The sequence below is a fragment of the Aquarana catesbeiana genome, linkage group LG03, assembly GCF_042186555.1.
Source record: "Aquarana catesbeiana isolate 2022-GZ linkage group LG03, ASM4218655v1, whole genome shotgun sequence".
Classification (NCBI taxonomy): Eukaryota; Metazoa; Chordata; class Amphibia; order Anura; family Ranidae; genus Aquarana; species Aquarana catesbeiana.
In genome coordinates this window covers 650264706-650408884 of record NC_133326.1, presented here as the reverse complement: position 1 = coordinate 650408884, position 144179 = coordinate 650264706, and the positions used below count along the sequence as shown (strand labels likewise).

General features: G+C 43.8%; 3 protein-coding genes across 11 annotated transcripts in view; 2 read left to right on the top strand and 1 right to left on the bottom strand.

Annotated features, from left to right (window-relative positions):
- Positions 1–33754: 33754 nt before the first annotated feature.
- KLF1 (KLF transcription factor 1) lies at positions 33755–51826 on the top strand. 2 transcript variants are annotated; one of them, XM_073622631.1, is made up of 3 exons: positions 33755–33954; positions 45503–46268; positions 49740–51826. In XM_073622631.1, the coding sequence occupies exons 1-3, from the start codon at positions 33904–33906 to the stop codon at positions 49934–49936; spliced, it is 1014 nt and encodes a 337-aa protein (XP_073478732.1). In that variant the 5' UTR covers positions 33755–33903; the 3' UTR covers positions 49937–51826. The 2 variants fall into 2 exon arrangements, with proteins under 2 accessions (XP_073478732.1, XP_073478733.1); XM_073622632.1 differs by having other exon boundaries at positions 49715–49839.
- An 8576-nt stretch (positions 51827–60402) lies between these two features.
- On the bottom strand, positions 60403–115597 carry TSPAN16 (tetraspanin 16). Of its 2 annotated transcripts, XM_073622629.1 has the most exons (9): positions 115464–115597; positions 115275–115346; positions 81752–81817; positions 76208–76414; positions 73894–73968; positions 70308–70415; positions 65553–65687; positions 65302–65385; positions 60404–61351 (listed from the first exon to the last, which is right to left on the bottom strand). In XM_073622629.1, the coding sequence occupies exons 3-9, from the start codon at positions 81806–81808 to the stop codon at positions 61298–61300; spliced, it is 720 nt and encodes a 239-aa protein (XP_073478730.1). In that variant the 5' UTR covers positions 81809–81817; positions 115275–115346; positions 115464–115597; the 3' UTR covers positions 60404–61297. The 2 variants fall into 2 exon arrangements, with proteins under 2 accessions (XP_073478731.1, XP_073478730.1); XM_073622630.1 differs by lacking the exon at positions 115275–115346 and having other exon boundaries at positions 60403–61351; positions 115464–115549.
- Positions 115598–130313: 14716 nt separating this feature from the next.
- Positions 130314–144179, top strand: part of DOCK6 (dedicator of cytokinesis 6) — a 299047-nt gene continuing 285181 nt past the window's right edge. For 3 of the 7 annotated variants that reach the window (XM_073622622.1, XM_073622618.1, XM_073622617.1), the window contains exon 1: positions 130314–130497. In XM_073622622.1, coding sequence (XP_073478723.1) covers positions 130457–130497 — 41 coding nt within the window. In that variant the 5' untranslated portion in view covers positions 130314–130456. Of the gene's footprint in view, positions 130498–138770; positions 138815–144179 lie in introns of those variants that run through there. The other 4 variants (XM_073622624.1, XM_073622620.1, XM_073622621.1 and 1 more) reach the window with 3 other exon arrangements.

Below are 144179 nucleotides of genomic sequence, written 5' to 3'. Positions count from 1 at the left end.
ATGCTTGTGTTGAAGTTTATATGTTATCCCTGTGTGGGTTTCTCACCACAATCCAAAGACATGATGGCATTTTATTTGTCTCCTGTCGAAATAGGTTCTAATCTAAGAAAGTTAATTTTGGACTTTATATTGGAAGCTCATTGCAGCCAGGGACTGATGTTAATGTTTATTAGCACTAATCATGCCCAGGGACTTGGACATTTCAAATTTTAGGGTTTACACTGCACAGGTACATACCCTGTTTCCCTGAAAATAAGCTCTACCCTGAAAATAAGACCTACAAGGACTTTAACTAGGGCTTATTTGGGGGGTGGGGCTTATATTGCAGCCATCACCGACAATCACGCTAGGTCTTATTTTCGGGGAAACAGGGTATGCTTAGAAAACTGTTGCTTTGTTTATGTGGATGCAAATGGACTTTGGTCTTTGTCCTGTAGTTGGAGATTTGATGCACATAGCCAAGGCTAACACAGTTGTGAATACTATTATGTGTTCCTGCTCATCAGGTGCAATCACTTTAGACATACATGAAGAGATAGATTGAAAGATACTGGTGGGCGTGTACTTCTATTGGGTGTGTCAGTGTGCTAACAATACAACCTCTCTTATATAAAGGCCTGCAGTAGGGGGGGTTTGTTTGGCCTGAGAAGGTCAGGTTTTTTGTTGTGAGGGAGAAGGAATGATATTGGGAGATTTGATTAAATTCTTGTGCATTTTTTCAATCAAAAGTGGTTTTATGTGGCCATCAATGTTGTGTGTGTATTGTTCCTGTCTGATCATGCAAACATCGTTTGGAAGCATCTGCTGACCTACTATTTTTGATCTCGTTTAATCGTGTACGCCGAAATGCAGCTTCCAGCAGAACATGGTCATCAATGTATGTATGTGTGGATTGTGGGCTGGTGGTGGGTGTTTTGAATAAGTCTTTTGCAATATGATGTTGGAATGCTTTGTAAGAATGACTGTTAAGTATGTTTCTATAATCTTGCAGATAATAGTGTGATGTGTTGTCTGTTATACACTGAAATTAAAGCTGTGTCCACTCTAAGGTTTTGTCTAATTTTAGATTGTAAGCTCCTATGAGCAGGGCCCTTAAAATTACATTGCTAAATGTAGTACCATATATCCTGTCCAAATTTTTTTGAAGCTAGTAAATGTAAATTTTTTTTTTTTTCTGCTGGTAAAATAAAAGTACATTGAGCTTTTGGTGTGTGTGTGTGTGTGTGTGTGTTTTTTTTTCTTCTTTTCTTTCTCTTTAGTTTTTGTGGGTGTTGGTTTTGGGAAAGTGCAATATCTCTTTTATATTTTATTTCAACATGTATTTGTGCACCAAAAAACTAATCTCTTTGCCCTGGTTCATATGCTACTTTGAAATTGTGCTACTTCACTTGAAGTAGCACGATTTCAAAGTAGCAAGGTCAGTGTGATTTCAGGTGGCTTCATACACAAATGTCTATTGAAGTCGCACCTGAAATCGGCAAAAGTAGTGCAGGAACTACTTTAGCAAATTGATGCGGTGCCACAAAAAAAATGTTGCATCGATTGGAACAGTGCCATTGCCAATAGTCATGCGATTTGATCTCTCAAATCGCATGACCAATCGCTCCAATGTAAACCTAGGCTTCTGCACAACTGCAAGTTATATATAAAGATTCCACCTTTATCATTAACAGCTGTGGAGAATTGCAGGTAATGAATTCAGCTGGTGGATAGGCAGTGTTTGAATGTGTCAGCTCTAGTTCACATTGGTGTGATTTGACATGTTAAATCTGTGGCAATTGCACTGTTCTAATTGGTGCGATTTGTATTGATATTGGTGCAGAAACCTGCACCGATGTCTCTGATGTTGCCCCCACAGTCGGGACTGACATGCAGGAATGAAATTGTGGGAGTTCAGCTGAACGCTTTCCTCCTGCTGTCAGTGTGAACCAGGGCTCAAACTGGGCCTTTTGCCTTTGTAATTCACCTGCTTCTAACCCAGGGACACCATTTCTTATCAAACTCCCTTAAGTTTACCTTCAAATATATGTAGAAATACAGATTTTCATATCTGAAAATAAAAAATACTAATCATGGTTGAGATCAAATATTCGCAGCTGCAATCAAAAGCGTGGTTTCACCTTCTGACCCGGAAATTAGTCATTGTATGCACCCGGAAGTTCCTGTGCTGGTCAGGACCTCCATCTAGGTGGACATGGTGAGGTCTCTTTAGCAGAGAGGAGGTGCTGCTCATTGGCTGGGTAAGTGTAGGATATGTACTTGTACTTAATCAATGCGGGGGTGGATGTCATAGTTAGATTTGGTGTGGGTGGGGTTCATTGATTTGTTTGGCATCACCACACATTTGCTTCCGTCCCATGTGCACACATCACTTCCTGCATTTGTTCTGCTGATGTAAATCAGTAAGGACTATGCAAGTAAAAATGAGAGCTCCTTTTATTAAAATATATATGATTTGTTTCACAGCTGGGTGAATTTTCCAGCAAATTTGGACCTCTGAGTTGCATGACAAGTTGTACCCCATGATTCTCAATGACAACCATTCATATCTGTGCTACTTTAAGTCGCATCAACTTCAAAGTAGTCCCTGTACTACTTTGGTGTGACTTGAGGTATATTGGGTACAATATTACACAGGCATTCCCAGAAGTTGGGGCCAAGTTGCAGCGGCAAAGTGGCAGCAAAATAATGTGACTTTCAGGTCGCAGCAGTGTGAATGAGATTCAAGGATAACACCTTTGAATTTGGCCCTATTGTCACTTGTGCATCCTGAAGGTGTAGCAAATTCGTCCCTGCACTACCTGGGTTTGACTTTGATGCACTTTGAGGTCCATACACCACAAGATTACACAGACATTGCTTCAAGTCATGACAAAGCTGTGCAATTTTAAGGTCGCACAAGTGCAAATGGGGCCTTATTCAAAGGTGTTATCAATTAATCGCATTAGGTTACTTTCACACTTGGGTGACTTTTCATGGAGCTTTGGAACTCGGAGTCACATGAAAAGTTGTCCCCCTTGATTTCCATGCATATTTATTAGAGCTGCACGATTAATCGTCATCGTGATTTTTTTCCCCTTTACGATCTTGAAAAAAGAGTTTCATGATTCTTGCTATGCAAAGAACTCTCTCTGCTCTTCTGAAGCCACAGCCGAAAAACCAGGAAGTCTGCCAAGAATTAGAACATTCTTTATCAGTGAACTTAACTAGAAACCTTGTAACAATTTGTCAATGAAAAAGAATTCTGTGTAACTGAGGAAAGTTTAACCACTTAAACACTAAACATTTTTCTGACATTTGTTGTTTTCAGGTTAAAATTATTTTTTTTTTGCTAGAAAATTACTTAAAACCTCCCAACATTATATATATTTTTTTAGTAGAGACCCTAGAGAATAAAATGGTGGTTGTTACAATATTTTATGTCACACTGTATTTGCGCCTTTCAAATGCAATTTTTTTTGGAAAAAAGTACTTTAATGCATTAAAAAAAAAGAAAAGTTAGCCCAATTTTTTGTGGGATAATGTGAAAGATTTTACGTCGCGAGAATCGTGATCTTTTTATTCTAAGCAAAAAAATTGTGATTCTCATTTTGGCCAGAACTGTGCAGCTCTAATATCTATGCAACTTCACCCATGTTCACATAGGTCTGAATTGACATGTCAAATTGTAGGCCAAATCGGTGCCTATTGATGGCCATTTGAACTGTCCGAATTGGTGCGACGCCACAACGATTCCCAAAAGTAGTTCCTGCACTACTTTGGGCGACTTCAGGGGGCGATTTCTTACCTCCCAACTTTTTGAGATGGGTATAAGGGACACCTATTAGCAAAAGTAGGTAGGCATAGGACACCTTCTTAAAGGAGAACAGTTGGGACCTATGTGATTTCACTAGACATCTGTGCAGGAAAGTGCACTGATGTCTCTGAAATCGCTGACAAAGTCGGGCTGAGTCACACTTGTGCGACTTTGGACATCAGAGTCGTATGACAAGTCATACCCCATGATTTTTAATGTGTACCATTCATATCTGTGCAACTTCAAGTAACAATGACTTCAATGTAGTCCCTGTACTACTTTGGTCTGACTTTGATGCGAGTTGAGGTCCATAGACCTCAAGTTTACACAGGCATTCCCTGGAATTGCGGCAAAATTGCTGATGCAAAATCATGGGAAAGTTGCGTGTCTTTCCCTGCGACAAGTGTGAAAGGTGCCTAAGTCACTGTGCTGAGTACTATTTTATACCTAGAATATAAAGTAGTCCCACCATCAAACACTAGTAAACATATGTTCTCAATATAATTGTGCTCAAATGGCTGAAAATCACACAGATGGTATCACCTACTGAAAGCTTGCATTGTACTCAGCAGCATATGCTGAAAAGAGGCAAATGCCTATTAGCCAATGCCACATCGGCACAAGCATGGTTGTTACTATAATATTAATGCCTGAAATGCAAAACATTATTGTATTGAATCAAACATTAGTAAATGTATTTTCTCTGTAGGTAAGTGCTCAGCTCTGTAGCATAGCGGTATACCCTGCTGCCCCCAAAAGTTCAAGCCATTAATTCAAATCCCACTGACAGCATCACCTCCTGGAAGTGTGCATTGTACTCAGAAGCATAATTAGCCAAAGCACATCAGCTTGCTTTATTCCATATTTTAACTCTTCAAATGCATGCAATGGTATGTACTTATTGAATAATATTATGGTATGGAATTCCAGAATTCAAGGAAAAAAATGTCGTAGCGTCCCCCCAGTACATACCAGGCCCTTCGGTATGGACTTTAAGGGGAACCCCACACCAAAATGTAAAATAAATTTGATGTGGGGCCCCCAAAATCCATACCAGACCCTTATCCAAGCATGCAGCCTGGAGGTCAGGATAGGGGGGGACGAGTGCGCACCCTCCCCTTCTGAACCTTACCAGGCCACATGCCCCAAAGCACCTTTTTCCCATGTTGATGGGGACAAGGGCCTCTTCCCGACAACACTGGTCAGTGGTTGTCGGTCTGCAGGCAGGGGGTTTATCAGAATCTGGAAGCCCCCTTTAACAAGGGGGCTCCCAGATCCTGCCCCCTATGTGAATAGGTAGGGGGTACATTTTACCCCTACCCATTCACCAAAAAAAGCAGTGAAATGTAAAAAAATTAATAGCCGGTTTTTGACAAGTCCTTTATTGTAGAATAGCTCCGAGCTGTCTTCTTCTCTGAGCCATCTTCTCCAGACGCTGTCTCTCCCTCCTCCATCTTCTCCCCGAGCTGTATTCTCCCAGAGCCGTCTCTCCTGCCGCCGCCATCTGCTGTGTTCTTCCGCACCGCTGGTTACCCGCTAATAAAAAAAAGCTGCTCTTCTTCCATGGTGGTCTTCCTCCGCTGTGTTGTCACCCGCTGCGTGGCGTCTCTTACATAGCCATGGAGCAGACTCTCCGGGTGACATTATCGGATGGCCACAGAAGACCGCCACAAGAAGAGCGGCTTTTTTTTTATTAGTGGGTAACCGGCTGCGCTGAAGAACACATCAGCGGGAGAAGATGGTGGCAGCAGGAGAGACAGCTCGGGGAGAAGAAACATTGAACACTAGTGAATGTATTTTCTATGTATGACTGTGCTACACCCAATAGGCTAGCGGTCAGCACTTCTACCTTGAAGAACTCATGGGTTCAAATCCCAAAGAGAAATACTAAAAGATTGAATTGGTGAAAAAAAAGCAATTGACTATTAGCCAATTAGCCAAAGCAGCATATGCTGAAAATAGGTGAATGCCAACTAACCAATGCACTTTAAATTTGGCTGATTCTATTATATTAACTCTTCAAATGCATGCAATGATATGTAAGTATTCAATACTATTATGGTGTGAAATTCCAAACACCACACACTAACTAATGGGCAGATTAAATTTTTTTGTTTGTTCATTTTAATTCGCTTGTGCACTGAAAAAATAAACAAAGCTGGGGGATGGTAGGTTGGCTGGTATTTGAACTTGTACCACGAGTGCTGTGGAGACATCTGAGCAGACTACTAAGCCATTGTGCTAAGTATGAGACCTGCATAATAGTGTAGTATGATTAAAGAATGAATACAAATAATTACTGCTTTATAGTCACCTAAATTAAAAAATAAAAAACAACATACAACAAATAGGTAACCTAAATGTTTAATACGTGTAACTTTACAGAATAGCAGACATTACTATGTAATAATCATTCATAACTGCATTAGTTAGCAAAAGAAGGAAAAAACTAGGAATACTAATTGCAACATACATCAATAGATGCACACGAGGTAGAGCACATCTCACATAAAATGTTTCTTTCACATACATGGATCATGATTACAGTGCAGTACTATATAACAACTTGGTAGGAATTGGCATTTGCATATATGCGGAAGCGCTAATTAGCGCCAGCTTAGAATTTACTAACATGTGTTTCTCACTAATAGTGCTAGTTTTTCATTCGCACATTCGCCTGTTGAAATTTTATTTGGCTAAAATGGGAGCTATTATTTGCCATAGTGCCCAGTACTTCCTGGCACTATAGTAAATGACCCCCATAGACTTTAACGGTGTTCGCGTGCTCGAACAAACTTTTTTCCTGTTCACATGTTCTGGTGCGAACCGAACAGGGGGGGGGGGGTGTCTGCTCATCCCTACCTAGCAGTAAAAAGGGTCGCTGGTTCGTATTCCCAACCACACCACAAGACTACCTGCCTGGAGTTTGCATGTTCTCCCTGTGCCTGCGTGGGTTTCCTCCGGGTACTCCGGTTTCCTCCCACACTCCAAAGACATGCTGGTAGGTTAATTGGCTTCTGTCTAAATTGGCCCTAGTATATGAATGTGAGTTAGGGACCTTAGATTGTAAGCTCCTTGAGGGTAGGGGCCCATATTAGTGTATAATGTATATGTAAAGCACTGCGTAAATTGACGGCACTATAGAAGTACCTTAAATAAAAATAAATAAGTCTTCACTAATATTATGGTGTGAATCTCCAAAACAACATACACTAGCTAACAAGCAGTTTACATTTGATAAACTTTATTGTATGGTATATAAACCATCAAACACTAGTAAAAGTATTTTGTATATATAATTGTGCTCAGCCCAATAGGCTAGCAGTTAGCACCTCTACCTTCAAAAATTCAGGTATTGAAAGACTCATGGGTTCAAATCCCACAGAAGAATCCTAAAAGATTACTATTGGTGGAGAAAAGGAGAATTACTGTTAGCCAATTAGCCAAAGCAGCATACAGTGAATGCCAAGTAGCCAATACACTTTAATGTGGTTGATATTATTGTATTAACTCTTCAAATGCTTGCAATGGTATGTAAGTATTCACTAATATTATGGTGTGAATCTCCAAACACCACACACTAGCTAACAAGCAGTTTACATTTGATAAACTTTATTGTATAGTATATAACACATCAAACACTAGTAAAAGTATTTTGTATGTATAATTGAGCTCAGCCCAATAGGCTAGCAGTTAGCACCTCTACCTTCAAACATTCAGGTATTGAAAGACTCATGGGTTCAAATCCCACAGAAAAATCCTAAAAGATTGCATTGGTGGGAAAAGGAGAATGCCAATTGGCCACAGCAACACAAATATACGTGTATATATATTTACTGAAAATAGGTGATTGCCAAGTAGCCAATGCAGTTTAATGTGAAAGTTTTTCTTGTATTAACTCTTCAAATGCATGCAATGGTATGTAAGTATTCAATTATATTATGATGTGACATTCCAAACACCACACACTAGCTAAAGGGCAGTTTACATTTCTTTGTTTGTTTATTTTAATTCACTTGTGCACTGAAAAAATAAACACAGCTGGTGGATGGTAGGTTGGCTGTTGTTTGAACTCATACCATGAGTGGTGTGGAGATATCCAAGCAGACCACTAAGCCATTGTGCTAAGTACAAGACCTGCATAATAGTGTAGTATTATTAAAGAATGAACATAAGTAATTACTGCTTTATAGCCAACTAAATTAATAAATAATAAATCAAAAACATGAAAAAAACAACATAGAACAAATAGGTAACCTAAATGATTAATACATGTAACTTTACAGAATAGCAGACATTACTATGTAATAATCATTCAGAACTGCATTTCTTAGCAAAAGAAGGAAAAAAAAACTGGGAATACTAATTGCAATATAAATCAATAGATGCACGGGAACTAGAGCACATCTCTGATAAAAAATGTTTCTTTCACATACATGGATCATGGCTACAGTACAGTGCTATATAACAACTTGATAAGAATTGGCATTTGTATATATACGCGGAAGCGCTAATTAGCGGCAATTTAGAATTTACAAACGTTTGTTCTCCGCTTATATCGCTGATTTTCATGCGCAAATTCGCCGTTTTGTTTCCATTTGGCTAAAATGGGCTCTATTATTTGCCATAGTGCCCAGTACTTCCTGGAGTTATAGTAAATGACCCCCATAGTGTCTACAAAATAGGGGATTTATTTATGGTATTTTTATAATTTTTTTGTTTTTTTACTATTAATGGCGGTGATCAGTGATCGAACACTTTTGAATCTTTTTGGGGACCAGTGACAATTATACAGTGATCAGTGCTTTAAAAATGCACTGATTACTGTATAAATGACACTGGCAGGGAAGGGGTTAACACTAGTGGTGATCAAGGGGTTAAATGTGTTCCCTGGGAGGTGTTTCTAACTGTGGGGGGAGTGTACTGACTGGAAGAGGAGAGAGATTGCTGTTCCTGATCACTAGGAAGAGACGATCACTCTCTACTCCCCTGACAGAATGTTTACATTGACAGATCCATGTTCTGGCTCTCTGTGGAGCGATCGCGGATGGCCGGCGGACATCGCGGCTGCTGGTCACGCGCATCGGTTCCGGCGCCATGTGCGCCCACTGTACCTATTGCACGAACCGACGTACAGCTACGGCGATTCACGCAATAGAGCCAACCTGCCTCAGTATAATGACGGCGGCTGGTCGGCAACTGTTTAAAAAGGGTCAAAGTAGTTCTAAAGTCTAAATGTATTTTACCTTAATGCATTCTCCTCTGTCCCTAAACACTTACCTGACTCCAGTGCTGTCTCCAGCTGCAGTAATCATGTAGATTCCCCTGCAGTGCAGCTGAAGGGAGAGGAGAGTAGGGAAGCTAGCAGCGCTGCTGGGGGTAAGGTGTCCGGGTTTCGGGTGGCCAGAAACGTGATTTAAAACCTGGACTGTCCGGGTGAATCCCAGACAGGTGGCAACCCTAATAGTGAATGGTGGGAAATCCAAAATGAACCATAAACCACTCAAAAAAAAAAAAGTTTTAGGGTTTATGATGAAAAAAGAAATAGGTTCAGATGATGAGAAATCTTTTTTGAACATGTGAGAAATAATCCATTTGAATGTGTTTTGGCAATCATATGTATACAGTATACAGTATATAATGAAGTAGTAGTATATTAAACTGACCAATTCACTGGTGAATGTATTAGGGGGAGGAGGGGGGGGGGGGGTTGGTTGTTTCTGACACTAAACAGTTGCTCTTCGAACCCTGTCTGACCTATTCAAGTTCACAAGAAGATGACTCGGAGTCTTGAGGTCTGTCCATGGAAGTTCCTTCTATTTCTTCCTATGAATCTCTCTCTTTATTCTCTAATATCCCATATGGGGTAAAGAAACTTTCTTTTCTTTTCCTCCCTGAAGAGGAAAAATTGTCCTCACTTGTCCTGACCATCGCATGAGATTTAGATTCAACTTGTTAACCACTTCAATACTGGGCGCTTTCACCCCCTTCCTTCCCAGGCCAATTTTCAGCTTTCAGTGCTCTCGCACTTTCATTAACCACTTGCTTACTGGGCACTTAAACCCCCCTCCTGTCCAGACCAATTTTCAGCTTTTAGTGCTGTCGCACTTTGAATGACAATTGCGCGGTCATACGACACGGTACCCAAATGAAATTTTTATCATTTTTTTCCCACAAATAGAGCTTTCTTTTGATGGTATTTGATCACCTCTACGGTTTTTATTTTTTGTTAAAAAAAATTTAAAAAGACAGAATTTTTTTTAAAAAATTATATTTTTTTAATATTTTGTTATCAATTTTTGCAAACAGTTAATTTTTCTCCTTCGTTTATGTACGCCGATGAGGCGGCACTGATGGGCACCGATAGGTGGCAGTGATGGGCACTGATGGGTGGTGGTTATGGGCACTGATGGGTGGCGGTTATGGGCACTGATGGGTGGCAGTGTTGGGCACTGATTGGGCACTGACTGATGGCAGCACTGCTAGGTGGCACTAATAAGTGGCACTTGTGGGCATTGATAGGTGGCACTTGTGGGCATTGATAGGTGGCACTTGTGGGCTTTAATAGGTGGCACTTGTGGGCTTTAATAGGTGGCACTTGTGGGCTTTAATAGGTGGCACTTGTGGGCACTGTGGGCACTGGCAGATGGCACTTGGAGGCACAGATGAGGCATCTGTGCCTCCTTCCTCTTCGGGACCGATGTCCCTTTGACATGAGCCGGTGATCGGCTTTTTTTTCCTCCTCACGCTGTCAGCGTGAGGAGAAAACGAAACCGATCACCGAGCTTTTGTTTACATCATGTGACCAGCTGTCATTGGCTGACAGCTAATCACATGGTAAGGGGCCGGGACCGGCCCCTTACTCGGATCTGTGATCACCCGAGTCTCCGTGACTCGGTGATCACAGCGCGCACACCGCGCGCCCTGCAGGGTGCGTGCGGTGCGCGTGCATAGGGGAGGACGTCATATGACGTCCTCCCGGAGATTGAGGTCCGCGCTGTAGCCGTCATTCGGCTATGGCCCGGACCTCAAGTGGTTAAGAATTGCGTGGTCTTGCAAAACACACAAATAGAGCTTTCTTTCAGTGGTATTTATTCACAAATCAGTTTTTTATTTTTTGCGATATAAGCGAAAAAAAGAGCAGAAATTAAAAAAAAAAAAAACAATATTTTCTACTTTCAGTTTTAAAAGAAATCCAATTAAATCTAATTTTGTCATAAATTTAAGCCAAAATGTAATTCTGCTACATGTCTTTGGTAAAAAAAATCCTGTTAAGTGTATAATAATTGGATCACAGACATGTATGCAGATGATCATGTACAGATGTGCGCCGATGATCACGGACATGTGTGCAGATAATCATTGGGACATGTGATTTTACTGTTACATATGTGGGGGACAGGTGTTTTTACTGTGTGGGGACAGTGTTTTGGGGACACTATTTAGGGGGCATTGTGTGTTTACATTGTGTGGGGACACTGGGCCGGTGATCAGTGTGTAAAAAGCTGTAAAAAACAACTCATACTTACTGATCACCGGCTGGCTTCAGCGATTCGCTCTCCCTCTCCTCACTGACAACTTCCGTGTGAGGAGAGGAGAGCCGATCTCTTAGCAACCGGCTCTCCATTTACATCACATGACAGCTGTGATTGGACACAGCCGTCATGTGATCAGGATGGCCAATCACAGAGTCCTCCTGCCGATCTTAGATGCACCATGTCCGGGTGACACGAGCGTATCGGGATCGCGCCACTGCACGGGCACGCGCGCGCGCGATCCCCCTGCTTCTGATACTTCATATTCCCATCGCACACATTCCTGGATGAGCTCACGGATATGGGTGCTGCAGCAACAACCAGCTGGATACTGGTTCAAGTCACAATGAAAATATTTGCCAGCACACCATGGAACGGAGTAGATAGCGTCCAAACGTGTAATTTATTGCATGATTTATTGCATGTTTCGGAATCCCGCAGGACTTCGTCAGGCCTGACGAAGGGGTCCTGCGTGACTCCGAAACGTTGCACTCTCCTTGTGTTGTGATCATGCAATAAATTACACATTTGGACGCTATCTACGCCGTTCCATGGTGTGCTGGCAAATATTTTCATCATTGCGTCCCTGCTTCTGAGGGACGTTCCTGAACATCCACTCAGAAGGAGGAAGCACCCACCCGGCCGTATATGTGCAGTGGCTGGGTGGGAGGTGTTTAAAGAGGAACTGCAGTCTGCTTACATAATTTGTAATAAAAACAGCTTTGCCATTCTGAAGCTTCCCTCCAATCACTTTGCATATTATTTTATATATATTGTGATTCTGTACTTGCCAAACACGCTGCAGAAATCTCCCTCCACTAAGTCTGGCTGCATCCATTTTAACTGTGGGCAGCTGAAGCTGCTGCCTGTTCACTTCCTGGATTTACACAGACACATAGAGTTAGAGAGAGACCTGTGCATGATGTCATAAGCCTAGGCTAATGACCAGACAAGAAACAGGAAGTGGGCTGTATAAGGTATTTACTGGCAGAAAAAAATGTTTTACTATCCGAAGTTAAAACAACAAGGCCGCAAGATTTAATAGATGGAAAGTTGAAAAAAATTACTGAAGGTCCTCTTTAAGTACTGTTTAGTCGGCTGCATTACCTTCCTGTGTGCTGGCGGTAAAATGCTACATGTCTCCATGTTACTGCAGCTCACTGCACCGCTACTCCAGGCTGTAGTGGGAATTGGACACATAGAAAATAATTCTGATGTTCTTCCAGTGCGCAAAACACAACACTCACCGCAGCTTAAATTCTGGAGGTGGAAAATGACATATTATGGATTTTTCCTTTTTGTATTGTTTTGTAGATCTGGTAATGGTAACAAAAAATTAATAAATAAAGACTACCAGGGTCCTGCTGACAATCCCTGTACTTCCAGGTTTGGCACAGAGATTTGCATAGAACTTTGCATGAGCAGCAGCAGTGATCAGAACAGTGAGGGGACCTCTTTAATATCATCTACCCCCATGTGGGACCTTTTTATTAATATCTACCCCCAAGGATGGAACTTACCGTATTTATCGGCGTATAACACGCTCCGGCGTATAACACGCACCCCAAGTTTAGGAGGGAATTTTAAGGAAAAAAATGTTTTAAGGAAAAAAACTTACATTTAAATGTCCATCAATGCAGCTTTGCACAGCGTCCATCTGCATGCTTGTCCAGTGTCATTTGCAGCCTTGCAGTCAGCAGTCTTGGTGTCATTTGCAGCCTTGCTGTCATTTGCAGCCTTGCAGTCAGCAGTCTTGGTGTCATTTGCAGCCTTGCAGTCATTTGCAGCCTTGCAGTCAGCAGCCTTGGTGTCATTTGCAGCCTTATCAGTGTCCATTTGCAGCCTTGCAGCTTTGCCAGTGCCGATCTGCAGCTTTGTTTGTGTCCTTTTGCAGCCTTGCCCAGGCTGCAGTTAAACTGCAGTGACATGTCAGTGTCACTGCAGTTTGAAAATGGCGCCGCCGGCGCCGAAATACACAGAACCGGTCCTCGGCTCTTCTGGGCGGCTCTCGTTCGCTTTCGGCCACTTTCGGCTCCACTCGTAGTCCCGCCCGGGACGGATTAGCCACAAGGCCACCGAGGCCAGGCCTCGGCGCGGCAGTGGTGTAGGGGCAGCGCCGCTCCTGCAGCGACTTCGCGGCCGCCCCCCCTTTCGTGCTGCCCATTAACGTCTATTATGGGCACCAGTGCCCATAGAAAAGATGGCCGCGAGCCGACCACGCAACTGCGCATGCACCGTTCCGAAGCCGGCCGGGCTCGGGAAAGCTCGTAAGCGCTCGGCCGGGCGGCGCATGTGCAGTAGCGTGATTGCGCCGCCCGGCGCCATTTTTAAAAAAATTGAGAGTACAGCAGCAAGTAGTGTCAGCGGTGCGGCGGCGTGGGAGAAAGATGACATCTCTCATTGCCCGCACCGCTGTTCCGCCCTCCTCCTTCTGATGGCAGGCAGCATGACAACATTGGCAAGGGACATCCTCATCTGGTGGCAAGTGACATCCCCATCTGGTGGCAGGCATGGTGGCAAGTGACATCCCCATCTGGTGGCAGGCAGCGTGGCAAGTGACATCCCCATCTGGTGGCAGGCATGGTGGCAAGTGACATCCTCATCTGGTGGCAGGCAGCGTGGCAAGTGACATCCCCCATCTGGTGGCAGGCATGGTGGCAAGTGACATCCTCATCTGGTGGCAGGCAGCGTGGCAAGTGACATCCCCATCTGGTGGCAGGCAGCGTGGCAAGTGACATCCCCCATCTGGTGGCAGGCATAGTGGCAAGTGACATCCCCATCTGGTGGCAGGCATGGTGGCAAGTGACATCCCCATCTGGTGGCAGGCATGGTGGCAAGTGACATCCCCATCTGGTGGCAGGCATAGTGGCAAGTGACATCCCCATCTGGTGGCAGGCAGCGTGGCAAGTGACATCCCCCATCTGGTGGCAGGCATAGTGGCAAGTGACATCCCCATCTGGTGGCAGGCATGGTGGCAAGTGACATCCCCATCTGGTGGCAGGCAGCGTGGCAAGTGACATCCCCATCTGGTGGCAGGCAGCGTGGCAAGTGACATCCCCCATCTGGTGGCAGGCAGCGTGGCAAGTGACATCCCCATCTGGTGGCAGGCATGGTGGCAAGTGACATCCTCATCTGGTGGCAGGCAGCGTGGCAAGTGACATCCCCCATCTGGTGGCAGGCATAGTGGCAAGTGACACCCCATCTGGTGGCAGGCAGGGTGGCAAGTGACATCCCCATCTGGTGGCAGGCATGGTGGCAATTGACATCCTCATCTGGTGGCAGGCAGCATGGCAAGTGACATCCCCATCTGGTGGCAGGCAGCGTGGCAAGTGACATCCCCCATCTGGTGGCAGGCATAGTGGCAAGTGACATCCCCATCTGGTGGCAGGCATGGTGGCAAGTGACATCCCCATCTGGTGGCAGGCATGGTGGCAAGTGACATCCCCATCTGGTGGCAGGCATGGTGGCAAGTGACATCCCCATCTGGTGGCAGGCAGCATGGCAAGGGACATCCCCATCTGGTGGCAGGCAGCGTAGCAAGTGACATCCCCATCTGGTGGCAGGCATGGTGGCAAGTGACATCCCCATCTGGTGGCAGGCAGCGTGGCAAGTGACATCCCCATCTGGTGGCAGGCAGCGTGGCAAGTGACATCCCCATCTGGTGGCAGGCAGCGTGGCAAGTGACATCCCCATCTGGTGGCAGGCATGGTGGCAAGTGACATCCCCATCTGGTGGCAGGCAGCGTGGCAAGTGACATCCCCATCTGGTGGCAGGCAGCGTGGCAAGTGACATCCCCATCTGGTGGCAGGCAACGTGGCAAGTGACATCCCCATCTGGTGGCAGGCATGGTGGCAAGTGACATCCCCATCTGGTGGCAGGCAGCGTAGCAAGTGACATCCCCATCTGGTGGCAGGCAGCGTGGCAAGTGACATCCCCCATCCGGTGGCAGGCATGGTGGCAAGTGACATCCCCATCTGGTGGCAGGCATGGTGGCAAGTGACATCCCCATCTGGTGGCAGGCAGCGTGGCAAGTGACATCCCCCATCTGGTGGCAGGCATAGTGGCAAGTGACATCCCAATCTGGTGGCAGGCATGGTGGCAAGTGACATCCCCATCTGGTGGCAGGCAGCGTGGCAAGTGACATCCCCATCTGGTGGCAGGCAGCGTGGCAAGTGACATCCCCATCTGGTGGCAGGCAGCGTGGCAAGTGACATCCCCATCTGGTGGCAGGCATAGTGGCAAGTGACAAGAGATGGTGGCAAGTGACACGCTCAGGGCTCCCAATGATTCTGCATTATGGTGAGTTGAACTATTTCAGTTTATATTACAATGTAATGATAGAAATAATGCGTTTCAATCATCCTGACACCATAACAACCATGGTGCCGGGGATGATTGAAGCACTAACACCAGCCATTGCCTTGAAAAATTGCCTGCGAAAAATCCTTACCCCTCACGTGCTTACCCTGAAGTATTTTTAGTCTGTACAATTAAAGCCAGTTATTTTCAGTGTTCTCGTGTATGGAGATATGTTTTTAATTGATCTATTGTAGAAGTCATCGATAAAGGACGTGGTGTGTGTGTTTATATGTGTGTGTGTGGGGGGGGGGGGGGGGCGGCAAAGGGAGTAAATCCGGGCCTGGGCGTGACTGTGAGCGGAGCTAGCCGAACCTAGCCGAGTACACTCGGCTAGGTTCGGGCGGCGCTCGAGTGAAGCCGAAAGTGGCCGAGAAGAGCCGAGGATCAGCTGTGTATTTCGGTGCCGGCGGCGCCATTTTCAAATTGCGCTCGGCGATTGCTCCGCTAAATCAGCGGGGGATCGCAGGGGATCGGCGTATAACACACACCCGCAATTTTCCCCTGATTTTAAGGGGAAAAAAGTGCGTGTTATACGCCGATAAATACGGTATTTAATATTATCTACCCCCCACGTGGGGCCTCTTTATTATTATCTACCCACATGGATGGACCTTATTCTTTTATTATCTATCCTAATGCGTGGACCTTATTTATTATCTACCTCCATGGGTGGACCTTATTTATTATTATCTACCACCATGTGGGACCTCCTTATTATCTACCCCCATAGATGGACCTTATTTATTATTATCTACCCCCATGGATGGACCTTATTTAATATTATCTACCCCCATGAGTGGACCTTATTTAATAATATCTACCCCACGTGGGACCTCTTTATTATCTACCCTCATGAGTGGACCTTATTTATTATTATCTATCCCCATGGGTGGACTTTTTTTAAATATTATCTACCCCCATGTCGGATCCCTTTATTACTATCTACCCCCATGGACGGACCTTATTAATATGATCTACCCCCATGTGTCATGAAACCTGCAGTAATGTTTCATGCTACAACAGGAAACACTATTTAACCCCGCGCACTGCAAGCCACCCTTGCTCGAGCAGCAATTGTGTGGAGGTTTCCCTGTGTGATTCTTGCCGTGTGCTCTACGTTTGATTCCCGTGTACCGACTTTGGCTTGTTCTCCTGACCATCCCTGTCTGCTAGTTGCCCCGACCTTCGGCTTGTTCTTCTGACTATCCCTGTCTGCTTTTTGCCCTGACCTTTGGCTTGTCCTCCTGACTACTCCTTGTTGCCCTAGACTGCTGCTTTCTCTCCATTCACCAGAGCCAGCCATGAGCGTGAGCTGGGAGACCCTGGGGGCAGCGACCTGGAGTCAGCTGCAGCCAAGTCCATCCTCACCATCAGAGGCCCTGGTGAAAACCTGCTGGCTCTTAGACTTCACACCCTGGGGAATCTTATGCTCTAGCTCCCTGTCCAGGACCGTGGCTGCGACCCTGTATAGCTGCTTCTCAGAACCATCGACCCACAGCAGTCAGCCATTGGGTTCACAACCTCCACATTGCACTCCTAGTCACTTGGTTCCCTAGGTGACCTGAGAGTTTGCTTGGGCCAAGGACCCGGCTGATGTGCCTCTACCTGCCAATGATCAGCTGCAGCGCATAGTCCGCATGCTCGAGACCCAGGAATTTAATCAGACCCAGGTGATGTGATTCCTTCAGGATTTTGCCTCCCGCTTTGAACAGCTTCAGGCCTCCTTAGGGCCCCCAGTTCAACAACCTCAATCACAATCTGCTGCCGTACCTATTTCAGTCACAGTCGTAACAAAAAATTCATTGCATTTACCAGCTTCGTCTCATTACTCTGGGGACTCAAAGGCACCATTCATTTTGAACTCCAGCCCCAAAACTTCCCGTCTGATCGGGCAAAGGTAGCCTATATAATTTACCTCCTGTCCGACGAGGCTTTAGCCTGGGCTGCCCCTCTGTGGTAGAAGAATGATCCAGTGGTTTCTAGCCTGTCTAACTTCTTGAAACTCCTTCAGAATATCTTCCAGGACCCGGGTCGTGTCTCTATTGTGGGGGCAAAGGTAATTTTTGTGACACCTGCTCACTTCGTCTGGGAAACGTTTGGGTCTAATACATCTGGAAGGTGGAGTATTGGACCCAGAAATATCACCTTTACCTTCTCATCTCCTTTCTGTGTTCCACCATGTTGGCGCTTCCTCTCATTCGGTCTCGGCATATCTGGATTCCGGAGCCGCCAGCAATTTTATGCACTGAGGAATTGCATCTTCCATGAAACTTTCCCTTTCGCCCCTCACCACTCCGCTGTTGGTCTCAGTGATTGATGGCACTGTTCTTCCAGGGGGCCCTATCCGCTTCCAGACTCTCCCTGTTAAGATATCGGTACAGGTACTCTACCAGTAGTGGATATCCTTCCTTATCCTACCTAAGGCTTCAACCCCGTATCGTACTGGGCCTTCCTTGGTTACAGCTCCATTCTCCACACGTTGACTGGACTTCTGGGCAGATCCTGGCTTGGGGTTCCTCATGTTTCTCGTCCTGCCTACTCAAGGTTGCCTCAAAGGAGAGACTTCCTGTTGCCACTAGACATGTGCAATTAGTTTTGTTCCAAATTTCGTCAAAATTAGACAAAAACCCGTTTAACGAGTTTTTCTGAAATTCGAAAATTCGAAAATCCAAAAATCCGAAAATTTGAAAATTCGGAAATTTGAAAATTTGAAAAATCTGAAATTCCGAAATTCAAAGATTCAGTATTCGATAATCGAAACTTTGGAAATTTGAAAATTAAAAAATGTGAAAATCCAAAAATTTTGAAAAACCTAAAATAAGAACGAAAGTCCGAAAAAAAGAACGAAAATCAGAAAATGAGAAAACCTGAAAATTCGAAAATCTAAAATAATAACTAATAATAACTATTATTAACTATTAAATTATAGGTATTGGAATTTCCCTTTAAATTAGGCTGTTAGTGAACGTAATGAATACAAATTTATCCAAAGTTACAAATTATCCAAAATAACGAATGCCGCATCTAAATGAATGGAACGTAATGAATTAATAATAATAAATATTAATAATAAAAACGTTTTATCATTATTAATAATTCATTACGTTACATTTGTTTAGATGCAGCATTAGTTATTTCAGGTAATTTGTAACTTTGGATAAATTCGCATTCGTTACATTCACTAACAGCTAAATTTGAAAGAAAATTCCAATACCTATAATTTAATAGTTAGTTATTGTTAGTTAGTTATTATTTCGGATTTTCAAATTTTCGGATTTTCTAATTGTCGGATTTTCTTTCTTATTTTTGGAATTTTGAATTTCCGAATTTTTGAATTTCAAATTTTCGTATTTTGAATTTCCGAATTTCCAAATTTTTTAATTTTCCAATTTACGAATTTACAAATTTATTCGAAATAACGAATTTCGATCATAACGAATGACCCGAAAAACAAAAAAAAACACAAAAACGAATGAAAGAAAACAAACAAATTTTTTGGCAGTGCACTTTTCTAGTTGCCACCACATCAGTATCTCCTGCTCTTCCCGCTGCATATAGCGATTTCCGGGATGTGTTCTGCAAAAAATCAGCTGAGGTGCTTCCTCCTCACAGGTCCTTCATCCCTGTCTGCTTGTTGCCCCGACCTTTGGCTTGTCCTCCTGACTATTTCTTGTTGCCCTGGACTGCTGCTTCCTCTCCATCCACCAGAGCCAGCCGTGAACGTGAGCTGGAAGACCCTGGGGGCAGCGACCTGGAGTCAGCTGCAGCCAAGTCCATCCTCACCATCAGAGGCCCTGGTGAAAACCTGCTGGCTCTTAGACTCCGCGCCCTATGGAATCTTATGCTCTAGCTCCCTGTCCAGGACCGTGGCTGCGACCCTGTATAGCTGCTTCTCAGAAAAATCGACCCTCAACAGTCAGCCGTTGGGTCCACAACCTCCACGGTGAGCTCCTAGTAACTTGGTTCCGCAGGTGACCTGACACCATGTGGGACCTCTTTATTATTATCTACCTACATGGGTGGACCTTATTGGTTATTATCTACCCCCGTGGGTAGACATTTATTATTATCTACCCAATGGATGGACCTTATTTAATATTATCTACCCCCATGTGGGACCTCTTTATTATTATCTACCCCCCCCCCCCCCAGGTGGACCTTATTTATTATTATTTACCCTCATATGGGACTTCTTTATTATTATCCACCCCCCATGCGGGACCTCTTTATTATTATCTACCCACATGGGTGGACCTTATTTAATATTATCTACCCTCATATGGAACCTCTTTATTATTATCCACCCCCCATGTGGGACCTCTTTGTTATTATCTACCCATGTGGGTGGACCTTATTTAATATTATCTACCCCCATGCGGAACCTCTTTGTTAGTATCTACCGCCCATGGGTGGAACTTATTTATTATTATCTACCCCCCATGGTTGGACCTTGTTTATTATTATCTACCCCCCGACGTGGGACCTTATTGCCTTGTCAAAGTGCATTGCACTTTTCTTTTTTTAACTTTACTGAAGTGTCACAAAATGACACTTAATTCAACTCTAGGCACCGCAGTGTGTTATGACGTGCTGCTGTGCGGTGTGCGGTGTGCCCCCCAAATATCTTGTTTGTCTATTGTATGGATTTTGACCAAATCCTTTTGGGTGAGGAGCACCCCACTCCCTCACCAGTGCCTCTCATTAGTGTCCACCTGTGTCATGGGTGGAGACCTTTAGTTCTCCCGTATAGAGGAGTGTATGGCTGAGCCGTTACAAAAAGTTACATTCAATTAAATACGTGCTCATGTTAGCCTACCTATACTCCAACCAAATAAAATATGTCAATAACTGCTCCTCTAACGTCATGCAGCGTTATCAGCTGTGTGGTATTGCTCATACCACCATGGCCTAGTAAAGATAACCACCCTATAAGCCTTATCTATAGCTGCCTTCAATCTGACGAGCCAGCACTCTGCTTGGTGAATGTGCTGAATGTGTTATGTGCAGACACACTATAAGCAGAACACGAGGTCAACAATTTACGATGACTTTAAGAAAAACTTTACTGAGCTGGGAAGTGTCTCTTAAAGCAGAACTCCTTGGAAATTTAAAATGAATGCTCGCTTTTGTCTAGGAGGGCATTAAAAAGCCATTTTACTCACCTTAGGGTTCATTTACACTTGCTTCGGCTTCAACACACATTAACAGCTAGTTTATACTTGCTCCAAAACATGGCTTCGGACAGGCTCTGTTAAAGCTCTCTGAACGCTAGTCAGAGCCCCTGTCACTAAATAAAATGGTTAGTCTTCAGTCCTGTTTATACCTTGCGTTTGCTTTGCTTCGGCTTCGCTTAAAAAATAATACCCCATGTCGCTTTAGTGGTGCTTCAAAGCGTCTTCAAAGCCTCCATAGAAGACTATGGCAAAGCTTGCTTGAAGCCCCACTGAAGCCTCATCGAAGCCCCACAAAGCCTCACCGAAGCCCCACCAAAGCCCAACCAAAGGTTTATCGAAGGTCCACCAAAGCCTCATTGAAACCCCACCAAAGCCTCATCGAAGCACCAAGCAAAAGCAAGGTGTAAACAGGACTGTAAGATAACCATTTTATTTAGTAACAGGGGCTTTGACTGGCGTTCAGAGAGCTTTAACAAAGCCTGGCCGAAGCCATGTTTTGAAGCAAGTGTAAACTAGCTGTTATCCCTCACTCTCCTGGCAGCCGGCAATATCCTCTCCCATTCTGATGCTCCATGTTGTGGACGGGCCCTCACAGTTCTACGATGCAGGACTCAGGGTTGCCAACCTCCTGCAGCATTTTTTTACTGACAAAACATGGACAATTTACTGACAACTTGAAAAATGACAGAACTGTTATTAAAAACGAAGACAATCGATATTTAACCACTTTAATAAAGGACACTTTTATCCTCTTCCAGCCCAGACCAATTTTCAGCTTTTAGCACTGTCACTGACTAAAAACAAAAATCCAGGAGCACAGACCAGAAGCCAAGTGAAAAGTCAAAAAGAAAAATTAAACGTAGCTGCGGCCGCTGCCGTCCAAAACTCATATGCCCCGTACACACGGTCGGATTTTCCGACGGAAAATGTGTGATAGGACCTTGTTGTCGGAAATTCCGACCGTGTGTGGGCTCCATCACACATTTTCCATCGGAATTTCCGACACACAAAGTTTGAGAGCTTACAATAAAATTTCCGATCGTGTGTACACAAATCCGATGCACAAAGTGCCATGCATGCTCAGAATAAATTAGGAGACGAAAGCTATTGGCTACTGCCCCGTTTATAGTCCCGAGGTACGTGTTTTACGTCACCGCGTTTAGAACGATCGGATTTTCTGACAACTTTGTGTGACCGTGTGTATGCAAGACAAGTTTGAGCCAACGTCCGTCGGAAAAAAATCCATGGATTTTGTTGTCGGAATGTCCGATCAATGTCTGACCGTGTGTACGGGGCATTAGACAAACGAGGACAGACGATATAATCAAAGGGGGTGAACAGCGCTGATCAGCAGACATAATTAGGACCCTCAGAGGCAAAGTAAAAACTTTTTATTATTGTTAAAAAAATAATAAAATGTTCACCAAGCCATACAGCAGACAATTGATGGTCATGTAGAGAATTGGATTAAAAAACTGACAGTACCTGGAGGCTGGAGCCACATGGATGACACAGGGGCTTAGGGCAACCCAGCACAAAGCCTTTAGACAAAGAACACAGGAACACCGCTGGTGGGGGGGCTCGTCCAGGACCGTAAGGCTAGGGGTCCGATGAAGGGGGAACCAAACTGCAGGCACAGGAACTGTTGGGGCCAGTATACAGCGGCCGCTCGCACTGTGTACGAAACCCAGAAGTGATGTCACAGCCTGGCGGAAGTCAGCCAAGGGAATCCAAAGAGTATGGGCAAACCCTGCTGCTGGGGCCAATTAGGAACTGCCGATGCCAAGGGAGCAAAGAGAGTCACACATCGCCGACAGGAGACACTACATGTTTCGGGGACACACCACTTCTTCAGGTAAATGCCCCATCAGTTCCTGTGCCTGCAGTTTGGTTCCCCCTTCATCGGACCCCTGGCCTTACGGTTCTGGACGAGCCCCCCACCAGCGGTGCTTCTGTGTTCTTTGTCTAAAGGCTTTGTGCTGGGTTTCCCTAAGCCCCTGTGTCATCCATGTGGCTCCAGCCTCCAGTTTTTTAATCCAAGTCTCTGCATGACCATCGATTGTCTGCTGTATGCCTTGGTGAACATTTTATTATTTCTTTAACAATAATAAAAAGTTTTTACTTTGCCTCTGATGGTCCTATTTATGTCTGCTGATCAGCGCTGTTCACCCTTTTGATTATATCACACTTTGAATGACAATTGCACACTGGGTTTTTATTTTCTGCTAAATAAACAAAAAAAGACTGTTTTGAAAAAAAAAAATGCTTTTTTCTTTGTTTCTGTAACATTTTGCAAATAAACAATTTTTCTTCAAAAAATGTAGGCCAAATTGTATTCTGCTACATTTCTTTGGTAAAAAATGACCCAAATCAGTGTACAGGCGGTCCCCTAGTTACAAACATCCAACTTACAAACGACTCCAACTTACAAGCGGAGGGAGACAACAGGAAGTGAGAGGAAATCTACCCCTAGGAAGGGAAATTCACTCCTTTTATGCCGTGTATACACGATCGGACATTCCGGCAACAAAATCCTGGATTTATTTCCGATGGATGTTGGCTCAAACTTGTCTTGCATACACACGGTCGCACAAATGTTGTCGGAAATTCCGAACGTCAAGAACGTGGTGACATACAACACGTACGACGAGCCGAGAAAAATGAAGTTCAATAGCCAGTGCGGCTCTTCTGTTTGATTCCGGGCATGCGTGGAATTTTGTGCGTCGGAATTGTGTTTACACGATCGGAATTTGTTGTCGGAAAATTTGAGAACCAGCTCTCAAATTTTTGTTGTCGGGAATTCCGACAACAAATGTCCCATGGAGCCTACACACGGTCGGAATTACCGACAACAAGCTCACATCGAACACTTGTTGTCGGAAATTCCGACCGTGTGTACGCGCCATAAGAGTTATCATGGGAAAAAGGATTCTCCACTGAAGCTTTATCACCTATCCTTGTTTCCACAACAACCCAGAATTTTCAAAATCCAATTGTCATTGGGACAGAAAGTGAGGTGAAATCTTCTGAACAGGGGCACACACAGCAAAACAAATGTTACAGGGGTGATAACCCTTCCCTATGCTATCCAAAAAGCTTAAAAATAGGTTTTTTGGCTGGAGCTACACTTAAAAAATTTACCTGTTCCGACTTACAAACAGATTCAACTTAAAGCGGTGTTCCAGCCGTAAAATTTTTTTTTTTAAAGTCAGCAGCTACAAACACTGTAGCTGCTGACTTTTAATAAGGACACTTACCTGTCCAGGGCGCCCGCGATGTTGGCCCCCCGAGGCCGATCCGTCCCTCGTATCGTGTGCCGGCGCTGCCATCCTCACTAAGGGAAACAGGCAGTGGAGCCTTGCGGCTTCACTGCCCATTTCCTACTGCTCATGCGCGAGTCCTCCGGCGATTTGTGAATGGGCGGCTGTCTTCTGTGACACACACAGGTCCCAGAAGACACCGCGCCCAAATTTCCCAGAAAAGAATGCGAGGAGGAGAAGAATGAAGATCACCGCGGAATAGGAAGTGGCAGATTAGGACGATCTGCCTAGCAACAGGCATTTCTGGTAAGTAAAAAAATTTTTTTTTTTCTCAAATGTTTTTTTAATGTATTTTAAGGAGCATTTTTATGTTTTTTTTTTTTTTTTTTTTACGGTGGACCTCCGCTTTAAATTTTTATCATTTTTTTTCACACAAATAGAGATTTCTTTTGGTGGGCACTGAGGAGGCTGCACTGATAAGTGGCACTGATGGGCACTGAAAAGCGGCACTGATAGGAGGCACTCATAGGTTACACTGATAGGCAGCACTGATAGGTGGCACTGATGATGAGGCACTGATGGGCACTGATTGGCAGCACTGGTGGACATTGATACCCTGTTTCCCCAAAAATAAGACCTAGCGTGATTGTTGGTGATGGCTGCAATATAAGCCCTACCCCCCAAATAAGCCCTGGTTAAAGTCCTTGTAGGTCTTATTTTCAGGGTAGGGCTTATTTTCGGAGGAAACAGGGTAGAGCTTATTTGGGGGGTAGGGCTTATATTGCAGCCATCGCTGACATTCATGCTAGGTCTTATTTTCGGGGAAACAGGGTAGGTGGCACTGGTGGGCATTGATAGGTGGCACTGGTAGGTGGCAGCAGTGGGTCTGGAGTGTGCGGGACCGGTGTCCCATTTACTCCAGACGGTAATCAACTATTTTTTCTCCTCTAGCTGTCATCGTTAGGGAAAAAAAGCAGATTACAAGCTCTGTTTATATCATGTGATCAGCTGTCATTGGCTGACAGCTGATCACACGGTAAGGGGCCAGGATCGGCAGGGAGGACGTATATGGCTGCCCTCCCGGCAATTTAGGCCCGCGCTGTAGCCGTCTTTTGGCTATAGTGCGGGCGGGAAGAGGTTAAAGTGTTTGTTACCCCAACATTTCACATCCCTGATGTGTCCCTGCTGTACCATGTACTTGTATGAGAAAATATCCTGTTCTCTTTGTATTGTTTCCTTTATGTGAAATCCCTGGTTTTAATGACAGTCCCTCTGCTTTCCTATTAAAAACTAACCACACTAAGCAGGAGCACACAGCGTGGTGAATTTTCTACCTATGCTGGGAACTCAGTGTACTCTCCTCCAATAATTAGACTTGCCCTGACAGGCCTCCCCTGCACAGCCATTCACTGGGTAGCTCAGTGTGCTGCTGCTTCTCCTCCTCCCCCCAGCTCTTATGCAGCTAAGAACAGAGGGAATGTGATCATTTATAAAAAAGAGGAAAAAAGGTATTTAAAATGTTTTTTTTTTTTTTTTATATCTATACAAAAATGTTTTGCCTTTCATTTCTATTTTAAACTGAATGGGTTGTTTTACAAGGAGATTGTTTCTCACTTTAATGGTCCTGTAATCTGTTTTTCATGAAATTGTTTTTTACTGTGTTTTTCTGCCACCTTGTATCCTGAACCTCTCCTTTTCCTCCTTACTTGTGTTTGTTTGGAATGAGCAGTGAGGGTTAGTTGCGGTCATGTGGTCTTGCGGTTAGTTGCGGTCTATGCACATTACAAATACCACAGTACATAGTCTGACTCAGGAATGAGTAAGAGAGGGTGGCGATGTTCCTACATACAGTGATATCATGGAGAACGAACATAGCCACCCTCTAATAGGAAGTCACATGACAGCAGCAAAAAAAAAAAAAAAAAAAGAAAATAAGAAATTCGGAGGAGGCTGAGAGCAGAAGGGACTTTTTTTTTAAATTAGAGTTTATTTCAAATATTTCTTTATTGGTTTTGAAAGAAAATAATACAGGAAGTGAACAGGTACATAGAAGAGATACCAAAAAGAAAATCTTTTTTAACCAGGGTTTAGTGTCACTTTAGCCCTTGCAGCATACCTCCCAACATTTTGAGATGGGAATGAGGGACACCTACTAGAAAACGTATGTAGGCCTAGGACACGCCCCCTGTCACACCCCCTTAAAGGAGAAATAACAAAAAAAGGTTAATTTAATCCACAAGGGCTTTTTTTATCCACTACTATTTCTTTATATTGGCTTTTAAAGTTTACAAATGCAGCCATTTAGAATTTGGATGAAAGGTTTAGTACTGGGAAACACTTTTTGAAAGATAAAAAGTGCATTTTAATATACAACTATATAGATCAGGCCAAAATGAGGGACAAATGAGGAGGAATGAGGGACAGAGGGACATTGCTCCAAATCAGGGACAGTCCCTCGAAATCAGGGACAGTTGGGAGCTATGCTTGTAGTGCTAGGGAGCCCCATTCAGAGCTTAGTTTTTCATATTTCCCCCAGGGTTCAGCTTTAAATGATACTATACTCGCAGCCCCTAGCTTCATACAACTTCTATGTACCTGACAAGATTTGCTCTCTAGTCCTGTTCTGGTGACAATTTAGTTTACTAAAGCAGCATGTGTCATAAACATATTTGTTTTCAGCTTTTCTTCATCATCCAATCTTAGTAATGCTGATCCCCTGCAGCCTGTTTGCAGACACTTTCTGTCTAAACAAGTGGTTGTCAACTTATGAGCTAAATGGGGCCTTAAATGTCGCCCCTGATAACACCATAGGGCCACACATAATGTTCAATATATGTAATGCTTGAGAAGACTGTCAGAAACTTCAGACCTAATAGAGGAAGTGAGGGTCAGAGGGTGTGGACCTGATACATTGTTGGCTGGAGATTTGCTGCAGAAGACAATACGAAACTGGGAACATGATACGGAGATCAATGCTTTTACTCAATGTTCCCACTATAGACTGCTGAGGCCCGAGGGCCACACGTCTTATACGGAAGGGCCACATGCGACCCTTGGGCTGCAGGTTGGGCACCTGAGGTCTGCATTAATTCCAGCAATGGCTGCATGGCATTTCTGAGGGCAGGATGGTGACAACAGCTGGGAGACAGAAACAAAGTGTTGTCACTTTAAAACAGGAAGAACGAGACAGAGTGTGGTCACTCTATTATACCAGGAAGTGCCTGAGCAAAGACCTTAATGTCCTTGCTCACCTTCACGTCCTTGCCTTGATCAGCAGGTATCATTTTAATAAAAGCATCAACATTAAAAAGATTTAAAATGACTTTTGAAATTACATTAATGTGTTTAAAGCGGAACTTTACCTCTTCCTTCCCCCCTCCTCTGCTTGTATTGGAATGTTTTTGTTTTCTAGCATCTACTGTATTTCTGGCAGGCACCAACTTCCACTTCCACTCTTCTGGATGTTCGGCCCCCTCCCTACCTGCAACCTCCTGGGACACATCACATGTCCCAAGAGACTATGGGGCCATTCAGAAAGTGCATACGCACCAACCACAGGCATTCTCTTGATGGGTCGCTAATGGGTTTTCACATGCTGAACACTTCCCAACCACCAGATCACTTGCCACGCGGGCTTCGCTTAGGGAGACCCCTGACGTACCAGAAGAGGAGCTCTTCCGCTACCTCCAACTTCAGCACTGGCTCACCTCGTTGAGCAGGACTGCTATGTACCCATTCCAGAAAACCGCATTCAAACACATCTGCCTACACTCCCCGGGATCACCGGGCCTCATCTCGGCTCTCTGTGCTTCTCTAAATATTCATTCACCTCTCTCACTTATCAGTGGGAACGAGATTTGACAACCGAAATAGACTTGGTAGACTAGAGCGGGGCCTGGTCTTCTGTGAACAAATGCTTGTTTAAAACAGCCACCTTGGAGGTGGCATATAAGGTGCTCCTACGCTGGTATTGGGTCCCTGCTCGCATTGCCCATGCCAATCCATCCTACAGTAACCGCTGTTTCCGGGGTTGTGGTCATCGGGGTGACGTTACACATATATGGTTGAAATGTCCTAGACTAATTGGCTTCTGGTCTCGGGTATTTGGCCTCCTATTCACGTTGTTTCACCCGCCCGTACCAAAAGAGGCCAAGTTTGCCTTATTACACTGTCCAATTCCTTACCTCCAACATATTTCTGTCAGCCAAAAGAACAATTGCCCAAGCCTGGAAAAAACTATCTGTCCCCTTTCAGGGGGTGAAAAATCGCATGGCCGCGTTGATGCTTAATGAACAGATACCGAGCATCTGCGACAACACTTATGCCAAGTTCCTCAAAATTTGGGAACCATGGCTGTCATATGCCTTTCCTACCCTCCCCCCAGCTAGTTTAGGCCGCCTGTGATGGACGGTCCAGATGTTACTGAGCCCTTCCCTTTTCACTATCTCCTGGTCCCCATCCTTCTGGCCTCCCTTTCTTTCCTAGACTCCCCTATCCCTTCTCGAGCCCCATACTCGGTAGGTGACTGACCTCCCTCTCTTTAGCTTCACCTTTCTTCCTAACTTTCTTCTGTTTTCTGCTCCTCTATCCTTTTCAGTTCAGTTTTGGCTATACAGTGCCTTGAAAAAGTATTCCTACTCCTTGATATGTTCCATATTTTGCCATGTTACAACCAAAAACATAAATTTATTTTATTGGGATTTATGTGATAGACCAACACAAAGTGGCACATAATTGTGAGGTGGAATGAAAATGATAAATGGTTTTCAGAATTTTTTACAAATAAATATGTGAAAAGTGTGGCGTGCATTTGTATTCAGCCCCCCTGAGTCAGTAGAACCACCTTTCACTGCAATTACAGCTGCAGGTCTTTTTGGGGATGTCTCTACCAACTTTGCACATGTAGAGAGTGACATGTTTGCCCATTCTTCTTTGTAAAATAGCTCAAGCTCTGTCAGATTGGATGGAGAGCGTCTGTGAACAGCAATTTTCAATTCTTGCCACAGATTCTCAATTGGATTTAGGTCTGGACTTTGACTGGGCCATTCTAACACATGAATATGCTTTGATCTAAACCATTCCATTGTAGCTCTGGCTGTATGTTTACCCTAGGTTCACCCCTATGCGATTTTCTAGTGCGTTTTACAGTTTGCAGAAATGCACTACAGTCCATTTAACATGGTTTCCTTTGGTATTTTGGGCAAGGGTCGGGGACTTTTTTCCCACGATCTGCGGGTAATAGACTTCAATGGAATCGCACCAGAAATGCAAGTGTTGTGTTTGTGGTGCGATTTGTTATGTGCTTTGTGTTTTCCCGCTTTTTATTCTTCCATTTAAAACACTGTATATAGCTGGTTGCTATAAAAAAAAAAAACGGCGTGGAGTTCCCACCCCAGGTCCATACCAGGCCCTTTGGGTCTAGTATAGATTTGGACCCTCTCCACGCTAAAATAAAAAAAAATATGGTGTGGGGTCCCCCCCAAAATCCATACCAGACCCTTAACCGAGCATGCCTCCCGGCATGTCAGGAAAGGGGCGGGGATGAGCGAGCGCCCCTCTCCTGAACCATACCAGGCCGCATGCCCTCAACATGAGGAGGTGGGTGCTTTGGGGTGAGGGAGGGGGGTTCTGGAGACAAGGGCTTCTTCCCGACAACCCTGTCCGGTGGTTCTCGGGGTCTGCGGGCAGGGGGCTTATCAGAATCTGGAAGCCCCCATTAACAAGGGGGCCCCCAGATCACGGCCACCCCCTATGTGAATGAGTATCAGATACATCGAACCCCTACTCATTCACCAAAAAAACTATGAAATGTTAAGAAAATACAGTCCTTTATTAAATAAGAAGCCTGGAGCCATCTTCTCCCGGAATCATCATCTCCCGGAGCCGTCATCTTCCTCGCCGCCGCTGTCTTCTTCCTCGCTACCGGTTCCCAGCTAAAAAAACAAAAAAAGCTGGTCTTGTCCAGAAGCTGTCTTCCTTCGTTGTGATGTTTTCGCTATCTGGCACCTCTTACATAGCCACGGGGCGTGGCCATCCAATGAGGTCGCCCAGAGAGTCTGCCCCTTGTGACGTCACGTGCTAGCCCCTGCGTGGGCAGAACTTTTGCCTAATAGCAACTTGTTAAAACTGTATAAAAAACGACTGAAACAGAAAGTGCATGCGCAGTGGGAAGCCAGCTGTTAAGCACCAGGATGTCACAGCTGGCCTCCCACAAGCAAGATAGACTAGGACCCAAAGACCGGTGAAGAACCGGCCCAGGTGATAACAGCGCTGGATCACTGGACTGGTGAGTGTCTGTTTAATAGAAATCAGCAGCTACAGTATTTGCAGCTGCTGACTTAAAAAAAAAAATTCACAAAAAAAAAAAAACTATAAACTTCTATGAGATGTAAGTGATTGGGTTTCTTCGCTTAGTCTGCCTTTGACATCATGTTTCATGTCACACCCATATTTAGGGTATAACATTAACCATTTCAATACCCAACACTTTTACCCCCTTCCTGCCTAGGTTGCATTTTGTAAGACAATTGCGCGGTCGTGTAATGCTGAAATTTGTATAATTTTTTAAAGACAGATAGAGCTTTCTTTTGGTGGTATTTAATCTCCACTGGGTTTTTTTTATTTCTTGCTAAACCAATGAAAATAGACCGAAAATTTTGAAAAAAACAATATGTTTTTCTTAGGTTTTTCTTTACGTTTTTTAAATAGGTAATTTTTCTCCTTCACTGATGTGAACTGATGAGGCTGCACTGACGGGCACTGATGATGTGGCACTGATGGGCATTGATGAGAATTCATTAATATGCAGCACTGATGGGTACTGATGAGGAGGCACTAATATGCAGCACTGATGGGCACTGATAGGTGGCGCTGATGGGCAGCCTTTATGGGCACTGGTAGGCAGCAATGATGGGCACTAATAGGTGGCACTGATATGTGGCACTAATGGGCGGCACTGATAGGGAGACACTGACAGGCATCACTGATGGGTACTGAAAGACAGCAGGGCCAGGCCCTGGTAGGCATCACTTGTGGGCATTACTGGTGGGCCCTGGTAGGCACCACTGGTGGGCATCGCTGGTGGGGTTGTACTGATAATCATTGCACTGATTATCAGCACAGACCCCCCCCGTCAGGAGAGTCGCTTATTGGCTCTCCTCTACTCACGTACTGTCAGCGTGGCCGGCCGTCATTTTGCTATAGGCCGGGCGGGATGTGATTAAAGTGGAACTTCACTCTTTCAGTCAACATTACCTACTTTTAATCCTTATGCTGCTAGCATTAATAAATAGATAGGAAAGTATATAATATTTACTTGTTTTGAACTTTTTTTTTTACATTTCTACTGTTACTTCCTGGTTTCTTGCCTAGGCAAATGAAGTCATACATCCCAGGAATCTTCAGGAGTGCAGGAGGGGTTTCCTCAGCTAAGCACACCCTCCTGAATGCATTCCTGAGCTAAGGGCAGATGGATTACAGGAAGTAAAAGCTATATGACTCAAGATGACAACAACTAGAAATGCTAGGGGGGTGTTTTGCAAGGTGATTTCTCACTATAATAAAGCATGGAGACGTGGATGGATGGGGCAGTTTGCTTTGAAAACTAAAAATGAATGAAATAGTGAAATAGTGTTTTTGGTTTGTGGTGCTCATATGCAGTGTAGTTCCGCTTTAAACTGGTACCCAGTAACGTTACCTGAAGTGTGGGGTTCTTCTCCCAAACAGCTGCGCCATCCATTCAAAGGGATCTACAGGAATTCTCCGCAGCAGAGGGACTCATAGATCTCAATGGAGCACATGTGCAGTGACATCATCGCACTAGTCCATTGATTACATCATCCAGCCCCATAACTGTAGGCTTATACCTCCGCACAGACCTGGAGTTTGGGGTACATTAGCCTGTTCATTGCATCCGCTATGCATTGACTATGGTTGCAATGCTGTGCGGGCTTTAATGCAAAGATGTAATACATGTACTATTTTTTAATTTATTAATGTGGATGCATTTATTAAATTTTTGCAAAAAAGAGGAATATGCGTTTACATTTTTAACCTCTTCGCGCCCGCGCTATAGCCGAAAGACGGCTACAGCGTGGGCCTAAATTGCTAAATGCACCTGCTGGGTGCGGGCGGCACTCTCTGTGATCAGCAAGTCCATGAGACTCGGCTGATCACAGATCGGAGTAAGGGGACGATCCTGGCCCCTTACCATGTGATCTGCTGTCAGCCAATGACAGCTGATCACGTAATGTAAACAGAAGCTGGTAATCTGATTTTTTTTCCCATCACGCTGTAAAAAAAAAATCTGTAATCAGTACATTGTTCCCGCATATGGAGATGACGTACAGTTCACTGCCGCCTCATCAGTGCCCACCAGTGCCATGTACCAGTGCCCATAAGTACTGCTAAGCACACAGCTCCCAACTGTCCCTGATTTTGTGGGATTGTCCCTGATTTGGAGCAATGTCCCTCTGTCCCTCATTCCTCCTCATTTGTCCCTTGTTTTGGTCTGATCTGTATAGTTGTGTATAAAATGCACTTTTTATGTATCAAAAAGTGTTTTCCAGCGCTAAACCTTTCATCTGATTTCTAAATGGCTGCATTTGTAAATTCCAAAAGCCTATATATAGGAAGAGTAGTGGTAAAAAAAGCACTTGTGGGTTTAACCAATCTTGTTTTTTTTGTACAATTCTCCTTTAAGGGGGTGTGGCAGGGGGTGTGTCCTATGCCTGCATACCTTTGCTGATAGGTGTCCCTCATTCCCATCACAAAAAGTTGTGAAGTATGTAAGCAGTGCCCACCAGTGCCACCTATCAGTGTCCACCAGTGCTGTCAATCAGTGCCCATCAGTGCCACCTATCAATGCTGCCTATCATTGTCACCTACCAGTGCCTATCAGTGCCCTTCAGTGTCTCCTATCAGTATCCTTCAGTGCAGCCTATCAGTGCCACCTATCAGTGCAGCCTCATCAGTGCCTCCTGATCAGTGCCCACCACTGCTGCCTCATCAGTGCCCATCAGTGCCACCCAGAAGTGCCCATCAGCACAGCCTATCAGTGCCCATCAGTGCAGCCTATCAGTGCCCATCAGCGCACATCAGTGAAGGAGAAAAAATACCTGTTTGCAAAATCCCAGTAGTGATTAAATACTACCAAAAGAAAGCTCTATTTGTGTGAAAAAAAATGATTAAAAAAATTCATGTGGGTACAGTGTAGCATGACCGCGCAATTGTCATTCAAAGAGTGACAGCTCTGAAAGCTGCAAATTGGCCTGGGCAGGAAGGGGGTTTAAGTGACCAGTAAGCAAGTGGTTAAGTACAAGCGATTTCTTTGTTTTTATATCATTGTGTTCTTGTCTCTTATTTGTGCTGAAAAAAAATCCAAGTAACAAAATAATGCTAATTACAATTAACAAGCAATAGTAAGAGTCAACTGTCTAAGAAAGTCTATCATGCACACCCATTGAAGTCACTCCCACACCCCCACCACGCACGTTTCAAACTGATGACACAGCCACTGTATGGAGAAGTGCAGATGACAGGGAGGGGCGGGGCCTGTCACACTATTTCTGACCAATCACAAAGCATCACTGGAACCATCAAATTCTTGAAAAGAGAAAAACATTTTTTGTGTGTGTGCAGAACACCCAGAACAAGCCACAAGGGGGGAAAAATAGTCTAAAGCAGCAAATCCTACACAATGAAGCTATAACAGGAGCTAACAACATTCTGTGGGACTTGTATTTATTTCTTCATGGGAAATATATTCCTATAGATGTACTATGGCGATAGTATCCTATGAGTACAGTCATATGCTGCATGATATCACTCAGGTAAGTGGCTGTATTTGGGTGACGGGGATGAAAGGGATGACTTACTGAAAGGGGCAGTTTTTTTTTTGTACTGCCTTCACTTTAAGAGCTTTAGATCCCTGTGGTTGTGTATGTGGTGAGAGCGGAGGATGTGGTAAAAATGTGGTCTGTAGCTTCTCCTCTGACAGTGCCGCCACAATGGATTGCATGTCCTTTGTATGAAATTGACATGGAAAAATTTGGCATTTGGACAGAAGAATAGAGACTGGCCAGAGAATCGCTAGGTGCAGCCGGCTGGATTAAAGTGGAACCTTTAAGCAAAATAAAAAACGGCAGTTAGCCTGTAGCATTAAAACAGCAGTTTTTGTTTTTCTGAGTCCTCCCTGTTACTTAATTCTTAGATGTTGATCCTGTCAGTAGCTATGTTATTTTTCCTTTTACAATTTACAGGGTGGATCTGTTATTTTTCCAATTCCTTTAAGGTCAAGCTGTCCAGCAAAAATGGCAGTTACAGGGATTGAGGCAAACCATATAAACTGGTGGGGTTAAAATGGTCAGCTTAATTTTATGGTTTAAACTTTTTTAAAAAAAAAAAAAAAAAAAAAATGTTATAACTGCACTTAGGGTTTCTTAACTCTGGATGGAGGAGCAACGGAAACTCATTTGAACAGTAGCATTGTCAGTCTGGGGGGAAAGGAGTGTTGGAGTGAAAAAGCATAAACAAGAAAACTAATGGAGCCACTGCATCTAAGGATACCTGGTATTCTTACCTATGGATCCATTATATTTCCAATTCCTTGAAGAGGTCAAACTGTCTAGCAAAAATGGCAGTTACATGGATTGAGGCAAACCATATACACTGGTGGGGTTACAATGGTCAGATTTTAATTTTATGGTTTCAACTTTTTTTTTATTTAAAATTTTTTTTTATAACTGCAAAAAAATTATTAGCGGAAGTTTGGCTTTAATATTTGTCCCTTAACCGTCAGTCTAATGCCCTGTACACACAATCGGACATTCCGACAACAAAATCCATGGATTTTTTCCGACGGATGTTAGCTCAAACTTGTCTTGCATACACACGGTCACACAAATCTTGTCGGAAATTCTGAATGTCAAGAACGCGGTGACGTACAACACGTATGACGAGCCGACAAAAGTGAAGTTCAATAGCCAGTGCGGCTCTTCTGCTTGATTCCGAGCATGCGTGGAACGTTGTACGTCATCGCGTTCTTGACGTTCGGAATTTCCGACAAGATTTGTGTGACTGTGTGTATGCAAGACAAGTTTGAGCTAACATCCTGAATGTCCGATCGTGTGTCTGGGGCATTAGACTGACAGTTAAGGGACAAATATTAAGGCCAAACTTCCACTAATAATTTTTTGGCAGTTATAAAAAAAAAATTTAAATAAAAAAAAAGTTGAAACCATAAAATTAAAATCTGACCATTGTAACCCCACCAGTGTATATTGTTTGCCTCAATCCATGTAACTGCCATTTTTTCTAGACAGCTTGACCTCTTCAAGGAATTGGAAAAATAATGGATCCATAGGTAAGAATAATGCCGCGTACACACGATCGGACTTTCCGGCATACTCGGTCCGGCGTACTGGAGTCAGTCGGACAATTCGATCGTGTGTGGGCTCCAGCGGATTTGTTTTCTCAAAAGTTTGACGGACTTAAATTTGAAACATGTTTCAAATCTGTCTGACGGACTCGAGTCCGGTCGAAAAGTCCGCTCGTCTGTATGCTAGTTCGACGGACAAAAACCGACGCTAGGGCAGCTACTGGCTATCAACTTCCTTGTTTTAGTCCATTCGTACGTCATCACGTTCAAATCCGTCGTGTGTAGGCAAGTCCGTTCATTTGCAAAGTCCGTCGAAAAGTCCGCCGGACAAAGTCTGCCGTAAAGTCCGGTCGTGTGTACGCGGCATAACAGGTATCTTTAGATGCAATGGCTGGATTTTCTTTTTTAAGCCTTTTCCCTTCTAATGCCCCGTACACACGGTCGGACATTGATCGGACATTCCGACAACAAAATCCTAGGATTTTTTCAGATGGATGTTGGCTCAAACTTGTCTTGCATACACACGGTCACACAAAGTTGTCGGAAAATCCAATCATTCTGAACGCGGTGACTTAAAACACGTACGTCGGGACTATAAACGGGGCAGTAGCCAATAGCTTTCATCTCTTTATTTATTCTGAGCATGCGTGGCACTTTGTGCGTCGGATTTGTGTACACACGATCGGAATTTCCGACAACGGATTTTGTTATCGGAAAATTTTTATTGCAAGCTCTCAAACTTTGTGTGTCGGAAAATCCGATGGAAAATGTGTGATGGAGCCTACACACGGTCGGAATTTCCGACAACAAGGTCCTATCACACATTTTCCATCGGAAAATCCGACCGTGTGTACAGGGCATTACACTGCCTTCCCCTCAGATTGACAATGCTACTGTCCAATGGAGTTGTCGTTGCTCCTCCATCCAGTGTGCCATAGACCAGTGGAAATCCAAACGTTCTGTTGATCGAAAAAAGAAAATGGCACATTCGATTGTGCCATAATTTTTCTAAACAAAATCTAGCATGTTAGAGCAGGCACTTTTAATTGCGACACGAAAATCGTGTCAAAGCTAGCACACTAATTATGCGAAAAACAAACAACCAAGAATTTTTGTTTGGTTTTCGACTCGTCTATGGCCTGCTTTAGAAAGGAAGTGTGTTACTGCCCAGATCACCAGGTCAAATTAATGAAACAAAACCTAAGGCCCCTTTCACACTGGGGCGGTGGGTGCATCGGCGGTAAAACGCTGCTATTGTTAGCGGTGCTTTACCGGCAATTTCGCAGTGCTATTCGGCCGCTAGCGGGGCGCTTTTACCCCCGCTAGCGGCCGAAAAAGGGTTAAAACCACAGCAAAGCGCTGCTGCAGCAGTGCTATGCCGGCGGTATAGCCGCGCTGCCCCATTGATTTCAATGGACAGGAGCGGTGAAGGAGCGGTGTATACACCGCTCCTTCACCGCTCCAAAGATGCTGCTAGCAGGACTTTTTTTAAGCGTCCTGCCAGCGCACGGCTCCAGTGTGAAAGCCCTCGGGGCTTTCACATTGGAGACACAGCAGCGGCTCTTTCAGATCGCTTTGCAGGCGCTATTTTTAGCGCTGTAGCGCTTGCAAAGTGCCCCAGTGTAAAAGGGGTCTAAAAAAAAAACAAAAAACGAATGCAGCCACTACATTTCATAATTGGTAAGCTGCAATATATTATGAAGCCTACATTTTTGGGTTTAATACTGCTTTAAGGAGTGTCATTCCTTAATGTTGTCACCCAAAATCTGCACAATGTTCACCCAACATTTACTATTTGTTTTATATTAATTTAAATGTGTGAATTTGTGGTGCAAAAAGTTTGGAGTTTAAATGAATTTAAATTTAATTAATTTGAGTTTAAATTTATTGACAAACTTATTAGATGAAAGCTTTGAGGATACCTTAAATTCTCAGAATACATTAACATGCCTGGGTTCATCTCCATTCACCTTTACCTTCTACATAAGTTATGTCATTTTCATGGGGTAGGCAGAGAGGGGGGGCTGCTAGTTTATCTAAATGATCATTCTCAGCGTGCCAAGGGAAGCAGGCCACAATGGGAAACTGCTGATTACTGATAAAAATCAAAGATTAGGCATTTTTAAAATGATGTAATTGACAGGAGAACGTAACAACAGCTGTGCACTCATACGCTACCGTGTACCCTCCCACCCCACTGTACTGTGCCCCCCCCCCCGTATTGTGCTCTTCTGCCCCCCCCCCCCACCATACTTTGTCCTCCTGACCCCAGTATTGTGCTCTCCTGAACCACACCTGTACTATGCCCTCTTTTCCCCCATATTGTGCCCTCTTGCCCCCCTACTTTGCCCTGCTGACCCCTGTCCACTGCCCTGCCGACCGCCTGTCCTATGTCCTACTGACCCCTGTCCTGTACTCTTTTTTTTTTAAATCAAAACGTTTTTTATTGAGTCAGTTTTTTGATATCCATTGCTTCTCTGTGGGTACTGTAGCCGCCATCCAGTATCTAGCAATAAGTTTCCTAGCCAGGTACAATAGTCTAGTGATCATAGGATACGTTTCTCTCTGGTACATTTCCTCATCAATGGCTCCTAGCAAACATACTAAGGGGGTCATTGGGACAGGTACCTTGGCCAGGCTAGAAATATACTGCATGACTTCAGTCCAATAACGATTAAGTTTTGGGCACCTCCAGATCATGTGTATAAAGTCGCTTAGTTGTGCTTTACATTTTGGGCATAGAGGAGAACCCCCCAATCATACAGTCTCTCAGGCGTCTGATAAGCCCTGTGTAGTATAAATAGCTGTGACAGCCTATGTGACGCCGAGATAGAGACTGGGATCGATTCCAAGGCCATATCTCACTGGTCCCCGTCAATGTCCCTAATGTCAGCCACCCATTTTGCTCTACACTTCCAAGAAGTTGGATCTTGGGTAGAGGACAATAGATTTGCATACATTTTAGATATTAAACCCTTCCTCCTTGCATCCACTTGAAGGATCTCCAGCAGCAGAGAAGAGGTAGTCACTGACAGAGAAAGTGTGTTTTTTTCTGTCTGCAGAGCATACCTGAGTTGGAGGTATTGGTAAAAACATTTTGAGGGCAGTGAAAATTCAGCACTAAGCTGTGCAAAAGATTTTAGTGTATTACTAATGTATACCTGTGGGAAGAACCAAATCCCCTTTTGTCGCCATGTAGAAAATCCCTGGAGTTTATTTAATTCAGGGTATCCAGGGTTATTCCACAAGGGGGTAAACCCCAAAAGGCCCTCAACAGACATGGCCTCCCGAAAAGCCTTCCAAACCTTTTTAAGGAGGACAGCCGTTGGGGAGGAGGGGGGCACACTCTGCAAATCTATTTGCATATGAGAACTGGCCTTTTAGTTCCTGATTGATCTGGGTCACTAAATGTACTATGGGATCGTCGTTACTATCCCGGCCCCAGCCAGCGAATTGCTGCATTTGGGAAGCCAAGAAGTACATTTTAGGGTGGGAAACCGCCAAACCCCCTCTGTCCTTCCCGTGCTGCAATAGATACAAACTAATCCGAGCCCTCCCACCTTTCCAGATGAGATCACACATCTGTGTGTCCACCTTCTTCAACCACTTTTTGGAAATTCACATAGGGGAATTGTGAAAGATGTACAGAAATTGCGGAGCCCATATCATTTTGATCAGATTTACTCTACCTACTACTGAGTGGGGGAGTTTACACCAAGTAAGGCATTTATCCCGTTGTCTATCTAGCAATGGGCCCAAATTTAGCCGGAGGTAACAGTAGAGGTCCGGGGACACTATCACACCCAAATATCTAAAAGAGTGGGCAATGGCTATCTGTCTGGCGCCCGTGTGCAAAGGCACAGTAAGTGGGTCTAAAGGCATAAGAATTGATTTTGACCAGTTTGCAGAGAAGCCCGAGAAGTCCCCGAACTTGATAACCGTTTCCATTAGCTTCTGTAAGCAGGTGGCTGTGTCCCTAAATAAATCAAAGCGTCATCTGAGTAGAGGGAAATCTTCTCTGCCAGGGGGCCCCTTTGTATTGCGAATTAGTATCGCCAATGGTTCCACCTCCAGTGCGAACAGCAGAGGGGAAAGTGGACACCCTTGATGGGTGCCCCTATACAGGGCCAATGGGGGGGAAAGGATATTGTTAATACAGAGCCTAGCCCTGGGTGCAGAGTAGAGGATCCTCTCCCAATTTAACTGATCCCCCAAACGGAAGCGAGCCAAGATCTCCCAGAGGTAGGACCATTCAATGCTATCAAAAGCCTTAGCCGCGTCCAAGGATAGAATGGCCCTACCTCCAGGATTATCCACAGGTATTTGCAAATTAAGGAATAGTTGTCGGATATTGTCCTCCATGGACCTAGTGGGAATAAACACAGATTGATCCATGTGCACCAACCCCCCAATTACTCTGGACAGCCTGGTAGCCAGAACCCTAGCCAGTAGTTTGCCATCTGAGTTTAACAAAGAGATAGGATGATAAGAGTCTGGGAGAAGCCTGTCCTTTCCTGGTTTGGGAAGCACCACTATGATGGCCTCCTGCATACTATCAGGTAAGCGTCCCGTTTCCACTGCCTCAGTTAAAGCCTGCAAGAGTGGTGGTAGGAGGATATCACTATAGCGAGAGTACACCTTCGCTGGTATACCATCGGATCCCTAGGAATTATGGTTCGGACTTTCCGCTAAAGCTTCTGTCAACTCCTCGATAGTAATCGGAGAGTTCAGTGAAGCCCTATCTATATCAGTTACCTGGGGAAAGGGGCAGCCATGTAAGAATGATGTCAGGTCAACAGGGGTAGTGTGAGTTTTAGATGCATAAAAGTCAGTATAAAAATGGTGAAAGACAGTCAGTATATCATCAGTAAGAGTATGCGTCTCCCCTGACCATACCCGAATAGCTAAGACTGAGGAAGCCTCTCTTTGTTCTCTGGCCATTAAAGCCAGGAGATGACCAGTATTCTCTCCTTCCTCAAAGTAACTCTGTTGAAGAAAGTACCTACTCTTCTCAGCAGCTGACAGTACCACAGAGTTGTACAGAGAATGAGCCTCATTCCACGCATCTTGATTAGCTTGGGTAGGGTTAGTGACCATAGTCTGTTCTCTAGCCTGCAATTCACTACATACACTAGCTTCCCACTCTCCTGACGTTGGTTTAATGCCTGTGATCTCACGAATAAGGCAACCTCCTAGGAATGCCTTGAGGGAGTCCCATACAACAGCCGCACTAGCGCATCCCTTGTTATATACCGGAGGAACTCTGTCAAGGCATCTGGGATCCCATCCCAGGCTGGAAAAAGTGTCAACTAGAAGGGATTCACCCGCCACAGCGGTCTAGACTTCGATACCGTGACATCCAGTCGTACCCAGAAGGGAGAGTGATCTGACAGAAGACGGGGCTTATATGCTGATTCAAGTACTCGTTGCATGAGCACCGCATTACCCAAACCTAGATCAATACGTGAAAGGCCTCTGTGAGAGGCTCAGTAGCAAGAATAGCATTTAGCAGTAGCATGCCTCTCTCGCCAAAGTCTTGGAGCCCCAGTTCAGATAGTAGGGAAGCGAATACCTTACGTGTACCCACTCTTGCGGGCCAAGGTTAGCCTATCCAGTTGCGGGTCAAGTATATTATTGAAATCACCCATTGCAAGCACTGGTACATTTGGGTGTAGTGCTATAAACTGAGCCAATTTTTTAAGAGGGTCCAAGGAGATGGGCGGAGGGACATACATGGCGGCAATAATACACACAAGATCAGTCTACACACAAGATAAGTCCTAAGGGCTTCACTCTTGCGTAGGATAAAATTATAACATTAGCCAGCTTTAGGGAGAGTTGCACATAATAGTTAGCTGAACAAACCAGTCCCAGTATGTAGTGGAATCTTAGTACAGTGGGCCACCTGGTGGAGACTGAGGTAGTCTTTTGTGATATATAAGCAGAAGTCAGTTCAGGACAAAAGGACAAAAAAGTTAGTGTAAACTGAAAGTTAGTGTAATGGTCGGCCAACGGGGCCTTGTAACACCAACCAGCAATAGTGGGAGTAAAGTCCTCGCAGCACCATTCTTGGGAGGCACAATTGCAGCCCAGAGGGCATATAGCTGGAATATGGTAACTGTAGAAAGTTCTCTACTTGCATAAATTCACAATGAACAGCACTGTGTTTTCAGGACTGTAGTACAGTTAGGTGAAAGCCCAGTGCATGGGGAAAACAAAACTGTCACAAACCTTCCCTGTCAGTCAGTTAAATTGCAATAAGGCACCTATAAAGTAAAGGTCAATATGAAGGACATTGCGCTGCTCTTATGGAAGATGCTATGCCAGGATCCGTTCCTCTCTGTCAAGCCAGTTCATTGCTGAAGTGGGGTTGTCAAAGAAATGGAAATTGCCGTTGGCAAGGACCTTTAGCTTAGCCGGGTATAGCATAAAGTATTGGACATTGAGAGCTTGCAGCCTTTTCTTGATATCCAAGAAATTGGAGCACTTCCTCTGCACTTTTGCAGAGAAATCTGGAAACAGGGACACTTTGGCATTATCAACTTTGAGGATTCCAGCCGATCTGGCCTCGGATAGTATGGCATCGTGGTCCTTGTTATTCAGTAGGCGAAAGAGAAATGGATGTGGTGAGGCCCCTTGTTGTGGTGGCCATGAGGGAACCCAATGGGCCATTTCCACTGCAAACATGGGGGAAAATGCATCCTGACCAAAAGCGTCAGTCAGCCAGGCCTCAATGAAAGCTACTGCGTTTTTGCCCGTATAGGGATACCCACTGCTCGCACGTTATTCAGACGCAGGCGGTTTTCCATGTCCTCCAGCCTGGATGCATTGATGGAGGCCACAGACTGGACATAGCGGACATCTCTATGCAGGGGTTGCCACTCATCTTCAAGAGTGCTTAGGTGGACTTTCAGGGCAGAGATGCGCTCCTTCAGCTTCTGCATGTCATGTCTTATTAGGGAAACATCTACCTTCATGCCTTTTACTTCCCCTGTCAAATCTGTGATGGATAAACTGCAGGATGTAACAGCAGCTAGGATGTCTCTAAGTGTGGGCTCAGGGTCAGCTTCCCCCTGCTGTGACTAGGCCGCCATATTGGAAGCATGGGGTAGAGTACTCACATTTGAGGAGGCCGGTGCATCTGCCAGTAACTGGGGAATTCCATCCAGAGTTCCCATCTCGTCCTCCAGGAGCACCTCTGCAGGATCAGGTAAGCGGAGTAGAGGGGAGTCCTTGTATCCTTGCATTACACGTTTTTGACAAAGAGGCGCTGTGCAGCTTCTTTCGCCGTGCGGGGTGGTAGGCCTGTATCCTGGCCGGGGGTGTCAGGTGGAACACGGAGCCCGGAGCCACGGTGTGACATGGCAGGATGGCAATATCCCCCGCCGGAGATAGTAGACAAGCTGCGGAGTATGATGAGGGGTGTCCCTGGTCTCTGCGGTGTAGGATGCGGTGCAATCAGGAGGATTGTTCAGGATTCTCAACGGAGCTAGAGCAGACATGTCCTACTCCATGCCTTGCTTAGCCCCGCCCTGACCACTGTCCTCTACTCCAGTAGTCATCAACCCTGTCCTCATGGACCAACTAACAGGCCAGGTTTTATGTATTACCTTGGGGAGATGCAGACTAGAATACTGTAATCACTGAGCAGCAAATTATATCACCTGTGATGTATTTCAGTTATCTTGCAAACCTGGCCTGTTAGTGGGCCCTGAGGACGGGGTTGATGACCACTGCTGTACTCTATTGATCCCCTGTCCTCTGTCCTGTTGGCCTTATCCTCTACATTACTGACCATTGTACACTGCCCTCAATACTACTGACCCCTGCATACTACTGACCTCTGTACCCTGTCCTCAATACTACTGACCTCTGTACACTGCCCTGCATCCTACTGATCCTTGTACACTGTCCTACATCCCACTGAACCCTGTAAACTGCCCTACATACTACTGATATCTGCACACTGTCCTATGTAATATGACCTCTTTTCTACATACTACTGACCTCTGTACAGTGCCCTACATCCCACTAACCCCTGTAAACTGCTCAACATACTACTGACCCCTGTACACTGCCCTCATCCTACTGACCTCTGTAAACTGCCCTACATACTACTGACCTCTGTACACTGTCCTATATATTACTGACCTCTGTACACTGCCCTCATACTACTGACCTCTGTACACTGCCCTACATACTACTGACCTCTGTACACTGCCCCACATACTACTGACCTCTGTACCCTGCCGTACACACTACTGACCTCTGTACACTGCCCTACATTCTACTGACCTCTTTACAGTGCCCTATACCCTACTGGCCTCTGTACACTGCCCTACATACTACTGATCTCTGTACACTGCCCAATACCCTTATGGCCTCTGTACACTGCCCTACATACTACTGACTTCTGTACACTGCCCTATACCCTACTGACCCCTGTACACTGCCCGACATACTACTGATCTCTTTACACTGCCCTATACCCTACTGAACTCTGTACATTGCCCTACATACTACTGACCTCTGTACACTGTCCTACATACTACTGACCTCTGTACACTGTCCTACATACTACTGACCTCTGTACACGCCCTACATACTACTGACCTCTGTACACTGCCCTACATACTACTGACCTCTGTACACTGCCCTACATCCTACTGACCTCTGTACACTGCCCTCATCCTACTGACCTCTGTACACTGCCCTATACCCTACTGACCTCTGTACACTGCCCTATACCCTACTGACCTCTGTACACTGCCCTATATCCTACTGACCTCTGTACACTGCCCTATATCCTACTGACCTCTGTACACTGCCCTATACCCTACTGACCTCTGTACACTGCCCTATACCCTACTGACCTCTGTACACTGCCCTATATCCTACTGACCTCTGTACACGGCCCTATACCCTACTGACCTCTGTACACTGCCCTATATCCTACTGACCTCTGTACACTGCCCTATATCCTACTGACCTCTGTACACTGCCCTATATCCTACTGACCTCTGTACACGGCCCTATACCCTACTGACCTCTGTACACTGCCCTATACCCTACTGACCTCTGTACACTGCCCTATATCCTACTGACCTCTGTACACGGCCCTATATCCTACTGACCTCTGTACACTGCCCTATACCCTACTGACCTCTGTACACTGCCCTATACCCTACTGACCTCTGTACACTGCCCTATACCCTACTGACCTCTGTACACTGCCCTATATCCTACTGACCTCTGTACACTGGCCTATATCCTACTGACCTCTGTACACTGGCCTTGATCATGTGCCCACTGTGATAGCCAGCCAGATTTTACAGAGCATCCCAACTTTTGGAATTGGGGTTATATATCATGTTTTTTCCCCCATGATTACATTTAAAGGTAAGGGTTAAGATTTGGGAAGTTAAAGTGTAAACCCTAATGATCTTCTCCTATTTTCTCCCTTTTGGTTTATTTAATTTACCTTTGAAAACATTTTGTTAATTCTGTTAAAAACTGTGGATCCTGCCAGAAAGCATGTGAGCTGAAAACTTCCTGTTTTATGTGTGTGAGGAGCTGCACTTTTATCATTTACATTGTTCTTAGCTCTATTTCTGGATTACAACACACCTTCCCCCTATGTAAGACCCCATACACACCATACAACTTTTGTTGCCTGATTTCCTTTAGATTTACCAAAACCATGTAGTGCAAGGGCCTGCCTGATTACATACAAATTGAAACTCTTAAGGTTTGACCTCATATTATATGGTTTTGGTAAATCTGAAGGAAAAAATCTACAGAAAATTGTATAGTGTGTATCCAGCTTTAAGGAGAGGAGGAGAAAGAAAGAGGTTCTGTAGTTCGAAAACCCAGGTCCTTACTCTCCTTCCGTTTTTTCCCTTTCCCCATCCTTTATTTTTCATTTTACTCTCCCTACTCCTAGTTCTCTCTCCTTATTAGTTCCTTGGTATTCACATAACTAATTTTTTTCCCCCATACAGAACATCGGTAGCAGCGTTATCCCAGGGCCTGCCACGGAAGAGACTACACTGCCCCCTAGTGGTTATTGTGATCCCCTCCACACCTTCCATGTATCTCAGTTCAAACATGAGGATGACTACTGGGACTGTGAATTCCTGCAAAACAACTTTCTTCAGCCTCCTGCAAGTGACATCGCCAACTATTCCCCACAGACGACTATCAGCCAAAGTCAGTTCCAGGCATTTGCAGAAGCATGGGGAACCGAAATGTCCAATCTATTTATGCCCTCAGATAATCCCCCTGACCAACCCCTGCCCTTTGTTCCTGGGACTCCATTAGACTGCTATGGCAGTTCTGAAGAAAGTAGTGTGACTTCTGGGCACCACATGGCAATAACTGAGACTGGGGCACTTATCAGTAATGGTCAGCTGAGCCAAGGAACCGTACACAACACTGATTGTGTGCAACACTATATGGGATATTTTTACCCACAACCACCAAAGCCTGACCCAATGCACGCTACTGAACCCAGTGCTCACTTCAAAACACACCCGGTTCCAATTCTGCCAAGGACTTTTACTGACAACCTAATGTGTTCATCTACGAATCCTACAAAATGCTCTACAACCTCACAGTCTGTCCCGTCACTTCCCAAAGGAAAGAGATCTAAACATAGACGGTCCACTTTAAACAAAACTGCTATAAGCCATAAGTGCCCATACACTGGTTGTGAAAAGTCGTACACAAAGAGCTCACACTTAAAGGCGCATCTCCGTACACACACAGGTAAGAGGAGGGCTTGCTGTAACAGGCTGTAATATCTTATTACAGTAACCCAGCTCCTGAGTGTCCTCTTACCCCAGTAATATCTTATTACAGTAACCCAGCTCCTGAGTGTCTTATTACCCCTGTAATATCTTATTACATTAACCCAGCTCCTGAGTGTCTTATTACCCCTGTAATATCTTATTACAGTAACCCAGCTCCTGAGCATTTTATTACCCCTGTAATATCTTATTACAGTAACCCAGCTCCTGAGTGTCTTATTACCCGTGTAATATGTTATTACAGTAACCCGGCTCCTAAGTGTCTTATTACCCCTGTAATATCTTCTTACAGTAACCCAACTCCTGAGTGTCTTATTACCTCTGTAATATCTTATTACAGTAACCCAACTCCTGAGTGTCTTATTACCCCTGTAATATCTTATTACAGTAACCCAGCTCCTGAGTGTCCTCTTACCCCTGTAATATCTTATTACAATAACCCAGCACCTGAGTGTCCTCTTACCCCTGTAATATCTTATTACAGTAACCCAGCTCCTGAGTGTCTTATTACCCCTGTAATATCTTATTACAGTAACCCAGCTCCTTAGTGTCTTATTACCCCTGTAATATCTTATTACAGTAACCCAGCTCCTAAGTGTCTTATTACCCCTGTAATATCTTATTACAATAACCCAACTCCTGAGTGTCCTCTTACCCCAGTAATATCTTATTACAGTAACCCAGCTCCTGAGTGTCTTATTACCCCTGTAATATCTTATTACAGTAACCCAGCTCCTGTGTGTCTTATTACCCTTGTAACATCTTATTACAGTAACCCAGCTCCTGAGTGTCTTATTACCCCTGTAATATCTTATTACATTAACCCAGCTCCTGAGTGTCTTATTACCCCTGTAATATCTTATTACAGTAACCCAGCTCCTGAGCATTTTATTACCCCTGTAATATCTTATTACAGTAACCCAGCTCCTGAGTGTCTTATTACCCGTGTAATATGTTATTACAGTAACCCGGCTCCTAAGTGTCTTATTACCCCTGTAATATCTTCTTACAGTAACCCAACTCCTGAGTGTCTTATTACCTCTGTAATATCTTATTACATTAACCCAACTCCTGAGTGTCTTATTACCCCTGTAATATCTTATTACAGTAACCCAGCTCATGAGTGTCTTATTACCCCTGTAATATCTTATTACAGTAACCCAGCTCCTGAGTGTCCTCTTTCCCCTGTAATATCTTATTACAATAACCCAGCACCTGAGTGTCCTCTTACCCCTGTAATATCTTATTACAGTAACCCAGCTCCTGAGTGTCTTATTACCCCTGTAATATCTTATTACATTAACCCAGCTCCTGAGTGTCTTATTACCCCTGTAATATCTTATTACAGTAACCCAGCTCCTGAGCATTTTATTACCCCTGTAATATCTTATTACAGTAACCCAGCTCCTGAGTGTCTTATTACCCGTGTAATATGTTATTACAGTAACCCGGCTCCTAAGTGTCTTATTACCCCTGTAATATCTTCTTACAGTAACCCAACTCCTGAGTGTCTTATTACCTCTGTAATATCTTATTACAGTAACCCAACTCCTGAGTGTCTTATTACCCCTGTAATATCTTATTACAGTAACCCAGCTCCTGAGTGTCCTCTTACCCCTGTAATATCTTATTACAATAACCCAGCACCTGAGTGTCCTCTTACCCCTGTAATATCTTATTACAGTAACCCAGCTCCTGAGTGTCTTATTACCCCTGTAATATCTTATTACAGTAACCCAGCTCCTTAGTGTCTTATTACCCCTGTAATATCTTATTACAGTAACCCAGCTCCTAAGTGTCTTATTACCCCTGTAATATCTTATTACAATAACCCAACTCCTGAGTGTCCTCTTACCCCAGTAATATCTTATTACAGTAACCCAGCTCCTGAGTGTCTTATTACCCCTGTAATATCTTATTACAGTAACCCAGCTCCTGTGTGTCTTATTACCCTTGTAACATCTTATTACAGTAACCCAGCTCCTGAGTGTCTTATTACCCCTGTAATATCTTATTACATTAACCCAGCTCCTGAGTGTCTTATTACCCCTGTAATATCTTATTACAGTAACCCAGCTCCTGAGCATTTTATTACCCCTGTAATATCTTATTACAGTAACCCAGCTCCTGAGTGTCTTATTACCCGTGTAATATGTTATTACAGTAACCCGGCTCCTAAGTGTCTTATTACCCCTGTAATATCTTCTTACAGTAACCCAACTCCTGAGTGTCTTATTACCTCTGTAATATCTTATTACATTAACCCAACTCCTGAGTGTCTTATTACCCCTGTAATATCTTATTACAGTAACCCAGCTCATGAGTGTCTTATTACCCCTGTAATATCTTATTACAGTAACCCAGCTCCTGAGTGTCCTCTTTCCCCTGTAATATCTTATTACAATAACCCAGCACCTGAGTGTCCTCTTACCCCTGTAATATCTTATTACAGTAACCCAGCTCCTGAGTGTCTTATTACCCCTGTAATATCTTATTACAGTAACCCAGCTCCTGAGTGTCTTATTACCCTTCTAATATCTTATTACAGTAACCCAGCTCCTGAGTGTCTTATTACCCCTGTAATATCTTATTACAGTAACCCAGCTCATGAGTGTCTTATTACCCCTGTAATATCTTCTTACAGTAACCCAACTCCTGAGTGTCTTATTACCCTTCTAATATCTTATTACAGTAACCCAGCTCATGAGTGTCTTATTACCCCTGTAATATCTTCTTACAGTAACCCAACTCCTGAGTGTCTTATTACCCCTGTACTATCTTATTACAGTAACCCAGCTCATGAGTGTATTATTACCTCTGTAATATCTTATTACAATAACCCAGCACCTGAGTGTCCTCTTACCCCAGTAATATCTTATTAAAGTAACCAGGCTCCTGAGTGTCTTATTACCCTTGTAATATCTTATTAAAGTAACCCGGCTCCTGAGTGTCTTATTACCCTTGTAATATCTTATTACAGTAATCCAGCTCATGAGTGTATTATTACCTCTGTAATATCTTATTACAGTAACCCAGCTCCTGAGTGTCTTATTACCCCTGTAATATCTTATTACAGTAACCCAGCTCCTGAGTGTCTTATTACCCCTGTAATATCTTATTAAAGTAACCCGGCTCCTGAGTGTCTTATTACCCTTGTAATATCTTATTACAGTAACCCAGCTCCTGTGTGTCTTATTACCCTTGTAATATCTTATTACAGTAACCCAGCTCCTGTGTGTCTTATTACCCTTGTAATATCTTATTACAGTAACCCAGCTCCTGTGTGTCTTATTACCCTTGTAATATCTTATTACAGTAACCCAGCTCCTGAGTGTCTTATTACCGCTGTAATATCTTATTACAGTAACTCAGTTCCTGACTGTAATTACTCGTTGTCTTTTTCAGATAATATCTGACATTTATTTTTCAGGGGAAAAGCCTTATGTGTGTGGATGGGATGGTTGTAATTGGAAATTTGCCCGTTCCGATGAGCTCACTCGCCATATACGTAAGCACACCGGTGTCCGCCCATTCCAATGTCTAATGTGTCAGAAGAATTTTGCTCGCTCTGATCACCTGGCTCTGCACATGAAACGGCACATAGTGAACATTAGTCAACCAATATGACCAACAAAAATTTACCAGCAGAAGTTGTGATATATTGTGAACAGGTGTGAATGGACAATAACAATGTTACAGGACAAGCTATGACATTATGTAAATCAATCAACTTGCATAGATAGAGATACTTTATTGTCATTGTATACATACAACAAAAATTATCCGGATACTCTTGGTCAGAGATGTTTGTTTTTGAGTAATTATGAGAACATTTATGTTTATTTTCCCTTTCTGATGACTTTTATAATGGTGGCAGAAAAATATATTTAGGTTTTGGATGGAGCTCACTCCTGTTCATTTTTGTTTTCTGTATCTAAGACATCCATTCCAGTACTTGATAACAGCTTAAAGTGGAGTTCCACTTAAAAAAATAAATAAATAAAAGTCAGCAGCTACAAATACTGCAGCTGCTGACTTTTAATAATCAGACACTTACCTGTCCTGGAGTCCAGCGATGCGGGGGATCAAAGCCCCGCTCGTCTCCCCCTCCACTCGGCGATGCCGACATTGTAACTGTGGATGCCCCACAGCCGGGCACCCACTGCACATGCGCGAGCTGCGCCACATGCCATGACTGGCTGCGCAATCATCTGGTACCTGTGACGTGTCCCAGATGATTGCCTAGAGGGAGGGGGCAGAGCTGATCTCCCTTCCTGCACTGAGGGAAGTGACATCAGGAGCCCAGGCGCTGAAGGAGGCAGAATACGAGGGACCCCCTAGCAACAGGCATTAAGAGGTAAGTAAAAAAAAAAAAAAATTCTCCAAGTGTTTTTTTTTTATTTTTTTAATGCACATTAATTAATTTTTTTTTTTTTTGGGGTGGAACTCCACTTTAAGTGTCTTCTTCTGAATCACTGTAAGCCCAATCACCTGCCCCAGAAGGGATTGGCCTTGTCACTTCCTGTTCAGGTGACACCCATGCCCTGTACACATGGATTGGTTTTGCCGTCGGAATAAACTCTGAAGGTTTTTCCGACAGAATTCCGTTCAAGCTGTCTTGCATACACACGGTCACACCAAAGTCCGTCTGAATTTTCGACGGAAAAAGGCTGATGGGGCATACACGCGGTCGGAATATATGATGAAGAGCTCCCATTGGACTTTTTCTGACGGACATTCCGCTCGTGTGTAAGCGGCACCAGGGTATCGCTGTGAGCTGAACTTTCCTTTTCCCATCTCTGGAGTACACTCACCAATGCCTAGTGTATTCCCTGAAAGGATCATTACAGAAAGCAGTAACAACAGGGCCGTTTTTTCCACTGGGCACGCTGGGCAGTTGCCGGGGGCCCCACTTGTCTGGAGGGCCCCATCCAGGGCCAATCCTCAGTGATGCAATCTGCTGCTTAAGTTGAATGACTGCATTGGTTGCTCACTTGCTAGAATCGCCGGCGCCCGGCGTCTAGCTAGCAACCAGTGACGTCAATCAGAGGCCGCGGCTGCCCCAGCATTCATAGCACGCTGCGGTCGCCCCAGCTGCTAGTGAACAAGCTCCGCCCACCTCTGCCATGTTCTTCAGACAGCGTGGAGAGGGGAAAGACGGCCCTTATTAGCTGGCACTACCTTGCTGCTGTGAGTGACACACTGTACTGCACCAGGCCGGCGGCCTCAAGTAAGTCTAACACTGTCTACTTAAGTACGTTCAAGTTGTGCATCACACACAGCCACTGTCTGTGCCCCTCAAAAGCTGCCACTGTGCCCATCAAACACAGCCACTGTGCCCTTCACAGCTGCCACTGTGCCCATCAAAAGCTGCCACTGTGCCCATTAAATGCTGCCACTGTGCCCATCAAACGCTGCCACTGTGCCCATCAAACTCGTGTTATATTGTCCAAACTTTTGTTAATGTTTAAACACTGATTTTGTTGGAAGTACCAATAAATATAGCCTTTTTGATAATTTGCATTTGCATTTTTATTCTCGTGCGTGATTGTGTAGACAGGGCCCCAGTGCACTGTATTGCCCGGGGGCCTATAATGCTCTTAAAATGGCCCCGAGTAACAACCCAACAGAGGATCGAATCCATCCCTACGGCACTATGACAAAGATTCTGCTTGAGTCCCACTTTAAATATATCTCTAAATAGAAGCTGTCTTATGGGGATATGAAGACTGGATGTCTGACCACAAGTAAGCAATAATAAAGGTGCTTTTGAAATCATGTAGCAACAAGCTTTCAATGATTTTTCATGAATCAATTTGATTTATTTCAAAATGATATTGTTATTTGATGTTGTATTTAGAACAAAAGGAACAAAGAATAACAGAAATTCTGTTGTAAATACAGTTTTGTACCGAAGCGTATCTGTCTTGTACCAAGGCGTCCCTGTTTTGTATGGAGATGGCCCTTGTTTTTTACCAAAGCATCCCTGTTTTATACCAAGACTCTTCTGTTTTTTAGCAAGGTGTCCCTGTTTTAGACCAAAGCGTCCCTTTTTTTTTGCCAAGATGTCCCTGTTTTGCACCAAGACATCTGTTTTGTACCAAACATCATTGTTTTATACCAAGGCATCCCTCTCTTGTATGAAGACGTCGCTTTTTTGTACCAAGACGTCCATGTTTTGCACCAAGACATCTCTGTTTTGTACCAAGACATCCCTGTTTTCTACCAAGAAATCCATGTCCTGTACAAAGACGTCCCTGTTTTGCACCAAGACATCCCTGTCTTGTAAAAAGATGTCCCTTTTTTTGTACCAAGACATCCATGTCCTGTACAAAGAACTCCCTGTTTTGTACCAAGATGCCACTGTTTTGTACCCAAGCGTCTCTGTTTTATACCGAAATGTTATTGTTTTGTAATAAGAGGGCCCTGTTTTGTACCAAGGCATCTCTATTTTTTTTACGAAAGTGTCCTTGTCTTATACCAAGTCGTCCATTTTCTTTTACTTAAGTACCCTGTCTGTACCAAGGCATCCCTGTCTGTACCGAGGCATCTCTGTCTTCTACCAAGGTGTCCCTGTTTTCTACCAAGGTATCCCTGCTTTCTACCAAGGTGTCCCTGTTTTCTACCAAGGTATCCCTGTTTTCAATCTTCTACAAACCCTCTGACAGGTCCCACTTGATCTGATGACATCAGCTGTTAGCACTCTGACAGCTACTGTACATCTTGACCTGATAACACCTACTATGAGTCCTCTGACACATCTCACTTGGTGTGGTGACATCTACTATGAGCTCTCTGATAGGTCCCATTTGATGTGGTGACATCTACTATGAGCTCTCTTTTTCACCCCACCATAATAAAATATGCTGGGCTGATGACCCTGACTGGAGATACTTTACCATTCAGACATTTATCGGTGCAGGATCTGCAGTCTGTGACACATGTTGGGCATGATACTATTACCCCCTATCCATTCAGAATCACAGTGTCTGGCAAAGGGGAGTCTTTTAGTACCAACTTCGTTTGTGGCTCTGAGATATCATGAGACAGAATGTTGAATAGACATGTGCAGAACAAAAACATTTTGTTTTGATTCGTTATTCAAACAAATACGTTTAGTTAAATTTGTTTAATTTGTTTTTGAAATTCATTTCATTTTGTTTATTCATTTTCTAATTTGATTCATATTTATTCTATTAGAAATTCAAAGCCGGTTATATTCTTTCTATTTTATTCTATTCTATTGGTTTTTTTTTATACTATTTTTTCTATTCTATTCTTTTCTATTTTATTCTAATCTAGTCTATTTGAAATTCAAATTTCGGAAGATGGTTATACTCTTTCTATCTTATTCTATTTTATTGAATTCTATTCTATTTTATTCTATTCTTTTCTAATCTATTTTACTCAAATTCTATTCAATCCTATTTACTTTATTGTATTATATTTTTTTTTCTATACTATTCTTTTCTATTCTACTATAATCTATTCTATTCTAATTCAATTTTTTTTCTATTCAAAATTCAAATTTCAGAAGATGGTTATATTCTATTTTACTCTATTTTATTCTTTTATTTTGCATTCTATTTTATTCGTTTCTATTCTAATCTATTCTATTCAAAATTAGAATTTTGGAAGACAGTTATATTCTTTTAATTTATTCTGTTCTACTGTTTTCTACTATTCTATTCTTCTATTTTCTATTCTATTATTTGATCTTCTATTCTAAAATATTATGTTCAAATTCATTCTATTCAAATTTTGGAAGATCATTATATTCTTTCTATTTTATTCTATTCTGTTGTTTTTTTTTTCTATTCTATTCTTTTATTTTCTATTCTATTCTAATCTGCTCTATTCTATTATTTTCTATTCCTTTCTATTTATTCTATTCTTTTCTATTCCATTTTAATCTGTTCTATTCTTTTCTATTCTATTTTATATTCCATTCTATTCTTTTATATTTGAGTCCTTTATTTTCTATTATATTTAATTCTATTCTTTTATTTTCTATTCTGTTCTTTTCCATTCTATTCTATTTCTTTATTTTCTATTCTATTTTATTCTATTCTTGTTTTCGAATTGAACTGAGTTTTTGAATTCAATTAGAATTTCGGACTAATTTAGTTTTGTTTTTTCAGATTCGTTTCAATTTGTTACTATTGTAATTTGGAAAATTTGTAAACATCGGAAATTCCAAATAACGCAAAATTTGTCTGAATTTCGATGCGGAGCAAAACAAACCACATATATCTACTGTTGAGAACCACAAAGTTGGGTCACAATAACCCATGTCCTTTCAGTACACTCACCTTTAACTATGCACACCTATCAGCATGGCAACGTAGCACACTGCATTGTACATTTCTTTAGCCCACAGAAGTACCAGTTCCATGTGATTCATATCATGCTTGGATGAAGATGTTTTGGTTCAGAGGTCAAACCTATGAGGACACCAATGACAACACCAATATCTGACCCATATGGTGACTACAAGACAAAGCATGCCCTGACAGGGAACTGTAAGGAACAAAAAGATCCAGCATATCCCAGAGAGGGGTAATTCCCCTTGCACCTGATCCTAGGTGTCTGTTCCTATTCCTCCCTAAATGAAATGTAACCTACACTAAAAGAAATGCAGAGCCTGTCATTGCTTACCTCCTTTTGGAAATTCTACTGGCTGCCTTTGCAGCTAAAAACAAACCTCAGGCCCCTGTTTATTTTGCTTTGCCCCTCCTCTGGTGGCGCCATTATGGCCAATGTGCAGGTGTGCCAAAGGTGCTTTGTCCAGCCTTCAGGTCCTGCCAGAGTTCTTCGGCACATCTGTGCAGAAGCAGGAGATTTCCCACACATGTGCAAAGTTGGCAAAGGTTTTGGACTTCCTTAAAGAGGAGCTCCACCCAAAAGGGGAAGCTCCGCTTGTTTGCTTCCTCCCCCTCTCCACTGCCACATTTGGCACCTTTCAGGGGGGAGCGGGTACCTGTTTTTGACAGGTACCCCTCCCCATTTCCAGAAGACCTCGCCATGGCAAGGTCCCCCAGAAGTTCGGACGCTCTACTCCTACCAGGCCATTCACAAAGCACAGCACGCTTCACGCATGCGCAGTAGGGAACTGGGTCTGAAGCTGCAAGGCTTCACTGACGATTTCCCTTACAAGGAATGACGGTGGCAGCATCTTGAAAAATCGGCTGGGGTGCCGACATTGTGGGATCTCTGGACAGGTAAGTGTCCTAATATTAAAAGTCAGCAGCTACAGTATTTGTAGTTGCTGCTTTTAATTTTTTTTGGTGGGGGGGAGGGGGGGTGGCTGGAGCTCCTATTTGAATTGAGTAGATGTCCAAATTCCGTAAGATTGCTGCTGGGCACAGTTATTTTGGATGTGATTTCACCAGCCCCAGCAGACTCAAAGTCATCATTCTAAAGTGTTCCCCTTCACTCCTTCCCCAGCAACTACAAAAAAGGTTATTTAGAGCGGTGAGGGGAGGGATGAGGGAGCTGGGCCATCACCGAGTAATTAGACACTCCAAGAAGAGGAGAGGGCTATAAGATGGGAGGAGGAAAGGAGCTGTTCTGGGGAATTAACTATGAAAAAAATCAATATTGCTAACAAGTTCAAGGGCACATTGCAAGTGAATAAATATTGTGAATAAGCATTTAAAATACTTTATTTTTCACTACTTTTACCTCCAGTTCTTTGAGTTGGTGACAGGGACTCTTTAGGCCTTTATTTTTTGGATCAAATTCTTCTTGGTCCATGTAAGGGTTTAAATACAATCTGTAATGCATACATTTTTTCACAGAATTGAATGCAGCTGTATGTTATGCTATGGCTGGAGCTGAGTTCAACTGTGCAAACCAAAAAAAAAAATATACAGAAAATCTGTGCCTACAGTCCAGCGTCTGGGCCGTATTTAATGCTGTACTCATCTAAACGTTTATGTTACTGTTTACATGTGTTCAGCATTTAGCATAAGTGTAAGCTATTGGCCCCGAACACCAAGGATACTAGGTGGTAGGAGCCACCTATATCCTAGCAATTTAGGACACTAGGCAGCAGGGACCCCCTGCCTCTTAGCAAACTACTACACTAGGTGGCAGGAGCCACTTGTGCCCTAGCAACCGTGGATGCTAGATAGAAGGAGCTGCCAGTGTCCTAGCAACCAAAGACACTTGGTGTCAGGAGGAGCTCATCACTGTGTTGCTTCTTCTTTCACTATCCATTCGTAGGCTGGGGCAGGTCTAGAAGGACCTTAGCTCAAAGGGAATGTGTTGAGTGACACTGGCTGGTGGTCACCGGACTGAGGACATCTAGTGGCAGAAAAAAATATTGCAGGGAAATCGCTGGATTGAAGCTGAGTAACGCAGCAAAAGCTGGCGTTGCTAATTTATCTTTTATAATGGGCTATTATTTTTCTCTTGTTTTTGGCTGGAGTTCTGCTTTAAAAAAGGCAATAGCAAACAGAAGTTTCCATTTAAAAATTGCACAACTGAAAAATATAATAAAAGTGTATTTAAAGGCAAAACTTTTTTTCTTAATTTTGGATATTTTTTTTAATAGCAATCATAGTTCCATTAGGGAGAGTTCCTTTCTCTTTCTGTCTTGTAGACACGACCAGGGCCGGCCCTACCATGGGTCATAGTGGGTCCATTGGACCCAGGCAGCACTTTGAGAGGGGCAGCAAATTGAACCACGGCCACCTCTCCTTCTCTTCTATTTACCCAGCAAATTGACGATCAAGATTTTTTTTTTTTTTGCTTTCAAGATTTTTTTTAGCAAGATTTTTTTTTTTCAGCAGTTTTGTGTGTCATGATGACAACTGCCCCCGGGGCCCTCTGCCTGCCCCTATACTAACGTAGCCTGCCCCTATACTACCCTGGCCTGTCTATATAGTACCCTAGCCTGTCTATATACTACCCTAGCCTGTCCATCCCTATACTGTCCTAGCCCATCCCTTGGAATTGAACATAATGGTATGTCATATACAGGGGCGGACTTACAACTCATGGGGCCCCCGGGCAATAGGAGATTATGGGGCCCCCGGGCAATAGGAGTTTATGGGGCCCCCAGGCAATAGGAGATTATGGGGCCCCCAGGCCATGGATTATGGGGCCACATAGTAGACACACACACACGTACAGTATACACACACAGACACACAATATACGCACACAGTATACACACACAGAATACACATACACACACTGAAAAGGTACTGGAGAGGCGGGGCAGCTATAATCTTGGGATTTAAAAAAAAACACAAATTTTTACATACTGTCCCTGGTTTTATTGAGGCTGGCAACCCTGATGGGGCCCCTTAGTGGCATGGGGCCCTCGGGCGGTGCCCGAGAGCCCGAATGGTCAGTCCGCGCCTGTTTTTTTTGGGGGGGGCAGCATTTCATTATGGACCCAGGCAGCACAATGTCTTGGGCCAGCCCTGGACACGACTTTTCCTTGCAGTGGTCACCAGGATGCATAGAAAGGGTGACAGGGACACTGACAGATATAAAAACATGACAGCGGTTCTGATCCCTCATCATTCAGTTCAAAACCAAAAAAAAAAATTGGCTCTAGATACACCTTAAAGCTAGGCATAGATAGGTACAATTTTCGAACAAAGATTCTTAGTAAAAGAAGGTTCTAAGAAAGTTTATTTATTTTCTGAATCACTAGTGAGGTCAAATTGACATTAATTTTTGACCGAAGTGATGAGAAAATTGTGTGATTTTCGTTCAGTAAAGTTCATTCATTCCAAAATCAAATGTTAAAGATAAACAAAATCTTTTGAATGACATTTAAATGTTCTGAGAATTTTCATACACATTTAACTGAGACTATCCCTAAGGATTTTCATTTAAAATTCTATCCATCTATGGCCAGCTTTATAATGTAGAATCAATACGTGAACCTGTCTGGTTATTTGCAGTTGTCACGCTAATCTTCAACGTGCAAAGTGACGTGTAAGGTGGCTTGTTCTCATACAGGAACAAATGACATGCTATTATTAAAAAACACAAGTGATTGTTGCTGCATGTCTACATAAAAATCATTCGTCTTGGATACGCTGAACTCTCCAAGGTATTGCCTGCCTTCAAAACAGCTCTTGGCTATAACACTGCAGGCTACCCTGGGAAAATGGCAGCCAATCACCTGTCAGTACATATGTGCCAGGCTGTGTTTACTGTGTCACACCACAGGCCACCTGGGGAAAGAACAGCTCCAAGCCCGGATGATACTTCTGTGATCTGCACTAAATGACACCAAAGCATGCACAGGGAAGTATTAAACATGGGCAGGTGAGAAGAATAAAAAAAAAAAAAAAAAAAAAATTTCAAGAAAATACCAAATACCAAGAAAAAACTAATAGATTCAAATTAAGCAAAAATGTATTGCATGAAAATTATTAGTCATAACTAAGGATAAAGATCAATTTAGGTTTAGAATTCATTTTCCACTAGGACAAATCATTAGTTTGGACACCAGGCACATATAAAAATACCATATTTATCATTATATAACATGCACAGGCGTATTATGCCGCGTACACACGACCGGACTTTACGGCATACTTGGTCCTGCGGACCGGAGTCCGTCGGACAATTCGATCGTGTGTGGGCTCCAGCGTACTTTTTTTCCCCAAAAGTTTGACGGACCTAGAAATGAAACATGTTTCAAATCTTTCCGACTGACTCGAGTCCGGTCGAAAAGTCCACTCTTCTATATGCTAATCCGACGGACAAAAACCGACGCTAGGGCAGCTATTGGCTATGAACTTCCTTGTTTTAGTCCGGTCGTACGTCATCACATATACGAATCCGTCGGACTTTGGTTGATTGTGTGTAGGCAAGTCCGTTCATTCGGAAAGTCCGTCGTAAAGTCCGTCGAAAAGTCCGCCGGACAAAGTCTGCCGTAAAGTCCGCTCGTGTGTACGTGGCATAACACGCACCCCAATTTTAGGAGGGAAGTTTAGGGAAAAAAACTTACATTTTAAATAAAGAACTTTAAAGCAAATTTAGGGTGGAAGCTCATCAATGCACCCTGCTCAGTGCCCATCTGCAGCCTCATTTCCCATCAATGCACCCTGCTCAGTGCCCATCTGCAGCCTCATTTCCCATCAATGCACCCTGCTCAGTGCCCATCTGCAGCCTCTAAATTTCCCATCAATGCACCCTGCTCAGTGCCCATCTACAGCCTCTAAATTTCCCATCAATGCACCCTGCTCAGTGCCCATCTGCAGCCATTAAATTTCCCATCAATGCAGCCTGCTCAGTGCCCATCTGCAACCATTAAATTGACCAACAATGCAGCCTGTTCAGTGCCCATTGGCAGCCTCACCTTTCGCATCATTACAGCCTCGCCAGTGTTGGATTATCCCTGCTGTCTCCGAGGGAAGAAGAGGAGCGAGCACTGCTAAATTACACAGAGCCGCGATCTCCTGTGTACCTGATGCTCCATCACTCACAGCCACGCCTCATGGCCCTGCTCATATGATAGACAGAACAGTGGCCCAATGCGGGGCCAGGAGGCGTGGCTGTGAGTGACGGAGCGCCGGTTACACAGGAGATTGCGGTTCTATGTAATTCAGCGGCGCTCGCTCCTCTTCCCTCAGATACAGCAGGGATCAGTGTATAACACGCACCCACGATTTCCCCCTGATTTTAAGGGGAAAAAGTGTTCTTATACGCCGATAAATACGGTATATAAAAACATTTTTTTCTTAATCTAATTTGAAAAGCAAATAGTGTAAGTATTTAAATTCTCTTCATTCCCTTCCAAATCTTTCTCTCCTATCTCTTCCTTCCTGTACTTGTCTCCAACCCCTTACATTTTTTTCTTCCCTTCCCGAAAATACCTTCGCCTTACCTCCCTTACCTTCTTTTCCATCCTTCCTTTCCAGCCCTTCTTCCACCTCTCACCCTTTCTTCCCAACACTTCTTCCCAGTTCTCCCACTTTCTTTCCCAACACTTCCTCCTCTCCCACCCTACTTTTCCTTCCCAACCCTTCTTGCCTTCCCTCCCCTTTTATTCTTCCTCCCCAACCTTTTCCCCTCCCACCCTTTTTTCCCCTCCTTCTCTCTCCTTCATTTTCTTCCCTTTTCCCATTCCCACCTCCCCCCCTTTCCTTCCTCCCACCCGTGCCCTTGTAATAATTTGATTCTTTTTAGGACACCTTGTCCCTTTTACAATAAATAACGCAGGCTATAAAGGGGTCAGAATCTAAGGCACTCAAAATAAATTAAAATGGTAACAAGACACAATACACCTATAACAGCCTTAGTTTTTATTATTAACTTTAGCCCTTATAATTAAAACATTTATCAACATTTTAATATATTCATTAACATTCATCAAACATAAACATGCTTTCTTACATTTTATATAAACAAACAATTCGTAAAGTAAACCGATAAAACAGGAGGAAAGAAAAAAACAAAAAGCAACCAATCAGAAGCCAGGTAAGATTTTTTTTTGAAATTCTGAAATTGGATTGGCTGTTTGGGAGACATGTTACCTATATATATTTTTTTTATTGGGCTTATTCAATAAGGCATAAAGCAATGTAAAAAGTACAGTAACCGTGAGCAACCAGTCTTTATATTTCCTGACTACAGAAAGCTGAAATCTGATCAGTTGCTGTCAGTTATTGCACTGCATATATCTTTTTATGCTCTTTATAATGCGTTATCAGATAGGCCTTTATAGGTTAAAAAGTGTAAGAAAATAGAATTTATATTAGTCTCAGACTAAGTAATAAGGTGACGTGCGGTAGGCTCAGGTGTGACAGTGCTAATAATCTTTAACCATTGCTGGGATCTGCTCGGCTGACAGATAACCAAACTGACAAGCTGATGCTGGAAATTCATGAATTAGAGGCGATACTACAGAGTGTACTCTCCTAAATAATAGCACAGGGCTTCACCCTCTGCATTCATATTTAGTACCACCGTCAAAAGAGATATCCCAGCAAAAAGAATGGCAGATCCAATCGATTACTTATTGCTGATCTGGCAAAACAACACGAGCGCGACAATCATGGCTGCAAGCTGCAAGGCAAACACAACATACAACATTTATTTCATTTATAAAACCAAGCACAAAATAACATTACAGCACTTTGCATGGCACATAGATCATTTATGGTATAGCCCACCCTGGAGGAGCTAGTAGCCTAATATCTTACTTCAGTATTGTATACAAAACATAGCTCCCAACTGTCCCTGATTTCAAGGGACTGTCCCTCATTTGTAACAAAGTCCCTCTGTCCCTCTTTCCTCCTCATTTGTCGCTCATTTTGGTCTGATCTATATAGTTGTATATAAAATGCACTATTTATCTATCCAAAAGTGTTTCTCAGTGCTAAACCTTTCACCCAATGTCTAAATTGCTGCATTTGTAAATTCCAGAAGCCAATATAAAGGAATAGTAGTGGTAAAAAATGGACTTGTGGGTTCAGCAGAACTCGCACGATTTTAAACCGGCATTTCAATCCGACTTAGGGAGCGATTTGAGAGACATCTGTGCGGGTTCATGCACAGATGTCTATTGAAATTGCCCCCGAAGTTACCAAAAGTAGTGCAGGAACTACTTTTTGGAATCGGTGCGGCGCTACAAAGTCGGTGTCGCACCGATTCGGACGGTGCCGTTGCCGGCAATAGGCTTAGATTTGGCATGCTATTTGACATTTCAGATTTACGAGAATATTTTTCTATTTCAGGGAATCTAAAAGTTTAGCAACAGGAAGTTATAAAAAAAAATTATTTTTTTTTTGCTAGAAAATTACTTAGAACCCCCCAAACATTAACTTGCCCTCACTCGGTTTCCTGCCCAGACACCAGAAGGAAGGGATCGGCTCCGGGCTTACTAGGCTCGGAGACGACCAGGAAGCGGTGGGGGGGGGGGGGCAGACACCTCTCCCGCTGCCTATAAAAGTGATCTTGCGGCGAATGTACTGTCTTTGCCCTATATGCACAAAGATGTGCCAGATAGTATCCCCCCCACAGGTGCTATGGTTCTTCCCACTGGCCACTGTGCCCAGCAGTGACATAGCAGCTGGTGGGAGGTCCCAGGGGGGGACAGTGGGGGACACACTGACTGACACACCTGGAACTGTTGGATAGCACATACGAAGACAGCAAAGATTTCACATGCCACCTATTAAATAGGTAAGTATTCAACATATTGTTTTACAGGGCACTGCAAGCTAAATTATCTTACCTTCTGAGAGGAGGTGCTCATAGCTGTTAAAGACAGCAAAGATTGCACTCACCATTCACATGAAAGGTAAGTATGCAACATGCATTACTTTATTTAAAGCTGGTCATACATTAGTAGAATTTAGTTCAACATGTTAAATGTGTTTGATTTTCTAATTGTTAATGGGGGTCAATTTGATATTTGTTTATGACCTCGGTGACCAGAAAATTTGAAGGAGCAGGATAAAAAAACTTTCTTGAGTGTACAAACAGTGTATGTGGTTTTCGTTCAGGAATGTCCATTCATTCCAAAATTGAATATTAAAAGCAAAGAAAATTTTGAAGCACTTTTGTCAAGTCTTTGAATGCACTGAGAATATATTTTTGAATGTTTGTACAAATGTTTGTATGAACGCTTATTCCAAAATCTATTAGGGCTCATTTACACTTGCTTTGGCTTCAACACACATTAACAGCTAGTTTACACTTGCTTCAAAACAAGGCTTCGGACAGGCTTTGTTAAAGCTCTCTGAACGCTAGTCAAAGCTCATGTCACTAAATAAAATGGTTAGCTTACAGTCCTTTTGCCTTTGCTTTGGCTTTGCTTCAAAAATTATACCCCATGATGCTTTAGTGGTGCTTCAAAGCGTCTTCAAAGCCTCCATAGAAGTCTATGGCAAAGCTCGCTTAAAGCTCCACCGAAGCCTCACAGAAGCCCCACCAAAGCCCCACCAAAGCCCCATCAAAGCCTCATCGAAGCCCCACCAAAGCCCCATCAAAGCCACACCAAAGCCTCATCGAAGCCCCACCGAAGCCTCATCGAAACACCAAGCAAAAGCAAGGTGTAAACAGGACTGTAAGCTAACCATTTTATTTAGTGACAGGAGCTTTGATTGGCATTCAGAGAACTTTAACAAAGCGTGTCCGAAGCCTTGTTTTGAAGCAAGTGTAAACTAGCCCTTAGTGTTTGGCCAGCTTTATTATATGCCAACAGGGTCGCATGTTGCTTGACTCTCCTCAAGGTGCTCAGTATCCAGTACTGTATAGTGACTCATAGCAAAGCAATAATTCCCTAACTTATATCATTACATATATTAACCTATAGGCATCCAGTATCTAAAGCCCAAAAAAAAAAAATTTTTTAGTGTTGGATAGTGTATTAAATTGGGGGGATTCATTTCCTTTTGGATTTTCACTTTTAGTCCTAGCGACAATGGTGATCTAGGGAAATAGTTGAATCTGCCCAACAGAAACATAGACAGCAATAAAAACCCAAAAGAGGTTCTGAAAAAAAAAAAACACCTTTTGGCAAACACCAAATCCTCATAAAATAACCCCTAAATTAAACCCTGAACCAATCCCTTATTCTGTATCCTCAACTCGTATGTGCCAGGAGAAGCTGCACCATCCCTTACTACCCAGCGCCAGGAAGATACTGATATCAATCATCAACAATCAGCCATTACTTGTCCTACAAATGCAATGTATTCCCTTATTTAAAGAGTAACTCCACTTTCATTGAGAAAAAAATATCCCCCTCTGGGGGATCTATGTACATTGCAAGGATTTTAACAAACTTTGTTGCAGAGTCCTACCTTATGTTATTCTGGAGGAATAGATGTTTGTCTGTATCCATGTGCAAAGTGAGTCTGTATGGCAGTGGCTTTATAATTATCAATCAGCTGCTGCACCTGCAGGTCTATAATGAGGAAAGTGGCAAGGTCTGCATTCCTTTAGACGTGATTATCTCTGGGAATATCTCACCAAAAATGCATTTTTTGTTGCAGGGGATGCCAAAAATCAATTTTGTACCTTAGTGCAGACTTCTGGTAAAATCAGTAAGCCAATCACACAAGCAGGAAATTACATATCTGGGGAGCATTCTGTACACAGCCCCCAAGTAGCCATATTGCATTGCATTTTACAGAGAATGACAGCACTGCAGCTTGGAAAGGAAAGGTCATTTTTAATAACATTCAATTACAATAAGACTTGAGTCACAATTGTATACGTTATATTATTTTTTTTTATTTGCTAATTTTTTTTCCCACCAAAGTGGAGTTACCCTTTAAATGTTGCCTCTTGATTGCAGTGTATAAGTTGTGTGCCATGTCACAGCCTATTCATTTCAATCATGGCTGTCCATAGATGTAAGAATAGCCAAGAATTAAAGCTAAAGGCATTCACATTCAAACAAAAATTTCATATGGATTTATAGTAGCTGTAAAAATCTTGTATTGAAATTAGCAATGTAAAAAATTCTTATTTAAAGCGGAGGTCTGCTGATTTTTTTTTTTTTAAGTCAGCAGCTACAAATACTGCAGCTGCTGACTTATAAAATAAGGACACTTACCTGTCCAGGGCGCCTGCAATGTCGGCTCCCAAAGCCGATCTGTCCCTCGGCTTTTGGGTGCTGCCGTCACCATCTTCGGTAAGGGAATCAGGAAGTGAAGCCCTGCTGTCATCTGGGACCTGTGTGTCTCTTAGAAGACAGCAGGGGGGGACGGAGAAGGCGCCGGAAGTGGCGTAGATACCCGCAGGTGGCTCGGCTATCTATGCCCGGAAGTGGGAGCAAAATACCTGTATTAGACAGGTATCTGCTCCCCCCTCCCCCCTGAAAGGTGCCAAATGTGTGGGGGGGGGGGGTCTGAAAAGCGGAAGTTCCATTTTTGGGTGGAACTCCGCTTCAATTGAGAGAAAAAAATCACAAATTTACTGAAGTATCTACTTCCAAGTTTAAAAAGATACTTTCTACAACTATAAAATTACACATCATCATACAACAAGTGGGATCCACTTACCTCCAGACCACAGATTCCGAGAGCCACTCCTCCGACAATCTTCCCATTTTGAGATAGGAAGGACTCAAAGGCGGATAAGCAACCCTGGGAGGTGAAAGGAGAAATGAGTATCAACAAGGAGCAAGGCCCATATTGACTATGGAACAGGATGGACACGCACAGATGCTATAATGGGCATCATTTCTAGATCTGTGAGGTTTTTAAGGTTATTAGTTACAGGGTTATAAGGTTAGTCCATTAATTAATTTTACCTTGATCAGGGGGCTTATACTAGACTCCTGGCAGGGGCTCTTGTAATCACAGCAGATCGGAGGAAATTCTTGATTATTCCTGTAGTAGGTGGAGTTTTTGAAATCTTCATATCCATGAAATCCACAGCACTTCATCTGGAAGGTAGTAGATTTAGATATATAGTAGCATGACCTTACCATCAACAATGATCAAAATAATCGAATATACTCCATACAGATATAATGTATAACATTGAGCCTCCAATATGACCTGCCCAATTCTATTGCACGCTATCCATTGAACACGACACCTTCAGTATAACTTGGCCAATGGATGTTTCCAGAATACATTTCTATTACGCTTCATACGTAGAACACTACACTTTCAATTTGAATTGGTCAATGGATGTTTCCATAATAAATTTTTAGTACACACTATACATAGAACACAACACCACCACAATGACTTGGTGGGATGCAGCGTGGTACAGCAGAATAACACACTCAGTCCGAGTGCAATGAAAGGACTTCTATTAAAAGAATGCAGAGGCAGCTCACAAATAACCTGGTGGAAAGGAGCCCAACCAGGAACACTCACAGTTCCAACAGCATGTAGAGAGCAGAGTGTAGTCAAACTGACAGCGTCTGTAGAGAGGGGTAGAATGAGACCTGGTCGCCCCCCCCCCCCAAGAAAATATTAAAGCTATATTTTGCTAAATAAATAAAATCATTATTTGCAGACACAAGTACAACATACCGTAACTCACAGAATTTCTGATAAATCTAAAAGATAATAAATAAAGTTGAAGTTGAGATGAAAAAAATAAACAGGCTGGGCAGTTGGAGCTCTGGGATCAGAGAGACAGAGGGAGAAAAACAAAGTTACAGAGATAACAAACTCAGGAGTAGAGCTAACATTAGAGCCGGGGGGGGGGGGGGGGGGGGGCGCACAGGGAAGGAATTAGTGAGGGACAGCTGTCTCTTTCTCAGCAGATAAAAGATGGCAGCAGGGAAAGGGGGAAAGACCAGCTTTCAGCTGCTGGAGAAAAAGTTCTCCAATTGTCACCCATCACTAATCCCCCCCGTGTGCTCGGACCCCCTACAAGAGGACCCACGGTCCCCCCCCCATTAGTGGCTCTAACCACATATAGCCATATCTTGTTATTCATTTGTACAGGCAGCTGTACACAACACCTGTTGCTTCAGGGCGCTGAAATATGAACATACTGTATTTTACTTTATATACCCCAATACCCCCCCATGCATGAGCCCTTACACTCTATATGCGCTGTCACAGCAGCCTGTTTTCTTACTGATGTTTGTGTATTGGTATGCTCCCCTGTGTTACCCTCTGTTTGGGTACTAGGTAGTACAGCCATAAGTTAGACCTGGCCTCCCCTTGCTCTTGAGTTTAGTTTCAATTTTGCCTTCACAGAGTAAAGAGGTCTTTCTAAAAAGTAAGCAAGCTGTTTGATCAAAATATCTTTTCACCTCTGAGAAAGCTAAAGAAACATCCCTTGTAATGTACCTGTCTACAATAAATTAAATTAGATTTCCCCTATGAGTCTTCTTGGTGAATTGACACTCCCTGTGGACCTTTTCAAATCAGTGAGTTGCCATACTACCCATATGTGTTGCGTTTGATATAAAATATGATTTTTCTATAAGACTCATAGCATTCTGGTTTCACAGACACAGAACTTCTCAAACAAATGCTGTTGGATACAGTGGAAACGTAGATACCATTGTATTCAATTGACAGTTTGAACAGGCTATTGTCTCTATAGCTACAGTAAACAGGTAAGAGAGGGTCTCTCAAACTGAAAGAATGACAGATGTCTTTCTGTTAGTCGGTTGTTAAAGTAAACGAGTATGTAACCATTGTCAACAAACTGGGACATATAAAAGTGGTATAAGCTGAGGAGACTTCAACATGGATTAACACCAAAAGACTCTCATCTGTAATAAGCAAACAAGAAGGTGCTGATTTCCAGATGCCTCGTTGTCAACGGAGATCACGAACACAGTAACTGGAGCCAAGTAACTTTTAAGTGTATTTCTACTGTTACAGACCATAGGCTGTTTACTTGCTAGGCATTTGCTTGTTATAGATATCTGTCAGTCTTGTACTGTATTCCTAATATTGTAATAGTTTTGTATGTACAGCATTTTTGTATAGTAAAAGCATATTTACACACTGCAGAGGTCTGAGTTTCCTTGCTTATATCGCAAAGTAACCTTGCTAGATAGACGCAAGCAAAACACCATACAGACTGGGTCTCAGGTGGTATGTTTTTTGCCCTAAGCGACATTTGAGACACATCAGAATTCTAAAGCCTTCTAGAGGCTCTGAACTTGCTGCGTCTAGGTAAGCACATGCTATCTGTCTGTATGAGTGAGCATGTAGCACTGACAGGCTGGTTGTACACAAGTGGATTGATAGATCGACTTGTGTAAAACCAGCTAGCCCATACTTGGATTGAAATTTGGCTGGTCCCTACTGAACTGGCTAAATTTAGATCCATGTATGGCCAGCATTACTAGATGCAAATCTCTACAATGTTGAAAGCATTGTTATTGGAACATTGTTTGTGGAGCTATAAGAACTGTTGCTGATATTGCTGTGCTGTGACAAACTGTATTTGACTTCTCTGCACAGACACCTGCCTCTTTGCATATGCTCTGTACATACAACAGAAATATAGCATCAGCTAACACAAAGTGAACAACTATCTTTCTCAAGATGAAATTGGCTTGCAAAAAAGAAAGATATCTCCTAAATCTAAACTCACAGTTAAAGGCTAAGTTCACCTTTTTCCAGAAAATAGCCTATGCGGTGAATGAGCCCCAGTAGATATTAAAAACCAGCATGTATTGGTGAAACGGTTGTTAATTTTCTTTGTCATACATGTAGGCCATTTTGGCCACCAGAAAGCCTAGCCAAAAAACTCCTAGTTAGCAAACTCCATGTCCTGCCTTGATGCTAGGGCTCAAAAACTTTTGGTCTTCACCCCTATAATGCTGGGGGTGAGTGTCCAGCAATTTTTATGTAATGCATAGCTACTGCTGATAAAACTATCAATGCAGAAGAATCTCACTAGGATCTCACTATGAATAGCTTTACTCAAGTAGAATTCTAGACGAATCCTAACTAGTCTTAAAAGTGCTTCCCCCTCCTAACACCTATAATAACTAACCTTTGTACAAAAGATGTATATACTTACCTATTTCAGTCTGCCCCAGCTCCCCAGTGTCAGCCAGAGACGGCTGCAGGGCAGAGGAAGGAGTGCTGACAACAGATAGGCCATAAGAAGCCTATGGGTGACATCACTGCTCCAGGCTTTACTAGTCGTTGTGGAGCACTCTTTCCTCTCCCCTGCAGCCGAGGCAAACTGACACAGGTGATCATATGACTGGACCAGAGAGACGTGAAAATAGGTAGCTATTTACATCTTTTGTACACAGGTTAGTCAGCATAGGTATTAGAAGGAAGGAGGGAGTATTTTTAAAACTAGTTAGGTGGTAGCCTGGAATTCTACTTTAACCAACAAAGGCACATGGCATTCCAAGAGGCCAGATTACAGGTAGAGAACAGAAAGCATGAAACTGCAACCTGTTGCTCTACTTTCTTCAAGTGCTCCAAGGGGACCTCTCTAGATGACAGTAGTCATCTGTGAATACTGACCAATATTACCTTGTGCAAAGGCAGAAGCAGCAAAGGCAAGCCTACTGTACCAAGAAAGAAGCAGCCAATAAGGCACAAGCAGACCAAGTTCAAATGCAGGTAGGCATGCAGACTGCACATGCAGGAGCACCAACTGCCCATGCACAGATCAAGGCAGATGCCCAAGCTGCTCAAGAAAAGGTGCAGGCAAACAGGTGGGTGGGCTGAGTGCGTACAGGTATGAGGGGGCTGTGCGCGTACAGGTGGGTGGGCTGAGTGCTTACAGGTATGAGGGGACTGAGTGCGCACAGGTATGAGGGGGCTGAGTGCGTACAGGTGGGTGGGCTGAGTGCGTACAGGTATGAGGGGGCTGAGTGCGTACAGGTGGGTGGGCTGAGTGCTTACAGGTAGGAGGGGGCTGAGTGTGTACAGGTATGAGGGTACTGAGTGTGTACAGGTGGGTGGGCTGAGTGCGTACAGGTATGAGGGAGCTGAGTGCGTACGGGTATGAGGGAGCTGAGTGCGTACGGGTATGAGGGAGCTGAGTGCGTACAGGTATGAGGGGGCTGAGTGCGTACAGGTGGGTGGGCTGAGTGCGTACAGGTATGAGGGGGCTGAGTGCGGACAGGTGGGTGGGCTGAGTGCGTACAGATATGAGGGGGCTGAGTGCGTACAGATATGAGGGGGCTGAGTGCGTACAGGTATGAGGGGGCTGAGTGCGTATAGGTGGGTGGGCTGAGTGCATAAAGGTATGAGGGGGCTGAGTGCATACAGGTATGAGGGGGCTGAGTGCCTACAGCTATGAGGGGGCTGAGTGCGTACAGGTGGGTGGGCTGAGTGCGTAAAGGTATGAGGGGGCTGAGTGCATACAGGTATGAGGGGGCTGAGTGCATACAGGTGGGTGGCCATGGTTCCATGGTTGCATGAAGGTTTAACATCGGCTGGAGGATGAGCGAGTAAATGCAATGACTTAGAAATGTTTAGGTTGCAATTTTTTATGGAAGACATCACTGATAGGAGACCTCACCTGTCACACCCCTGTTTTTGCAGCTATCTGTCTACAACACATGTGTGTATGGGTTAACAAAACCGATGATGCTTTTGTGTCTTACCTCCTTCATCGTTGCATTCCAAACTGTAGTCATTTCATTGTTCCGCCCGTAATCTTCTCGCAGGTATTTCCCTGCCACATTGCCAAGATACTCAATGAAGATCTTAGACTGAAAAGATCAAATAGAAATGCCAGATACCATTAATACATCACTTTCTACTAGCTCAGTGGTTGTTATCAGGACCTGATTTATAATCTGCAACACGATTTTACATATTGGTGTTCTCTCAGAACCCCTGGAGTGCCAGTTCTTAGATGGGCCTTTTAGTTTTAAAGGTTGACAAATGCTGACAGGTTTATTTTAAGATGTTCTATCCTAAAAGCTGTACTTTAGTAGTAAACATATGAGGAATGCACAGTTTCCCTCTATAAAACAATAAAGCATAAGTCATTGAGTCACAACAGGCAATGCAAAGAGCCCCAGGAGTGCTTGCTTTATATCTTAGGAGAGATCAAGTAGTATATGTATATGTATTTGTGTTGTGTGCATGTGTCTATTCTTCATCTGCTCAGAAAAACTTTCCTATTCCAAGATCCCAAAGAATCTACAGGCTTGTATTTCTTAACTGTAAAAAAATATATATAAATACATGAGTGAAATACATGCAAATTTACTGTTTTACCTTCCAGAGTATATGTAAATCTGTACAGCCAGTCCTGTGATATAATAACCTCTACTAGCCAGTAAGATTGCTCTGTTACTTCATTTTATCATTACATACTACTAGGTCTGTTCTCTGCTCATTGGACAAAAGGGAAGATGCTAAACTGCTGAACCAGGAAAATGATTTGCTTAATCCGGGACTACCTATGTCACCTGTCTGGCTGCGTGGTTGGAATATATGCATAAATTACAGGACTGGCTGTGTAGACAGTTGAGACAGTAAACATCTATGTATTTCAACTCTGTATTAAGTATATTAGCGGTTCTATTAAGGAACCAACAGTTCCTGCAATATGAGTTAGTATACGCACATGTCTCCTACCTCCCCTTCCATCCAACAATGCAGCCCCTGTAATGCCGCGTACACACGAGCGGACTTTACGGCAGACTTTGCCCGGCGGACTGGATTTCATCAGACAATTCGATCGTGTGTGGGCTCCAGCGGACTTTGTTTTCTCAAAAGTTGGACGGACTTAGATTTGAAACATGTTTTAAATCAATCCGTCGAAATCGAGTCTGGTCGAAAAGTCCGCTCGTTTGTATGCTAGTTCGACGGACAAAAAGCCATGCTAGGGCAGCTATTGGCTACTGGCTATGAACTTCCTTGTTTTAGTCCGGTCGTACGTCATCACGTACGAATTCGACGGACTTTGGTGGATTGTGTGTAGGCAAGTCCGTTCATCCAGAAAGTCCATCGTAAAGTCCGTTGAAAAGTCCACCGGGCAAAGTCTGCCGTAAAGTCCGCTCGTGTGTACGCGGCATTAGTGTCTTTGACAATCAATACAATGCCTGTGTCCCTTTTGTGCTGTAGTTCTATCCTCTCACCCCTATGTTATTGCTGAGTCTTGTAGTGATGTAGGGGTTGGAGGATGGAATCACAGCAAGTGGTGGCGGGGGTAGACAGGCATCTCCTGGAAGTGTCAAATGTCAAAAAGACCTACCCCTGTAAGTGTCTTTGGCATTCGAAACATGTCCCTTTTGCACTGTGGTACTATACTCTGACCCCCTATGTCACTGCTGAGTCATGTAGTGATATAGGGCTTAGAGGATGGAATCACAGCAAGTGGTGGTGGGGGTAGACAGCCAGGCATGTCCTGAATGTGTCAAATGCCAAAAAGACTTACCCCTGTAAGTGTCATTGACATTTGATATGATGACTGTATCCCCTTTTGTGCTGTAGTTCTATCCGCTGACTCCTTTGTTAGTGCTGAGTCATGTAGTGACATAGGGGTTGGAGGATATAATCACAGCAAGTGGTGGTGGGGTTAGACAGGCATCTCCTGGAAGTGTCAAATGCCAAAAAGACATACCTCAGTAAATTTCTTTGGCATTTGATACAATGCTTGTGTCCCTTTTGCACTGTGGTACTAACCTCTGACCCCCTATGTCATTGCTGAGTCATGTAGTAATGTAGGGGTTGGAGGATGGAATCAAGGCAAGCGGTGGTGGGGGTAGACGGGCATGTTCTGGAAGTGTCAAATGCCAAGAAGACTTACCCCTGTAAGTGTCTTTGGTATTTTGTACAATGACTGTATCCCCTTTTGTGCTGTGGTTCTATCCTCCGGCCCCTTTGTCATTGCTGAGTCATGTAGTGACATAGGGGTTGGAGGATGAAATCACTGCAGATTGTGGGTCGCTGGTTCAAATCCCGACCACGACACCATCTGCCTGGAGTTTGAATGTTCTCCCTGTGCCTGCGTGGGTTTCCTACGGGTACTCCAGTTTCCTCCCACACTCTAAAGACATGCTGGTAGGTTAATTGGATTCTCTTTAAATTGACCCTAGTATATATGTGTGTTAGGGACCTTATATTGTAAGCTTCTTGAGGGTAGGGACTGATGTGAATGTACAATGTATATGTAAAGAGCTGCGTAAATTGACTGCGCTATATAAGTAATTGAAATAAATAAAATAAATAAATTGTGGTGTTGGTGGGGTGGTTGGCGGGATTGGGGTCAAGCAACTTATGGAAGTGTCAAATGCCAAAAAAGTTCAGTTCACAGAGGCTTAATTTCTGGAACCAAAGAGAGGTAGGAGATGTGAGCTGGGAGAAGTGAGCATACTACCTCTTCCCTGCGCTATAGCTTTCACTGTTCACAATTATGCAAAGCCAGTTATAGTGCTGCACCGTGTGAATACTTATAGTGCATTATAGCAGAAGGATACAGAGAAATCCTTCACTTGGTTTTTTGATAATAGAGTGTAAAGCAAGTGTCATGCTTAGGATTTACTGTAATCTTGTGTTTTTGCATACTGTCACCACTAGGAGGTTAAAGTGGAGTTCCACCCAAAAATGGAACTTCCACTTTTTGGATTCCTCCCCCCCTCATTTGGCACCTTTCAGGGGGGAGGAGGGAGCAGATACCTGTCTAATACAGGTATTTTCTCCCACTTCCTGGCATAGATCACTGCGGCACTTGCGGTGACCTACGCCACTTCCGGCGCCTACACTCTCCTCCTCCGCTGTATTCTGTGAGACACAGAACACAGCAGGGACCAGAGAGGACGCGCAGCGCGACTCGGGCATGCGCAGTAGGGAACCAGGAAGTGAAGCCGGCTTCACTTCCTTATTCCCTCACCGAGGATGGCGGCGGCAGCAGTCGAGAGCCGAAGGACGGATCGGCTTTGGCTGCCAACATCGCGGGCTCCCTGGACAGGTAAGTGTCCATATATTAAAAGTCAGCAGCTGCAGTATTTGTAGCTGCTGGCTTTTAATATTTTTTTTTTCAGTGGACCTCCACTTTAAGTTGTAGGATAGGTATGATAATGACAAGCATACAGTAATTGTTATCTGGTAACAGCACCAGAGAGAACTCAAGAGAAATGTATGTGTCTTGTGACTCTTTTTATATATTATTTTACTACTTTTAAAAAAAAAAATTGTAAAATGTTAGACTGCACATGCAATGGGTAGAATTCTTACCAAAGAAGAGAAAGCCAAGACTACAACAGCTCCTGCTATTTCTGCAATGAAGATAATAAGGATGATGATGAAAAACTGGAAGAAAGGAGAGACCAACATCAGTCAATAATGCACCCAAATATAATTATACATTAAATACAATTATAGAGAGTAGAAAATAGGAAGTTGAGACAAATTATATATACTATAGAGTAGCAGCAGGAGGTAGTGAGAGGGAGTCATCTGTGGAGACAGAAAAAGAAGGGGAACACAACGATTAGGAGGAAGAGCTATCAAGGCTATACTAAAGAACAATAGAAAAATATGGATGAAGTGATATAGTATGCAAAGGTATAATGGGGGCTTTAATGGCGTATTAAAATGTTAATACCTTCTGTTATGCCATTAAATCCCCCATCATTCCTTCTCTTTTCATATCACCTCTTCTTCCTTATTTTTCTATTGTTCTTTAGTATAGCCATGATAGCTCTCATAATCGTTGTGTTCCCCTTTTTTTTTCTGCTTCCACATATGACCCCTCCCTATACCTCCTATTACTACTCTATATAACATTTGTCTCAACTCCCTAGATTCTACTCTACTGTATATAATTGTATTTAATGTAGTTTTGTTTTTCCTATAATTTTTTTAACAATTCCACCATGCACCTATTATTCCTTTACATAACCTCACTAACGCCTTCTCTTAATTGGAATAAATGGAAAGGCAGTATGGCATTTTCAGAGATATCTTAAGGAGGTCTTGACAGGATTAATAGAAGGGGTAATAGGAGGGATTACGTAGACTAATAGTAGAAGTTATAGGGAGCTGCAATGAGCAGTAGGGGTTATAAGGAGTGAAAGGAGGAGTTACAGTATAGGGAGGAGGTATACAGAATATAAGTAAAAGTTATAGAATGGGTATTAGTAATATAATAGGCTATACAGAGAGAATATACAAAATATAAGACATATTGGCAGGGTTTATAAGAATTCGTTGGAATGTTTATAGGGAGGGGATATACAGAATACTGTATTTACAGGAATTATAGGGAGGGGTCATAATTAGTATTAGGAGGAATTATAGCGAGGGGTTATAGTTAGTAAAGAAGGGATTAGAGAGATGGGTCATTTTAATTAATAGAGGGTTTATAGGCAGGGGCAATGATTAGTTACAAGAGGGGTTATGGGGGGAGTTAAAAGGAGAAATAGGAGGGAGTATAGGGAGCATATATAATTGATATAATTGGTAATAAGAGGTAATAAGGGAGGGAGGGGCAGCAATTGGTAACTGGAGGGTTACAATTAGTAATTTGAGGAGTTATAGGCAGGAGGTTTAATTAGTAATAGGTAGCATTTTAGAGAGAGATTATAATAAATACTAGTATGGTTTATAGGGAGGGGTTATAATTAAAACATGAAAGGGTTATAGGGAGGGGTTGTAATTAGTAATAGGAGGTTACAGGTGTCAAAGGGAGTTATAGGAGAGGTTACAGAGAGGAATTACAATTAGTAATAGGCAGGGCTTTTTTCTGTGGGAACACGGAGGAACGCAGTTCCAGCACCTCCGGCACCTCCAGCACTGAATGTATTTTATGGCTGGGGTGTGCTGGAGGGTCTGGTAATGCTGCCCGCTGCTGGATCTATTGTTGCTGTTAGGGATATTTTTTTTTGTGGGGGTCTACTGTTGCTGGCGGGGGGAGGGGGGTTATATTGCTGGGGGGTCAATTGTTGCTGGGAAGGATCTACCCTTGAGGGAGAGGTCTACTGCTGTTTGCTGGGAGGGGTTCTACTATTGCTGGGGTGGAGTCTATCAAATTCCATACAAATTACTCAGTGGCACAAAATGATACTTGGTTCTGTATTCTCTAAAAGAGGCGGTACAGGGAGGTGGGCAGGGGGTGGAAACAAGGAACGGTGTTCAGAGGTGGGTAGGGGCAGAGACAAAGGATGGCTCTGAAGGAGGAGTTCCTGCACCTATTCTCTGAGAAAAAAAAGCCCTGGTAATAGGTTAGAGATAGGTTTATAGGGAGCGGTTTTAAATAACAAAGATAGTAAGAGTAGAAGGGAGTATAGGGAGTGGATATACAGAAAAGAATGCGTAGTTATAGGGGATGTCATAAAGAGTTAAAGGAAGGATTAGACTTAGGAGATATAAGGAGTAAAACAAGAAGTTATAGGATGAGGTTATAAGGAGTAATAGAAAGGGGCATAGGAAGAGGGTATACTGTATATTCAACAGGAGAAGTTATAATTATATAACTGGTTATATTTAGCTTAATGAGCTGCAGAGTAGAATTACAGTGTTATAAAGATGATGTAAATATGTTACTCACAATCATTAACATGCATCGACTCTCTTTTATAGCTCCACAGCAGCCAAGAAAACCCATCACCATGAGGAATCCTCCCACTGCCATACACAGGTAGCCCACATTCACCACCTGCATGAGCTGCGGAGCCGCTGTGCCAAGAATCTTCAAGAAAGACCCTCCGTCCACCTTCACCCAGATGCCAATGCCCAGCACGGCAATGCCACCAAGCTGCACAGACAGAAGAACATGTTAATTTCTATATCATTATTTGCCCTCCAGGGCTACTCATAGACATAAGCCAATGTTTGTGTCCAATTCCTCCTTCACATTTGCATCGTACTGTGTTTTTAAAGGGTAACGGTTTTATGGCAAACTGATGTCATACATATTTATATAAAGTCATTGTTTTACAAATAAACATACATTACAGGTAGTACTCGTGACACTGGTGTCACAACGCATTTTGGTTTCTCCAAAGTGAGCAGAATTTCTTTGGTTTCTGACTATCTCTCTCTAATTGAATGAAAATTTACATTTGACTTTTTCCTACAAATAAATGCATATCTTGTATTGCATTAAAATGTATGTGAAGTAGAAATGTCATTCTTTACTATGTGGCTAGTTCACTTTTGTAGATTTGATCTTATCAAGTGTACATAATTGAAATGCATGGCAAACACACCGAAACACATTTATGCCTATTTGTATCTTTTAGTGCATATGCACCATGAAATATCTTTATTTTGTATATTTCCTATTGGGAAAAGTGTATGGAGATTGAATGCACCAGGCCGGAGACAATCAAACTGGGGAAGCCCATGTAAGTGAAAGATCTCCCGAGCAAAAATGGAAGTGGGCAACTTCTTAAGTGGAATACAATGACACATCTGTGAGAACCGGTCAACCACCATAAGGATAACCGTGTTGCCCTGGGAGTTGGGTAACTCCACAATGAAATCCATAGACAGGTGGGTCCAGGGCCTCTCTCCATTGGGTATGGGTTATAGGAGGCCCACTGGAAGGTGTCGTAGAGTCTTACTCTGAGAACACACGGAACAGGCAGCTACGAAGGCAGTTACATCAGCAAGTAGACTAGGCCGCCAGAATTGTTGGGAAATGGCCCAAAATAGGTGATTCTTCCCAGAGTGGCCAGCAGCCTTGGGAGAATGGTAAGTCTGGAGCACGGCAGTACGGAGACTCTCTGGGACAAAGCAGCGGTCACAAGTTTTCTCAGGAGGAGCATGGACCTGAGCAGCAAGAATTTTGTAACCCAAAGAAGAAGTGTGACTGGTGTGATCCTTAACCAGAATACAATCAGGAGGAATCACAGGAACCGTAACCGACTCCAACTTGGAAGTGGAGGAAAATTGCAGTGAAAAGGCGTCAGCCCTTACATTCTTAGTACCGGGTACTAAGAAACCAGCACCGGCAGGAGACAAGAATTTGCGGATGAAACTTCGAGAAAGTGCAACTGCAACATACTCCTCCATGGCCTTATCCTCCAAAGGGTAAACCCGGCGATGAGTGGGTATGGCACCAGATTGAAGGTCAATTGTGCAATCATACGGCTGGTGTAGAGGCAAACTACCGGCTTGGCCTTTGTCTAAGACATCACTAAAATCGTGATGCTCCTCCAGCAGGGAGGAGAGTGAAGAGGTGCACAGGACCTTGGCTACCTTCTGGAAGCATGTCTCACTGCATTGTGGTGACCAGGAGAGAACCTCAGCACAGAGCCAATCAAAAGAGGGGTTTGTGCCTCTATAACCAAGGATAACCAATAACCAGCAGAAACTTAGGTGAGGAAATAACTTGGAATTGGATTATCCCATGGTGAAAAGCCCCTACAGCCATGGACAACGGAACCGTCTCATGAGTCACATGGGCAGGCTGTAGAGGTCTCCCGTCCAGAGCCTTAATGGCAAGTGGAGTGTCACGCAGCTGCAGCAGAATCGAATGCTTCGATACAAAGGCAGCATCAATGAACAGGCCTGCAGCCCCAGAGTCGTTTAGAGCCTATATCTCGATGGACAACTCAGCCCAATAAAGGGTGATAGAAACCAGGGGCTTAGCCTTCTGGATAACTGGGGGTGAAACAACGCCACCTAAGGTCTGTCCGTGACAGGACTTTAAAGTTCGGGCGTTCCCTGGACGGGTAAGACAAGACTTCAAAAAGTGACTTGCCTGGCCACAATAAAGGCACAATCTCTCCTAAAGGTTCTCTCATCCGCAGAGAGACGTGTGAAACCCAATTACATGGGTTCACCTTCACTGACTGACTCAGTACCAGGAGGCATGGGAGGTGAGGGAGGCATGGGTGGGACTGCAAAGCTCAGAGACAAATGTACAGGAGGCTTCCCGCAAGCTCTCCTTAAAAGAGAGTCTTTCTCTGAGTCTGGAGTCAATGAGGATGGCAAATGTGATCAACTTCTCCAGCTCAGTGGGTATATATCGGGCTGCTATCTCATCCTTGATGGTATCCGAGAGGCCATAAGAAAAAGCAGCCACGAGGGCCTCATTGTTCCACGCAACCTCTGCTGCCAGAGTACGGAATTCAATGGCTTAATCGGCAACATTTCTCGTACTCTGTTTGATGGACATGAGGCACTTGGCAGCAGAAGCGGAGCGTGCGGGAACGTCAACTACGCTTTTGAAGGAAGCCACAAATTCTGGGTAACTCAGGACAATGGGTTCTCCCATAGAGGGTTTGCCCAGGCCAAGACTCTCTCAGAAAGCAAAGATATCACGAAACCTACTTTGAGTCTGTCTGTGGGAAATGCCTGGGGCAGCATCTCAAAGTATATCTCAACCTGCTTGAGAAACCCTCTGCATTGGACTGTATAGCCCCAAATCGCTGGGGAAGCGGAGTGGAACCAGACATACCTCTTATAGAGGTAATACTCGAGGGTGCCTGCACAGAGAGTGCAACACAGGTTGTACCGGAGCAGCCACAGTGGGAGATTCCAGGTGAGCCGTGCGACTCAGGAGCGTTTGTAACGCCATGGCAAACTGATCCATGCAGTGATCCTGCTCATCCAATCTGGAAAAAATATTACCAACAAGTGGATTGACTGCATCCTCTGAATTCTTGGCCTTCGCCTAGAATTCTCTGTTTCAGAAACCATGAAATCAGACTGAGACAGAAGTACAGTTAAATTACACTTGCTTAATAATAAAAGTAAATAGAACAAACATAGTCAAACAAAGCCAAAGTTTGGTAACCGGAGCGGATAATCAGACAAGCCAGAAAGTCAGGGATAAATGTAGCGGAACAGCAAGCAGGATCTGGAGCCAGAAGGGATGTCAGCCAAGCAGGATATCATCACCAGCTGAGTAACTGAGTAACAGCTCAGAGAAGGAAGGGCTGAGCCCAGCCATGACACAAAGATACATTATATGGCCAAAAGTATGTGAACACCCCTCCAAATTAATACGTTTAGGTGGTTTACTACATTATAAAATACGAATACTTTAGACAATTGGTAAATTCTTTGAGGTGTAATTACCTGAAAAAAGTTAATCTCACTTAAAAGCCTTTTTTAGTAAACATTTAATGGTTAAGGACAGCAAATACAGCCAACATGTGTTTGGAAAAAAAAGGGTCCTTTTCCCCTGAAACATGTTGTGTTTAATGCTCTTAAACATTAAATGTTTCAAAAAAGGCTTTAAAATGTGAGATGAACTTTTTTCAGACGCTCTTTAGTACACACCTAAGAATTTACTCTCTGGCGAGTGCTTTCTTTGTCGCTATAGGAGAGATAGCAGCCTAGGAAAAATAGGGTCCACTTATACTATATAGCTCAACCATGAATCTGCTTCTTTGAAAGAAAAATCACTTTATGGTAAATTCATTGGAGTTAACTTCCGTTTCCAGTGGTTCAGTGCTATCACACACATCAGACATTTTAGAAAAAAGTGTACAACATATCTTCAGCCAAAATGGTGAAAGTGGTTGTAAAGGCTGCAGGTTTTTTACCTTCATGTATTTATACTCACACGAGTTCCCTCTTGATCAAGCGATGTGCACGAGAGAGCCTGGGCTGTCCCGGTACTCCCTCTCCTCATTGACTGGACACAAAGAGCGAGGCTCGGGATCGAGCACACACCAGTGCCCCCATAGCAAGCAGCTTGCTATTGGGGGCACTGGTCAAGGGGGAGGAGCCAAGAGCGCCGGTGGGGAACCTGAGAAGTAGAGGATCGGGCTGCTCTGTGCAAAACCACTGCACAGAGCAGGTAAGTATGACATGTTTGTTTTTTTTTGTTTTTTTAAAAGCCAAATTTTTAATACCACTTTAAGGACCTTTTCTGTTCTAGCATGACTGTGCATGACTGTGCACCTGTGTACAAAGCAAGCTCCATAAAGATGGTTTGATGAGTTTGGTGTGGAGGAACCAAGAGGCCCTGACCTCAAACCTATATAACACCTCTGGGATGAATTGTAATGCAGATTGTGAGCCAGGTCTTCTCATCCAACATCAGTTGGATGAGAATGGATGACCTGACCCCACAAATGTTCTTTTGGCTGAATAAGCACACATTTCTACAGACACACTCCATAATCTTGTGAAAAACCTTCCCAGAGAGCAAAGGCTGTTATAGGCGTAAAGGGGTAATGCCAGCCATACACAGTGCAAATTTCTTTCCTTCAACCAAGGGTTGACAGACAGTGTAGATGGGGGAATCCTTTCTGCCAAGCCATTGTCTTCTCCCGGCGGGGGGAAAGGAAGACAGTAATTATTGCTATCGGCTATAGCAGCCGCTTGCAATAATTGCATGTAAAATCTGGCAGGCAGATTGTACCCTAGTTGATCGATTGATCAACTTGGGTACTTTCAGCCTGCCCATGCATGGTTTGAATCTCAGCTGGATCCTGCGGTCCCTATAACTCTATATTAATGCCCATGGTTTCAAAATAAAATGCCCATCAAGGTTGCGTAGATGTGATGGTCAAATGTCCATGAACTTTTGGTTTATAAGGTTGGCAGAGGTCATTTTAGATGGCAGTTGGATCATAGGCGAGTTTAGCTGCACACATATTGTAAGTTCATTAATGCCGCGTACACACGACCGATTTTGCTGTCGGAATAAACTCAGAAGGTTTCTCAGACGGAAGTCCGAAGGAATTCCATTCAAGCGGTGTTGCCTACACACGGTCAACCCAAAGTCCGATCAAAGTCCGACCATCCAGAACGTGGTGATGTACAACACTTACAACGGGACTAGAAAAAGGAAGTTCAATAGCCAGTAGCCAATAGCTTCCGTCTCGCTTCAGAGCATGCGTCGTTTTTGGTCCATTGGAACAGCATACAGATGATTGGTTTTCCTGATAGGAATTGGTTCCGTCGGAAATATTTAGAACATGTTCCATTTCTAGGTCCATCAGAATTTTAGAAAAAGAAAGTCCGATGAGGCCTACACACGATCGGAATAGACGATGAAAAGCTTCCTTCTGACTTTTTCTGTCGGACATTCCGCTCAGGTGTACGCGGCTTTAGAGTAAATGGATATCACATTAGTGCTTCTTTATTAGATAAATTACAAGCTAACACTAGAAGTGTCTATACTCACAAATATTATGCCATTGAAGATGAACATCATTGTTTTTAGGAATGAAAAGCAACTCATTTTTGCGACCTGGAAAAGAAAAAGAAAATTAATAAATGCATAAATAAATTCAGAGTCCTGATGTTTGTGTATTAGGTGGACATCTTGTTCTGCCTTTTAGTGAAAAATATTGTATCCTGGTAACTGAGTGGGGGTAATATCTGTAATGACAGCCTTCAGTATATTCTTTTTTTTTTTTTTTTATTTCATTGGCTTTTAACAGACAGAGTTGAGAAAAATCTATAACACTGTCATTCATGTGGTGGAATGTGTATTTAGATGTAAAACACAAGTGTAATGTATTGCAACTTCCTAGTCCTTAGAGGTGGTGGCTGCATTAGTTTTCTTCTTTTCAGAATTTTTTTTCCCTTTATTTTTACCTGGTGATCCTGACAGTAACATACTTCATGTCTTATGTTCATTTCTCTGTATGATAACACTCACTCACTGTACTGTATCTATGGAAAATCAGTGTTGTCACCCTCCAACAAGAAGTGTGTCAGCCCTACTGAACACCCCTTGCTTTCCTCATCTCTGTAACATGTGGTTATGTTTATTCTGTGGTCCATAGGAGATAAATAGGAATGCTAAAAACACTGTTTCAGATAAGTGTAGATTATCTGACAAGGACACAGCGTTTTTTGCAAGATCAACAGGTATTTTTTTGGACTTGCAGAAATTGTTCCTAGCCTAAAAAAAAAAAGAAAACGAATGCAGCCACCACATTTAACGACCGTTAAGCTGCAATATGTTACATTTATGTTGTTGGGTTTAGATACACTTTAAACCTTTTTATCTAAAAGAAAACAATATGTTGTAACTGCTTAAAGCGGAGTTCCACCCAAAAGTGAAACTTCCTCCCCCCTTTACATGCCACATTTGGCATATAATTTTTTTGGGGAGGGAGTGGGTGACTACTTTAGAGAGGGACTTCCTGTCCCACTTCCTCCTTCCGCCCATGGAACGCCTAGGTGACTCCTCCTCTCCCCTAGGCAGTCCCTCCGTCTCGGCAATCTTCTGGGACACGTGACAGGCCCACTGGGAGATGCCTGTCCAATGGGAGAGCGCAGCGCGACTTGCACATGCACAGTGCGCGCCCACCCGTGAAGACACAAGCTGTCACGGCAGGGTGCCCACATTTCCAATGGATGCACCGAAGGGAGGAGGGGGGAGAGGAGCGGGGCTCCGTGCGGCCGTATTGCTGGACCGTGGAACAGGTAAGTGTCCGTTTATTAAAAGTCAGCAGCTAAACTTTTTGTAGCTGCTGACTTTTAATCAAACAAAAAAAAAGCCTGAAACTCTGCTTTAAAGAACAAACCTTGGGGTCCTACCCATTAAGGGATCCCTCTCCACCTTAAAGCGGAGTTCCAGTCTTTTTTGTGTTTATTAAAAGTTAGCAACTACAAAAAGTGTAGTTGTTGACTTTTAATAAACAGCCACTTACCTGTCCCATGATCCAGCGGTACACTCACCACAGCCATTTTCACCCTGTGTCCTCCCTCGACGGCGCCGGCATCTTCTCTATACTTTTTTTATGTCAGTAAATTTTGTATCTAAGTAATTTTTCAGTTTCACTGATGTGCGCTGATGAGGCGGCACTGTTGGGCACTGATTAGGTGGCAATGATGAGGAGGCACTAATATGCCGCACTTATGGGCACTGATAAGTGGCACTGATATGAGGCACTGATGAGCACTGATAGGCAGCACTGATGGGCACTGTTAGGTGGCACTGATGGTCACTAATAGGCGGCACCAGTGGGCACTGATAGATGCACTGGTGAGCACTGATATGCGGCATGGATAGGCAGTACTGATGGGCATTGATTGACAGCAGTGATGGGCATTGATGGGAAGCACTGATAGGCGGCACTGATAGCCAGCACTGACTGGCATCGCTAATGTACACTGATTGGTGGCACTTGTGGGCAGTGGTGGGCACTGATTACTGCCACTGGTGGGCACTGATTGCTGGCATTGGTGGGCATTGGTGACACTATATTGTTATATTGTAATCAGTGCCCTGATTACATCCTAGATATCCCCCTGCGTGGAGATGCGGTTGATCGGCTCTCCTCACCACGCACTCTGTCAGTGTGAGGCGAGGAGAGCCGATTACCGGCATCTCCGTGTTTACATGTGACCGGCTGTGATTGGACACAGCCGATCACATGGTTAAAGAGCTCTTTACAGAGATCAAATGATGGCGGGTGGTGCGGCTCTCGTTCTGGGACGCCGTCATATGACGGCGTCCCAGGACTGCGGTGATGATCGTGGCCGCACCGTGTTGCCGCACCACCCGCCGTCATTTGATGGTGGGTGGGCGGCAACTAGTTAAAGTGTAAGTTCAGGTAAAACCTAACTAACTCTAAACCTGCTCTCTGCCACATTTTAAACCGAATCTAATGCCCTGTAAAGCAAAAATCACTATATTTACCAGTTCTGCAGCCGATCCGGTCCCAGCATCAGTTGTCAGCGGTGGCTTCAGTGTAGAGGCGTGTGCAGGAGAGACAGCTGACAACGGAAGCCCCATAGTGAGTCCATGGGTGATATCACTTCCCAGGCATTTCACAGCCCTTGTCGGTCCTCTCCTGCACACAGCTTCTGCCGCTGGAAGCCGGACCGAATTGGCTGCAGAATAGTTAAGTACAGCACTTTTTTCTTTACAGGACTAGATAGATTAGGTTTAGAATGTGGCAAAGAGCAGGTTAGAATTTACACTTTAAGGTCCTCCTTGTGTTTTTTATTTTTTATTTTATGTGTACCTTTTGCAAATATCCTTAAGCTGATCACATGATGCACAAGGTCCCCTTTCTGCTCATATTGTCTCTGGCAGTCAGCAATTGTTGAGTGCTGACATGATGACATCAGCACCACTGTCTGTATCAATACACTTTGAGTTCATGGTGCCGTGGTGAGGCCTCCTTACAGTATGTCCTCAGTCTTATGGGTTGAATGACGGAGTTGGACTTTAAAAAGTGTTAGATGGAGTTAGGCTTTTTTAATTTGATTGCCACTTGCTTAAAGTGAAGGTTCACTCTGTAAAAAAAAAATTTAAGTCAGCATCTACAAACCCTGTAGTTGCTGGCTTTTAATAAAAGGACACTTACCTGTCCAGGAATCCAGCGATGTGATCACCCAGGCTAGTTCTTCACTAGCCTTTGGGTTTCCGGTGCTGGCTGTGGGTATATGACTATGCGGCTTTTGGCTTCACAGCTGGCTGCCCACTGCTCATGCACAAGCCACACTGCGCTGTGTGAATGGTCCTGCAGTCTTCTGGGACCTGTGACGTCTATCAGGAGCCTGCAAGGAGGGGAGAACCTGTCAAAACTAGGTATCTCTCCCCCCCCCCCAAAAATTACATGCCAACATGGCAGAGGAGGAGGGGAGAATTTCTGCTTTAAAGTCAATGTAAAACTACATGTCCATCTAAAACTACTCTGTCCACACAGTGACAACGCCATAGTGATTTAATCATGGAACAAACACTGTTTTTGAGCCTATTGCAGGAAATGGAAAAATCAATGGATCTAATACCAGGATCTATATAAAGAGGGGAGGGGGGCAAAAAAAATGCTGTGTTAATGTTATTGGTAAACTGTTGCTTACATATAATTGCTTTTTTTGTCCCTAATTCTGACTTACGTTAATAGCAATATGTCAACTTGTTGGAATACAATGTTCGTTGGTATTTTGTGCAACAACTATATCAGCCAGTAGATGGAAGTGTCTATATGTTTGTAGCTGCATATATGATAGAACTCTATGTTTTTTCTCTTTAACAATATAGTTTCCTTTTCCTGTCTACAGTTAAGCAGCAAAGCCCATGTGGACTGTGCACTGTGTTCTGTAGGGCTATACACAGAATTTCTAACACAACTGCAGTTACTCATTCCACCCCATCAGAATGTAACCTTTACAAATCTCTCTAAACTATATTGAAATCTGATTGTTTGTTGAAGTTTACCCTCATTGCCAAAAGGCTTAATCCTCCAAAAACAGATATCTCTGTTATGGTTGGAAAAAGGTTTATTCACTTGCTAATTATATCTGGGGACTCCAGTAGCTCCAGCAATTCTCCCGTTGAAGTTACTGTTAGATGTTACTGTGGGTAAGTGGGCTCCTCATAATAGCCATAGAGGGTGGGCGGAGCTGAGAACTTATATCAGAACATTTTACCACTTGAGTACCTTAGGAACAGGGCTTTTTTTCAGTGGGAACGCAGTATTATATGTATGTAATGGCAAGGGGTGTGCTACAGTGTCTATTGATGCTGGCTGCTGGAGGATCTATTGTTGCTGTAGGTGATATATTTTTGTGGGGAGGTTATTGTTGCTGCTGGGGAACCTATTTTTTTCTGGAAGGGATCTATTTTTGCAGGGAGGAATTCTATTGTTGCTTGGGTTGGTCTTATGTTATATTATTTTTTAATTATTATTTTTTTAATAAGGTATATTATGTTATAATATTTCCTCCCCTACGTGCCTCTTCCCCTGACTTATCTGTCAAGAGCAATGGCACAACCATCCACCCATCTCCACATGTCAGGGTACTAGGTGTTATCCTGGATTCTGAACTCTCCTTTCTGACCCACATCCAATCACTTTCCAAAGCTTTCCGCCTCAACCTCCGCAACATCTCTAAACTACGTCCCTTTCTAACCAATGAAACCACAAAGCTCCTGATTCACTCCCTGGTTATCTCTCACCTTGACTACTGCAACTCCCTCCTCATTGGCTTACCTTTAAATAGACTATCCCCCCTTCAGTCCATCATGAATGCTGCTGCCAGACTCATCCACCTTACAAACCGCTCAGTGTCTGCTACCCCCCTCTGCCAATCCCTCCAATTGGCTGCCACTCGCCCAACACATTCAATTAAAAATACTAACAAAAAGTTACAAAGCCATCCACAACTCTGCCCCCAGCTACATCAAAAGCCTAGTCTCAAAATACCAACCTAATAGCCTCTTCGTTCCTCTCAAGACCTCCTGCTTTCTAGCTCCCTCATCACCTCCTCCCATATCCGCCTCTAGGACTTCACCCGAGCCGAGCCCGTCATCTGGAATTCCCTACCCCAATCTGTCAGACTGTCTCCAAATTTATCCACTTTTAGGCGATCCCTGAAAACTTTCCTCTTCAGAGAAGCCTATCCTGCCTCCATCTAACAACTGCACTATTTTCTCCATTAGCTCATCCCCCACAGCTATTACCCTTTTGTATAACTTGACCCTCCCTCCTAGATTGTAAGCTCTAAAAAGCAGGGCTCTCTGATTCCCCCCTGTGTTGAATTGTATTGTAATTTTACTGTCTGCCCTAATGTTGTAAAGTGCTGCGCAAACTGTCAGCGCTATATAAATCCTGTATGATAATAATAATAATATGTTGCTGGGGGTCAATTGTTGCTGGGAGGGATCTACTGTTGAGGAAATTGTAGCTGACTGCTGGAGGGTCTATTGATGCTATCTGTGGGGAGATCTGTTGTTGCTGCTGGGGGTCTATTGTTTCTGGGGGTGGGGGAGTATTTTGTTGCGGGTGGCTCATTGTTGCTGGTGAGAGCTAATGTTGCTGGTGGGGGGTCTATTGTTGGTGGCTGCAGGGGATCTATTTTACTGCTTTTCTTGTTATTAACAAATTCCAAACAAATTACTTAGTACCACAAATGTTACTTGGTTCTGTATTCTCTAAAAGGGGCAATACTGGGAGGTGGGCAGAGGGTGGAACCAAGGAACAGTACTCCGAGGTAGGTAGGGCGGAGACAAGGGGTAACTCTGAAAGGGGGAGTTCCTGCACCTATTCTCTGAGAGAAAAAAAAAGCCCTGCTTACGAATATGAATCAAACATGCACACAGACGGACTGTTCCTTTAATTAAACTCATCAGTGCTTGAAACTAGAACCATTGCTCATGAGTCTACAATATTTAACCACAAGCAGATCTGAGTGGATGAGTAACCTGTAGAATTTTTAGTTTTAAAGTAAACTTCTCATCTAAGGCTAGGTTCACATTATTGCATGTTGGAAAAGGGCACAATCGTGAGTGTTCCCGTCCTGCTAGAAAAACGTGCTGCTCTATAGCAAAGCATATAGGATGCCATTAATTCTTAAAGGTCAATGTCACCCCCACGCATCAGCAAAATGTCCACTTTTTTGCACGCGCCATATGGTTCCAAGCGGCGCAATTTTAAAAAAAAATTTCTGCATGTTTTTGCAGGTAGGGTAGCCTATTGAAACAAATGGTCCACTCTACATGCAGAACATAGCTGTACAGGTGTAAACTAAGCCTTACACTATTCTGCATTTGAACTTTCAAAATGGGCAGGAACTTAACCTATGTTTTATATGACTGTATATAAGTTCATATGCAGAATTGTTTTTAGGTGAATAGCAATAAAGATATTGTGGGGAATTTAATAAAGACCTAACAACGTCTTTCTGGCAGTATAACCCTCCAAAACAGTCTTTGTCAGGTGCACAAATCCCTGCTGCCCATTTCAGTAGCCTTACCGACGCGTGTGGCAAATTCAGGTAGTTCTTAAAAGTGCCACTTTTTCAAAGCACTATTACTTCAATAAATTAAAAAGTAATTAGATAACTAAACTGGAGGTAATGAGGACCAATTGTAGGTTGGCTTACAGAGACAGGCAGAGTGCCTGTCTCTGTACACTGTGTAGCAAGTGAAATATTTGCTGCTGCTACACATTCACCTCCCCACTTGTAACTGCTTGGTAAGGACAGCCTGCTAGCATCCAATGACACTGACAGTGAGTGGAGCCTGGCGTTTGCCTCCTAAACCCTTGATTTAAGCCTTTAATAGCTGCACTACCGGGCTGTGACGGTTGCAGGTAACTCCATTGACTTGCATTGGTCGTGTTCAGCGGCAGTAAAGCCTGCCGAATGTGACATACTGTTTAATTTTTGGCACAACCTTGAAGCACAGCATCCCAATCTAAGCATGTGTACTGCCTTCAGTGGCTGCATGCCCTGGTTCAGGCGGGCATATGGGTGTGGTAAAACTACAGTTCAAATGCCTGGTTTTACCACCCCCTATCTGCACATGTGAACAAAGTCTAACAGTGCATTCCGTAGAGGTTCTTTGTACAATTCAGTATATATGTAACGCAGTAATTAATAAGTAAGAGAGTTGCTTGTACTATTTTCTTTTATTGCATGAATAAGTAACCAACTGTAGTAGGAAAGGAGATGGTTTTTCCGTATGACTGACCCATTGTACTGCTGTCTACACATGGAGATATGTCATACCCTACTACTTAGAGTCAGAAGGGATGGAATGATTTTGAAAGGCAAATTTGTATTTGAACATGCAAAACTGAATCCAGTGCTATCTGTTAACTTGGGATGGTGTTTGTATAACTGAGGCCATATATATGTCTTGGCACAATGACCTAACCTCACCTTACTGCAAAAATAATTTTTATGTTAATTAGATGTAAGACACAACAGCAAGTGAGTGGAAATCTTGTTATAGTTGTCTGTCAGAAGTTTGACATCAACGACAAATCCTAACCACTCCTGAGTCTGATCACTGTATTACACTCATGTCATCAGAGGTCTAGGAACAAGAAGTCTTATCGGTGATAGCTTGCCCCTCTGCTAATATGATTGCACTCTTGCAAGCCACACATCACTGTAAATGGATGACAAAATGGAGTTAGGCAAAAGAGCAGCTGCATAATGCCTACTGTCAGCGCTATACCATTCACAAAATTGTTGTCTCATACAGCTTAACTCAGTGGTGATCAACTTACCTGATATAGGGGACCTCAAGTGCCGCCCCTGACATTACCAGCGAGCCGCACATAATATTCAGTGAATGCAATGCTATAGAGAGTGCAGACATGCAACGGGAGATGGTCAGAGACTACGCACATGCTATAAGAGATGGTCAGAGACTGCAAACATGGTACAGGAGATGGCCAGAAACTTCAGACATGGTACAGGAGATGGCTAGAGTCTACAGACATGGTACAGTAGATGGTCCGAGACAACGTACATGCCACAATAGATGGTCAGAGACTGAAAACATGGTACAGCAGATGGTCAGAAACTGCAGACATAGTGCAGGAGATGGTTAGAGAATACAGACATGGTACAGGAGATGGTCAGAAATTGTAGACATGCAACAGGAGATGGTCAGAGATTATGCACATGCTATAAGAGATGGTCAGAGACTGCAACATGGTACAGCAGATGGTCAGAAACTGCAGACAGGGTATAGGAGATGGTCAGAGACTGCAGACAGGGTACAGGAGATGGTCAGAGACTGCAGACAGGGTACAGGAGATGGTCAGAGAGTGCAGACTAGGCACATGAGATAGCCAGAGACTGCAGACATGATACAATAGATGGTCAGAAACTGCAGACATGGTACACAAGATAGTTAGAGACTGCAGACTTGGTACATGAGATAGCCAGAGACTGCATACATGGTATAGGAGATGGTCAGAGACTGCAGACTTGGCACATGAGATAGCCAGAGACTACAGACATGGTACAGGAGATGGTCAGAGACTGCAGACATGATAGAGGAGATGGTCAGACTGAACACATGATACAGGAGAGACTCAGGGATTGCAAACCTGCTATGGGAGTTTGTTGGAGACTGGGGACATGCTTCAAAATACAATCATAGACTGGACAAACACTACAAGAGACTGCTATTATACCCACTGCTTACACATTTGCCCATCCTACAATCTCCTTTAAAGTTACTTATCACATTTGATAATCCTCTCAGCAAGTTCAATCATAAAGATCAGAGGAAAAAACAAACATAAAAAGAGAGAGGATGGACAGCGCAGAAAAAAAATAAAACATAGTGAGAAAGAAATAAACCATACAATGAAAATATTTTTCCTTCACTTGCCTAAGTATGTACCAAAACAAACCACTGTCTGCAGGGGCCCCTGCTGCCTAACATCCTAGGTCGCTAGGACGCAAGCAGTTTACACTGTGTACAGCGTTAAATACTGTCCATTTAATGCAGCTTACAGTGCTCTGCACAGCTGTGTGCATGGGATCCATAATAATTCAGATCCATAATAAAATGTATGCATTACAGATCTGCATGCAGCATTACTTTTTGCTCATGTGCATTAACCCTTACTGGAAACATAGCTTCTCTTTAGAAAAAGTAATCCATTTTGGCATTTATTCAGATGTATAAAAAGTATAATTTTTAATGAAAGTATAGTTATATTTAAACAGTAAGTTTAAGCCCAATTCCTTTTTTTATTTTTTATTGCTCAGCAGTTTAAAATAAAAAATAAATAAACGGTTTTCTTACAAATTGACTTATCTTCCCCCTGACACTGTCCTCTTAACACTCATGGCTCTGTGGTTCAGCACTAGTTGAAAGTCATTTAACCTATTTCCTAGGAGCCCAGGGCATTATGGACCAATCCTGGAGGTGCCTAATTATGGCAACCTGCATTCAGAACATAATACTGTAGAGAACATGCCATTACGCCATTAGGTTACCACCATTCTAGGGTTCGGGTATCCAGTTTGAAATTCAGAGAACCCGGGCAGTGAATCTTATTAAAGGGTAAGGGGAGTGAATACTGTTAATAAATTCTGGCCATTTTCAGGCTAATAGCCATGCTGTTGTAAAAAAAAAAGAAGAGCAGCAGGTAGAGGGTATTTTCATGTGACACTGAGGCTCCATGCACACTGGCTTATAAACGTTGCTTCTACAGGAGTTTTGTCTTCTGCCTATAGAAGCAGCTCAATGTTATCCAGGGTCGGACTGGCCTAGCGGGATACCGGGACATTTCCCGGTAGGCTGCCTGCCCTGGGGCCGCTCTGAGCTGAGCTAAACTGTGGCTCCCTCCTCTTGTGTACATGTGATGTCACACACAGCGGGAGACCGCTGTGTTACCGAGCTCAGTTCGAACTGTTCGGCCGCGCTGTGACAAAAGTCCCGCCCTCCTCCTAGACCAGCTCATGTGATAAACACAGTGTTCTGTCTAACACACGAGCTGGTCTAGGAGGAGGGCGGGACTTTTGTCACAGCGTGGCCGAACAGTTCAGACTGAGCTCCGTGACACAGCAGGAGATGTCTGCTGTGCATAATCCAGGCACTGACTGGTGAGGCTGCATGGACGGGCACAGTCAGTGTAGTGAGGCTATATTGATAAGCACAGTGGGGCTGCAATGATGGGCATGGTGAAGCTGCAATGATGGGCACGGTGAGGCTGCAATGGTGGGCATGGCGAGGCTGCAATGATGGGCACAGTAAGGCTGCAATGATGGGCACAGTGAGGCTGCAATGATGGGCACAGTAAGGCTGCAATGATGGGCACATTAAGGCTTCAATGATGAGCACAGTAAGGCTGCAATGATGAGCACGGTAAGGCTGCAATGATGGGCACCTTGAAGCTGCAAAGATGGGCACGATGAGGCTGCGATGATGGGCACAGTAAGGCTGCAATGATGGGCACGGTAAGGCTACAGTGACGGGCACAGTGAGGCTACAATGATGGGTACGGTGAGGCTGCAATGATGGGCACGGTGAGGCTGCAATGATGGGCACAGTGTGCAGTGATGGGCATGGTAAAGCTGCAATGATGGGATCAGTGAGGCTGCAATGATGGGCACGGTGAGGCTGCAATGATGGGCACAGTGAGGCTGCAATGATAGACACAGGGAGGCTGCAATGATGGGCACAGTAAGGCTGCAATGATGGGCACGGTGAGGCTGCAATGATGGGCACGGTGAGGCTGCAATGATGGGCACAGTGAGGCTGCGATGGTGGGCACAGTGAGGCTGCATTGATGAGCACAGTGAGGCTGCAATGATGGGCATAGTGAGACTGTATTGATGGGCAGTGAGGCTGCATTAATGGGTACAGTGAGGCTGCAATGATGGGCATAGTGAGGCTGCAATGATGGGCACAGTGATGCTGCATTGATGGGCACTGAGGCTGCATTGATGGGTACAGTGAGGCTGCATTGATGGCCACAGGCTGCCTTGATGGGCACAGTAAGGCTGCATTGATGGACAAAGTGAGGCTGCATTTGATGGGCACTGGTGTGGCTGCATTGATTTCTTGTACAGTGTCTGCAGTCTCTGACCATCTCCTGTATCATGTCTACATTCTCTTACCATCTTTAGTATCATGTCCTCAGTCTCTAACCATCTCCTGTACCATGCCCGCAGCCTCTGACATCTCCTGTACCATGCCCGCAGCCTCTGACATCTCTTGTACCATGCCTGCAGCCTCTGACATCTCTTGTACCATGCCCGCAGCCTCTGACATCTCTTGTACCATGCCTGCAGCCTCTGACATCTTGACATCTCCTGTACCATGCCCACAGCCTCTAAAATCTTGACATCCCCTGTACCATGCCCACAGCCTCTGACATCTCCTGTATCATGCCCTAGCCCCTGACATCTCCTGTATCATGTCCGCAACCTCTGACCATCTCTTGTCTTATATTATGTCTGCAGTCTCTGAGGGAGTCTGGAGAGGAGTCAAGAGTAGGAGCGCGGCTGGGATGGGGGTCATGGGAGAAGTCAGACGTGTGTGGACTGTGGAGAGGAGACTATAGGAAAACTAGAGCCACCAAGCTGGAGCCAACTGACTGAGCCCTGCAAGGTGCACCTGAGAGGAGGTCAGTGACAGCGTCGTCAGGCCAGTCTGAGGGGCGGGGGGGTCACTGATGTAAGAGGGGGGTGAATACAATAATGTAAGGGGGCACCGATATAAAGGTTTCACCCTTATATCAGTAATCCTACCCCCTTACCTTAGTGTATTCTTTCTGCGGAAGGTGGTCACCTTGCCACAATTCTGTCTCTGAGCTCTTTAGGCAGTTCCTTTGACCTCATGATTCTCATTTGCTCATGCATTGTGAGCTGTAAGGTCTTATATAGACAGGTGTGTGGCTTCCCTAATCAGTCCAATCAGTATAATCAAACACAGCTGGACTCAAATGAAGGTGTAGAACCATCTCAAGGATGATCAGAAGAAATGGACAACACCTGAGTTAAATATATGAGTGTCACAGCAAAGGGTCTGAATACTTAGGACCATGTGATATTTCAGTTTTTCTTTTTTAATAAATCTGCAAAAATGTCAACAATTCTGTGTTTTTCTGTCAATATGGGGTGCTGTGTGTACATTAATGAGGAAAAAAAATGAACTTAAATGATTTTAACAAGAAAGTAAATGATTTTAGCAAATGGCTGCAATATAACAAAGAGTGAAACATTTAAGGGGGTCTGAATACTTTCCGTCCCCACTGTATCATTTAGTGACAACTTTGTGTAATTTATTTTTTTGTCATTTTTCAATCACCCGTGACAAAAAATAAAATATTCAATGGGCTCAACGTGCCTCTCAGCAATTCCCTTGGAGTGTCTACTTTCCAAAATGGGGTCATTTGGGGGGTTGTACTACCCTGCCATTTTAGCACCTCAAGAAATGAGAAAGGCAGTCATAAAGTTAAAAGCTGCGTAAATTCCAGAAAATTTACCCTAGTTTGTAGACGCTATAACCTTTGTGCAAACAAATAAATATACGCTTATTGACATTTTTTTACCAAAGACATGTGGCTGAATACATTTTGGCCTAAATGTATGACTAAAATTGAGTTTATTGGATTTTTCTTCTAACAAAAAGTAGAAAATATAATTTTTTTTCTACATTTTTGGTCTTTTTCCGTTTATATCGCAAAAAATAAAAATCTCAGAGGAAATCAAATACCATCAAAAGAAAGCTCTATTTGTGGGAAAAAAGGACGCAAATTTTGCTTGGGTACAACATTGTAGGACCGTGCAATTACCAGTTAAACAGCGCAGTGCCAAATTGTAAAAAGTGCTCTGGTCATTGAGCAGCCTAATCTTACGGGGCTGAAGTGGTTAATTGGCTAATGAATCTCTGCCAGTAATAATATCATCACAATGGAGAACTTCACTTCCTCCCTGAGGCACCAGGAAGAAAATTTCAGAAAAAAACAGTTTTACTGGCATGAGTTTCAATTTACACAAGAACAACAAATATATTGCAGGGAATATTTAGAAATGTTAATTGCGCCTAAACGGTATCCTGAAAAACCTTTTGTCTTGAATTCTTCCTGACAAATAGCAGTGCACTTCCTGGTATGTGAATGTGCCTAGGCACTACTATGTCTACTGCCTCAGAGCTGTATACCTGCAGTGTGAGTTTCTAGTCATCACTCACTCTTAAGCCTCGTAAACACGATCAGATTGTTGGCCAACCGAGCGTCTGATTTTTGTCCAAAGGGCGTGTGCCAGGAACTTGTCTTGCATACGAACGGTACACAATTGTCGCCAACAAACACAAACGTAGTGACGTACTACGAGGAATTTCAGCTCTTGCTAATTTCGTGAGCATTGATTCCAATTTCCGAGCATGCGTGTTTCTACTTTCGACTTTTGTGTGAGGGACTTGTGTACTGACCATCAGAAAATCTGACAATAGATCGTTGTCCGCCAAAAATTTACCAGCATGTCATCCAACATTTGTTGGCAGAAAGTTGTGACAACAATTGTCAAAAGAAGCGTACTAACGGTCAGATTTTAGGCCAACAGTCTGTCAACAGACAAAACCCTGCCTGCCAACAATCTGATAGTGTGTACAAGGCTTTACTGTTAGTTAGATTTTGGATTCATCGCTGAACTGCTCATTGTTCTCCTTGCTGGAGGCACTGATAAGTGGAAGCACAGCCTACCAAGGTGGCCGTTTCCATACAAAGCCCCAGAACAAGGTATAATAGGTTAGTAATGGGGAAACATATTGGTTAAAGGGAAACTACATGCAATACTAGTGAATAGTCCTTTGCCCTCTATCTGCTTTTTTTTTTTCTTCCTCGCCTTTTTCTGACATTTTTTGTTTACAAATAAAAATCTGTATTTTTTTGCTAGAAAATCACTTAGAACCCCCAAACATTATATATATTTTTTAGCAGAGACCTTAGAGAATAAAATGGCAGTCATTGCAATATTTTATTGAAAAAATAATGTAAGGCACTGTTTTCATTATCTCATTAATGTGAAGGTTATCATATTCTTACTGAAAATCCATCACTCAAACCATGCTCAAATTCTCTGTTTTCATGGTATCATGTGTCTGTTAGAATCTAAATTTACATTTGGGGTGCAGGAATACAAGAAATATGTATCATATACAGTGGATATAAAAAGTCTACACACCCCTGTTAAAATGTCAGGTTTCTGTGCTGTAAAAAAATAAGACAAAGATAAATAATTTCAGAACTTTTTCCAACTTTAATGTGACCTATAAACTGTACAACTCAATTGAAAAACAAACTGAAATCTTTTTTTTTTTTGGGGGGGGGGGGGGGGGGGTTATAAATAATAAATAATAAATAATATAAATAATAATAAAATAATAATAAAAAAACTAAAATAATGGAGTTGCATAAGTGTGCACACCCTGTTATAACTGGGGATGTAGCTGTGTTCAGAATTAAGGAATCACATTCAAATTCATATTAAATAGGAGTCAATACACACCTGCCATTGTTTAAAGTGCCTCTTATTAACCCCAAATAAAGTTCAGCTGTTCTAGTAGGTCTTTCCTGGCATTTTCCTAGTTGCATCCTACAGCAAAATCCATGGTCCACAGAGAGCTTCCAAAGCATCAGAGGGATCTCATTTTTAAAAGGTATCAGCCAGGAGAAAGGTACAAAAGAATTTCCAAGGCATTAGATATACAATGGAACACAGTGAAGACCATCAACATCAAGTGGAGAAAATATGGCACAACAGTGACTGGACAAGAACTGGAGGTCCCTCCAAAATTGATGAAAAGACGAGAAGAAAACTCATCAGGGAGGCTGCCAAGAGGCCTACAGCAACATTAAAGGGCTGCAGGAATATCTGGTAAGTACTGGCTGTGTGGTAAATGTGACAACAATCTCCCGTATTCTTCATATGTCTGGGCTATGGGGTAGAGTGGCAAGATGGAAGCCTTTTTCTTAAGAAGGAAAACATCCAAGCCTGGCTAAATTTTGCAAAAACACATCTGAAGTCTCCCAAAAGCATGTGGGAAAATGTGTTCTGGTTTGATGAAACCAAGGTTTAAACTTTTGGCCATAATTCCAAAAGATATGTTTGGTGCAAGAACAACACTGCACATCACCAAAAGAACACCATAGCAACAGTGAAGCATGGTGGTGGCAGCATCATGCTTTGGGACTGTTTTTCTTCAGCTGGAACAGGGGCCTTAGTCAAGGTAGAGGGAATTACGAACGATTCCAAATACCAGTCGATATTGGCACAAAACCTTCAGGCTTTTGCTAGAAAACTGAACATGAAGAGGAACTTCATCTTTCAGCATAACAACCCAAAGCATACATCCAAATCAACAAAGGAATGGCTTCACCAGAAGATTAAAGTTTTGGAATGGCCCAGCCAGAGCCCAGACTTGAACCCCATTGAAAATCTGTGGGGTGATCTGAAGAGGGCTGTGCACAGGAGATGCCCTCACAATCTGACAGATTTGGAGTGTTTTTGCAAAGAAGAGTGGGCAAATATTGCCAAGTCAAGATGTGCCATGCTGATAGACTCATACCCAAAAAGACTGAGTCCTGTAATAAAATCAAAAGGTGCTTCAACAAAGTATTAGTTTAAGGGTGTGCACACTTATGCAACCATATTATTTTATTTTTTTATTTTTACTTCCCTTCACCTAAAAGATTTCAGTTTGTTGTTCAACTGAGTTGTACAGTTTATAAAAGTTCTGAAATGATTTATCTTTGTCTCATTTTTTTTTACATCACAGAAACCTGACATTTTAACAGGGGTGTGTAGACTTGTTATATCCACTGTAAATATATATTGCGCCTCTCCCCAACAGACAGGTGCTCCACCACATGTGACAATGCAGATGCACTCACCAGAGTCCACGCCTTTTTCTGACATTTGTTGTTTACAAGTGAAAATCAGTATTTTTTGCTAGAAAATCACTTAGAATCCCCAAACATTATATTATTTTTTTTAGCAGAGACCCTAGAGAATAAAATGGCAGTCACTGCAATCTTTTATGTCATGCTGTATTTGTGCAGTGGTCTTTCAAACTCAATTTTTTTGAAAAAAAATACACTTTAATCAATTAAAAAAAAAAATAGCATTAAAATTATCCCAATTTTTATGTATATTATGAAAGATGACTTTACGCCAAGTAAATAGATACCTAACATGTCATGCTTTAAAATTGCGCACGCTCGTAGAATGGCGTAGAATGTCAACAAACTACGATACTTAAAAATCTCCATGGGCAACGCTTTAAACATTTTTACAGGCTACCTGTTTAGAGCTACAGAGGAGGTCTAGTGCTAGAATTATTGCTCTCGCTGTAACAAATTGCGGCAATACCTCACATGTGTGGTTTGAACACCATTTACATATTCGGGCGCGACTTACATATGCATTTGCTTCTGCGTGCAAGCACAGAGAGATGGGGTGTCTTAGGACTCCCGGCCAATCGGGTCTCTCGGGTCTCAGAACCCACTTCCTGTTCGGACAGACACTTCTTGAATGCAAAGAGATTTATTTTCTCTTGAACAGAACAGTGGGAGAGAGGGTTTAGGGCCAGGACACCCTTAAGTAATTGTAATGTCAATTAGCAGACTCTGAGACTTCTACAGGTAGACAGCCATGCAGGGAAAGGCATCCAGCAAGACGCCACATCTGCATGTGTAGGAGCGTTGTCTCCTATGGCAACAGTCTTAAAACAGTTCCTAACACAAATTGTAACAAACTCCTTTACTTTTATACAGTCACTTCTTGTAGATTCTCAGCCTACTGAGCTCCCAGTGTCTCACTATATTTGCTAATTCACTGCCATTGAATCCCATGAGCTCTTCTAATCTTCTTACTTTAGTATCTTCCTCAAGCATCACCCTCGCTTCCCTGCTGGGTCCCTAGCTTGGCACTCCAGATACTCCGCAAGCGTTACCCCACTGGCTGGCTCCCTGGCTTGGCACCTGCTGAAGTTTCCCAATTCTTCACCGTCCCCGGTTGGTGAGAGTACTGCTTCGGTACTTGCTTCTGCTACTCACTGTGGTCCCTGGTAACAAGGTGGTTGGTCCCTTAGTGGCGACAAATTCCCCTCTACCTCCGACCATGACAGGTTCTCCGGCCAGCAGAACTGTCAGTTCTGATTGAAATGCAAGCCGCAGTCCCAACCCTACACTGCTCTCTTGCTTCTGGATAGGCCCTCAGGCAGCCTAGCAGCCAGATGTGCCTGGGATAGGCCCGAACTCCGGCCTAGCAGCCCAAGAAACACAACACACGTCCACCCAGACAGCCGTCCAGGTGGCACAGAACCCCAATCAGCTGAGCTCACCCAAACTCTCCCAGCAGGCCAAGGGATCCAAGAAAATCCCTGCCCATTGGCTGAGATACCCTATCTATTCCTAATCTGTCCTTGCAATGCCCTTGTCTTATCTAATGTCACCACTCACCAGATACCCGGCCATCTAGTGACAGAAGAGAGAAGTGCAGCAATTCCAGACATGGTGAAATCAATTGATCCCTAATGCCGCGTACACACGGTCGGACTTTTCGTCTACAAAAGTCCGACAGCCTGTCCGACAGACTTCCGGCGGACTTTCAGCGGACTTGCAGCAGACTTTCTAACGAACGGACTTGCCTACACACGACCACACAAAAGTCCGACGGATTCGTACGTGATGACGTACACCGGACTAAAATAAGGAAGTTCATAGCCGGTAGCCAATAGCTGCCCTAGCATGGACTAGCATACAGACGAGCGGACTTCGGGGTCCGTCGTACTTACGACGTAAAGATTTGAAGCATGCTTCAAATCTAAAGTCCGTCGGATTTTAGGCTAAAAAAGTCCGTTGAAAGTCCGGAGAAGCCCACACACGATCGGATTACCAGCCAGCTTTAGTCCGTCAGCGTCCGTTGGACTTTTGTAGACGAAAAGTCCGACCGTGTGTACGCGGCATAACAATTGGCTAAGGCATTGATACCTGGCAGGTAAATTTAACCAACCCTGCCTAAACATCAGGGTGCTACATATCTTTGCCTCATTTTTTTACAAAACAGAAACCTGACATTAAAACGGGGTGTGTAGACTTTTTATATTCATTGTATATATACTGAAAGTAGAGTGAGAAACGTGGCTTGCGAAAGAGCAAAGTGCTGCTTGCAACTATACATTAGCTTGTTTGATAATTTATTGTATATGAAGATGGAGGAAAAAAATATATAATTCTGTAATCTAATCATTGAACTTTCACTTTCATTTTTGCATTGCTCAGCCACTCTGTATCTAAGGAAATGTCATCATGCACTGTCTGGGGATCATTCTTCTTGTCCCTCCATTGCCTGCATAGTTACCAACAGTCCCTATGTTCCTGGGATTTCAGGAATTGTCTCTGGATATTTCTTTCTGAACAAAATGTTCCTGCTTGGATTTTAAAGATAAACTCCAGGCAGACATAAAATAACACCAACTCATGCAGTTATGTATTCATAGTTTCTTGTTTTTCAGCAGTTTATATTTTGCCATCCCTGGTTCTTCCCTTTCCCCCTCATCCATATTCTAAGAAAATTATTAAATACAACCCTTCTTTTTTTTTTTTCAATCTCAATTTTATTGTATCATGCAAAAAATGATAACAAACCGCATAGCAATACAAGGAAAGGTATATTGTGGGATGCTATTCTTACATATGCAACTTACAGTTACGCAAATAGGAAGATAATATCCATCGGAAAACAAATATTAAGACAAAATGCATCAGCCATCAGTTATTAAGATAACGTTTAGGGTAAAAACTAGGCAGATTAATACACAGTAAACATGAATAACAGATAACCTGCAGAAAAGAATTTAACATTTAAGGAAAATGTTGTAGGAAGCACTATGTTGAGGAGCAAATTTGACACTTCATTTAATGACGATAAAGAGTGAAGAGTCAGGATAAGAACGGCAGGTAGGACAAGAGCACAGAGAATGGTAAAGGATACAAAGAAATTATTTTTGTAAACTCTGTCATGGCCCAGATGAGGTGTTTATTAAGTCACCCAAAGCCCAGGTAAATCTAAATCCCTGCAAGACTTTACCCTCTACAAATCTGCCCTTCTCAAATATAACTCCTGCCTCCACACTGCTAAACAAACCTACTACAACACTCTCATCAAAACCCTCTCAACCAAACTTCGTCAACTCTTTTCTACCCTTTATTCCTTACTTCACCCCCACTGCCCCCACCCACCAACTTAAATACCGCTCAACAGATTGCCAACCATTTCAAAAGCAAAATCTATACAATTTGCAAGGAGATATCCAGCATTCAACTTCCTCCCCTACCCAACACATCAGGTCCAACACCACACTCAATACTCTCCTCCTTCTGCCCAGTTACCACCGATGAAGTTGATAAACTTCTCTCCATGGCCCACCTCACCCCCTGTCCCCTCACAATTACTGCGACCACCTTCCCACTCTATCCTAAACTCCCTAACCCACATCTTCAACCTCTCCCTCTCCTCCAGCACCTTTCCTTCCCCGCTCAAACATGCACTGGTTACCCCCATACTTAAAAAATCGTCACTACACCCCACCTGTTTGAATAACTTAAGACCAATCTCCCTGCACCCATTTGCCTCCAAGCTCATTGAATGCCTTGTCCATGACCGAATAAGTCGCTACCTCACAAACAACAACTTTCTCAACCCCCTACAGTCCGGCTTCCATCCACAACATTCCACTGAAACTGCCCTACTAAAACTCACCAATGACCTACTAACTGCTAAAACCAATGGCCATTACTCCATACTCATACTCTTAGACCTCTCTGCTGCCTTGGACACAGTTGACCACCTGCTCCTCCTCAGCAAACTACACTCCCTTGGCCTTCGTGATTCTGCTTTATCCTGGTTCTCCTCCTACCTATCTCAGCGCACTTTCAGTGTCACTTACAACTCCATCAAATCCTCTTCCTCTTTCTGTTGGGGTACCCCAAGGCTCCATCCTTGGGCCCCTTCTATTCTTGCTCTATACCGCTTCCCCGGGCTAATTGATAACCTCCCATGGCTTCCAATGCCACCTCTACACCGATGAAACCCAGATCTATCTCTCCACTCCTCAACTCACCCCCTCGATCTCCTCACAGATCTCAAACTTACTGAATGACATATTGGTATGGATGTCACACCACTTTCTCAAACTCAATCTTTATAAAACTGAGCTTGTTATATTTCCTCCTTCCCGGTCCCCCCCATGACTTTACCATTAAGATCAACAGCACAACCCCCAAATCCCCAAGTAACAGATAGAGGTAGACCCAGTTTTGAGGGGGAAAGAAGCTGAAGCCCATTGCAGAACTGCCAGAGGAAGAGAAATATTTAAAAGTTCCGACTTGTTGTAATTCACTTTAAAGTTGCTGACACTGCCAAATCTTTGAAATTCCGCCAAGATCAAGGGGAGGGAGGTTAGAGGTTGCATGACAAATCGAAGCACATCATCCGCGAATAGGGCTAATTTATTGTGAAGGGAACCCACCAATAAGCCGCTTATAGTTAAGTTTTGGCGTAAGGCCACTGCTAGATGTTCCATTGTTAGAACATAAAGGACGGGTGACAATGGGCACCCTTGATGGGTACCATTGTGGATAGAGAACATAGGGGAAAGAGAACCGTTAATTCTAATACAAGCCGAAGGGGATGAATAAAGAGACATTATTCTCAAGACCATACAAGGAACCAAGGCTATCTGTTGTAAGGGTAGATGAAGAAACCGCCAACTAACCCGATCGAATGCTTTTTCTGCATCGACCGTAAGGAGGCACAGGGGAACATCGTGCGTGCGAGCGTAATCTGTAAGCAGGAGGGTTTTTTGAGAGTATTGTCTCTGGCCTCACGGCCACTCACAAAGCCGACCTGGTCTAGGTGGATCAAGCCGGGCAGTAATGGCTGTAGTATATTGGCAAGTACCTTGGCGAAGATCTTCAGGTCCACGCCGATCAAAGAAATTGGCCTTTAATTTGCGCAATTGGAGAGGTCCTTACCAGGTTTGGGAATGAGGGATATATGTGCCTCCATTGTTTGAGTGGGGCAACTTTAACCGTCTGTCAGGGAGTTAAATACTTTGGTCAAAAAAAGAGTGCGAATTGTTTAAAAAATTTTGCTGTGAAACTGTCAGGGCCTGGACTCTTCCCAGCAGGAGTACTCACAATAGCCGTAACCACCTCGTCTTCAGACACAGGGTCCTGGAGCCTCTCACGCGTATCATTATCTAGGGTCGGAAGAGCAGTTTCTTCAATATAAGACAGCATTTCCTTTTCTAACTTCATTTGAGATTGCAGTTTGGACAGTTGTGGAATATCATAAAGGGACTGGTCAAAATCCCTGAATGCCGAGGATATCTCCAAGGGTGAGGAGAGAACCTCTTCCTGGGGGCCCTGTATATGCGGTATGAGAGTGGAAGATCTTTTGGGATGAAGGGTAAGAGCTAGCGGTCGCCCGCATTTGTCACAAAATTTGTATTGATGCAGCGCTAGCTTATCAGTAAAAGTTCGGGCAGTCGCGTCGTATAATTCTCTAAGGTTGGAGCAAGCCGAGGTAACTACCAAGAGAGTTTCAACTGTAGGAGAATGTTTGTGTGTAGTTTCCAAGTCCTTGAGTATTTTTAATTACATACCTTATTTTGAGCTGGTGATGTCATCACTGGATCTGTGAGCTTATCTATGCAATGCAGGCAGATCGTGGCTGGTGGGAGGAACCAGCAGGGTGCTGTACATAGCTTCTCCAAAATATCACAGCATCCTGCCTCAGTACTCCACAGTCATGATGCAAGCAGTGGGCTGGCTCTCTGGAGGAGTTATACAAATATCATATGTCTTGACGGGTGAATGTTAATTTGGGAGAGTGGGCTTTTATAGGCATTCAGCATTTGCATGCAGACTGATCTAGGTAATTCCCACAGGTAATGCTGAGCCTTCATGATTGAAAAAACTAAGGTCAAATGAATGAAAGAGGCGGGCCAAGGACAATGACACTGAGAAGGAAAGGGCTAGATGATGCTGAAAATTCTTCAGCCAGAAAAATTGAGGCTGTATCTGATGTGCTGCAGCTTCTAATGCACAGCGTGAGAAGCTCACAGTGTGCAGTGAAATCAGAGTAAGCAATTTCAGTCCAGGAGAGGCCTATATAACTGTGCAAGACTGAATGTAAGGTTGAAGTTCAGATTTAAATCAGAACTAGAGTTAAAAAAAATAAAAAAATTGTGACAATTGCAATGTACACAATCATCTTTAAAATGTATAACCTTCTATATTTTTTTTTGTACATTCTCTGCTCGGTCCCGGGAAGAATGAACTCCTGTGTGCATTTCAATGCCAATCAAGGTGGCTGAAGACCCTGGACCTGGAAGAAGCCAGGGAGAAGAAGGAAGCTTGTTGACGTCTCAGCACTGGAGCGGGGGTGAGTATTTGTGGATTTTAGTTTAGCTTTAAGTTAAAAAGCTAATATTGCTAGAATCCACGAATTCACTAGGCATTAAAGTGCTACTAAACCCACAACAGTAAAATCAGTCTGTATATGGAGTAAAGCATGCTTGTTTACTGACTGTGGAACCTAAGGGGTTAATCCTCTGCATTGTGTAAAAAGGCTGTTTGATCCTGTCTTCTCTGCTCCTCTCCTTCTTCCACAGTTCCCAAACCACACCCTGATAGAACAGAGCCTTGGGGGCAAGCTGCACATGCTCAGTTTGGTGTGTATTGCTAGAAAGTTTTATTTTTTTTCTTGGGAGGGTGCATGTGATCAGCACAGGGCCAATCAACACTGTCCAGACAGAGGGTCAGGGGTCCTGCAGCCTCATAGAACAGTCAGAGTAGAATGAAAACTCCTCCTACAAGTTTTAACCAGACACTGATAGAAGTCACAAGACTGCTATATACTTCTGATGAGAAAAGGTATTTGGCAGGTTATATTTACTAAAACTATTGCATTTCCATGTTCTGTGTACTGCGGGAGACCAGATATAGTGAATGCAGGGTCCTGGGTTTAGTAACACTTTAAATAGTAAATATGAAAATACAAAACAAGGTTTGTCTGCCATATGATTAGCCCACCATAAATTTCCCAAAAAATATCTAAATTTTTGTCAGTTTGGGCTAAAACTCAAACACGCGAGCGGTTTGGCCCCTGTGCTTCAAATCTTTGTGTTTTTTGGTGCCCAGGAGAAACAGGTGCAGCTTCCAGCCATGCTTTCAGCAGCCTGTCAAAATCTATGACAGGCTGATATATGCAGTGGCTTGGCGTGGCAGGATACTGTACCACGCAGTCTTCACATCCTCAGGCATGTCCTAAGTCTCGAACACCACCTATAGCATGTGATCAGGTGTAAACTCGGAGAGCCGCTCAAAGCTGGGGGATAACAGATGTCCCTGCCGGTATCCCAAAAGTGGGAGCAGGCGTCGAGCACTAATTTAGAACTGTGGACATATGTGGGATAAGACACCGCCCAAACCAACCCAGTGCTTCAGATGTGGATATGGCCGTGTATGGCCTCAGCTAGCGCTGTTCTGGCCACACCCCCGGACATGTTTCACCCTACCTGCCTGGGCTTGGTTAACAGACCTCTGTGATCAAGCCCTGGCAGGCAGAGTAAAACATGTCAGGGGGCGTGGCCAGAACAGCGCCGACTGAGACCATACACGGCCATATCCACATCTGAAGCACTGCGTTGGTTTGAGCCGCGTCTTATCCCACAAAACCTTTAGCATGTCTGCAGTCTCTGACCATTTCCTGTGGCATGTCTACACTCTCTGACCATCCACTATATCGAGGGAGCTTTCCACCACTGCTCTGGATAATTTGCTCTTTTATGGGTAACCTCAAACCTTGGGCACATAGGTCTCAAGCTTTGTGTTCCCAGATGCAGCTTGACCTTCCCCAAAGCACTAATGTACAGTGCCAGTCATTTACCTTGATAGTGAATGATCTCATAGTGTGGTCACCACCATGTCATTGGCATGATGAGCCCACCTCAAATGAATATTTTAGAGATATTTGCAGCTGTTTCTAGCTCTGTCCTTGTTATGCACTGATTTTGGAAGGTGGCGCTAAATTTGATAAGAGTTCCTTAGCAGGATGAGTCCTTCTAAAGTCCAGGAACTCTGATGGAGAGATAAAAGAACAATGTTAACTCTAATGCCGCATACACACGAGTGGACTTTTCGACCGGACTGGTCCGACAGACCGAGTCCGGCGGACAATTCGACCGTGTGTGGGCTTCATCGGAACTGCAGCGGACTTTTTCGGTCGAAAATCTGACGGACTTTAGATTTGGAACATGTTTCAAATCTTTACATCGGAACTCCGTCGGACCCAGTTCCGATGGAAAAGTCTGCTCGTCTGTATGCTAGTCCGACGGACGAAAACTGGCTACTGGCTATCAACTTCCTTATTTTAGTCCGGTCGTGCGTCATCACGTACGAACCTGTCGGACTTTGGTGTTAACGTGTGTAGGCAACTCCGTTTGTTCGGATAGTCCGTCGGAAGTCCGCCGAAAGTCCGTCGGATAGACCGTCGGACCAGTCCGGTCAAAAAGTCCGCTCGTGTGTACGCGGCATAACCCATTTCGCTGCCTGCAGTGCCGATTCTCACTCTGTTCTTCTGTATCTGACATACTTATATGTGTGTCGGATTCTCGGTCCCTTGTGGAGCTCTGTGGTTTCTCCTGTCAACCAATACCTCAGTATGGGACACATGGCTAAGGGGTGCAACCATAGCATTCCGCAGGGAATGAAGAAAATCTATGACAGTGGAAGAGATTGAAGATCGGCAGTCCATGCATTGGGACAGGTAAGAATTACCTGTATTGTTTTACAAACGCTGGCTTGTTTAATTATTTTTTTTAGTTGTGTTAAAAAAGAACTATGGTAAATGTAAAAAAAGAAAATATATGATGCAGTCAGTCAATAGTCATAAAACAGCATTTATTGTATATCTGAGTTCCCCCAAAACATCATTGTATCTGTTGATCCTGCCAACAGATATGTTAAAGTGGGGTTCCACCCAAAAAAAAAAAACTACATTAAAAATCCTAAAAAAAAAAATACAAAAAAAATTTGGATATTTTTTTTTTTTTACTTACCTCTAAATGCCTGTTGCTAGGTGGTCCCTCGTAGTCTGCCTCTTCCAGTGCCTGGGCTGGTGACATCATTTCCCTCTCGGCACAGGAAGGGCTCAGCTCTGCTCCCTCCCTCCTGTCAATCATCTGGGACCCATTACAGGTCCCAGGTGACTGAGCGGCCAATCACGGCGTGCGCCGCAGCTCGCGCATGCGCAGTGGGTGCCAGGCTGTGAAGCCACAGCCCGGCGCCCACAGTTGCAATGCCGGCGCCGCTGAACGGAAGGGGAGACGAGCGGGGCTTCGATCCCCCGCATCGCTGGACCCTGGGACAGGTAAGTGTCCAATTAAAAGTCAGCAGCTGCAGTATTTGTAGCTGCTGACTTTTAATTTTTTTTGACTGGACCTCGGGTGGAACTCCTCTTTAAAAAAGAAAAGCTCCGCTTGTTTGCACCCTCCCCCTCTCCACTGCCACATTTGGCAATTTTTGGAGGGGAGCAGGTACCTGGGGCAAAAACCAGCCAGAGGTTTGCCCCCCCCCCCGCCTGCCTTTCCCCGCAGTCTTCTGAGACACATTACAGGTCCCAGAAGACTACGGGACCATTTACAAGGTGCAGCACGTCTCATGCATGCGCAGTAGGAAACAGGCTGTGAAGCCGCAAGACTTTGCTTCCTGTTTCCCTTACTAGAGATGCCAGCACATGGACCTGAAGCTGATTGAAGAATCGGTTTGGGTGAGGGCATTGCGGGATCCCTAGACAAGTAAGTGTCCTTAGAAGTAGAAAGAAAAACTTACCCAAGCTGTACTGCTATATGAAAATTGATTAGCGGAATTGGTGCACTGGCTGTGTAGTTCACTGTGAATCCATAATAGAAGAAATAGCCGGCAACCCGAGCTTCTTCTTGCAAAATGTATTAAGCGCAACAACAATGTACAATCCACATAAATCTAACGCGTTTCAGCCAAAGCATTCCACATAGCATCAGATGCTATGCTATGAGGAAGGCTTTGGCCAAAAACGTGTGAGCATTATGTGGATTGTACATTGCTGTTGCTCTTAATAAATTCTGCAAGAAGAAGCTTTTGGGTTGCCGGATATTTCTTCTATTACAGGTAAGTGTCCTTATATTAAAAGTCAGCAGCTACAATACAGCCAGTTCCCGGGTAATAAACAAGATAAAATAATAAAACTTATAAATGTGAAATTAAGCATAAGCATCTGAATGTCCTTCCATCAGGATATGCCAAAATACAACACCTCAAAACTTTAAACTGAGAAATAAAATATATTTGGTGGAAAAATTGGTGAGGTTGACAAGATATACTAACATAGAAGGATATAATTGTTAGTGGCCAGGTCATGAAATATGTTTCTAATTCTTTAGGGACTAGTTACTGTATTTATCAGCGTATAACACGCACTTTTTCCCCCTTAAAATCAGGGGAAAATCGCGGGTGCGTGTTATACGCCGATCCCCCGCTGATTGTGAGTGGAGGAGCGAGCGCTGCCGAGATACATACCTAGCCGAGTGTACTCGGCTAAGCTCGGCTAGTTCTGCTCACAGTCACGCCTAGTTCCGCCCTATGATGGACATAACACAGGGACTGGGCGTGACTGTGAGCGGAGCTAGCCGAGTACACTCGGCTATGTATGTATATCGGCGGCGCTCGGCTCTGCTCACAGTCCCGCCCAGTCCCACCATTGGACCTGTGTTATGTCCATCATAGGGCGGGACTGCAAGAGGAGCTGAGAAAAGCCGATAGGAGCCGAAATACACAGGACCGGCTCTGTGTATCTCAGCAGGCGCCATATTTAAACTGCAGTGACACTGGCAAGTCACTGCAGTTTAACTGCAGCCTGGGTAAGGCTGCAAATGACACTGACAAGGCTTCAGATGGACACCGATAAGGCTGCAAATGACACTGACAAGGCTGCAAGGCTGCAAATGACACTGACAAGGCTGCAAGGCTCCAACTAACATGGCTGCAAATGACACTGGACAAGCATACAGATGGACGCTGTGCAAGGCTGCATTGATGGTAAGTTTTTTTTCCTAAAAAAGTTTTTTTCCTTAATATTCCCTCCTAAACTTGGGGTGCGTGTTATACGCCGGCGCGTGTTATACGCCGATAAATACGGGTACATAGAATCCCAAAGAGCCACTTAGACCTGTACTACTGGGAATGGTTATAGCACAGGGAAAAGGTATAGTGTAGGAACCAAATAAGGGGAATAGGGAAGGGAAAGGGGGGGGGGGGGGGCGTGGAGAAAAAAAAAGGGGGGTGGGTTCTCTTGTGCCCCTTTCAGTAAGTATACACAACATGGAATTATATGTATCATCAAGTTATCTTGTATCTCTAAGAATATCTGATAAACAGTAAATATTAAAGAGAGAAGTAAGGAAAAGGAGAAGAAGAAAGAGGAAAAGGAAGAAAAGAAAAAAAAAAGAGGGGAGGGTCAGCCAGAGGTGAATCAGGAGGAAGATATATATCTTATCCACGGATCCCATATCACATTGAATTTCTTAGTAATGTTGCGGAGAATACAGGTGAGTCTATCATTAACCATGATCCAGTTAAGCTTATTCTTAGTATTTGGCAATGGTTATTCTGGCAGCCAAGATTGTGTATATGATTAGCTTCATCGTGTTTTTAGGGACTTCTTCAGGAAGCTTTTGAGAAAGTGCCATTTCCGGGGATCTACGGATATTAACCCCTGTCACAGAGTACACCAGGTTGAATACAAGAATCCAAAATCTAGCGATAGTTAGACACTGCCACCAAATGTGGTACATCGTACCCACCTGGCCACACTGTCTGAAGTACATGGGGGATTCAGATAGATGCATCTTAGCAACCCTGGTTAGTACTAAATACCAGCAAAGGAGGGTTTTATAATTACCTTTAATTAGTGTTGTCTTAAGTTGAATTTGTATGTAAGTTGGAACAGGTAAATTTTTTAAGTGTAACTCCAGCCAAAAGAAATATTTTTTCAGTTTTTTGGATAGCATAGGGAAGGGTTAACACCCCTGTAACATTTGTTTTTTGCTGTCTGTGCCCCTATTCAGAAGATTTCACCTCACTTTCTGTCCCTGTGACAATTGTATTTTGAAAATTTTGGGTTGTTGTGGAAATAAGAATTGGAGATAAAGCTTCAGTGGAGACATCTTTTTCCCATGATAACTCTGTGAGTTTCCCTACCTAGGGGGAGATTTCTTCTCACTTCCTGTTGTCTCCCTCCATTTGTAAGCATCAGTCGTATGTAAGGCGGGTGTATGTAACTCCGGGACTGCCTGTATTTATAGCTGCTGACTTTTATTTTTTTCTGAAGGAGCCTGGGTCTCCTCTTTAATTTTAAACTTCCTTCAGCAAGATGACAACACTGTTTGCTCTGCAATGAAATAACTGTAATGTTGTCACCCTTCGGACCATTCTTGTTAGACATTTGGTAAGCAGCAAACAAATTAGATCTCAACTGTAGCTAACACTTTTTTAAGCAGATAGAACCACAGTTCTTTTGGAAAAAATCTAAAACCATATAAATAAAAGTTGACTACTGTAAGCACCCCCCCCCCCCCCCAAGCAGTGTTATATGGTTTGTCCCAACCCCTGTCACACTTTTGCAGGACAGCTTGGTCTGCATGAAAAAGAAATAACTAGCAGAATACTATCATTGCCTTTCTACACCCTGCACGACTTTTTCATTTAAGGTTTTACAGGCAGCACTGCCTATGAAATGTGCCCATTAACCACTTGCTCTTCCTGATCAGATAATTTTTTGCTTTAACTGACAATTGCGCGGTCGTGGAACGCTGTAGCCAAATAAAATTTATGTCCTTCTTTTCTACAAATAAAGCTTTCTTTTGGTGGTATTTGATCACCTCTGCGGTTTTTATTTTTTGTGCTATAAACAAAAAAAGACTGACTATTTTGAAAAAAAAAAAAAAAAACAATATTTTTTACTTTCTGCTATACAGAAAGTAAACATTCTCAATAAAAAAAATTTAAAAAATCAAATTTCTTCATCAATTTAGGCCAATATGTATTCTGCTACATATTTTTGGTAAAAAAAAAATCCCAAAAAGCCTATATTGATTGGTTTGCGCAAAAGTTATAGCATCTACAAACTATGGGATAGATTTTGGGACTTTTTAAAAATGTTTTTACTAGTAATGGCAGCGATCAGTGATTTTTAGCGGGACTGCGACATTATGGAGGACAAATCTGACACTTAGTGACACTTTTTGGGGACCAGTGACACCAATACAGTGATCAGTGCTAAAACAAATGCACTGACACTGTATGAATGACACTGGCAGAAAAGGGGTTAACATCTAGGGCAATCAAAGGGTTAACTGTTTTCCCTATGAGTGTTTTCTTACTGTGTGGGGGACGGATGCACTCAAGGAAGAGGGACATCTATGTTCCTAATTAGCAGCAATCACAGATGTCTCTCTTCCTGTCTGACAGAAGAACGATCTGCCTTGTTTACATAGGCAGACCATCCTTCTGTCTCTCCAGCGAGCGATTGTGGGTGGCCGGTGGCCATCGCGGCCGCCAGACCTAATAATTGACTCCCGCTGTGTCCAATCACATGCCCCAGAGCCGTGCATGAGAATCACGTACAGGTACGTGATTTTGCGCTTAAGGGCCGCCCTGACGCAGTAAATGTATGTGGGTGGTTAAGGTCCTTAAGTGGTTAAGGTCAAGGGGAATGTGCACAACAGTGAGCCAAACGCTTGGCTCACGTTTGTGTTTGGAGAATTTAATATGAAATTCCCTTTGGGATTTAGAAAATACCCAAGACATTCAAGAGGCGGCAGGATCCCCTTATGAAAGCCTGGCAGCTGCTGCTCTACCACCTTCTGAAAGCAATCTATTGCAGACCGCTTTCCAGATGGCAGTAGCCATATAAAAGATCCCAAACTGTTACCAGAACACCATATTGTTCAGTATAGTGAGTCTACTGGGTTTGTTTAAACCAGTCAAAACACTAAAACATATGTGCACTGCAGGGCCGGTGCTACCATAAGGTGGCTTAAGCAGTTGGCTTAACCTGCAGGCCCGGTGCTGTCATGGTGAGTATCACTGGGAAGGGCGGTGGGAGCTCAGCAGACCTCTGTCCGCACAGCCTCCCTCCTGTACACAGACCAGGAAGTGACATGTATGATGTAGATTCCTGGAGCTGTCATTCTCAGTGCTGGGGGAAGCAGCTGATGGAACACTGTCTGTATTCAAGTAGCTGCAGTGGATTATAGAGGAAACATCCAGGGTCTAGAAGACCCCGGGTTTTTCCATAAAGAGAACCTGTCACCTATATGTTATCACATAGGGGGCTATTGGTCCCCTATGTGATAGCAATAAAAGTTATGTAAAAATAAATAAAAATGAAACCAAAAATGTTTTCCTGGTTCAATAAGTTTTTATAGCAGAAATAGTGTTAAACATACAACAATGTCAAAGGCACCTAGATTGCCCACGCAGGGGCTAGAACTGGCGCATAAGAGACACAAAAAAAAATACACCATAAACAGGGGAGGGCAGCCTCCTATTTAAACGGTCACAGAAATTCTGAGTGCAACCTACGTAATTTGGGGTAACCCTGATAAGTGCAGGAATAACCAGGACAAAAATGCATTAACTCTGCATTAAGATCGCCTTGGGCATCTGTTAGCAATCAAAAAGGGGCTAAGAGCCCTGTTAAGAGAAGGAAAACCGAGGGAGAAATAATAAAGAGAGGGGGAGAATAAGGAAAAGTGTAGTAGGGGGAAGAGAGAGAAGGAGAAGGGGACCCGGGATCACCCAGGAAACCAGTCAGAGCCGATCCATACTAGCCAGAGGGGGTTCAGGGAAGGCATATGCCAGCCATGGCTCCCAAACTTTAAGGAACTTGGCATGCCTGTCTTTGAGTATACTAGACATTTGTTTATTGACCATCATGGACATCAAGCAGTTTTTCACTTCCTGAAAGGGGACTGTGGTTTTTTCCATGCTGGAGCGATCGTCCTTATGGCCGCTATAAACAGATAGGTTGCCAATTTCTGTTGACAAGCAAACAAACCCGGTATAGGGCAATGTAATAGTGCAAATTTTGCCTCTTTACTGACATTTAACCTCTTGCCGTCTGCACTATAGCCGAATGACCACCACAGCACGGACCTGAATTTCCGGTAGGCCGTCATAAGATCGGCCTATCTTGTGCGCACGCCCCGCGCGCCCCCTACAGGTCACTGAGACTCGGGTGATCACAGATCCGAGTAAGCGGCTGGTCACTGGACAGCTGATCACATCAGCTCGGTAATCTTTTTTTTTCTCCTCACGCTGACAGCATGAGGAGAAAAAAAGCCAATCACCGACTTATCTGCAAGGGATATCGGTCCCGAACAGAAAGAGGCAATCCTTCCTCATCTGTGCCACCAGTACCCCCTGCCAGTGACACCTGCCATTGCCACCTGCCAGTGCCCACCAGTGCCACCTATCAATACCCATGAGTGCCACCTATCAATGCCCACAAGTGCCACCTATTAATGCCCACCAGTGGTGCCAATCAGTGCCACCTAGCAGTGCTTGCCTATCAGTGTAACCAAACAGTGCCGATCAGTGCCCATTATTGCCACCCATCAGTGCCCATCACTACCACCTATCGGTGTCCATCACTGCCGCCTCATCAGCGTACATCAATGAAGGAGTAAAATTACCTGTTTGTAAAATTTTATAACAAAATATAAAAATTTTTTTTTTTTTTTTTTAAATTCGGTCTTTTTACATTTTTTAAACAAAAAATAAAAACCGCAGAGGTGATCAAATACCACTAAAAGAAAGCTCTATTTGTGGGGGAAAAATTATAAAAATTTCATTTGGGTACAGTGTTGTATGACCGCGCAATTGTCATTCAAAGTGCATCAGCGCTGAAAGCTGAAAATTGGTCTGGACAGGAGGGGGGTTTAAGTGTCCAGTAAGCAAGTGGTTAAATGGAACAGAGAAAACAACAAACCAAACACTCGGGACCAGTAACCCACTAATCGTGGGCAGGCCCACCAGGTGCGAATTACATCCCCACGATAGCCACATCCCTGTAAACAGCGATCGCTAGAGGTCGGGTTGGATCCAAAAATGTTTTAAGCAAATAAGGAAACATATAAAATTAAAAAAAAAAATGTTAATTATTTTTAGAGCCCCCCCACCCACACCCCTACACAGATAATATATCATTAAAATGCAACTTTTTCTAAGTAGACAAAAATGCTTGCACAAGCCCTGGTGCACTGGTGTGGGTTGTATAAGTGAATGGCTGTTGTTAAAATGCATTTCTCTGTTTACTTTTGACTCTTTTTTTATGTTTTATTCAACTCTATTCATCGCAGTGTTGCCAGCCATCATTATTTTTAGTGGCAGCCAGTAAAAAACATGCCAGTAAATGCCAGTGACAGGAAAAAGTTGCCAGTAAAAAATATGGCTGTGATGCTTGGAGATGGCCGAAACCATCCGAGTGCCTGCTACAATTAGTGTGTCATGTGATGTCACAGTGCAAGGCAGCCGAGCGGAGTGGCTGGAGCCTCATGTGCAGGTCTGCAGGAAGGGAGAAAGGCAAGCCAGGAGCAGGACTGTCAGTGCTGTTTGGACTGGATTGGACTTAAAGGACCACCTGGCTTGGAAAGAGGGTGTCCCTGTGACTTAGGGTGGGGCATATATTGAGTCTGTGAGGTGTCATGATCATCTTTGCTGCTGCACACTGCTGTCAGTGTCACTGTGAGAGTCAATTTCATGTGCTCATCCTCGCCCATTCTAATTTCTTGCCTTTCTGAGTCCTGTCCCTGAGCTACTTACTTAGGATGTTAAAAATAAAATAAGAAATATGTTTTTGCCTTAATATCTACCTTAAATCGCATTGCTAATGGCATATTGTACGTGTTTGTAGCCTAAATACTGAAATATGCACTTAAAACTTTTGGAAATGCCAGTAAAAACGTGGCTGTGCCAGTAAATGTTGCATGTCGTGTCAGTAAATTTCAATCTGGTTGGTTGGCAACACTGATTCATCGCAGTGCCACATTCAGGGGTGCAGTGACATGCAGTGAGGTGTAGTGCTTTGCATAGAAATGCATGTATGCAGAATAACACAGTTCAATGGACACGGTGTGAATGAGCCCTTCAGCATGGGCTGGACGAATTTTGATCAATGTATGGGCAGGGAGTTTGTACAAAAGTTGATCGACCGAAAAAAATGGACTAATCTATGGGTTGCCCTAAATGCACTCGGCTTGTCACAAAGTGCCCCTGAATACGTTTCAGAATTTTAGGAACTATGTATTATGCCCCCCCCCCCCAATTCCTCCAGTACATACAGAAAAATCCTTCCAGATCTTCGCTCACCTTATGCTCTCAGATCCTTATTCCTTGCTGTGCACACAGATGGAGTGCTAACAATGGCAGTCACAAGACTTTCTGAGAATTAATAGAGAACTGTGATCACTGACTTGTAAAGAGAGGACCTATGTACAGATATGTCTATGTTGAGTGAGCAGGGGAAATGTGGGGTAGTAATAAGGCTGGGGTACTTACCGGGTCGGCTGGTGGCTCTGTTACCTCCGGTGTATGATCCTCTGGCAGGCTGGACCTCTCTGGAGTCTGTGAATCACTCGGATTTCTCCTGGAGACTGAACTGTACTGAACACCTGAGTCAGAACTCCTGGGAGCTCCCTGCTGGGAGGAACGGTGTATACATCAGTGAATGTGTACGCATCAGAGAAAAAATTCATGTTAGATATTTGAAGCCCTCCGCTCTGTGCTGTGCATGATTCTGGAGAACCATGATCATATTTGCGATTTACAGTCCGATGCGGTTTTTGTTCAGGTGCGATTCAACTTTTTACTTAAATTTGCACCTAAACAGAGCCAAAATCGTACAGGACCCCTTTTCAGAATCAGTCCGTGGCCCTCCCGGACATGTGTGAACCAGGCTCCATTGAAAGCCGGTCCGATTTACATGTTCTGCAAATTGGATGCATTCAATTCGCATATATGTGAAACGAGCCTAAAGGTCTTGTTCATTTGGGTGGCAGAGGGCGGTGAAAACAGGCAACTGATTGATTGCTTGCGGACAACTACGCATTGTTGCCGCCATGGTGCCGCAATTTTTTTACAGCATACAGTACCGCCGCCAAAGGGCTCTTTCACATAGGTGAACACTATCAACGCCACTCAAAACGGTTAAAATAGAGAGCAGATGGAGGTGTACGCATTAACGTTGCTTTGCCTTGTGGCGAGGAGGCGAAAATAACGCTGTTTGGAAGGCGTTAATGCTTTGGGGTTGATTTACTAAAACTGGAGAGTGCAAAATCTGGTGCAGCTCTGCATAGAAACCAATTAGCTTCCAGGTCTTTTTGTAAAAGCTTCATTGAACAAGCTGAAGTTAGAAGCTGATTGGCTACCATGGGGAGCTGCACCTGTTTTTGCACTCTCCAGTTTTAGCAAATCAACCCCTTGGCATTCACCTCTTTCTATTGAAATGCACCACAATATATGCTGCAAACACACTGTAAAAATGCCTATGGCAAAGCATCAAAGTATGTGCAGCAGATGTCACAGATGCCACTAAAACTGGTGTCCCCATCAGAAGATTTCCTCTCTATTCCTGTTATAGTGGCAACTCAAAATTTTGGATTTATCTTCACTTTTAATCCCGGTGACATTGATGATCAGGACAGTTGGAGAGTGAATCTCCCTAATGGGAACAAAGACAGCAAAAACCTGACTGAGGTTCCAACCCCATAGCTCCCAACTGTCCCTGGTTTCGAGGGACTGTCCCTGATTTGGAGCAATGTCCCTCTGTCCCTCATTCCTCCTCAATTGTCCCTCATTTTGGTCTGATCTATATAGTTGTATACAGGGCTTTTTTCAGCGGGAACGCGGGGGAACGCAGTTCCGGCACCTCCACCACTGAATGTATGTAATGGCAAGGAGTACTGGGTTGTGCTACAGTGTCTATTGATGCTGGCTGCTGATGGATCTATTGTTGCTGGAGGGGATCTATTTCTGCAGAAGGGTTGATTGCTGCTGGGGAGGTCTATTGTTGCTTGTGGGGATCTATTGTTGCTGGGGTGGGTCTTATGTTGCTGGGGGGTCAGTTGTCGCTGGGAGGGATCTACTGTTGAGGGAGCAGTCTATTATAACTGGCTGCTAGAGGGTCTATTGTTGCTGGGTGGTATTTTGTTGTAGGTGGTCCATTGTTGCTGGTGGGTCTATTGTTGTTGGCTGTGGGGGATCTATTTTACTGCTTTTCTTGTTATCAATAACAAATTCCATACAAATTACTTTGTACCACAAATGTTACTTGGTTCTGTATTCTCTAAAAGGGGCAGTGCTGGGAGGTGGGTATGGGGTGGAACCAAGGACTGGTGCTCAGAGGTAGGTAGGGGCAAAGACAATGGGTAACTCCCAAAAGGGCGAGTTCCTCCACCTATTCTCTGGCTTTAAAAAAGCCCTGGTTGTATATAAAATGGACTTTTTATCTATCAAAAAGTGTTTCCCAGTGCTAAACCTTTCATCTGATTTCTAAATTGCTGCATTTGTACATTCCAAAAGCCAATATAAAGGAATAGTAGTGGTAGAAAAAAGCACTTGTGAGTTTAAGCAATCTTGTTTTTTGTACAACTCTCCTTTAAGGGTGTGTGTCAAGGGGTGTGTCCTATGCCTGCATACTTTTTGCTGATAGGTGTCCCTCATTCCCATCTCAAAAAGTTGGGAGGTATGAAACCCTTCAAAACTCAAATCAAAACCAAGTCTAAAACAAAACAAAAAAGTTTTGCTTTTCGTTAGACGTGTTGCAAAGTCATTGCCTTTCATTCATTGTAGCATTGCCCTCTGCTGGCAATCCAACAATATACATGCATGGCTCATTTATTTCATTTCAAAGTGATTATTTGGACTGTTCTTAAAACAGTATGGTTTGCTAATGTACCACTGGGTACAACCCTATCACCTGTGTGTAACAAGAAAAGGGTGTATGGGCATACCAAAAGGGACAAAGAGAGAGAAAGGAGGAAAAAGGAGAGAGGGGGAGAGAGGGGGAGAGAGAGAGAGAGAGAGAGAGAGAGAGAGAGAGAGAGAGAAAAATTAAGAAAGAGACATTGAGGGAGAAAACCAGAGTGAAAGAATACAAGAGAGAGAGAGAATAAGAGAGAGAGAAAGAGAGAGGGAAAGATAAACAAGAGAAAATAGCTATAGAGAGGAGAGACAGAGAGAGAGAGAGAGATAATAATAGAGTGAGAAAGAGAGGATAAAAGAGAGGGAGCAATGTGTCTACTTAGGCTCGGTTCACATAGGGGCGACTTGTCAGGCGACCTAGTCGCCTGACAAGTCGCCTCCCGTTCTGTGCTACGGAACCGTTCTAATAGGAGCGACGCAAGTCGCTCCGACTTAGAAAAAGGTTCCTGTACTACTTTGGGGGCGACTTGGGGCGACTTGCATAGACTTCTATACAGAAGTCGTTTTGCAAGTCGCCTCAGAAGTCGTTTGCAGGTCGCCTCGCTGAGGCGACCTGCAAGTCGTGCCGCCCCTGTGTGAACCGGCACTTAGTGGCAACTTAAACTCAAGGTCTACTTAGGATCAGTTCACACTACGACTTGGGATCTGACTTGTCAGCCCTCAAGTCGCCCCAAGTCGCTTGACATTGGGAATTGCATTATAGTCAATGAGAGCTGTCTTAATGTACACTACTGAAGTTGCTCCAACTTCAGAAAAGGTTCCTGTACTACTTCAAGGCGACTTCTAGGCGACCTGTACCCATAGAATTCAATGGAAGTCGCCTCCATGTCGGATCCTCATCTATAGTGAAACGACTTTACAGGAAAAAGAGGATTATGAGTGGGGACCTCCACGTCAAATTTTAAATCGGCATGGGTTCCCCCTCCAGGAGCATACCCCCTATGCTGAGAAAACGGCGTGGGGGTCCCCCCTAAAATCCATACCAGACCCTTATCCGAGCACGCAGCCCCGCCGGTCAGGAAACGGGGTGGGGACAAGCGAGCGCCCCCCCCCTACTGAACCGTACCAGGCCGCATGCCCTCAACATGGGGGGTGGGTGCTTTGGGGAAGGGAGGTGCCCTGCGGCCTCCCCCCCACCCCAAAGCACCATGTCCCCATATTGATGAGGACAAGGGCCTCTTCCCGACAACCCTGGCTGCTGGTTGTCCGGGTCTGTGGGCGGGGGGCTTATCGGAATCCGGGAGCCCCCTTTAATAGGGGCCCCCGGATCCTGGCCCCCCACCCTATATGACTGAGTATGGGGTACATCGTACCCCTACCCATTCACCTGTGGAAAAAAAGTGTCAATAAAAAAACACACTACACAGGTTTTTAAAGTAATTTATTAGGCAGCTCCAGGGGTCTTCTTCCGACTTCGGGGGTCTCTTCCGACTTCTCCGCTCTCTCCGGCCTCTTCTCCCGTTCTTCGGCCTCTTCTCCCGGTGTCCGGTTCTTCTCCCGGTGTCCGGTTCTTCTGCCGGGCTCCCCTGCTATCTTCTGCTCTTTTGCCGATCTCTTGCTAGCGGTGGCCCGGTCTTCTCTGTTGTCTTCTTCCCTCCTCTCTTCTTCCGATGACCATGCCCGGTGACCATGCCCCATGCCTATATAAGTCAATGCGCACCGCGTACACAGCATTACAGCGAGAGAGAGCGTCGTGTCAACATCGGAAGAAGAGAAGAGGGAAGAAGACGATAGAGAAGACCGGGCCACCACTAGTAAGAGAGCAGCAAAAGAGCAGAAGATAGCGGAGGAGCCCGGGAGAAGAACCGGACACCGGGAGAAGAGGCCGGAGAGCGGGAGAAGAGGCCGGAGAGAGCGGAGAAGTCGGAAGAGACCCCCGAAGTCGGAAGAAGACCCCTGGAGCTGCCTAATAAATTACTTTAAAAACCTGTGTAGTGTGTTTTTTTATTGACACTTTTTTTCCCCAGGTGAATGGGTAGGGGTACGATGTACCCCATACTCATTCATATAGGGTGGGGGCCGGGATGCGGGGGCCCCCATTAAAGGGGCTCCCAGATTCCGATAAGCCCCCCGCCCGCAGACCCCGACAACCAACAGCCAGGGTTGTCGGGAAGAGGCCCTTGTCGGCTGTGCTACGTGCTTGGATAAGGGTCTGGTATGGATTTCTTTCGGCGTATAGGGGTTCCTCTTAACATTCATACCAGACCTATGGGCCTGCTATGTTCCTGGAGAAGAATTCCCTCTCGCGCTCGCTGCAATACGAAAATGTGTTTTTCCTATGGCAGCGAGCGCCAGATGTACAGTACCCTGTCTCTGAGAACCAGCACGATGGGATCGCGCTTGAAACACATTCTCATGGGCAGGTACATGGCCGTCTTTTATATTGATTGGACCTTGGGCAAAAATTTTCTTGGCCCCCCCCATGCAGTTTCGCTCTCCACCTGCTCTGAGACATACAATAAATATCAGCTAGACTTAAAATCACTTTACTGTATCAGATCAGGCAGCAATTGTGATGGGTTGCCAGAGGTTACAGCATATCGTTGCCACTTACTGACTGGCTGCTAGAGGTTACAGCACATGATTTCTGCTTGTTGATTGGTTGCTAGAGATTACTGTACAGTAATACTGCTCACTGATTGGTAGCTAGGGGTTACAGCACATCATCTCCTCACTGCAGAGGGGCATGATATACATATGAATGCCGCCTTTATTTACATATCAATGCCGCCGGCCTCAGTTATCTACATAAAAAATGCTGCCGCTATTTACATATGAATGATGGTTATTTACATGTAAACACAGGGTCTGCGGGTAAGTCATCTGTACACAACAATAGGGCAGAGCTGGGTAGCATTAGTAGCAGCACTTCACACTGAAATATCAGGACACAGCACAGGACTAAAACTTCAAGGGACAAGGGAATTTAAACTGGGGTAGTTGGCAAGTATGAGGCAGCTGCTTTGGGCCCCACAACAATGAGAGGGCCCAGGGCAGCTGCCCCTTTTGCCCTGCCTTAAAGATGGCCCTGGGCAGGTACTGTATGTCACAAGAGCTGATTAGCTCTGATTGGCCACAGGCAAAGTCGCCTGTCCTGGGGCGACTTGAAGTCGTGTTGTATGTCGTCCAAAGTCGCGTTGAAGTCGTGTTGAAATCGTGTTAAGTCGCCTTGCAAAGTCGCGCTGAAGTGGTGTTGCCCCTGTGTGAATCGGCACTAAAAGTGGCACTAAACAATTTTTTACAGGCGAAAATCATGAAATTTACTGGCAAAGCCACATATTGTACTGACACTTCAAAAAAGTACCTAAAATTGCTGTTTTCAGTGCTAAACAGTGCAAACATCAATATTTAAATATAAACATGTAGCTAGTGCTATTAGCAATGTGTTTAAGCTAAACAAAAGTTAAAAAAAAATATTTCTCCATTTACATGAAGGTCAGGTTACTATAACCCGGCCAGCACAGAGTTCCTCCTTACATCAGAATCTGCAGGATTCCCCCTTACAGTGCAAGGGAACTCTGACATAAAGGGGAATGCCGCAGACCATGATCTAAGGGGGGAGCTCTGCATTCCCCTTTACATCAGAGTTCCCACTTACATCAGGGTCCGCAGCATTGCCCTTTACATCAGCGTCCGCAGAGTTCCCTCTTGCACTGTAAGGGGGAATCCTGCAGACTATGATGTAAAGGGGAATGCCAGGGAGTTCTGATATGGAGGGGACTCTGGTGACCAGAGACCACCTTCTGCAGAGTGAATACACTAAGGTGAGGGGGGGGGATTAACTGATATATGGGGGAACTTTTATATCAGTGCCCCCTAACATTATTTTATTCACTCCCCCCCCCTTACATCAGTGACCCCCCTCAGACTGGCCTGTCGGCGATGTCAAAAGTTATGGCAGGCTGCTGTCTAGGTTGTCTGATTGCTATGGAGACCACCCAGGCCAAGCCGTTACCCTGTGGCAGGGTGAGATACCTGTGTTGTCAAAAGTGATGGCAGATTTCTATGTAGGGGTCTAGTTGTTATGAAAAACCATCTAGGCCCAGCAGTTACCGTGGGGAAAAGTCAGATACCGATGTTGTCAGAAGTAATAGCAGATTGCTGTTTAGGGTTTCTGGTTGCTATGGAAACCACCTAGGCCCAGCAGTTAGTGTGGGGCACAGTCAAATACCGATGTTGTCAGAAGTAATGACAGATTGCTATGTACATACCTCCCAACTTTTTGAGATGGGAATGAGGGACACCTATCAGCAAAAGTATGTAGTCATAGGACACACCCATGGCCACGCCCCATTAAAAGGAGAATTGTACAAAAAAACAAGATTGGTTAAACCCACAAGTACTTTTTTTTACCACTATCATTCCTTTATATTGGCTTTTGGAATATACAAATGCAGCAATTTAGAAATCAGATGAAAGGTTTAGCGCTGGAAAACACCTTTTGATAGATAAAAAGTGCATTTTATATACATCTATATGGATCAGACCAAAATGAGGGACAAATGAGGAGGAAAGAGGGAGAGAGGGACATTGCTCCAAATCAGGGACAGTCCCTCGAAATCAGGGACAGTTGGGAGCTATGTATGTAGGTGTCTGGTTGCTATGGAAACCACCCAGGCTGAGCAGTTACTGTGGAGCATAGTCAGATACCAAAGTTTTTAGAAGTAATGGCAGATTGCTGCCTAAGGAATCGGGTTGCTATGGAAACCACCTAAGCTAAGCAGTTACCATGGGGCACAGTCATATACTGGTGTTGTCAAAAGTAATGGCAGATTGCTATGTAGGGAGTCTGATTGCTATGGTAACCACCCAGGCCGAGCAGTCAATAAGGGGCACAGTCAGATACTGGTGTTGTCAGAAGTAATGGCAGATTTCTGTGTAGGGTTCTGGTTGCTATGGAAACCACCTAGAACCAGCAGTTACTGTGAAGCAGGCCATGTCCTAATAGTTGTGTTGTCAGAAGAAACGGCAGGTGATTATGTAGTGGTCTGGTTGCTATGGAAACCACCCAGGCCCAGCAGTTACCGTAGACAACAGTCAGATACCAGTGTATCAGGAAAAAATGGCAGATTGCTGTGTAGGGGGTCTGGTTTCTATGGAAACCACCTAGGCCTGAGCAACTACATCATGTCCTAATACCTGTGTATGAAAAGAAATGTTTTGAGTTACAGAGGAGGTCTAGGGCTAGAATTATTGCTCTCGCTCTACCGATTGCAGTGATACCTCACATGTGTGGTTTGAACACCGTTTTTTATATGCGGGCGCTACTCACGTATGCGCTTGCTTCTGCACCCGAGCTTGTTGGGACGGGGCGCTTTAAAAAAAATATTTTTTTTCTTATTCATTTTACCGTTTATTTTTTATTTTTACACTGTTCTTAAAAAAATGTAAACATCCCTTGTAATAGAAAAAAAGCACGACAGGACCTCTTAAATATGACCTCAGATCTCATATTTACACTAAAATGCAATAAAAAAAAATCAAAAATAAAATTTGTTATTTAAAAAAAAAAAAAAAAAAAAAAAAAAAAGGCCCTTTGATGCCTCGTACACTTGAGTGGACTTTTTCGACCAGACTGCTCCGACGATCTATCCGACGGACTTTCTGAATGAACGGACTTGCCTACACACGATCACACCAAAGTCCGACGGATTCGTATGTGATGATGTACGACCGGACTAAAATAAGGAAGTTCATAGCCAGTAGCCAATAGCTGCCCTAGCGTCGGTTTTAGTCCGTCGGACTAGCATACAGACGAGCGGATTTTTCGACCTGACTCGAGTCATGAAACATGTTTTATTTCTATGTTTTCTTTCTTTTTGGGAAGAGAAAGTCTGCTGGAGCCCAAACACGATCGAATTGTCCGACAGAGTCCGGTCCGCTGGACTAAGTCTGCCGGAAAGTCCGCTCGTGTGTACGCGGCATAAGAGCTATGGGCGGAAGTGCCATTTTGACGTTGCTTACACCCTGTATTAATATGGAGACGGGTGGGGGCCATCTTCCCCTCACTTGTTTCCATGTCACACAAGAGAGAAGATCCGATTCCCTCCATCGCTGCTGACAGCTCCGGTAAGCGGCGGAGGGCACCGGAGAGCGGCGGGAGGGGGTGCCCTCTCCCGCTGTCGATAAAAGTGATCTTGCGGCGAATCCACCACAGAGACCACTTTTATCTTGAAGCGGACCGCCCACTGAAGAAGAGGATACCGGGGTTACGGCAGCTAGCTGCTGCCATAACAACGATACTCCTCTTCAAGGTACCGACGTAAAACTGCGGCGGGCGGTTAAGGGGGCGTAACAAGGGGGTGTGTCCTATGCCTGCATACCTTTGCTGATAGGTGTCCCTCATTTCCATCTTAAAAAGTTGGGAGGTATGGGTTTTTGGACATTTATCTAATGGCTGAAGACCACAGTACCTATAAAGTTAAATATACTATGTAGATTATTACATATTCAAAGACATCCTCTCCCAGTGACACCAGGACAGGAAATGAGCCAGTGTGGGTGTCACTGGGACAGGAAGACAGCGAGCGATAAACACCTGACAGAGTGCACACTCTTGACCGCCATAGAGATATCCTATGTACTGCAATTGGCAAGACCCACAGTTGCAGCAGGATGTATCTGGAGCTGAGGTGACCAGGCCTTATAGTCATAATTAGCGCTGTCTATTGGCGTTACCCTGGTAACTACAATTTCCTGTTACACTATGACACCACGGTACACAAATGGTACAGTGAGGATGCAACAGAGTAAGCATGTTCCCCAATGTCAGGCCTTACCACCTCTGGGGTAATCTCTGGGTGACGCCCTCCGCTCTGTGTTACCTGCTGCAGAAAATTAATACACTGGTTGGATTGTCAGAAGTTCAGTGGGCGGTACAGGTTCTAGCATTTGAATAATGGGGTGTGGCTTAATGATGGGAGAGGTGGGGCTTAATACCCAACCTGCATACACAGTCTGGTAAAGGATCCAAGGGGACTCCAGGGGGGGACACAGGGCTTGATCTAAAGATTAAAGAGGAACTGCAGCCTGCTCACATAATTTGTAATAAAAACATTTTTGCCATTCTGAAGCTTCCTTCCAACCACTTTGCATATTATTTTATATATACTGTGATTCTGTACTTGCCAAATATGCTGCAGAAATCTCCCCCCACTGAGTCTGGCTGCAACCATTTTAACTGTGGGCAGCTGAAGCCGATGCCTGTTCACTTCCTGGATTTACACAGACACACAGAGGCACATCTTCAGCTCTGCAGCTTTCTTTGGCCCTCTTTTAACTCATCCCTCTCCCTGCCTGACAAACTCTCTCTCTCTCTCTCTCTCTCTCTCTCTCTCTCTCTCTCTCGAGAGAGAGAGAGAGAGAGAGAGAGAGAGAGAGAGAGAGAGAGAGAGAGAGAGAGAGAGAGAGAGAGAGAGAGAGAGAGAGCTGTGCATGATGTCAAAAGCCTAGGCTAATGACCAGACAAGAAACAGGAAGTGGGCTGTATAAGGTATTTACTGGCAGAAAAAAAAATGTTTTACTATCCAAAGTTAAAATAACAAGGGCAGAGGATTTAATAGATGGAAAGATGAAAAAAATGACTGAAGTTCCGCTTTAAAGTATAACTAAACCCTTCTATCCTTTACATCCAAGGGAGCTGCCATCTTAGCAGTTGCCATGGTGCTGCACATGTGATCAGTTATGACACCAGCCATTAGATGGCTTGACAATGCAGTTGAGAGCACAAGCAACTGTGACAGTTATCATTCACAGCATACCTTAGTTCTGCCTTTCTTTAGGCCTGGTTCACACATGTTTTTGGTGCTTTTTGCAGGATCGCACTACAGTTCATTTAACATGGTTTCCTATGGCACATGTTTACATCTATGCTTTTTTTCAGCCGCTGTGTTTATTGGAAAGGGTCAGGGACTTTTTTAAACGCAAAACAGTGCTTCAGCCTTGGTTCACATTGGCATGTGATTCGATATGTCGAAATCGAATTGGTGCGACGCCGCACTTATTCCCAAAAGCAGTTTCTGTACTACTTTTGGTGACTTCAGGATCCCGCACAGATGTCTCTGAAATTGCCCCCGAAGTCGGAACTGAACTTCAGCTGAACTCACACGATTTCATTCCTGCTGTCAATGTGAACATGGCTTAAAACCCCGTCCACACGATCAGAAAATCGTATGGAAAATACCGCTTTCGAATCGATCGTACGATAATCGGATCCTTAGTACAGAGCTTTCGAGAGCCGATCATGACAGTTCATCCGATATTATTCTATCAGACATGCACGAGAAAAAATTTCGTATGATGCCAGATCGTACGATTTTCATTTAATCAGTACAGCTATCGTTCGAAAATTCAATACAAATGCATTACAGCACATGACATCACTTCCGATTTTTTTTTTTTCTGTTGTACTGGAATTTTCGTGACTTTAGTAAACTCATCAGATTCGATCTGAGATTAGCATGCAAAAAAAAACGGACGATCATTCGTCCGATAATCTTATCGTGTGTACCGGGCTTTAGGCTCGATTCACATCTATGCATATTGCTTTTGAGCATTTCTACAGTGCTTTTTGCTGTGCTTATACTTTTTCGGACACACATTTTTCATGCATTTTGTATTTTTATGCTTTTTTCTTTTTATTTGGCCAGTTTGTTGTTAGGCAGATTAAAAAATGCAAAACGTGACAAAAACGCGCTAAAAACACATTACATGCTTTTCTGCAGCTTCTCCATTGAAGTCTATTAAACCAAAAAAGCAGAAAAAGCAGTGTTTTGTGTTTAAAAAAAAAAAGTCCCTAATGTCCTGTACACACGGTTGGATTTTCCGACAGAGAAAGTGTGATCGGATTGTGTTGTCGGAAATTCCGACTGTGTGTGGGCTCCATCGGACTTCTTCCGTCTGAATTTCCGACACACAAAGTTTGAGAGCAGGCTATAACATTTTCCGACAACAAAATCCAATCCTTTAAATTCCGATCGTGTGTACACAATTCCGACCCACAAAGTGCCATGCATGCTCCGAATAAATTAAGAGACGAAAGCTATTGGCTACTGCCCCGTTTATAGTCCCGACGTACGTGTTTTATATCACTGCGTTTAGAACGATCGGATTTTCCAACAACTTTGTGCAACCGTGTGTATGCAATACAAGTTTGAGCCAACATCCGTCGGAAAAAATCCATGGATTTTGTTGTTGGAATGTCCGTTCAATGTCCGATCGTGTGTACAGGGCATTACTCTTTCCAAAAACACAGAGGCACAAAAATGCATTAATGTGAGCGTGTTCTGTAGGAACCCATGTAAAAAAATATGTCCTGTATTTCTGAAAAAAGCATGAAAAAAATGCATTGGTGTAAATGGAGCCTTTAGCTCCATTCACACCTATGCAGTTTGCTTTTGAGCATTTCTGCAGTGGTTTTTGCTATGCTTTTTGACATTTTTTTACTGCAATTTTACCGCGATTTTGCCATATTTTTGCCTCGATTCATCAAATTTGTTGTTGGGTAAATTAAGGAATACAAACCATAAATCGCTGCAACATTGCACTAAAAACGCAGCGAAAATGCACTGTGCTTTTTTGCAGCTTCTCCATTGAAGTCTATTGAACCAAAAAAGCAAAAAAAAAGCACTGCTTTGCATTTAAAAAGTCCCTGACCCTGACCCTTTCCAAAAACGCAGAGGCACAAAAATGCATTGATGTGAATGTTTCCTATAGGAACCCATATTAAAAATAATGTCCTGCATTTCTGCAAAAAGCATTAAAAAACGCATTGGTGTGAATGCAGCCTTAAAGCGGCGTTCCATTCGTTTTTAAATTTATTCAGCAGCTAAAAAAGTGTAGCTGCAGACTTTTAATAAACACACACTGACCTGTCCCACGGTCCAGCAATGCAGCTGCCCGAAACCTCGCTCCTCTCCCTCGCCTCTCCCCGGCATCTCAAGTGTGGGCACCCTGCTGTGACAGCTTACGGCTTCACAGCCGGGTGCACACTGTGCATGCGCGAGTCGCGCTGCACCTCCTCAATGGCTGAGCAATCATCTGGGACCTGTGACGTGTCCCAGAAGATTGCAGGGAGGGGGAGCGGAGAACTGTTGCTCGAGTCGAGCAGAAGTGGGAGCTGGGTACCTGTCAAAACTAGGTACCCACCCCCCCCAAAAAAATGCCAAATGTGGCATGTAAGGGGGGGTGAGGAGTCCTTAAAAGGGAACTTCCACTTTTGGATGAAATTACGCTTTAATATAGGTGTCCACACTGTTGGAAAATAGTTCAGACGGGGTTATGCCTAAACTCACCACATATGTTACAATCTGATTGTACATCTATTATGAAGTGCCTGATTGGATACCAATTGAGTGAATAGATTACATAGGTCTCGGTATTATATCAATTTGATAAATCTAAAGTTGATTGACCAAAAATTCTATAGAAAGATGTGTAATGTGTATGGTGACCCGTGTTTTAGGGCTCATTCATTTTGGGGATGGTGATTACATTCAACAATATGCTGACAACAGCTAGAGGAAGCTGCCACTTGCAGAAGAGGATGACAACTGACACAGCCAGGGTCACTGATCAGCACTGTGATGGGGAGGAGCAGAGAGGAGGACACTGTAGAGGACAACTGGGCTGGTAGCCAGGGATGCCTTGATGGCGCCCTATTTCCATGCCAGTGGTGTCAGTGCCACTGCTAGCAAGATCCGGAATGTCAAAGAGGGTAGCGCTGAAGGGAAAAAAGGGAGAATGATAAGCTGGGGATAAAGAGTACACCCCACACTTCCTTCTCCCCAGAACCAGCTTTAAAATTCATAGTGACAGTGCTGTTCCCTGACCAGTTGACAGTTCCAGAGATTCTGACAGTTTTGGAGATTCTGACAGTTCTGGAGATTCTGACAGTTCCAGAGATTCTGATGGTTCAGAGATTCTGATAGTTCTGGAGATTTTGGTAGTTCCAGAGATTTTGATAGTTCTGGAGATTTTGGTAGTTCCAGAGATTTTGATAGTTCTGGAGATTCTGAAAGTTCAGGAAATTCTCATAGTTCCGGAGATTTTGATAGTTCTGGAGATTCTGAAAGTTCAGGAAATTCTCATAGTTCCAGGGATTCTCATAGTTCTAGAGACTCTGAAAGTTCAGGAAATTCTCATAGTTCCAGGGATTGTCATAATTCTGGAGATCCTTAAAGTTCAGGAAATTCTCGTAGTTCTGGAAATTTTGATAGTTCCAGAGATTCTCATAGTTCTGGAGATTCTGAAAGTTCAGGAAATTCTGGTAGAGTCGGAGATTTTGATAGTTCTGGAAATTCTCATGGTTCTGGAGATTCTGAAAGTTCAGGAAATTCTGGTAGTTCCGGAGATTTTGATAGTTCCGGAGATTCTCATAGTTCCAGAGATTCTGATAGTTCCGGAGATTCTCATAGTTCTGGAGACTCTGAAAGTTCAGGAAATTCTCGTAGTTCCGGAGATTTTGATAGTTCCAGAGATTCTCGTAGTTCTGGAGATTCTGAAAGTTCAGGAAATAATGGTAGTTCCGGCGATTTTGGATAGTTCTGGAGATACCGAAAGTTCAGGAAATTCTGGTAGTTCCGGAGATTCTGATAGTTCTGGAGATTCTGGTAGTTTCGGAGATTCTGAAAGTTCAGGAAATTCTGGTGGTTCCAGAGATTTTGATATTTCCGGAGATTTTCATAGTTCTGGAGATTCTGAAAGTTCAGGAAATTCTGGTAGTTCCGGAGATTCTGATAGTTCCAGAGATTCTGATAGTTCCGGAGATTCTAATAGTTCCAGAGACAGTCACTTCCTGTGGGCTGCAGTGAAGAATGTTCCTTCTTCTTAGCTATCTTCTACCAATTGCCCTGACCCTGGTGTGGTGGAGGTGAAGAGATATGGACATGCCTATATAGTCTGTATCAGGAAAGCAGCCTGGGGTGACAATCATAGCTCCCTTCATAGATCAGTGGAGGTGGGATATAGCCACCCAGGAACAAGGAATATATTATTTGTATGTAATGGAGATGAAGAGATATTTTTGTAGTATAGATGAGGAGAACAGCCTGGGTGACAATCATGGCTCCCTCCATAGATCAGTAGACACCTAGGAAGAATAGGGAGTATGTTATGTGCAAGAATACCAAGTGAAAAAGAAGCAAAAGAGGAAGTAAACTAAGAAAACAAATGCAGTCACCACACCAAGGACTAGTTAACTTGGATTTATTACTTTTTTTGGTGTTGGATTTAGAACCTTTGTTCTAGAATTAGTAGTATTGTACTACTAAATATGACCACACGGTGCCACCAGAGTACACTCCAATCTATAACATCGCAGTACCGCAGACAACCGCACCATGCCGCCTCTGTACAAGGCACTGTGCCTGCCTTGCAGTACTCCACATGACCACAAGATGCCGCCAGTGGGTGGGAACAGGGACACTCCAGAGATTTGCTCTGGCTCTATGCACCGGACCGGGCGGAGTGTGGGCGGACATGGGGCGGGCTGAAGGTGTCGCTGTCGGGCTGGCTTCCCGGGCTCCGGACAGTCCCCTCCAGCCGGTACGTTCGGCGCTGGAATAGCGGCCATGGCAGCGGAGCGCCGAGCCTTCGCACAGAAGATTAACAGGTGAGCCGAGTACCACGTGACCGGGGGGTGACAGGTGTGGGGGGAGGGGACAGGTGTGCTGCACAATGTCTTATTAATATTCCAATCGTTGTGTGGAGTCCGTCCCTGGACAAAGCAGCATGCAGATAGTCCCCATTGTAGTGTAATAGTGCAGATAGACAGGTCCCAGTCTTATGAAGAGGTCCTGATTTCCTGGGAGGGTGACAACCTATGGCAGTGTCCCCACAAATATCCACTTCCTGAATGTTCTACCCACATCCATCAGTCTATAAACACTGATATCTTGATCTATATACTCTGATCTCAGTCCCAATCTATATACACTGATATCCTGATCTATATACACTGATATCCTGATCTATATAAACTGATCTCCCGATCTATATACACTGATATCCTGATCTATATACACTGATATCCTGATCTATATACACTGATCTCCCGATCTATATACACTGATATCCTGATCTATATACACTGATATCCTGATCTATATACACTGATATCCTGATCTATATACACTGATATCTTGATCTATATACACTGATCTCCCAATCTATACACACTGATCTCCTAATCTATATACACTGATATCCTGATCTATATACTCTGATCTCATCCACAATCTATATACACTGATCTCCCGATCTATATACACTGATCTCCCGATCTATATACACTGATCTCCCAGGCTATATACACTGATATCCCGATTTATATACACTGATATCCTGATCTATATACTCTGATCTCATCCACAATCTATATACACTGATCTCCCGATTTATATACACTGATATCCTGATCTATACACTCTGATCTCATCCACAATCTATATACATCTGATATCCTGAGCTATATACTCTGATCTCATCCACGATCTATATACGTCTGATATCCTAATCTATATACATCTGATATCCTGAGCTATATACTCTGATCTCATCCACGATCTATATACGTCTGATATCCTGAGCTATATACTCTGATCTCATTCCTGATCTATATACACTGATCTCATTCCAGATCTATATACGCTGATCTCATCCACAAGCTATATACACTGATATCCTGATCTATATACACTGATATCCTGATCTATATACACTGATCTCCCGATCTATATACACTGATCTCCCGATCTATATACACTGATATCCTGATCTATATACACTGATATCCTGATCTATATACACTGATATCTTGATCTATATACACTGATCTCCCGATCTATACACACTGATCTCCTAATCTATATACACTGATATCCTGATCTATATACTCTGATCTCATCCACAATCTATATACACTGATCTCCCGGTCTATATACACTGATATCCCAATTTATATACACTGATATCCTGATCTATATACTCTGATCTCATTCACAATCTCTATACACTGATATCCTGATCTATATACTCTGATCTCATCCACAATCTATATACACTGATATCCCGATCTATATACACTGATCTCCCGATCTATATACACTGATCTCCCAGGCTATATACACTGATATCCCGATTTATATACACTGATATCCTGATCTATATACTCTGATCTTATCCACAATCTATATACACTGATCTCCCGATTTATATACACTGATATCCTGATCTATACACTCTGATCTCATCCACAATCTATATACATCTGATATCCTGAGCTATATACTCTGATCTCATCCACGATCTATATACGTCTGATATCCTAATCTATATACATCTGATATCCTGAGCTATATACTCTGATTTCATCCACGATCTATATACGTCTGATATCCTGAGCTATATACTCTGATCTCATTCCTGATCTATATACACTGATCTCATTCCAGATCTATATACGCTGATCTCATCCACAAGCTATATACACTGATATCCTGATCTATATACTCTGATCTCATCTACAATCCATATACACTGATATCCTGATCTATATACTCTTATCTCATTCCCGATCTATATACACTGATATCCTGATCTATATACACTGATATCCTGATCTATATACTCTGATCTCATCTACAATCCATATACACTGATATCCTGATCTATATACTCTGATCTCATTCCCGATCTATATACACTGATCTCCCAATCTGTATACTTTGATCTCATCCACAATCTATATACACGGATATCCCAATCTGTATTATTATTATACAGGATTTATATAGCGCCAACAGTTTACGCAGCGCTTTGCAATATAGAAGGGGGGTCAGCACAATTACAGTACAGTTCAATACAGAAGGTACAGGAGGGCCCTGCTCGTAGAGCTTACATTCTAAAGGGAGGGGGTGGTGGTACAAAAGGTAATAGATGCGGGGAATGATTTGATGGGGGTGGCTCGGGGACAGTTGTTAGGTGGGTGTGGGATAGGCTTCCCTGAATAAATGAGTTTTCAGGGATCTCCTAAAGGTGGACAGGTTAGGGGCTGATCTGATATACCGGGGCAGGGAGTTCCAGAGGATGGGAGAGGCTCTGGAGAAGTCCTGAAGGTGAGCATGAGAGGAGGTAACAATGGAGCTAGAGAGCAGGAGGTCCTGGGAGGAGCGGAGGGGACGATTTGGGCGATATCTGCAGATGAGGTTGGTGATGTAGATGGGGCGATGTTGTGGATGGCCTTGTATGTTGTGGTTAGCATTTTGAATTTTATACGGTGGGGTAGGGGAAGCCAGGGAAGGGATCTATATACTATACACTGATATCCAACTGCAGAGTATTCCATACTCCAGGTCAGTATCTGTAGTGATGTGTGTACACCGGGGGCCCTCTATAGCAGAGGGCGGCTTCCATTTCTTTATGTTTCAGATTCCTTCTGAATCAGAATTTTTTAACCTTGTGAATATTGTGGAATATCATCCCGAAAATAACATTGTAAGTTCTCGGGGATCCCTGCTAATAATGACTATAGCTGAGAATACAGAAAAGGGAACATGTAGTACTTGGTGTACTTGACACCCGGGGCTGCTTTATAAGGCAAAACTCTATTTAGTAATTATAATGAAATGGAACAAGTACTAATAATAGGCATAAGGGAGAGACAGTGACAATTGTAGTGTTACCTCACATTGGTAGTTGGTGGAGAGAGTTTACATGCAGGGTTAGCTGAAAAGTGGATCCTTACATTGGTGGTATGTGAGGTGCCCCCTTACATTGGTGTACATTGCGGTGCCTCCTTAGACTGGTGGTCGGTAAAGTGCCTACTTACAGTGTAGGTCATTGAGGTGCCCCTTTAGACTGGTGGTCATTGAGGTGCCCCTTTAGACTTGTCAGTGAGGTTCCCCCTTAGACTGGTGGTCGGTAAAGTGCCTACTTACAGTGGTGGTCAATGAGTTGCTCCCTTAGACTGGTGGTCGGTAAAGTGCCTACTTACAGTGTAGGTCCTTGAGGTGCCCCTTTAGACTGGTGGTCCTTGAGGTGCCCCTTTAGACTGGTGGTCCTTGAGGGGCCCCTTTAGACTGGTGGTCCTTGAGGGGCCCCTTTAGACTGGTGGTCCTTGAGGGGCCCCTTTAGACTGGTGGTCCTTGAGGGGCCCCTTTAGACTGGTGGTCATTGAGGTGCCCCTTTAGACTTGTGGTCAGTAAGGTTCCCCCTTAGACTGGTGGTCGGTAAAGTGCCTACTTACAGTGGTGATCATTGAGGTGCCCCCTTAGACTGTTGTCATTGAGGTGCCCCCTTAGATTGGTGGTCAATGAGTTGCTCCCTTAGACTGGTGGTCGATAAAGTGCCTACTTACAGTGTAGGTCATTATTGAGGTGCCCCCTTAGATTAGTGGTCAGTGAGATTCCCCCTTAGACTGGTGGTCGGTAAAGTGCTTACTTACAGTGGTAGTCATTGAGGTGCCTTCCTAGATTGATGGTCAATGAGTTGCTCCCTTAGACTGGTGGTCATTGAGATGCCCCCCTTACGTGGGTGGTCAGTGAGGTTCCCTCTTAGACTGGTGGTCAATGAGTTGCTCCCTTAGACTGGTGGTCATTGAGGTGCCCCTTTAGATTAGTGGTCAGTGAGGTCCCCCCCCTTAGACTGGTGGTTGGTAAAGTGCTTACTTACAGTGGTGGTCATTGAGGTGCCTCCTTAGACTGTGGTCATTGAGGTGCCTTCCTAGATTGATGGTCAATGAGTTGCTCCCTTAGACTGGTGGTCATTGAGATGCCCCCCTTACGTGGGTGGTCAGTGAGGTTCCCTCTTAGACTGGTGGTCATTGAGGTGCCTACTTACATTGGGGGTCATTGAGGTGACACCTTAGATTGGTGGTCAGTGACGTGCCCCCTGATGCTTTTAGTTGGTAAGGTGCCTCCTGATGCTGGCACCAGTGAAGCTCCCCCTTGATGCCAGTGGTTGGTGAATCTCCCCCTTGATGTCAGTGGTCCTTGATGCACCCCCTTACAGTGCTGGTACATGGGGGAAGGGCACTTTAGACTGGAGGTTAGTGGGAAAAGGGCCCCCATATATTAGTGGCCAGATGAGATAAGGCCTCCATTATGCTAGTGGCAGGCAGGAAAAATGCCCCCCTTACTAATAGCTAAAGAGATAATTGGTGTCACTGTTTACATATCTTAGAGTAAGACATTGTTTGGGAAACCCCTGACAACTTCTGGCGGAACCCTGGTTGTAAAACTAAATAGTTTACATGTCAGTGACGTCTACATTTGCGTTTGTGCTTTCCCATGGGCTCTAAATGCTTGAAGAAAATCTAAAAATAAATTCACGTTTTTTTGTTAAAGCTGAACACACACTAATATAGGCCGCCTTCACACCATGCATTGGGCTTTCACACGTGCTTTCATGTGTTAGTGCATACTGCGTTCAATCAGCACGTTTGTTAAAACAGTAATGTATGAAAAACTGCATCTAAAGGATTTTTGGAGACTCAACATACCACAGGCACGTGTGTTATGGTGCTGTGTAATTGGAAGCTACGGTCCAAATGATTTGGGGTAACAGGCGCATTTTGCCGCAGTGCTTTTATTAATGTTCCTTAAAACCATATTGTGCAGTGTTTCTAAAAACTTTGTTTAATTTGCCAAAATTGATGTACTGCAGCCTTTCTCATTCAGGGTTTCTTGGAACACTAGGGTTGCTGGAGGTTCCTTGAGCAATGAGCACTCTCTGCCTCTCTCATAAGTTACGATTAGAAGCAATCTATAAATAGGCATTTTTTGCACTGATCACCAATGTTAAGTGCATTCTTTCTACTGACCGCCAAAGTAAGATGAGCATTTTTCCTATTGACCACCATCATAAGGGGCATTCATCCACTGACAACCAATGTATGGAGCATTCTTCCCACAGACTACCAATGTAAGGAGCATTCTTCCCACAAACTACCAATGTAAGGAGCTTTCTTCTCATTGACTACCAATGTAAGGGGCATTCTTCCCTCTTGACCACCGTTTTAAAGAGCATTTTTTCCTATTGACCACCTTTACAATGAGGTCCTTCCTCTACTGACCAGCAATGTAGTCTGCATTCTTTTTCCCTCTGATCACTAGTGTAAGGATCATTCTTCTCAATGATCACTAGTGCAAAAGCATTCTCCCCATTGACTACCAATGCAAGGTGCTTTCTTGCTATTGACTACCTGTACAATGAGGCCCTTCTTCTACCCACCAACAGTGCAAGGAGCATTCCTCCCACTGACCACCACTGTAAGGAGCATTCCTCCCACTGACCACCAGTGTAAGGAGCATTCCTCCCACTGACCACCAGTGTAAGGAGCATTCCTCCCACTGACCACCAGTGTAAGGAGCATTCCTCCCACTGACCACCAGTGTAAGGAGCATTCCTCCCACTGACCACCAGTGTAAGGAGCCCTTCTCCTACTGACCACCATAGTAAGGTGGCCCTTCTCCCAGTGACTGCCAATGTTTGGAGATCCTTCTCCACTGATGCCAAACTAAGGTATCCCTTTTCCACAGACCACCATCGTACGTCAGCAATTTACTGGCCACCAGTGTAAGGGGCATTTTTCCACTAACGATCAATGTGATGGGGCTCTTCTCCACTGACCATGAATGTGAGCGAACACTACAGTTTTCTTTTCTGGCCATCATTATTTGTTTCATATCATGATTATGACTGCAATGATCATGTTATATAGGGCAGCCCCCAGTGCCAGTCATGCTAGGTATTCCACAATATTCCACAATCCTTATTCTTCTGACCCTCACCGTCAAGGTGTGCCTGGCAATGATTGTTAAGTGTTGGCACCTCTGTTGTATTCTCACAAGGAACATTGGTGTTGAAACTTTCAGCCGAAATTGTGATAACAAGTATGAAAGTAGTATAGTCTCCTGATAATAGAGGTGATAGAACAATATAGACTAAACATAAAGGGGGCGTATAGATAAAATAAGACAAAAGAAAAAGATTAGAGGAAGCCAGCTGTGAAGGACACATGGGGGTGGTTATACCCCGCTCCTTCATTACTGAAGTATTTCTTCTAAGCTGGCTAATGACTGTAACCCAAGGAAACGAAGGAGCATTATTAATTATTTTATTTCAATTCAAACATATGCAGATGGAAAGTTCTTTTGTTCTTTAAACCCCCCCCCCCTTCCTATTGCCGTCTTCTCCTGTCTGTGGTATAACATTACAATAATTCATTCAAATTGTCCCCCCCTTATACTAATCTGAAATCCTTGCACGCTGTCTCGCCATCTGTTCAGACAGCTGGACAGCACAACCGGAGCACACGGCTCTCCTCTCTGTTTCCAAACTGTAGCAGAGAATTGGGAGATAATAAGGCAATTAGGAGCTCAGTTCCAGTAATACGATTTAAAGTATATCCTAGGACAGCTAGACGCCGGGCCACTGTCATATGTTGTTTAAGGCATAATAAGACACTCAGGACTTGGCTTACTGTAATGAGATGTTAGAGGGCATTAAGACACTTAGGAGCCGGGTTACTGTAATAAGATATTACTGGGGTGATAAGACACTTAGGAGCCGGGTTACTGTAATAATAAGTTACAGGGGTGATAAGACACTTAGGTGCAGTGTTACTTTAGTAAGATGTTATGGGGTATTTGAACACTCAGGAGCTGGGTTACTGTAATAATATATTACAGGGGTAATAAGACACTCCGGAGCTGGATTACTGTAATAAGATATTACAGGGGTAATAAGACACTCAGGAACTGGGTTACTGTAATAAGATATTACAGGGGTAATAAGACACTCAGGAGTTGGGTTACTTTAATAAGATATTACAGGGGTAATAAGACACTCAGGAGCTGGGTTACTGTAATAAGATATTACAGGGGGTAATAAGACTCTCAGGAGCTGGGTTACTGTAATAAGATATTAAAGGGGTAATAAGACACTCAGGAGCTGGGATACTGTAATAAGATATTACAGGGGTAATAAGACACTCCGGAGCTGGGATACTGTAATAAGATATTACAGGGGTAATAAGACACTGAGGAGCTGGGTTACTGTAATAAGATATTACTGGGGTGATAAGACACTTAGGAGCCGGGTTACTGTAATAATACGTTACAGGGGTGATAAGACACTTAGGTGCAGTGTTACTTTAGTAAGATGTTATGGGGTATTTGAACACTCAGGAGCTGGGTTACTGTACTAAGATATCACAGGGGTAATAAGACACTCAGGAGCTGGGTTACTGTAATAAGATATTACAGGGGTAATAAGACTTTACAGGGGTAATAAGACACTCAGGAGCTGGGTTACTGTACTAAGATATTACAGGGGTAATAAGACACTCAGGAGCTGGGTTACTGTAATAAGATATTACAGGGGTAATAAGACACTCAGGAGCTGGGTTACTGTAAAAAGATATTACAGGGGTAATAAGACACTCAGGAGCCGGGTTACTGTAATAATAAGTTACAGGGGTGATAAGACACTTAGGTGCAGTGTTACTTTAGTAAGATGTTATGGGGTATTTGAACACTGAGGAGTTGGGTTACTGTAATAGGATATTACAGGGGTAATAAGACACTCTGGAGCTGGGTTACTGTTCTAGAATACTTTGAGACAGTCTATAACAATAGTCTATTACGTTCTGCGATTTATTAAACTCCAATTCAGTGATTTTTTTTTTTTTTTTTTTAAAGTTCTAAAATTCCAGACATCCCTTCACACCCCTGCCCCCACCCTCCATGCTATCTTTATTTCATCCTCCGCTGTCGTTTCCCCTCGTCCTCCCCTCTCCTGCGTCCTGTTATTGTGTTGGGAAAAGCAGCACTTCCTCTCGTATCGGGCAGTGTGGAGCGCTAGTGTCCCGTCCGGAGAAGTGCTGGGCTGCTCCCTCCCATGACGGAAGCCATGTCTTCAAGTAGAGTGTGAGCTCTTCGTTACCTCTGTGCTCTGTTGTCTGACGTAGAACTAGAGGGCAGGAAAAGCGTGGTCTGTAGGGATCAGTCCCATTCTTTATACCGCTGGCCCTACTGAGGGCTGATTGGTTGCTGAGGGCTACACAGACATTTTTCCTTTCTGAAACTTTGTCAGGCTACTGTGCTTGGAGTATAAACAGGATGTAATAGTGTTCTTCTAATTATTGCCCTCTTTCTTATCTTTTTCCTTATTTTTCGGATACATCTAGGTGTTGTGGTACTTTGTCTTACCCCAATGTTCAAATTTAGGCTGATGGACAGTCCACTGGAAACTGGTATGAGTTTTGGATGGGTGCTGTTACAATGAACCAATGACTCGATACATCTTTTATTTTGTTTTTATATAGTGTTGACATATTACACAGCTTTTTTTTTTTCTTTTTTTTTTTTTTTGAGTGCATGAATCCGTGCATCCCTAAGATCGAAAGAGCTTACAATTTATTGTCCATCATGATTTTCCATTAGAAAAGTTATTTGTACCATTTGCACTGTGTATGATATTTTATTTTATATTTTATTTCAACCAAGAAAGACATAAATATTTATAAATGCTGGTTGGATGGTACAGTCTTCAACAGTCGGTGTACATTTATTAGTAACGGACCATCCTGAAGTCATTCAGCTTTTATCAGATGTGTATTGAGGTTACAGACCTAGATTTACAAGGCCCATTTTTAAAAAGTTTTCATTTTTTTTATTCCAGTTTTTTAACATTTTATGTCTATATCTGTGCACTACTGTGGAGGCTGATGTGGGGGCTGCTGTGCAGTTATACTTACCATCTTGCTTTAAAACTTTACATTTTTTATTCCTTTTAGAAATGTTCTGTCTATATCTATGCACTACTGTGGCGGCTGAGGTGTGGTGGCTGACAAGTCCCTGCTGCTCTGCTGTTATCCTGACTCTCTTACTTCAAAACTTTACATTTTTAAAAAATGTTGTGTTTAGGACATCTATGCACTGCTGTGGCGGTTGGCGCGTGTCGGCTGCTGTGGCGGTTGGCGCGTGTCGGCTGCTGTGGCGGTTGGCGCGTGTCGGCTGCTGTGGCGGTTGGCGCGTGTCGGCTGCTGTGGTGGCTGGCGCGTGTCGGCTGCTGTGGTGGCTGGCGCGTGTCGGCTGCTGTGGTGGCTGGCGCGTGTCGGCTGCTGTGGTGGCTGGCGCGTGTCGGCTGCTGTGGTGGCTGGCGCGTGTCGGCTGCTGTGGTGGCTGGCGCGTGTCGGCTGCTGTGGTGGCTGGCGCGTGTCGGCTGCTGTGGTGGCTGGCGCGTGTTGGCCCTGTGGTGGCTGGCGCGTGTCGGCTGCTGTGGTGGCTGGCGCGTGTCGGCTGCTGTGGTGGCTGGCGCGTGTCGGCTGCTATGGTGGCTGGCGCGTGTCGGCTGCTGTGGTGGCTGGCGTGTGTCGGCTGCTGTGGTGGCTGGCGTGTGTCGGCTGCTGTGGTGGCTGGCGTGTGTCGGCTGCTGTGGTGGCTGGCGTGTGTCGGCTGCTGTGGTGGCTGGCGTGTGTCGGCTGCTGTGGCGGCTGGTGTGTGTTGGCTGCTCTGCTGTTATGTTGACTCTCTTACCTCAAAACTTAAAAAAAAAAAAGTATTCAATTTTTTTAAAATTTTGTGTCTATGCACTGCTGTGGCGGCTGGCGTGTTCCGCCGGCTGACGCGTTCCGGCTGCTGAGGCGGCTGACGCGTGCCGACTGCTCTGCTGTTATGTTGACTCTCTTACTTCAAAACTTAAAAGAAAAAAAAAAAAAGTATTCAATTTTTTTTTTGATTTTGTGTCTATGCACTGCTGTGGCAGCTGGCGCGTGTTGGTGGCTGACGCATGCCGACTGCTCTGCTGTTATGCTGACTCTCTTTAAAACTTAAAAAAAAAAAAAAAAGTATTCCATTAAAAAAAAAAATTGTGTCTATGCACTGCTGTGGCGGCTGACGCGTTCCGGCTGCTGTGGCGGCTGACACTTGCCTGCTGCTCTGCTGTTATGCTGACTCTCTTACTTCAAAACTTAAAAAAAAAATGTATTCCATTTTTAAAAAATGTTGTGTCTAGGACATCTATGCACTGCTGTGGCGGTTGGCGCGTGTCGGCTGCTCTGCTGTTATGTTGACTCTCTTACTTCAAAACTTAAAAAAAAAAAAGTATTCAATTTTTTTAAAATTTTGTGTCTATGCACTGCTGTGGCTGACACGTTCTGGCTGCTGTGGCGGCTGACGCGTGCCGACTGCTCTGCAGTTTTGCTGACTCTCTTACTTCAAAACTTAAAAAAAAAAGTATTCCATTAAAAAAAAAATTTGTGTCTATGCACTGCTGTGGTGGCTGGTGCGTGCCGACTACTCTGCTGTTATGCTGACTCTCTTACTTCAAAACTTTTTACATTTTTTATTCCATTTTTTAAAAATGTTGTGTCTGTGATATCTATGCATGGCTGTGGCATGCCGGCTGCTGTGGTGTTATGCTGATCCTCTTACTTCAGATTTTTTAGAGCCCATTCACCAGCATTGCATGTTGTACAGCATCCACTGGTGTGCACTGTGAAGGAAGTGGAGCTATGCATTGTCATGATGCATCACAGTCTTTACTTTTTTTTTCTTCTTTTTGTTTTCTAACTTTATGAAGATGTCACACAATGAAATTCCATGCATCTTTATGCACCAAAGTGAGGTGACTAGAACTGTGTTGGGCAAGGCTACCCAGGGCAACACAATTCATATGATGTGAATGGGCCATTAACCATGTATGCAGGTAAAGAATGATCTGTATATTTGTGAGGGTCACTTTGATTTATGGCACCACGGTCACTGCACCATACCACACTTTTTTTCCACCTGCCTCCTGGGCCAGGCCTTTTGGCTGGGATTGGAGGAATTTTTGATTCCTGGCCTGAGGGCCTGGTCATTGTTTTACACAATGATCACTTTTCACTCCCCTCTCCACTTCCTTCTCCCCCACTTTCTTTTATTTAAGCCCTTGTTTGTCACTTTTTGTATGTTTATGTTTGTACACGGTTTTTGCACTGGTAGGGTGTAGGTCCTCGGGCCAGCCCTGAAAGTCTTGGCAGGTGGTGGACTTGGCCTTCTGGCTTGGTTCGCCCTCTCTCATGGGGTCTCCCTTTGGGGGAGCCCCACCAAGTACTTGGGTGGGTCTGTTTCGGCAGACCCTCCAGAGAAAGGGGTCCGTCTGGTTTTGGCCAGATGGACCAAGTGTAAAGTCCAGTCCAGTCTGGAGCTTCACACCCCGGTGGATCAGGGCAAGGCCCTCTGATTTTAGAGGGCTTGTGTACACCTGTTGCACGTTTTTTGTGTTTCACTCATTATGCGTGTGCACATTTTTTTGGCACTGGGTGAAGTTTTTGAGTGTGTTTCACACGCCATGGGTTTTCAAAAAAAAAAAAAATTGTTGCAGAGCATTGATACAGGGCCAGCATGACATCCAGGGAACTAGTATTTGCAGAAGGAGGTCAGCAATGGCAGCTCTCATAGCTTTTTTTTCCAACAGGTTTCCTTTAGTTGGGAATGTGAAACCCCCTCATAAGATAGGTAGGAGCTAGAGCTGCACAATTCTGGCTAAAATCCTCTAAGCAAGTGTCAGAAAAAGATTTAGACTTAAAGTGGTTAAACTTCCTGCATTTACAGGTTGTTAAAAACTTGGCAGACTGATTTTTTTTACACAGAAGTTTATCCCTTTGATCCAAAAAGGAAGAGTTAGTTACAATGTTTCATGAAAAACTTGGCAGACTGCCTGGATTTTTTTTACACAGAAGTTTATCCCTTTGATCCAAGAAGGAAGAGTTAGTTACAATGTTTCATGAAAAACTTGGCAGACTGCCTGGATTTTTTTTTTTTTTTTTTACACAGAAGTTTATCCCTTTGATCCAAGAAGGAAAAGTTAGTACTTAGCAGATTGCCTGGATTTTTTTCACACAGAAGTTTATCCCTTTGATCTAAGAAGGAAGAGTTAATTACAATGTTTCATGAAAAACTTGGCAGACTGCCCGGATGTTTTCTTTTGACAGCTGAGTGAGCAGATAAGTCTCTCCACTTGTTATATGAAAGAATCGGCAAACTCTGCAATGGAGATCGTCAGGGGGGTTGAATTGAGATCTCGATTTTTTTAACGATTAATTGTGCAGCTCTAGTAGGAGCTAGGACCCAACCCCCCCCCCCCCCCGGCTTGGATCTGTGGGTGATAATTGAAGCTGTTGGCAGTGTCCTGAAGCTGGGGTTTCTGTTTTGGGTTGACTATCCCTATGAAAGAATTCCCTATTATAAGATGTAGGTGCCAAGCCCTGTAAAATGCAGTGTGTTTGTTTCTCCTGCAACAAGTTCACTGATCACGATGTTATCTCTCACATACCAGAAATAAATTGGCAAGCTGCTCATGAATGACTTTTATTGCTGTAAATCTTGTTCTGTAAGAGGAAGTAGGTGGCTTTAAGGGTGCTGATAAAAATATCAGATAGTTGCTTGGAATGTACTATTGTATGAAAGCTTCAACTGAAGCTTAAAGGATAAGTCCATCCTAACACTAAAATCGCTACATCTACAGACATCCACGATCTGATCTAAGACTAGCCCTGTAAAGAAGAAATCAGTATACAATGTCAACGGCTGTGAAATGAATAGGGAGCAACGTCACCCATAGACTTACTATGGGGCTTCCGTTGTCGGCTGTGTCCTCTGCACCCGCCTACACAGAAAAGCCACAGCTGACAGCTCAGCGTGGGGTTGGATCGGCTTTAGAAAAGGTATGTATACTGGTTTATATTTTGCAGGGCTAGATAGGTTAGTGTCAGATTGTGGATGTCTGTAAATGTAGAGATTTTAGTATTAGGGTGGACTTATCCTTTAACCGCTTCAGCCCCGGAAGATTTTACCCCCTTCCTGACCAGAGCACTTTTTGCGATTCGGCACTGCGTCATTTTAACTGACAACTGCGCGATCGTGCGATGTGGCTCTCAAACAAAATTGACGTCCTTTTTTTCCCACAAATAGAGCTTTCTTTTGGTGGTGATCACCTCTGCGATTTTTATTTTTTGCGCTATAAACAAAATAAGAGCGACAATTTTGAAAAAAAAGCATTATTTTTTACATTTTGCTATAATAAATATCCCCCAAAAATATATAAAAAACATTTTTTTTTCTTCAGTTTAGGCCGATCGTATTCTTCTACATATTTTTGGTAAAAAAAAATCGCAATAAGCGTTTATTGATTGGTTTGCGCAAAAGTTATAGCGTTTACAAAATAGGGGATGGTTTTATGGCATTTTTATTAATATTTTTTTTTTTTTACTAGTAATGGCAGCGATCAGCGATTTTTATTGTGACT

Coding starts and splice junctions, on each gene's coding strand:
- KLF1 (XM_073622631.1), top strand. CDS start 33,904: ATGGCGATAGTATCCTATGAGTACAGTCATATGCTGCATGATATCACT. Junction 33,955..45,502: donor TGCTGCATGATATCACTCAG/GTAAGTGGCTGT, acceptor TCCCCCATACAG/AACATCGGTAGCAGCGTTAT. Junction 46,269..49,739: donor GCATCTCCGTACACACACAG/GTAAGAGGAGGG, acceptor TTTATTTTTCAG/GGGAAAAGCCTTATGTGTGT.
- TSPAN16 (XM_073622629.1), bottom strand. CDS start 81,808: ATGAGTTGCTTTTCATTCCTAAAAACAATGATGTTCATCTTCAATGGC. Junction 76,415..81,751: donor TCTTCAATGGCATAATATTT/GTGAGTATAGAC, acceptor CTGTCTGTGCAG/CTTGGTGGCATTGCCGTGCT. Junction 65,386..65,552: donor GTATAAGCCCCCTGATCAAG/GTAAAATTAATT, acceptor TTCACCTCCCAG/GGTTGCTTATCCGCCTTTGA.